Source organism: Equus asinus, chromosome 2 (genome assembly GCF_041296235.1).
Source record: "Equus asinus isolate D_3611 breed Donkey chromosome 2, EquAss-T2T_v2, whole genome shotgun sequence".
Classification (NCBI taxonomy): Eukaryota; Metazoa; Chordata; class Mammalia; order Perissodactyla; family Equidae; genus Equus; species Equus asinus.
The window spans coordinates 15,263,329-15,375,567 of NC_091791.1; the positions used below are offsets into that span (position 1 = coordinate 15,263,329).

General features: G+C 37.5%; 1 protein-coding gene across 3 annotated transcripts; it reads left to right on the top strand.

Moving 5' to 3' along the window:
• The first annotated feature begins 16,363 nt into the window (after positions 1-16,363).
• On the top strand, positions 16,364-112,025 carry SHTN1 (shootin 1). 3 transcript variants are annotated; one of them, XM_014849260.3, is made up of 17 exons: positions 16,364-17,365; positions 32,405-32,457; positions 41,686-41,746; positions 48,337-48,431; positions 53,989-54,157; positions 55,991-56,088; positions 58,100-58,181; positions 61,480-61,574; positions 66,671-66,817; positions 68,951-69,104; positions 71,080-71,179; positions 76,569-76,651; positions 82,794-82,903; positions 86,093-86,146; positions 91,171-91,291; positions 95,375-95,567; positions 110,928-112,025. In XM_014849260.3, exons 1-17 carry the CDS (start codon positions 17,308-17,310, stop codon positions 111,148-111,150), a joined length of 1,896 nt encoding a protein of 631 aa, XP_014704746.1. In that variant the 5' UTR covers positions 16,364-17,307; the 3' UTR covers positions 111,151-112,025. The 3 variants fall into 3 exon arrangements, with proteins under 3 accessions (XP_014704746.1, XP_044606127.1, XP_014704748.1); XM_044750192.2 differs by lacking the exon at positions 110,928-112,025 and adding an exon at positions 110,053-110,260; XM_014849262.3 differs by lacking the exons at positions 91,171-91,291; positions 95,375-95,567.
• The last annotated feature ends 214 nt before the right edge of the window (positions 112,026-112,239 follow it).

Consider the following 112,239-nt stretch of genomic DNA (forward strand, 5'->3'; position numbering starts at 1 on the left):
ACCTTTACCAGTGAGTTTTATACTTTCATATGATTTCATGTAACTAATTATCATCCTTTCATTTCAGTTTATTTAATTTCAGGAGGACCTGGGGACCTCCTGTTCTGCCATCTTGCTTCATCACCAACACCCTTTTTCGATCAACATTTTGAGTATGCTTTCCAGCTATGTTTGGCCTCCATGGTTTACGGTAAGAAATCAGCCATTAATTTTACTGAGGATTCCTTGTACATGATATGTTGCTTTTTCGAGATCAATGGCGTTTTTATGTAGGTGAGTAGATAAGTAATGTACATACATATAATTGAACACTACATAGCTTTGAAAAATAAGGTAAATCCCAATGATGTAAACTATTATGAACTCAATAAAACAAAACAAATAAATAAAAAAATAAAGTGAGAGCAGAGAATAACAATGGTATTCAATAGCTGATTCCAACAAGAATAAAAACCACCTCCTCAAAGTGGGGGAGATGGCTAAAAAAACAGCATTTTAGTAATACTTTCTATACTTTATAACCTAAATTCCTCTGAAACTCAGAGAGATTACACATTATATACGGTATGGGAGAAAATATAATTTTTGCTTTTTGGTATTAAAAAATAAAAAATTGAAAAAAATTAAAATAAGGTAAATCAATGTGACAATAAGAAAAGATTCCGAAGATATATTAAGTGAAAAAGTAGATTGTAGAGAGTACAAATGAACCATGTTTATAAAAAATACGTATTTAGAGAGAAATATATTAATACCATGGTTCTGAAATGTTCGCATCATAGATTAGTTTTCCCTTTTCTGGGACTTCGTATTTATGGAATACTGCAGTATGTTCTCTTTTGTGTAAGGATTTTTCATGCAGCATAATGTTTTTGAGATTCATCCAAATTGTTGTACGTGTAAATAGTTTATTCCTTTTATTTTTGATTATTATTCCACTGGATAGTGTATCAGATTGGAAACTCAGGCAGGAGTTAATGCTGCAGTCTGGAGGCAGAAATGCGTCTCTGGTAAATCCGTTTTTGCTCTTAAGGCCTTCAGCTGATTGGATGAGGCCCTACTCAGTTGTTGTCTCCTTTACTCAAAGTCAACGGATTGTAGATGTTAATCACATCTACAAAATATCTTTATAGCAACACCTAGATTAGTGTTTGATTAAATATCTGGGTATGATAGCCTAGCCAAGTTGACACATAAAACTAAACATCACAGATGTACTATAATTTATTTATCTGTTTATTAATAGACACTTACATTGTTTACAGTTTTTGGTGATCTTCAAATTGCTGTGAACATTTGTCTATAAATTTTTCCATGGAAAAAATGTTTTCAGTTCTCTGGGGCAAATACCTGGGCGTAGAACTGCTATGTCATAAGACAAATGTATGTTAAGTTTCCTAACAAACTGCCGCTAAAATTAGATTGTGGTGATGGTTGCACAGCTCTATGAATTTACTAGAAATCTTGAATTGTATGCTTAAAATGATTTAATTTTATGGCATCAAAATTTCCAACATTCACCTGCCATTTTCCGTTTTCACTAAGAGTGTGTCAGAGTCTGATTTCTCAAGACCATTGCCAACATTTGACATTGTCAGTTTTTTAATTTCTACCCCTTCTGCTGGATGTGTAGTGATATGTCATTGTAGTTTTCATTTGTGTTTCCTTGATGACTAATGTTTATCTTCCCAATGCATATTGGCCACTTACATATCTTCCTTTGTGAACTTTTTTCTCATTTTATATTGTTATCTTTTTATTATTGAGTTGTACTATTATTGAGTAGAAGCTCTTTATATATCCTAGATATTCATTCTGTTTTTAGATATATGTCTTGCAAATATTTTCTCACAGTCTGAGGATATTTATTTTCCTAATATTGTCTTTTGATGAGTAAAACTTTTTAATTTCTGTAAAGTTTAATTTATCACAATTTATTGTTTCATGTTATTGCTTTCTGTGTCTTGTCTAAGAAACCTTTGCCTTCCTTCAAGTTGAGAAGATACTGTCCTATGTTTTCTTCTAGAAGCTTTATACTTTTCGCTTTTACATTTAGGTCCATGATTGTTCTTGAATTAGTTTTTTGATATGGTGGAGGTAGGAGTTGAGATTAATTCTTTTCTTTATGGATATTCAGTTGTTCTGTTTGTGGAAAAGACTTTCCTTTCCCCATTGGATTATTTTAGTGCCTTTGTTGAAAATAAAATGACTCTATAAGTGTGGGTTTATTTTTGGACTCAGTTTTGTTTTATTGGGATCTGTATGTCTTTCCTTATGCTAGTTCCACACTGTCTTGATTATTGTAGTTTAAGACTTCAATTCCTTTAGTATAAGTGGGCCAAGTTTGCTGTTTTGTTTCAAGATTTCTTTGGTTATTCCAGGTCCTTTGCATTGCCATATATTTTAGAATCAAGTTTTTCGTTTTCTACAAAAAAACATTCTGGAAGTTTGATTCAAATTACATTGTCTATAGATAAATTTGGCCCTTTAGCTGTATTAAATCTTCCATCCCTGAGCATGTCTCTATTTATGTCTTTGATTTCTCAGCAATTTTTTTTTCTTACCTTTCAGTGTACAGGGCTTGAACTTTTTGGGGAGTTAAAGCTATTCCTAAATTATTTTGCTATTTTGAGTGTTACTGTAAATGAAATAATTTTAAACTTTCAGTTACTAGTTGTTAGTTGCTATTACGTAGACATGTAATTGGTTTTTTTATGTTGCTCCATGTCCTGTGACTTTGGTAAGCTCATTTATTAGTTTTAGTTGCTTTTATGCAAATTCCTTCAATTTTTCTACGTATAGAATCATATCATTTGTGAATAAAGACAGTTTAACTTCTTCCTTTCCAGATTGTATGTATTTTATTTATTTATTTTCTTCCTAATAGTACTGGTATTAGGAGTCCAGTATGATGTTCAATAAAAGTGATGAGAGCAGACATCTGATCTTAAGGGTGAAAACATTTTGCCTTTCATCATTAAGTGTTTTGTTAGATACAGTATTTTTAGATGCCCTTTATCAGATTGAGGAAGTTCCCTTCTTTCTAGTTTGCTGAGGGTTTCATTATGAATTGGTATTGAATATTTTTGAGTGCTTTTTTTCTGAATCTATTGAGATGATCATGTAGGTTTTTATTTTTAGTATGTTAATATGGTGAATGCCAGCTGATTTTTAACTTCTTATTCTGGAATAATTTTAGATTTACAGAAAAGTTGCAAAGATAGTATAGAGTATACTGAGAATTCCTATATATCCTTCTTATGTATCTAAGTCTGCTGGGTACATAGCCACAGTACATTTGTCAAAACCAACAAATTAGTACTGGCACAAGACCCTCAACCAAACTATAGACTTCGTTTGGATTTTACCAGTTTTTCCACTACTGCTCTTTTTCTTTATCAGGATCCAATCCAGGATACTTCATTATTTGGCTTAATCATGATTTAATCCTCTCTGATCTGTAATAGCTTCTTAGTCTTTCCATGTTTTCTATGATCTCAACAGTTTTAAAGAGTACTGGGCAGGTATTTTGTAAAATGGTTGTCTCATGTTTTCTCATGATTAAATTGGGATTATGGGTTTTAGGAAAAATACCATAGAAGAGAAGTACCTTTCTCATTGCATCATATCACCGGGTATAAGATAACAACATGACTTATCACTGTTGATGTTAACCTTGATCACCCTTGACCTCTTGATTAAAGTGCTGCTACTAGATTTCTCCACTATAAAGTTACTACTTTTTCCTTTTCTGTTCTCTTTTCTTTAGATACAAGTCACTAAGTCCACCTCACACTCAAGGTAAAGATAATTGAATTCCACCTTCTAGAGGGGGGGAATATTTACATATATTAGTTCAAATTCTAAAAGGAAGGCTTTTTCTTTTTTCCTCACTAATTTATTTACTTAATCACTTATTTATATCAGTATGGACTCATGGATATGTGTTTAATCTTGAGTTAGAATCCACCACTATTGTTATTTGTTTTGTTGCTCACATTATTCCAACTGTAGCCACTGAGTGCTCTTTCAGGTTGACTCCTGTGTCCTTTTGACACACTGCCTCTCTTCTTTCCCTTTTCTGGCACTACAAGATGTTCTAGGCTCATCTTGTATTCTTCCTGCCCCAGCCTTAGAATCAGCCATTTCTCCAAGGAACCTGATTCCTTTTCTTAGAGAATGGTATTTAGAAACCAAGATCTGAGTGCGGGCTGTCATTGATACTGGGATGTCACTGTTTCTAGGCCCTCTCAGTGGAAAAAGCTAGGAAATAAATTATGTATGTTAACCCACGTATGGGTATGACATATAAATAAGTATACCACATACCTTATGTATATACCTAATTATCTGTGTATATATTAAAATAAATGTGAATTTATACCGATAGCTGTGACTCTGTTCCAGCACCATCCAGTTCATTCTAGCCTTCCTTTCTTGCTTATTGATATAGTCTATTTTGATATAATGCTCATTTTTGAGACATAAATTTGTTTCAATGCAATTCATATATTAAGGAATAATTTTAGCATGATGTAAATTTCACATTTTCTTTTACATTATTTCATTCCTGAGAAACACTAGATAAATGGAAAACTGCACCCAGCTGATTCAAGCCATATTGGAATACATAAAATGCACACACTTACATACACCTCAGACATCTACAGCTACCTCAACTCATTGCATGTATTATCCAACAAGGTTATATTTTGCTATTCTTTTGCATTTGTGAACTTTATATATAGACACTCCTTCAACATCCCAAACACATCTAAATGTCCTGGTTCAAAAACACCAAGCAATAAATGCAAAGGGAAAGCTTTAAATATTGGGGAGAAGTTGGAAACAATAAAATATTTTGGAAGAAACAAGAGAATATGTGATGGCTCTCAAGCAACAGGCATAAAGGAATCCACATTGAGGATTACCTGTGACAATGCTGTGAAAATAAAAGAAACATCTCTAATGGAACAACTTCGAGTGCTGTGAAGTCAATAAGAACAAAGCCTAAAGAAGAAGTGGGAAGATTAAGTCTATGAATTGAAGACCAAACAGAAAAAATCAGGACCATCTATTCTCACAATCGGAGAGAAAGCACCATACGTGAAGACCTTAAATGGAAGTTACCAAATCCTGTAGAAGTGGTTCTTTTTAGTGTGAGTAGTGGCTAGCTTAGTGGTTTCAAACATCGCTACAATTTCCAAAGCTTTCAGCTGTCTGAAAGAGAGTTCAGCTGAGAAAAGCAGGTACAGCTGAGAAGGCAGCAAAAGAATTTCTAACAGTGATATAAAAGTTAATTGAAGAAGAACACTATGTATTAGTTCAAAATTCTAATTTTGATGAAACAGACATCTATTACAAATGCTTTCCTTGAAGGACCTACATCTCAAAGTCAGAAAAACATGCCTAGGATTTAAGATTGTGAAAGAACTGTGATGTTCAGGGCCACCAGCCAAACCAAGGACAGTGAGCCACACCCATCCATATATAGGTTAAGCTTTCTCTTTGGACTTCAGATAACCATTCTTCTATCACTTTACAATGACTCATAAGCTGCAGCCCTTGTGATGCCATATTAATTGTAGCATCATATATTTCTCAATCATTTAACATGTGTAAAACTATGCTAACATTCTTATTAGGTTCCTATCTTTTTTTAATGTATCACTGACAAAGTTTTTGAATGTTGGGCTTCAAAATCATTTTTCTTAGGTGTGGTTTTTATTTTGCAATTTTGCGCAGCATGATGATTTTTAAGACACATATGTCATATTGTAGTAGAACTGACTATAACTTCTTTCTCTGACTGGGAGAAACCTACCTCCCATTATCTACAACTTATTTACTTATTTATTCAACCCTAGTATACATCTTGAATAATTTCTGAATTGTTAACTCATACCCCAGTGAGAGGTAAATTTGTCAAGTAGGGTAACGTTTATGTATAGCTCATTTTATCTTTTGCCTCACAATATCCAGTCAAAATATTGTTATCCAAAGTTACTTAGGTCAGCTGCTTTTCCCTCAATCCCCTTTAGTGAGGTAATGTCATATATAGTAATACAGTTAGATTTATTTGTCTTTTACACTTTGGTATTTGACCTATTTTGAGTTAATTTGTTTATTTTTTTTTCTTTTTCTCCCCAAAGCCTCCTGGTACATAGTTGTATATTTCAGTTGTGGGTCCTTCTAGTTGTCACATGTGGGATGCTGCCTCAACGTGGCCTGACGAGTGGTGCCATGTCTGCGCCCAGGATCCGAATCGGCGAAACCCTGGACTGCTGCAGAGGAGTGCACGAACTTAATTCTTCTGCCACAGGGCTGGGCCCTGAGTTAATTTGTATATAGTGTAAGGTGAGGGTCTAACTTTATTCTTTATTTTTTTAAATTGAGGTAACATTGGTTTATAACATTGTATAAATTTCAGATATACATCGTTATATTTTGATTTCTGTGTAGGCTACATCATGTTCACCGCCCAAAGACCATCCATCTACTGTACACATGTGCCCTGTCACCCCTTTTGTCCTCCCCCCTCCATTCTTCCCCTCGGGTAACAAGCATTTTACTCTCAGTATCTATGTGTTTGTTTGTTGTTGTTGTTGTTTTTATCTTCTACTTATGAGTGAGATCATATAGCATTTGATTTTCTCCATCTGACTTATTTCACTTAGCATAATACCCTCAAGGTCTGTCCATGTTGTCACAAATGGCCAGATTTCATCTTTTTTATGGCTGAGTAGTATTCCATTGTGTATATATACCACATCTTCTTTATCCATTCATCCATTGATGGACACTCGAGGTTGTTTCTAAGTCTTGGCTATTGTGAATAATGCTGCAAAGAACATATGGGTGCATATATCTTTACACATTCATGTTTTCCTGTTCTTCAGATAAATACCCATCCGTGGAATAGCTGGACCATGTGGTAGTTCTATTTTTAACTTTTTGAGGAATCTCCATACTGTTTTCCATAGTGGCTGTAGCAGTTTACATTCCCACGATCAGTGTATGAGAGTTCCCTTTTTCTACATTCTCTCCAACACTTGTTATTTCTTGTTTTATTAATTATAGACATTGTGATGTTCATGAGGTAATATCATTGTAGTTTTGTTTTTCTTGGTGAGGAAGATTGGCCCTGAGCTAACATCTGTTGCCAATCTTCCTCTTTTTGCTTCAGGAAGATTGTTGCTGAGCTAACATCTATGCCAACCTTCCTCTATTTTGTATGTGGGTTGCCTCCACAGCATGGCTTGATGACTGTTGTGTAGGTCCGTGCCTGGGATCTGAACCAGCGAACCCTGGGCTGCTGAAGCGGACCATGCAAACCCAACCAGCACGCCAGCAGGCTGGCCCCTTACCACTTTTTTTTAACAAAGTATTGGAAGTTCTAGCCAGAACAGTCAGGCAAGGAAAAGAAATAAAAGGGATCCAAATTGGAAAGGAAGAAGTAAAACTGTAACTATGTGCAGATGATATGGTTTTATTTATAGAAAACCTTAAAGAAGCTACCAAAAAACTATTAGAAATAGTAAATGAATACAGTAAAGTAGCAGGATACAAAATCAATATACAAAAATCAGTTGCATTTCTATGCACTAACAATGAAGTAGCAGAAAGAGAAATTAAGAATACAATCCCATTTGCAATTGCAACAAAGAGAATAAAATACCTAGGAATAAATTTAACCAAAGAGATGAAAGACCTGTACAATGCAAACTATAAAACCTTGTTGAGGGACCAGCCCTGTGGCCTAGTGGTTAAGTTCATGCGCTCTGCTTCAGCAGCCCAGGGTTTTGCTGGTCCAGATCCCAGGCACAGATCTGGCACTGCTCATCAGGCCATGCTGAGGTGACATCCCATATACCACAACCAGAAGGACCTACAACTAGAATATACAACTATGTACTGGGGGGCTATGAGGAGAAGCAGCAGGAAAAAAAAGCAGATTGGCAACAGATGTTAGCTCAGGTGCCAATCTTTAAAAAAAAAAATTGTTGAAAGAAATCGAAGAAGACATAAAGAAATGGCAATATATTCCATGCTCTTGGATTTGAAGAATTAACATAGTTAAAATGTCCATACTTCCTAAAACAATCCACAGATTCAATCCATCTCTATCAAAGTTCCAATGATATTTTTCACATAAACAGACCAAAGGATCCTAAAATTTATGTGGAACAAGAAAAGACCCCAAATAGCCAAAGGAATCGTAAGAAAAAAGAACAAAGCTGGAGGTATCACACTCCCTGATTTCAAAATTTACTACAAAGCTATAATAAGCAGAACAGCATGGTACTGGTACAAAAACAGACACGCAGATCAATGGAACAGAATTGAGAGCCCAGAAATAAACCCACACATCTATGGACAGCTAATCTTCGACAAGGGAGCCAAGAACATACAATGGAGGAAGGAAAGTCTCTTCAATAAATGGTCTTGGGAAAACTGGACAGCCACATAAAAGAATAAAAGTAGACCGTTATTTTACACCATACACAAAAATTAACTCAAAATGGATTAGAGACTTGAATGTATTAACTCAAAATGGATTAGAGACTTGAATGTAATACCTGAAACCACAAAACTTCTAGAAGAAAATATAGGCAGTATGCTCTTCAACATTGGTCTTAGCAACATCTTTTAGAATACCATGTCTTACCAGGCAAGGGAAACAAAAGAAAAAATAAACGAATGAGACCACATCAAACTAAAAAGCTTCTGCACAGCAAAGGAAACCCTCAACAAAACAAGAAGACTACCTAACAATCGGGAGAAGATATTTGCAAACCGTGTATCTGATAAGAAGTTAATATCCAAAATATATAAAGAACTCATACATCTCAATAACAAAGAAAAAAAACCCAATTAAAAAATGGGCGAAAGATCTGAACAGACATTTTCCAAAGAAGATATACAGATGGCTAACAGGCACATGAAAAGATGTTCACCATAACTTGATTCTTTTGCATGTGGATATCCAATTTCCCCAGCACCATTTGTTGAAAAGACTGTCCTTTCCCCATTGAGCAGTCTTGGCACCCTTGTCAAGATCAATTGGCCATATATGTGAGGATTTATTTTGGGCTCCCTTTCCCATTCCATCGGTTATGTCTGTCCTTACGTCAGTACCATACTCTTTTATTTACTATAGCTTTGTAGTCAGTTTTGAAGTTGGAAGGTGTGAGTCCTCCAATTTTATTTTTCTTTTTCAAGATTGTATTGGCTGTTTGGGCCTCTTTGCGATTCCATATGAATTTGAGGTTCAGCTTTTCCATTGCTACAAAAAAGGCTGTTGGAATTGCATTGAATCTCTAGATTGCTTTGGGGATTACTGATGTCTTAATAATATTAAGTCTTCCTGTCCATGAACACAGGATATCTTTCTGTTATTTAGGTCTTTAATTTCTTTCAGCAGTGTTTTGTAGTTTTCAGCATACAAGTCTTTCACTTCTTTGGTTAGAGTTATTAGTAAGTATTCAATTTTTTAAGATGTTATTCTAAATGGAATTCCTTTCTTAGTTTCCTTTTCAGATTGTTCATTGCTGGTGTACAACAACACAGCTGATTTTTGCGTGTTTATATTGTACTTTGCAACTTTACTGAATTCATTTGTTAACTCTGTTAGCTTTCTTGTGGGTGTTTTTTTATTGTTGTCATTATTCCATTAATGTGATGTATTACATTGATTATTTTCTTATGTTGAACCACTTTTTCATTTTGTATAATCCCTATAATGTGCTGTTGGCTTAGGTTTGCTAGTATTTTCTTGTGGATTTCTGTATCTGTATTCATAAAGGTTGTTGGTTTGTAATTTTCTTTTCTTGTGATGTCTCTTTGTGGCTTTGATATCACAGTAATGCTGGCCTCATAGAATGAATTAGGAAGCATTCCCTCCTTTTTCATTTTTTGAAAGACTTTTAGAAGGATTGACGTTAATTGTTCTTTAAATGTTTGGTAGAATTCACCAGTGAAGGTATCTAGTCCTGGAATTTTCTTTGTTGGAAGGCTTTTGATTACTGATTTAGTCTCTTTACTTGTTATGAGTCTGTTGAAATTTTCTATTTCTCCTTGAGTCAGTTTAGGTAATTTATGTGTTTCTAGGAACTTGTCCATTTCATCTAGTTTCTCTAATTTGTTGGTATACAATTAGTCATATTATTTTTTTTATAATCCTTATTTTTGTATTGTTGGTGATAAAGTCTCCATTTCTATTTCTGATTTTATTATTTGCATCATCTTTTTTCTTAGTTTAGCTAAAAGTTTCTCAATTTTGTTGATATTTTCAAAGAAATAACTTTTGATTTCATTGATTCTATTATTTTTCCACTGCCTTTTATTTTATTTCTCCATTCTAATTTTCATTATTTCCTTCCTTCTGCTAACTGTGGCTTTATTTTGCTCTTCTTTTTCTATTTTCTGCAGGTGTAAAGTTAGCCATTTATAGGTCTAAATTTCCCTCTGAGCACTGCCTTCCCTGCAACCTGTAAGTATCTGTATGTTGTATTTTTGTTTTTAATCCTCTCTAAGTGTTTTCTGATTTCTCTTGTAATTTCTTTTTTAAACCTTTGGTTATTAAAGAAGTTGTTGTTTAATGAGTATATATTTGTGAATTTTCCAATTTCCTTCTATTATTGATTTCTAACATCATTCCATTTTAGTTGAAGAAGATACTTTGTATGATTTCAATCTTCAAAGATTTATTGAGACTAAATTTTTGGCCTAACATCCTGGAGAACGTTCCACATGCACTTGAGAAGAATGTGAATTGTGCTTTTGTTGGCTGGAGTGTTCTATATATAGTCTGTTATATCTATTTGGTTTATAGTGTTGATTAAGCTCTCTCTATCCTTATTAATCTTCTATCTAGATTTTATATCCATTATTGAAAATGAGGTATTGTGGTCTCCGACTATTATTTTTTATTTTATATTTTTTAGGAAGATTAGCCCTGAGCTAACATCCACCACCAGTCCTCCTCTTTTTGCTGAGGAAGGCTGGCCCTGAGCTAACATCCATGCCCATCTCCCTCTACTTTATATGTGGGATGCCTGCCACAGCATGCCTTGCCAAGCGTTGCCACGTCTGCACCTGGGATCCAAACTGGCAAACCCTGGGCTGCCAAAGTGAAACGTGCGCACTTAACCACGTGCCACCGGGCCAGCCCCTCCAACTATTATTGTTGAGCTATTTCTCCCTTCAGTTCTGTCAATGTTTGCTTCATGTATTTTGGGAGTCTGTTGTTTGCTGCATATATATTTATAATTTTTATATATTCTTGATGAATGACTCATTTGTGAATATATAATGTCCTCTTTTGTTTCTTGTAATAGTTTTTTACTTAAAGTCTGTTTTGTTTGATATTAGTATAACCACCCTAACTTCTTTTGCTTACTATTTACCTGGAATATCTTTTTCCATTTTACTTTAAACCTATTTGTGTCTTTGGATGTAAACTGAGTCTCTCGTAGAAAGCATATAGCTGGATCATGTATTTTTGCCTTTTGCTTTCTGTCAATCTCTGCCCTTTGATTGCAGAGTTTAATACATTTATATTTAAAGTAATTACTGATAGGAAATGACTTACCTCGGCCATTTCACTATTTGGTATTTGTATGCCTTATACCATTTTTTTTTCTTTTTGTTTTTTTTGTTTTTTTAAAGATTTTTTTTTTTCCTTTTTCTCCCCAAAGCCCCCCGGTACACAGTTGTATATTCTTCGTTGTGGGTCCTTCTAGTTGTGGCATGTGGGATGCTGCCTCAGCGTGGTTTGATGAGCAGTGCCATGTCTGTGCCCAGGATTCGAACCAACGAAACACTGGTCCGTCTGCAGCGGAGCGCGCGAACTTAACCACTCGGCCACGGGGCCAGCCCCTGCCTTATACCATTTTTGCCCCTCATTTCCTACATTACTGCCTTATTTTGTGTTTAGGTGTGTTTGTTTTTGTAGTTAACCATTTTCACTTTTTTTTGTATATATTCTATTGATATTTTCTTTATGATTACTATGGGGATTATATTTCACATCTGAAATGTATAACATTCTAATTTGAATTAATACAATCTTAATTTCAATAGCACTCAAAAACTCTGCTCCTATATACTCTATCACTCCTATTATGTTATTGTTATCAGGAATTACACCTTTATATGTGTGTCCAATAACACAGATTTATAATTATTTTTAATATACTTGTCTTTTAAATAATGTAGGAAATAAAAAGTGAAGTTATAATCAAGAATACAATAATACTGACTTTTATATTTACCCATATATTTACCTTTTGCAGAGATGTTTATTTCTTCATATAGGTTTCAGTTACTGTCTAGTGCCTTTTCATTTAAACCTGAAGGACTCTCTTTAGCATTCCTTGTAGAGGAGATCTAGTGGTAATTACATCCTTTTGTTTATTTTGGAATGTCTTAATTTCTCCCTCATCTCTAAAGGATCGTTTTGCTGGATACAGAATTCTTTTTTTTTTTTAAGATTTTATTTTTTTCCTTTTTCTCCCCAAATCCTCCCCAGTACACAGTTGTACATTCTTCGCTGTGGGTCCCTCCAGCCGTGGCATGTGGGACGCCGCCTCAGCACAGTCTGATGAGCAGTGCCATGCCCGTGCCCAGGACCTGAACCAACGAAACACTGGGCCACCTGCAGCAGAGCGTGCAAACTCAACCACTTGGCCACGGGGCCAGCCCCAGGATACAGAATTCTTGGTTGACAGTTTTTTACTTTCAGGACTTTAAATATGCCAGCCCACTGACTCAAGGTTTCCATGGTTTCTGATGAGAAATCTGCTGTTAACCTTATTAATGATCCCTGTGTGGAATGAATCAGTGAACTTGAATCTGTAAATTCATCTTTCATCAAATTTGGGATCTTTTTAGCCATTATTTTGTCAGTTAAAAATTTTTTTAAAAATATACCATTCTTTCATCTCCTTGTGGGCCATCCATTTTATGTTTGTTAAACTGACTGGTATTGTGTTTCAGGGCTGTGATGTTTATTTTTCAAAAAATCTTTTTTTCCTCTGTATATTTCATTTTGGGTGACTTCTGTTGCTGTGCTTCAAGATCATTGATCTTTTCTTCTGCATTGTCTAGTTTGCAGTAAATCCTATCTGGTGTTTATGGATTTGATATTTTTGTAGTTCCATTGGAGTGCTTTTTTATAACTCCTGTTTCTCTCCTCATCTTGTTCATGTTTCCCTTTATATCTTTGATTATATTTATAAGACTTTTTATATTCCTTATAAGGTCCTTGTCTGCTAATTTCATCATCTCTGTCATTTATGTTTGTTTCTATTGACTGATTTTTCTCCTCATAATGGGTCATATTTTTGTGCTTCTTTGTTTACTGTAATTCTTGGATGCTGGATATTGTGAATTTTACATTGTTGAATCTGGAATTTTGTTGTAGTCCTTTAGTGATTACAACATTAAATAATAAAGTCTACCATCACTTTTATTATTGTTCTCCAGTATGTAATATGTATTTTCCTTTAGCTGCTTTTAAGAACAAAATGTTATGTTTAGTTTTTAACAGTTTAACTATGATATGCCTAGGGATAGTCCTTGTATTCCTGCTGCACTCTTTATAAAGAGACAAATACTGGTAATGACTCAAATATTTAAGAATTTGAGAATGGCTAAGTATTCACTGATATAATGGAATGGCATTAAATAAATATGTAGATTATGTTGGTATAAGATAAAACGTATATGAAATAATGTTTAGTAAAAGGTAGAACAAACTATTATATATACAAAGCTTTGTAAAGTGAAAAATATCTGTATCAGAAACATAAATTTAATAGAGTTATATAAGTCGTGTATTAAGGTATAAGTTTTCTTCCTTTGAAAAGCTGTTTTTTCTAACAGCTTTATTGAGATGTAATTCACATACCATAAAATTCTTCCATGCAAAGTGTACAATTCTAACAATTTTGAATATATTCACAGAGTTGTGCAACCATCACCACATTTTAGAAAAAATTTATCACCCCAGCAACAAACCCCCCATCTATTAACAGTCACTCATTTTCTCCAGTGCCCCCAATCCTAGTCAACCAGTGATCAACTTTCTCTCTCTATGGATTTGCCTATTCTGGACATTCTATATCAATGGAATCATACAATATCTCGTGTTTTCTGACCGGCTTTTTTCACCTAGCATAATGTTTTCAAGTTCATCCATGTTGTAACATGTATCAATAATTTATTTCCTTTTATTTCAAGGTAATATCCCAATATTATCATTTTATATCATAATTAACATTATAATAAATAGCTCTGTGCATAAAACCTTTTAGGATAGATTCCCTAATATGGAATTAGTGGGTCAAAGGAAATGAACTTTTTTTTCCTATTGCATTTTTATCTTATTTATCTATATGCCTCAAAAGATTACATAAATGTGATTTTACTTTAATTTCCTGAAAATGCAAACAAATATTACAGAGAAAATCCTTTTGACCACTCCTCTCTCCCACTCCACTCCTTACCCCTTGGGCCTGTTCCTCTACTTTTCCCCCTAGAGGCAGCCATTATCCTGAATTTGGTACATACCCATCCAATTCATTTTTTAAAAGTCTCTCCTCCCCCCTCTCTGTCTATACATATGTATCTATATATATATATATACACACACACACACACACCTTTTTTTAAAGGTTTTTAATTACATGTTACATGGAGGTTAATAAATCCATTGTGATGCCTGCAACATAAATCCCTATGTGCATTATTAAACAGAACAAAAACTAATTATATCACTTCTATCCTTTCCATCAATATTCATATCATATAAATAAACCATAGAGTAATGGGAGATCTGAATCCCAATAATTGACTCTAATAGCCTTCCTAATAATTCATTCCATGCCCTCAAGATAATACCTTATTGTATTTCAGGAGGCCATTTTAATTTCAAGGAAGGTAAACAGGATTAATTTCAAGGGTCTGCAGATCCTGTGTGGGACCAAAGCACTCAATTTGATTATAGATTTGATAGTTAATTAACTAATTCTTAAACTCTGAAAGTGATGCCTAATTACTGTATAATTGGGGTAGACAATTCCAGCAGCCATTAAAAAAATGGAACTTCGTGTGAACTAAGCCAAATATTTAACGGGCACTTTGCCGATATTTGGTTGAGTATGAGAAAATATTTCTGATTATTAGTGTTTGGAGGAGGCCTCCGGGCATTGCCCAGCAGTCAGGGTGACTGATCAGGTTTAACAGGTTTCCTGGCTGCTGTACAAAAGCTACACGGCAATGATTTGTTACGCAAATTTTTTGATTTTTTTCTGGAAAGAAATGAGTTTTCTTTATACAGAATACCTGTTGGCAGCACATATAATTTATATTGTCATGTAGTTGAGTCTGAATTCTCTCATGTTTCCTAGGCCTTCTTTAACCTCTGAGGATTAAGATGCAATCTCAGGGCAAAGGCTATTTGGTTATCTCCTGGGGATCTTCATGGCAGCTGATCTGCAACTGTCTTAAATGATCTTTTGAAAAACTAGGGAAAGGACTGAATAATAAAACCCATACCAAAATTATTTTTAAAGTTGCAAAATTTTGATTCACTCTATTTAAAAATACTGTGCTGCCCTTTTACATTATTCTACCACTAAGTCACCCATACTAAAATATTATCTCACCTTTTTAGAAGAGAAAGCATTGCTGTTTTTTCAGCTTATTTTGAATTAGAATTTAGTAGGAGTATCAGGCAGATACTAGTTACAGCATTTCCCTATATTCCAGCCCATCTCCCCCATCCATCGTGGAGAGTCCCACTCCCTAAATGGAGTTGGGTATTTGCATAAAATAGCAAGTGAGGAATGAGCAGAAGCACTGTGCTGGTGTAGTACCCACGTTAAGAGCTTTGAGGTAGTGAGAAAACCAAGATGCGCAGTAAGTCTAATTCATTTTGGACTTATTCTGGATGCTTAATAATCAGTGTAAATAAACGGTGCCTATTTTAGCTTATAGTTAGCATCTACAACCCCTTTTTCACATACCTGTAACCTTCACTTAAAAAAAGAAAAAAAGAACATCTATTGTATGTCAAATTCTGGATTTGGTGTTTTGTATATCTTCCTCTCTCTGTTCAATCCTTACAACTCTTCCTGGAGAGTAGGTATTAGTATTATTCTCATCCTTTAGATGAACTTCAAAGAGGTCAGGAGACTTGACCAAAGACTAACCAACAACTGGGGGTTGGGGAGAGCAATCCTGAAATCTGGCAGGCCTGCCGCCCGTCTTCTGGTCAGGGTCTAATCCGGAGCTGAGTTTAAACAGTGCAAAGGGCAATGAAATGGGATAAATGCTGGACTTCCCTCTGCCAGGCTCTGCTGTTAGGCAGTTGCGTGACCCTGGGCATTCTGACTGCAGTGGCAGCCTCTTTAAAGAGGATGCCCTCCCACTGCGAACCAAATGATCCTCGAGGCCCACGGATTCACGTGCTGCAGGGTCCACGTTCTGACCACCTGTCAAACCCTGCGCGGCTGGTGGAAGCCCCATCAGGCCCGGGGAACTGTTAACTGACTACCACGCCCTCCTTCGCTCACTAGGTGTTAATTTACCGGCTGGACTGTTTCAGTCCCTGTCTGCTTCAGGTGCAAAATTTACAACACTGAGCCTGCCCCTGCGGGCACCTAGGTTTTCCCACATCGCCCCAAGTCCGCTGTGTGAGACTTGGGGAAGAAGCCTGGGTGTTTACTGCCCCTTATTTCCTGCTCTACTGCGGCGGCTCGCGGACAGCGGCCCTCGGGTGGCGTTCAAAGTGGGGTTCCCACAGATGCTGCAAACTAAGGGCCATTTTTCTGCTGAATGCGCGTCTTGATGTCCAGGGGGTGGAGGCGGAGAAAGGGGTCCAAGAGCGAGCCAGAAACCAGACAGACAGGTCTGCACGCCCTCCTGCCTGCTCATCCTGCGGCTCCGGCCTCCGTGCACAAAGCTGAAGCGCAGCGGCCGCCGCAGGCTAAGGCTCGGGCTGCGGTCCCAGTGCCACCGCAGGTCTCTCCATCGACCCCATCTCCTGTCCCCGGGCTGCTAGTCCGTCCCCGCCCCCGCCCCGCGGGCTGCCTGCAGGTGAAGCACCGCGCCCGCTGAGTAGGTGCGTGAGGATGATCTCACTCGTGCGCTCCGCGCCAGGAGGAGGAGGAGCGGGAGCAAATCCAACTTCCGGGTAGTGAAGCCGCACGCCACCGGCATCTTGCTTTTTCTTCCCTCCTCCCCGCGTTGTACCCCTCGCCTCTCCCTCCTTTCCTTTTATTCCGGGCCCCACCTGCCAAAATGAACAGCTCGGACGAGGAGAAGCAGTTGCAGCTCATCACCAGTCTGAAGGAGCAAGGTAGGCGGGCGCGCGGCCGCCAGGTGCAGGCAGCCCCGGCTCGTGGGCGGGGACGGCTCCGGGGCGCTGGGTTTGGGGCTGGTGGAAGCTGGGCGGGAGGTGTTGGGGCCGCTGTAGCCCCCTTAGTAGCTCCGTCACCCGTGGAGAAGCGTCCTCCGCGCCCGCGCGCATTGGAGAGCCCAGCGCCAAGAGTAATGTGCGGGTGCCGGGGAGTGTCGGGCCCTGCGGTGCGGGAGGCGCTACCCGCTGGTTGCTTTAGCAGACGATCGGGAGTTGGGGGAAGGGACAGGGATTGGCGCGGACGACGCCCCACGGTACCAGCTTCCACGCGGGTGTAGCGAGTAGGGCTGGCTATCTTGGGAGGGGACGTTTTGGGCAGCTCAGCTGGCTCTGCTCCCTTGGCTTGGCCCCACCCTTGTACACTGGCGCTGGGAGGCCTGCAGCGCTGCTTCAGGGCCTTTCCAGCTTTTCATTCTGGTTTGGTTTATTTCCTCTTTTTTTACCCAGCTAGGATTTTCAGGCCATGGTGTATTTTATCACTTCCCATTTTTGGCAATTTATTAGTGAGTCAATACCCTGCCTGTGTCGGGCTTCCTGAATTCACACTTGGCTCTGGTCCGCAGAAAAGTCGGGCCATGTACATACATGCATTTCTACACTACCTGGTAACTGGAGATTATGCCTTAATAAACTGTTTTAATCAATCATTTTCATCACTTACCACACTTCTGAACAAAGCCAAATTAGTGATCAAATGTGAACCTTACACTTTTAAAATTTAAAATTATTATTACCCTGACCAAAGGTGGCCTGCGAAGATGGGCCAAGAAAGAGAGAAAACATAGCGATTTAGGAAGTAAAAATGTGTAGGAACATGTGGTTTTCTGAATAACTTGCTGACATGGCCATTTAGTGGGAGGGGGCCCTTCTCTGTGGCTAGGCCTAGTATTTAGTCGCAGCTCTTTCACTTCTTTTGGCTCAACTCACCAACTCTGTGAACTTGAAAGTCTCTTCCCTTCCGTGGGTCTTGTGTTGATCAAGCCCTACCTGACTAAAGGCAAGGGCTAAACCAGATGATTTCACTAAGTCCTGACCTGTTGCTCCTTGAAACCACGAACATACCATTTGTAAGGATACGTGGATTCCTCTGGAGTCCACACTCCTGAAAACAAATCTCAACCTGACTGTTTACTAACTGTGTGACCTTGGGGAAATTATTTTACCTCACTGAAATGGACAGACACATTCCTTTGTGGTATCTAGCATCTAGAAAATGTTGGATAAAAATGGCTTTCGCCTTCCCAGTACCTTCAACTCCTATCCTATATTAGCCTAAGGTCATGAAGTCACAAGCATCAGTGAATCTAGTGGGTGGGCATAATGCCTTTATCTGGAATTTCTCAAGTGTTTTAGTGAGGGGCTGGATTCTATTAGTATTTTATTTCTAATAACAGCCCCCCCCCCAACATAAAGACTCTTAATTCATATTCTAGACTTTTGGAACTTTCATTATTGGTAATATCTGTCAGTGGTTATCAGATCTTTTTGATGGATGGTCAGTTTTCAAATAAAATAAAAAATTTTACTTCTTTTATTCTGTATGTGATTTCAAGGATGGATTAAAATTCAGATAATCTACAAGTTGTTTATATTTGATTTTGGAACACATTCTCTGTTGGATTTGTGAGCTGATGAAAAAGGGAGCATTCTTAAGTTTCTGATTCTTTTCTTGTATTATATTTGGAAAACAGACAAATCCATGGCATTGGTATTTTTAGAGGATATTTTTCCTTGATTATAAGTATATCAAAGGCAATGGAACAGTTAGACTTTGAAATTTGTGTTTCTTAAAAGGTACACCTTTTTTTCCGGTAGTGAATCTGGTTACACAGGTGTTGGGATTTCTTCAGCTCACAGTGTGATTTTTATACATTGTGACACCCGGGCATTTGTTTGTCATTGGATCATAGGCTGTGATAACAATTGACTTATTTCAAGAGTATTTAATTGCCATTTGACCTATGGAACTAACTAGGAAGCTAGGGATTTGAGATAGAAAAATAGGCAGTTAGGTGTTTGGGCTCTTACCAATACTATGATCAATTTTGCATGCTATTGGTTTCTATGATTTATTTTTGAAAATAGACAATACTTTTTACTACCTGTTAACATTGTGAATAATTCCACTACTCCTATTTAATGTGATCAAGAGGGCTCATGATCAATTAGTCTGTATTCCTTTTTTAATGCTGAGTGTACATTAATTTATTCCTTTAACAAAACCTTAGCAGGTACCTACCATATATGAGGCTCATGTGCTAGGCATTGGGGGTTGAGATGGTAGACCAGACAGTCCCTACTCTCTCCGAGTTTCTTGTCAAATAGACAGTCATTAATCAAATAATCATACAAATAAATTTGTACAATTATACATTTTTTATTCTAGGATAGATTCTTAGAAATGGAGTTCTTGGATTAGAGGGCTTGTACACAGAGTTGTGCCAGACATTGCAGAAGTGCCCGCCAAAGTGGCTTTACCGGTTCACGGTCACCCCAGCACTGCCCATTTCCCCACATGCTGGTCAACATTGACCAGCAGCAAGCTTTACTGATTTTGACAGCCTGACAACTTTCTTAATTTTTGCTGGTCTGATGAACAAAAATGGTACCTTTAAAAAATTTGTGTTACCTGGTCGTCAGTGGGGTTTGAAATCTTTTTACATGTTTACTGGCCATTTAGGTTTTATCATATCGTTCCTTCCCTAGTGAGTTGTAAGTCTAAAATTTGAGCCCGTTTCCCCAGGAGAGTGTTCAGAAAGAGGGTTCCTATCTACTCTAAATGGCAGAGCTGACAGCAGCCTTCCCTAATGTGAAGGCTTCAGTGGTGTGGTGAATAAGGTTGCTTTTGACAAAAGTTGTGAAATGTAATGACAGAGTCTGTCATAATATGAACAATCTCTAATTTATACTTACCATTCCCTAAGCTCTATGTCTTATAAATCACACCCACTTCTGAATTACTTCAAAACATTGTATGTTCTCTTTTGGTGAATGGTATAATTAGCTATATTATGTCTTTCTAGAAAGTTATATTATGTCCCTTTAAAAAAAATTAGCCAGTGTGCAATTGCTTGTGTTCAAGCAGATGTTGAGGTAATGAGGTAATTCTCTTTTTGTCTTTTTGGGGCTTTATTTTATTGGACTGATTGACATCTTTAGTGCACTGAGAAATGGCAACTTGGGATACTATTTCCGATGCATATTTCCTAGCTACTAAAGTGGACATTTCCCTTGCAAAACATCATACAATTTGCTCCCTTTCCAGAATTCTGTGGGAAATGATAGATTTTGCTCAGCATATATTTAAGGTACATGATTTCTTTGCAATTCATTCAACCCACATGCATTGAATATTTATAGCCAGGCACTGTGCTAGGCATCAGAGGTATAGAGATGAATAAAACCTTGTCTCTGCTGGTGAGGAGTTCCTAGTCTAGAGATGGTGATAGGCATTTATATTCTAGGAAGAGTGTCTAATTGGCCTAGTTTGGGTCGTGTGTTTAAATCCTTTGGCCAGGGAAAGGCGAGCTGGCTTGATTGGAAGCCTCACAAAGACCAATAGATTGGAGTAGTTGTCCAAAAAAGAATGGGGTGCCACTACCAGAAGTGGGAATGCAAGCCTGGGCAGACACAAACAACAGATGTCCACTAAACTGGTCAACGTAGTAGTGATGTGTCATGTGGAACTTGTTGAGAAAGTTTTGAAGAGAGTGACTGACAGTTACCAATGAGGATGCTCTAATGTAAGACCAAAACAAGTACCACCACCACCAAACCAAAAGTTGTGGGCTCTTCTTGGGCTAACACTACTTAAAATGGGTTTCCTATGGTAAGATAACTGGTTTTAAATCAAGTTAACCTCCTTTCTCTTTAAAGTTGGTATCATTTTCCCCAGGATTGTTGACATAGTGCTTAAGGTTCAGATGGAAATTTAGTCAAGCTTATTCTTGGAGCCGAGTTAGTAATTGAAAGAGGCTTCTAGTGTTCCTTTGGCTTCTGGGCTAGAAAGTAGCTAGAGCATTATTTTGACAAAAGGGGGTGAAACTATTGTCTACCACAATGACCACATCAGTCTGGAAAAGCTGAAGACTTTTCAGTGTTGGATCCATACAAAGTCAGTCAGCAGGAAGCTGTCTGGGGCTAAATGATCGCTTTGGTGTCAGGTGCAAACTTGTCTTTACACCACTATTTCTCCAAGTGTGGTCCAGGGCCAACTATACCTCAGTAACCAGGGTACGTGTGTACTTACTTCCTTAATTATGAAAAGAAGCCTGGTAAATTTAGTTTTCTTTGGTTACATTTTTGTCAAGTTTTTTGCTTTTACAACAAAGTATGATATAGATTGAGAAAAGTGCATAAAATATAAATGAACATCTCAATGAGTTATTAAAAAAAAATGTTTCTAACAACACTTAGAACATTTCCAGAAGCCCCTTCATAATCCCTCTGATCACTATCACCTTCCTTTCCCCAAGTATATTCAGTGTCACCAAAGATAAGTTTTGCCAGTTTCTGAAATTTACATAAATGGAATCATACAATATGTATTATTTGCTTCTGTGTTCTTTCACTCATTATGTGTGTGAGATTTATCAATATTATAGCACAGAGTTTTCTTCATTTGAGTTGCTGAGTAGTATTGTGCTGTGTGAATATGCCAAAAAAATTTTTTTAAGCTAATATACTTTAGGTCATGGGTCAACAGACTTTTTCTGTAAATGGCCAGAAAGTATTTTAGGCTTTGTGGGCCATGTGGTTTTTGTTATAAACCAGTTTACTTATTACAAATGCAGTTTCCTCCTAAAGTTGGTGAGCTACTGCCCAAGAGACACCAGTTGGGCACTTCTCCATGGGAGGGATACTCAGCATGGGCTGAGGAGCTACATCTTCTAGTCAGAATTTCACCATTCACTTAACGCGTCCGCTAGGTAGATAAATCTTACTTTTGTTTTATTAAAAATTAAATTTAGAAATAAACATATGCTTATAGAAAAAATAAGCATATAAAGTGAAAAGTACAATTAACTTATTCCCTCTAACCCATTGTTTCCCAATATTTATTTCATTATACTCTCTTAAGGAGTCTTTTTTGACATTTTTCCCCCAATTGCTTCCCCTCTCCATGAAATTTTAATACCACAGATATAGTATACATCTGTTTATGTACTGTGATCCTTTGGAGGGCTACAAACCTTTGTAATATCTAAGGTTTTTTTCTCTTTGAGGTGCTGCACCCCATTGATAAGCATGCTCGAACCCCATTTCCATTCCTCAGTTATCTACTGTTAACCTTTTGTTGTATTTCCTTCCAGAAATTGTATATGTATGTACATATATATTTCACTTAATATATATTACAGAATTTATATCCATGCATATAGAGCTAAATGTTTAAAAATTGATTGGCTAGTATTCCTCTGTACGGATCTCTCACAATGTATTGTCCCCTAGATGGGCACTTCTGTGTTTCTGTATTTTTACTATTAAAAATAAATAATGCTTTTGGCAATAGATAAGAGTTGGAGACATCAGATGAACTCATGTTTAGCTTAATACAGATACAGATGTTTTACATACAGAAATATTTATAGATATGTATGTATGTATTAGATTAGTATACACGCATGTATTTCCTTGCTCTGTCACCTGAGAGTGTGGGTGTACAGTAGCAGTGAGCACATCTAACTCAGAACGTGGCTTCTAATACCGTTCTCCAATGAAAGGACCAGTGGTGGATCCTTTGGGAGGTGCTTAGGTCATGAGGATGGAGCCCTCATGAATGGGATGTGTTCTTATAAAAAGAGGCCCACAGAGATCCCTCCTTCCTTCTCCTAACACCATCACATTGGGTATTAGGATTTCAACATATGAATTTGGAAGAGACACAGCATTTAGACCACAGCACAGACCAACCCTGATACGATGTAGGAGGGGACTATAAAGGGTGTGAATATCAGGAGGTGGGAATCATTGGGGGCTTTCTTGGAGGCTGACTACCACAGAGTTGGTGGGTGAGCATTAGCCTTTTCCTTGAGTTCCACCTGAATTCTGCAACAGAGAGGCAATTCCCAAAGTTTGCCTTCTTAGAAGCGCTGCACAGCAGTCTGAAGACATGGGAAATCAGACTCAGGTTAACCTTCACGTCCAGTCAATACATTTTTATTAGATACGGAATCAGGGATGCTGCTTTGTATAACCCTGGAAGAACAGGCATCTACATAAATGAGGCCCTTTGAAATGGCCCTGCTTACTGCATTCTCAGTGCGGCATTAAGTGCTGCCAGATTGGGGACAGAGGTTGTCTTAGAGAAAGAAAAAAAAGGAACAGGGCTCCTAGGAGAAAAGGCTGATTCTAGGGCTAGGGTCACTGGGACAGGAAATGTACACATGAGCCTGGAGCATCCTGTAGTACTGGAAACTAAGGAAGTGCTCAGACAAATAAGCCCACAGTGATGGGGATATGTCAAAGAGATACAGTAGCCAACTGAATGAACTTCCAGTGGCCAAAGATGGAACAATTTGAACACCAAAATATTGGATTATAACCCAGAGTATAAAATAAGTATTCATGGGTCCATACTGATATAAATAAATGATTGAAAAAAGAGACAAATATTCCATACATAACAATTCCAAGTAATTTATGTAGATTGTCCCGCTCAAAGAGGTGGAGCATAACACCCTGCTCTTTAAGTATGGGCTGTGCATAGAGATTCCCTTCCAAAGAGGACAGTGTGGAAAGGGGAGAAAGAGAGTAACTTTACAGTGGAGAAACCTGACAGACTTTACTTCCGCTAGGTGATCAAGGTCAACTTCAATAGCAATTTAAGTCATGTTGATGGTGTGCATGTTTGATATGAGGTGATGAAAATGGTGTTTCACCTCTGCAGTTTTCCCCTAAGAACCCATAGCCCCAGTTTAATCATGAGGAAAGCATGAGACACATCCCCATTGAGGGGCAGTCTAAAAAATAACTGACCAGTCCTCCTCGAAACTGTCAAAGTCATCAAAAACAAGGAATGTCTGAGAAACTGTCACAGCCAAGAGGTGTCTAAGGAGACATGACAACTAAATGCAATGTGGTACCTGGATGGGATCCTGGAACAGAAATAGAAGATTAGGTAAAAACTAAGGAAATATGAATAAAGTATGGACTTTAGTTCATAATAATGTGTCAATATTGGTCTATTAATTGTAATAAATGTACCATACTAATGTAAGATGTTGATTATAGGAGAAACTTGTGTAGGGTATATGGGAACTCTCTGTACTATCTTTGCAATTTTGCTGTAAATCTAAAGTTCATAAAATTAAAGTTTATTAAAAATAATGTTTCTTAAATCCTTGTACGCATATATCAGTAAGTGCAGCTGTAGGAAAAAAATCTCAAAAGTGGAATTGTTGGATCCAAAAAGTGAGTGTATTTTAAACTTTGTTGTGCTGTAGATTTTATCCTATAAAGCTGTTACACAGGCAGGCTTTGCTTTAAAATGTAGAAGGAACATGAGTTTTGTTTTTCTCTGTTTACCATGCTGGCTAAGCATTTTAAACATTAAAATATGAGTTCTGAAATTTCTGTATGCTACAATGAACAGTAGTATATTAGGATCCTTTTAGTTACTTAATTTTATCTCAAATCCTCTGTCACACAAATCAGGGTATGATTCTATTATATATATATATATATATATATATATTTATTTGTTTGTTTTAAATGAGACTCTTTGGGAGCAGTTTTAGGTTTACAGAAAAATTGAGCTGAAAGTACAGAGAATTCCCACATTGCCCCTCCTCATTTCCCCTATTATCATCTTGTATTAGTGTGGTATATTTTGTAGAATTGATGAGCCAGTATTCATACATTACTACTAAAGTCCATAGTTGACGTTAGGGTTCATTCTTTATCTTGTACATTCTGTGGGTTTTGACAAATGCATGACCTGTACCTACCAGTATGTTTTCGTACAGAATAATTTCACTGCTCCAAAAATTCCCTCTGCTCTGCCTGTTCATCACTCTCTCCTTACCCCATCGCAACCACTGATCTTTGGACTGGCTCCATAGTTTTGCTTTTTCCAGAAAATGTCATATAGTTGGAATTGTATAGTATGTAGACTTTTTAAACTGGTTTCTTTCACTTAGCAATATGCATTTAAGGTTCCTCCAAGTCTTTTTTTGTAGCTTGATAGCTCATTTATTTCTTTTTGTCACTGAATAATACTCCATTGTATGGATGTACCACAGTTTATCCTTTTACCTGTTGAAGAATATCATGGTTGCTTCCAAGTTTTGGCAATTATGAAGAAAGCTGCTATAAACATTCATGTGGCGGTAAGGTATTGGGGAAGGGAAGTGTTGTATAGTCCTGTGATAAGGTGTCAGTCTTTTAGTGAGCCTGTGCCCCTGAGCTATGACTTTCATAAGCGCTTCTCAGTTTTTTTTTTTTTCCTTTTAGGTGAGACAGGAAAGCTAGGGGGCGCTGGAGTTAGGTATATGCCTTCCCCCATGTGGAAGGCTAGAGGGGGCTGAAGTTGGGTATTATCTCCCCCCAAGTCTGTTAGGCTCTGGTAAAATAATTTCTCCTAAGGACAGGCCTTGTTAAGACGAACAGAATGCTCGTATTTCCCAGTGGCTACTTTCCCCCTTCCCCACCAGAAGCAGTAGGGAAATTTTTTCTGATATTCACTGGGAGGACCTAGCAGCACTCCTGGAGGTAAAGCTCACCAGCATGTGGGGGCCTTCCTAAGACTGGCCCACCCCCTGGAGTTTTTAACTCTCAAACTTATTAAAACTGAGCCTCCGGCAATTTGTCAGTCACAGTTTAGGTTTTCCTATCTTCGTACTAGTTGGTGAGGAGGTTCTGCACCTTGGCTTCTGCTCTAATAACTTGTGATCCTCTGTATCTGCCTGAGTATCTCCCCAATTTTTGGAGTAGCAATTTGCCCTGTGACCTCAATTCTCCGATGAATCTAAGAAGAGTTGTTGATTCTTGGTTTGTTCAGCTTTTTGGTTGTTGTGAGGACAGGAGTGTCAATTTACAAGCTCCTTACATGCCAGACCAGAAACCAGACTTATATATGTATTTTAACATTACTCAGTTTCCTTTCTTTCTGTTGGTTAATTTGAAGCCATTAATATAGTGTGTTGAGAGTACTTTTTAGGCATCATTAATTTGTTAACATTGAACTATATGTTCTACCAAGTAATGAGTGAATTTCATGTTTGCCATAATTTCTTTTTGGATGTGAAATCTGTTGCCTTTGTTTTTTGACCAGATTTTCCAGTGTGTTTTCCCTGGTGTTTCTAATGCTTTAATGAACAAATGAGGTATAAATGACTTCTCTTTCTTCTCTGGCTTTACGAGCAGGACTCATTGGGATGTGTGCAGAAGGGAATAATGTCCTAATTGAACATTATATGTTATGACTCATGTCCTCATTTCCTGTTAGTAAGAAGTATTTCAAAGCTCCATGAGTCTCAAAGATGCATACTCAATGGATGAGAATCTCCATTAAAGAGCTCATGAGCTAGTGTGTTTTTTTTGGTTATATTTGATGACTATTTAAATCTTCATTTTTATTAAGTATCCTGTTATGTGATGTAAGAGACCCTTTCAATATGGGAAGAAGAGTATGTGCACTTTCATAATTTGTTCATGTGGGGACCTGGATCCATTCTTCCTTCTTCCTTAACACACATTTATCAAGTCAGGCATTGTGATAGATGTTGGCATCTGCATACATAAAGATAAAGTCCTCACCCTAGAGGATTATTTGTGGTCTAGTGCTTTAGCACACTGCACACAGTACTGCTCAGTAGTTTTTTACATGAATGACTTTGGGAATCAGACTCGTTCTGCCTCCACTATTTCTTACTGTGGGATTTGACTTCTCTATGCATTTGTGTCTTCGTTTGTTAAATGAAGATGTTAATGTTTGGCTTAATTGCTCTACATCACAGATTTATATGAACCAGCCATTCACTCAACATAAGCATTGGCTCTGTGCTTGATATTCTGCTGGGTCTAAGGTATCTAGCAATGAATTGAGTGGGAGAAAAGACAAGAAAACAGACCTATGCTCAGATAATTTATAATGTTATATGTAGATGCTCTAATAGAGATGTATGACCAGTGTACTCTGGTAGTGTATTAGAAACATAAGTGCTGATTTTTGCCTGAAGTATGGGGGAGGGTTTCTTAGAGGAAATGACAGTTGAATTGCGTTGAAAAGGAGGGGCTAGGGAAGATGGGAAGGGGAAGACCTTGTAGGCAGAAGAAAAAATATTTGTAAAGGCACCTGGGTATGAAAGGTCTTAGATGGTTCAGGGAAGCTTGGGACTTTGGGTGTGATGGAGTGAGTTGTGGTCTCTGAGGCTGAACGGTGGGGAGAGAGTGGAGTCTCAGATTGTAAAGCTAACGTCTTTGGGGGCTTTTAAACAAAAGAGTGAGATAGCCAGGTTGCTTTGTTACTATGCTAACTACTTTATAAAGAATGAACTTGGGATAGAGGGAGACTAGAGGCTAGATGAGAGGGTTTTGCCATTATTGAGGGTCAGAATTAGGGCAGAGATACTAGCTGTAGAGTAAGGGCAGGCTGGAGAAATGTTTTAAGAGATCTGAGCAGTTTCATGTTCCTTTGGAGGTGGGAGAAAGTGAGGAATCAAGGAGGATCCTGAGGTTCTAGCTTGAGGACCAGGTAGATGATGACGTGAATGAAAGGAGGTCCTGCATACAGGAAGTGGGAGGTTTGGATGAAAGGGAGGTGATGAGCTCACTTTCTGACGTGTTGAGCCTGAAGTGTTTTTAGGGTATTTGGACAGATGTCCAGAACAGTACTGTCCAGTAGAACTTTCTGCTGTGATGGAAATGTTTTGTGTCTACTGTCCACTCTGGTAGCCACTAACCACATGTAGCTATTGAGCACTTGAAATGTGGCTAGTGCAATTGAAGAACTGAATTTTAAATTTTATTTAATCTTAATTAGTTTAAATGTAAATAGCCACATGTTGCTAGTGGCTACCATATTTGACAGTACAGGTCTAGAAAGTATTGGTTGGAAGTACTGATCTGGAGCTCATGCTAGAGATAGGGTGACTAACGTACCTGGGGCTGAGAGGTTTCCAGGGACACTGGACTCTTCAGTGCTAAAACTGGGAAAGTCCCAGGCAAACTGACTGTTGTTCAACCTAGCCAAGGTGTTTTGGCCTGTAGTTATCAACTTTTGTTGTCCTGTTTCTGAAACAACCAACTCTTCTCAGTCGCTTCCTGGTCTGGCTATGTCATGATTTGCAGTTTGGAAAGAAAACTCCTTTTTTTGGCATTAGGGAGTTAGAAATAGAAAACCAGCATGATTCTTGAAACACATGCTCTCTGCCTGATACTCTCCTTGTTTTCTCCACATCTTCCTTTTTCTTCCATTCTATGCTCTTATGTAGTGATTCCCCACTTTGGCTGCACATTTGAATCACCTGGGGTGCTGACGTCTGAAAAAAACATATGTATGGATGCCCAAGCTCCACCCTAGACTAGTTAAATCGGCATCTTGGGTTGGGGGTCAGGGGGTGGGGAATAGTGGAGGGGGGCGGGGCCGGTGTTAAAAGCTCCCCAGGTGATTCTAATGTGCAGCCAGGATCGAAAACTGCAGCTCTCAGACATGCTTCCACTTCTTTGGTGCCTTGTTTTTTACTAGAATAACTACAGTTGGTTTTTATCCCCCTTTCTCCTCCCTTTATTTGTTGGAGGATAGTAATACCTAGGGTTTTAGAGGTTTTCTGCTCTGCCATCTTTCAGGTCATGTGTGACAAAAATAAGCTGGAGACTGAGGGCATTAGGGAGCATCTAGTCTCTTGTCATGCACATGAGACTTGATGTACTTTGCTGTATCAGTAATAACCATGGCTGACATGTATTGAACGCTTAATATGCCTAAGGACTCTTACGTCTTACAGGTTAACTCACTCAGTCTTAATAACAGCGCTATGAGAGATGTGTAATTGTTATTCCTGTTTTCCAGATGAGGAATCTGAGACTCTGATTAGCCAATTTTCCCAGGGTCCCCTGGCTAGTAAGTGCTCAGGCTGGGATTAGGCTGCACTTTTTAATTACTCTGCTGTATGACCTTATAGTACAGTGAAATATACTACACTTGTAAACCCAAGAGATGAAGTCCTCCCCAAACTGTGGATATCTTTCATATGGCAGAGAATTGGTCAGATTCATCTTTTCTTTTGCATTGGTTAATTCAAGATTTGGAGGATCTCTCTCATCAAATCACTTGAGCTGTGCAACTCACTTAAAAAAAATTTCAAATTGTGTGAGCCAGTTCTGAAACAGTAAGAAGGCTTTCTCTGTGACCCTTTAGCATTGCCAAAAAAGAAGCAGCTGAATAATAGTGGTCATTTCAGTTTTTGCCAGTTTTCTTGAGGATAGGGTTACGTATGTCTTCGCTATGATATATAGGTATATGTGTGTGTGTGTGTGTGTGTGTGTGTGTGTGTGTGTGTAAATATTATTAGGACAGTGAGCTTGGTTTTTTAAATTCAAAGAAATAAAAATAGGAGTAAATATTTTTTTCCTTTTATGCCCTATCCCTCAAGGGTCCCCTTGCTGCTAACAAGCGCTTGAATTCTTCCCATACTTTCCTTCTCCTTTCCCTGTACCTGCTTTATTATTATTTTTTAAGTTGCACTTAGTCACAAGATAGCATATTTTCTCTGGTTTCCATTAACGTATGATAGGTGAAGGATTCTCAATTAATGCTTTTCATTAAGACCCATTAATGGGGAGTCTACAGTGTTTCATCTGGATTCCATTGGCAATATAATGGAAGAATAGTATTGGTGTTTTAAAAAAGCCTTCAAAGCCGTTATATGATGTTTTAAATAGAAAAAAATTTTCCTAACGTCAATATGAGATCATGGTTTTACAAGCCTCTGTTATTTGTTTTGTACGTCTGTAAAAGTCGGTCATCTAGAATAGAGTGGTAAATCAATTTTGATTTTTCAGCTTCACCTACAGATATTTTTAAATGTCAGGTAAACCAAAAGTCTCTTGATAAAATATACATTTATTTTTTGAAACAATATTAGATATAGTAATAAGACTTGGGACATGGCCATAGACTACCAATGGTGTTAAAAATGCCTATTTTTAGAAGCTCTTAGTTCTTCTTTCTCTCTGTTAAAGAAGGAGGGGAGCGGGGCCCGCCCGGTGGCGCAGCAGTTAAGTGCGCACGTTCTGCTTCAGGCAGCCTGGGGTTCGCGGGTTTGGATCCCGGGTGCGGACATGGCACTGCTTGACAAGCCATGCTGTGGTAGGCATCCCACATATAAAGTAGAGGAAGATGGGCACGGATGTTAGCTCAGGGCCAGTCTTCCTCAGCAAAAGGAGGAGGATTGGCAGCAGATGTTAGCTCAGGGCTGATCTTCCTCAAAAAAAGAAAAACAGGAGGAGAAGAGGTATTTTATTGATTTTTCAGAACTAAGGACAATTTAGTTTATACTCATTGGTTGGGGTTTGTGTGGTGAAGGCTGATGAGTGGCTGGTGTGCAGAGCGCTGCATTCTGTGGTCAGTCAAATCTTTTCTGTGGAAAACATCATTATTTTTAGAAGGGCTATGTCTTTACATGTATACTTTCAGCTGTTTTATGGGCTACTTTTCAAGGATTTTGGGGGGGTATGACTTCAATAAAATTGTCCATTCATTCTTATTTAGATAGTCATGGAGTGCTAATAAAACTTCTGGGCACTGGTGGTGTAATCCCATAAATATTTGTTCATTTGAATTGGATTTTAACGTTTCCGTCCTCCCATCACGGTAGCTGTTCTGAGTCCTTTGGATCACTGTTGGAGGAAACAAAGCATGTACTTTACCGTGTGAGTTGTCTGTTTTTGGGGTGTTCTTTACTCCGGTGGTTAGAATCATATACTTCTAGGATTAATAACCAGATTATCTGGGATGTTCTTGAAGCCACTGGTTTCAGATTTTTTATTTCCATCTTCAGGTTATTCATAGAAATAGGAAGATTTGTTGGTCTTTTTTTTTTTTTTAAGAAAAACTGAGCTTTTCGTAGATAAATTTAAAATTTTTTTTAAAAAGTCAAAGTATAAAAATCCAATCTGATGATTCCCTAGCTGTCTGCTGCCAGTGAAGGTGCTGGTCTGGGAGTGGGCAGCAGTTCTGCCAGGCCTACCTTACACATTTTGCTCCATCATTAATCCTAGATCATTCTCTTTCTTTCCATGATGCACTCTAAACATTGTATTCTCAGCTGTAAGGATATCTAAAAATGGTGCTTTGGCATTTGAATGAATGATGAATGTGGGGGTTCAGGTTATCGTATTTTTCTGGCAATAGAGGGTTTTAAGTAGAAAACCACTGTTTTTCCACATAGTTGGAAATATTTCTGAACAATTCACATATTTTTCCACCTTAGTGAAATGAATCTGGCTGGTATCTGGTCATGGTTTGGTGATTGATGTCTTGCAGTACCTGAAAATAGTTGTTCTTAGCTGAATGGTCAAAGCATAAACTTTTTGTTCTGTGGATAAAGCAGTTGTGTGACATAAGAATTGAATGTGCAAGCTTACTTTATTTCCTGGAGGCCGATTTAAAAAATAAACCTTTGATAACAGCATCACAGACTAATTGTGCTGGAAGGAACTTCAGGGAACACCCACCTATTTCCTTTCACAGCACCAAGTGCTGGGCATCAAGAGCAGTGACTTGTCGTAGGTCTCTTGTGGCTCATAGGTCTTACTGATGATGGAGGGAGAAGTGAATTTCAGCTTGGTGGGCCCACATCTACTATGGCCTCTTTTTCTTCCTTACTCTTAAAAGCAGAGGCCCCTCTTCTGTGGCCTCTTCTTCACCCCACCCCGAACCTAATAAATAGACAGTACGGGCTAGTTGGCTTCCCAGGTTTTCCTGCAGTAAACTTTTGATAATGTTATAATGTTGCTTTCCTTTTTTTCTTCTAGCAATAGGCGAATATGAAGACCTTAGAGCAGAGAACCAGAAAACAAAGGAGAAGGTTTGTACTTTACCCTTTTTTTCCTTTCTTACATATGTAAAAGCCTGGACGGCATGGCGCATTGTTCTGCCACCAATTTCAGTTAAATGCGAGTGAGAGTTTTTTTTTTTTTCTATTCTCCTGCCTGTGTGGTTCAAGCTAATATCAACTCCAGGCTCCAGATGGTAAAGAATAGCAGGCATGCCACAGTGGGCGCTGCTCTGGGAGATTAACTACACAGCTAAATGTGCAGCAAGGCACCAGGCCAAGCACCACAAGCCCCTGAGAACTGTAGTTTTTCCCTAAGAACTGTCAGATTTGGGATTCTAGTGATGGAATTGAAGCCCTGAGACATTTACCTTTGGGGCTTAGACATATGACATTCTGGGGAGAACTCTTTGGAATTAGTCATTGGTGTTTAGCCCAAATGGCTCCGGAAACCTTTTGTATGTTTGCTTCCTCTAAGTGTATGAATAGTATTCTGGAAGTGAAAAACCTCCAACGTGAAGATGGGGAAACCTGGTTAATATTTTCAGCGGCTCTGGCAGTTTTATCTTTAAACTGTTAAATAATTAAATTCTGCTTTCCTTTACAAACTACTTACCTTCTTGTCTCTAAAAATGTCCACTTAAGATTTGTGAATGTTTGTTAATACATATTTTTTCCTTGTATATATGGGGAGGGGACAAATGGAAGGAAAGGCTAAGTTAAAAAAGGTAGAGGGACTGAATAGAAAATGAAAAGTAAGAGAGAGCAGAACTGTCCATTATTATTTTCAGATATAAACAAAATTTACTTCTAGAAATTACTTTGATAGACCAAATATTTCAAAACATAACGTCCATGGTGGCAAATTAATAACAGGTCTTTGTGGTTCTTAAAGAAGGTGATCATCATTGCTGTATGAAACCTCATCTTTAAAATTTCAGAGTAAGATGCAATGAATATTGGCATTGCGCTAAATATTTGTAAAACCTATGACATATTTGGGTGTATTTTTTGGGCTCTTAAGAGTCATATTTAACTTTTTCACTCATATTAATTTGTTACCTATATAGCTGTAGTATAGTGGGCGATATTAATGGTAAGTACTCTAGTTCAAAGCATGTTATAATGGATTTTTAGATAATTATTTTTCAACCAGTATTAAGGCTCCTTTGCTCATTTATAAATAAATCCTTGGTGTTTGGTGAATCTTAAGTTTCTTCTCTTCTTTTAATCAGGCGATTCAGGGAACGGTAGGTGAGGGTGATGAAAATATCCATGACAGAAGGTGGTTGGCGCATGCGTCTCTAATATGCTGAGAAGGTCACAGAAAATAGTTTAACAAGATTTCTAATTCTAACACCGTAACCACCAAAAATCACAGATGTCCTGAGGATTCCATCAGGTGGGGAGTTTCTGCTTCAATCCTGAGTCCCTAATGCCCCATAATTTGAAAGTCAACCTAACTAATGGGTGATGCTTAGGCCAGATAGCTTAAACCTTTCCCTAAGATACCCAGCCATCTTCCAGCTCTAGGAGAAATCCAAGAAGTTGTCAGTCGATTGAGTCTTTTCCATAGATGTTCCTGGCCCAAGAGGGGAAGAGCAAAACAAGTTGGAGGAGTTGATTCAGGAGCACTCTTTGACTTAACCTAGAAGATATGAGGAGGGAAAGCAAACAAGTGTCTTCATGCTGTAGAGAAGGATATAAAAGAAGGTGAATAAACATCAGAGGAAGAAGAGCAATTTTTTTCTCTTTTCTTCTCCTTCTTTCATCCTTGTTTGTTTGTAGACCTAGCATTGCCCTAAAAATAGTAGATGTTCTATAAACGTTGATTATTGGTGGTGACGATGGTTGCTTAACTGAGAGCCCCTTTCTGCAGTGAGTTTTTAAGTGAAGCATCTGTTAAAGTGGAATTATAGGTAAAATGCATTTGATAAAAGAAGGATTATAAATTACCTCAGCCCATTAACTGTTTACATGTTTCTCTGCAGAGTATGGCCTAATACTTTTGCAACATCTGGATGCATTATTGACCTGCTTCTATGCTAGTTCTTTAGAAATAACTATTAGCAGAAATGGGAAGAAAAGAAATGAAAGCAATGTGGAATGCTATGTGGTTGGGTAAAACAAAACAGAGTGGTTTTAAGTTCCCTGCACTTTGTTTATCTTCTGTTAAAAGACTATCAGTCTTATTGCTGCAGATTTTTTCCCCAAAAAGGAGGGCTGTATTACAAAGGAGGGAAGCATATAATAAAAGCCTTTTATACAGCACAGAATGAGTAAAAGCAGCTTTAGTTGCGGAGGTGGTCAGTGGAGAACACCGTTTTCTCTGGTAAAGCACTTACTTGTGCTTGTCTGGGTGAGGTTTGTGCAGCCCACATCTGCAAATGTACATGGCCATCCTTATCTCATGGCCCCAAGCCAGAGTTCAGTTAACTCAGTCAAGCCTAGGAATCTAAAGTAAGCCTCCTTCTGCTATAGTTAATTTGATGCGGGGAAATTTTGCACGAGTGGAAGGGACCGAAAAATACCATTTCAAGTTATTTCTTCCTTCCACAGGTCCATATTACGTCTAACTATCTTTGTTGCCAGGTCATGAAACTTATCAGTGGGAGGAGACGGTGGGTATGATTCCTTCGGGTAAGATCTTTTTAAGCCCCGTTTGGAATCTGAGACAAGTCGTAGGACGTGAATCTCTGCAGAGCAGGCAGTTTCTTAAGAGGCTGTGTTTATTAAGAAGTCATGTACGTTCACTTACCTCCCTCGTGTGATGCTCCAAACAGCCCCATCTCAGCTCCATTGCACAGAGAACAGGACCTCAGGGCTTAACAGAGTCGAATGCAAACATGAGTCTTCTGACCACAAATGTTCTTTTTGAAGCAGGTAAACTTACGGTAACCAATTGAGTCTTTTTCCACAGAGGTCTTGGTTTTATTCTTAATTCTTTATTGTTAGCTCATGAATTTTCCACAGCAAATTATCAGACTCAATACTTTTCTGAATCATTTGCCTTCACCATCTATTGGTTTCTTTAAAAACTAAAAGTTAAATATCAATCTGACGTCAATCTTATGTCAGAAAAATTCGTATGCGTGTGTGTGGGTGTGTGTGTGCATGCATGCATATAGATTCTAACATAATGCATTCAAAGGATAAGAGTAGATTTGGGAGGGTGGGCCAATGTTTTAATAATCTTTTCCTTTGAAGTTCTCCCTTTCAAGGAAAAATGTAATGTTAATCATTTTGTGTTTTTTATGAATGTCTTTGAGGATGGAAGCAGAATCTGAGTTTATATGGGAAGCTTTTTTGAAGGGAAAACTTTTTATTGAATGCCTTCTAAGTACCTCTCTGGGGCTTAAAGAAAAATATATGAAGGCCCCATTCTTGAGTAAAACCACTCTAATGAGGGACACAGGCAAGTTGACAAATAACTGTGATAAATTGTGCTGTTATAAGTGAATGCCTAGAGTTTTGGGGTGGGATGGGAAAAGGACAAAAGATAAGTTTCCTACTCAATTCTATGTGACAAACTCTTATTAGCCCTTAATGCTTGGCTTAAGTGTCACTTAATTTTTTTCAAAGTCTTCTCTCACTAGCAGAATTAATTGTTTGCTTCTTTATAATAAAGCATCTGTATTTTTTTATGTACTTATTACATTTTATCAACCCAAATTCATTGTTATCAAAATATTATATGGAGTACAAATAAGTTACATGGGTTTTATTAAAATGTAAAACCTTCCGTTTTGTTTTTTTCAACATCAAGGTAAGTGGGGATTATGGAGAGGGTGTTACTTTCCGTTATTTTTTGCTTAGTTTCTGAATGGCATTATCAATAGTGTATTAAAAAGTAAGAAAGCCTACCACGAAGTCAACAACCCTCACAAATCTCTTTTTGGGGATATGGAAAAATAGAGGCCTATATATTTTAGAATCAACCAAATAAAATATTTTACTTTGCTTTGAAGCAATCACCATATTCAGACGTTAGTCATGCTTCTACAATTGAAGGGCATTCTCTTCTGACTCATTCAGGATCTTTGTCATAATTGTTTGGAGGTTTTTCCTATATGGGGGGCAAAGCCTCACTGAGCTTTTAATGGAATAGCTTTCACATTTCTCAGGGTGGCGGGGGTGTGTGGAGTGCACATCAAAAGAAGGAAATCTGTATCATAGAAGAATGTCTGCCTTTAAACAGTATTTATGTTTAATATTATGTCCTGAGATTGAGTTTTGAAATGAGTAAATGTTTAAGTGGCTGATTAGAAGTCGTTTGGGTGAGCTACTGTAACAGTGCATCAGGCGGTTCTGTCAGCTTGCCAGGAACAATGAATGAAAAGGGAATGAGACAGACACTTTCTAAGACTTATGTTTCAAGAAGCAAGATATATGACACTGTTTGCATCTTGGCTCAGTTGTCTATTGTTAAAATTTCTTCCTCTTGTGTAAATTTCAGAGGTGAAGGTCCCAACGTATTTTATTAAAAAAAAAAATCAGTAAAGAAGCCACTTTAAACAGCAAGATATGCATCCATTATGCTAACTGTTCATGCATAATACATCCACATACATGCAGTTTCTTTAGAACAGAGTGGCAAGTGGTTGTGCCAGAGAAAAAGTAATTACTTAGCAGTTTGAAAGTGAAAATGAGTCTCTTATTAACAGCAATCTATCCAGAAACAAAGAGCAAGATCTCTGTTCCGATGACGTGTGTTTCCATCCGAAACACAATCCCTAAAATTTGGAGAATGCTGTAAGACAGCTTGAGGGGGCAGCTACTACTTATTGCCTGTGAAAATTGGAGGGAAAGAACTTTGAATTGGAAGAACACCACCAAGAGAGGAAAGTGAAAGGAATTCCATTCTAGTGAGAATGGTTTAATTCATCGTGTTCTTTAAGGATAAGCCCAGGCGAGTTCTAGCCGAACTTACATAGGTGGAACAATAGAATTGTCGATTATTAAAAATGATTTGATGGTCCTCTAACTGCGTCACCAAAGATTCTAAAACAGGTAAATATGCACATTTCTGATGCTATGCATGTTTAAATGTTTAAATATTGTAATTGGACATAAAAGGAATGAACTTCAAGAAAAATAAGTAACAATGGTGTGGGGTTGAGACCTCTTCAGACTTAGTGTTATAGCCTCTGCTATATGTTTGCTTCTGTACCGCAGTATTTCTCTCATTATAGCAAGAGTTCTTATAAATTGCTTGTCTCATGTTTGCTCTTTCTTGGTAGATCATAAGTTTTGTGAGAGCACATGGTCTGTTATGTTCCCCACTGTGTTCCTCCCAGTGCTTAATGCACTGCCTGGCACGTGTTGGTGCTGTATGAATAATTTATTCAATGCTCAGAGGAAGGAGATAAAGGCATTCTGTGATTACAGTGGATACCTGCTTAGAAGTCTAGTTCAGTCCACTGTAAGGTACTTGTCTGTGTATAGATTGTCTGCTCCCTCGATGTTGTGTGTGTGCAGGGTGTGTACACACTTCTTGGGCCCCAAACTGGGCTTTCTGTAACTGGCAACCCTCCATTGCATTTGTGGACCATGGAGATAAAAATGAATGTTGGTGTTAGTGGAAATTAGACACAATTTAGAATATTGGGGTTTTTCTTGTATAAAATATACACATAAGAAAATCTAAAGATGCCTTGGTGTCTATATTAGTTATCTGTACGTCTGCTGAGCTCTGTTAAGCAGACATTTTAGTATAAGCAATAGTTGGATGATATATGAGGGAAAAGAACGGAGCTGCCCAATTTGGTGGGGAGTGGGGGGAATGCCACTTCACGCTGGAAAGACTTCCCTCTGCAGATCAGTTGCCAATGCTTTGAAATGCTGGTTTAGTTTCAGACGCCAGGTATCTGCCTGGATGAAGCTCAAGGAAGAGATCTGGAAAATAGCCAGGGCTTCTAATATTAAGAGCTTTCAAAACCAGCAAGGCCAACCTCTGGTCAATTCACCACTTCATAAACAGCCAAAATGGAGACTCCAGAATAGGTATAATGTTATCCAGCTTGCTTAAACCAGCACTTGTGCTGCTGGGTTCTACCCCAGCCTTGAGCTACAGAGAATTGTTGGGCATCATAATTAGGTGATGTAGGCCCAAGAACATCTGTTGCTATTGCTAAATCTTCATGGGCAATTCTCACACAAAAAGAAGCAGTTTCTACAAATGGTGCAGCTGCATGAGCAGGGTCGAGGAAGGGGTAGGATGGGTGAGGGGCTTCTGTGGGACTTAAAGATGTGACGCTCTTCTGAGAATGCCTAGAATCCTTGCTGACTTCTCTCTGTTAGTAGAATGAGAGAAAGGTTACGAGCTATTTTTCTGGGTTCTAAAATGATGAAGTAAATGGATGTTTGGATTTCTGCTTAGTAAACGGGAACGTCCCCATATTTTGCTCAGCTCTGGTTTGGAATCGGTAGCTGCATTTGCAGCATGTGTAGAGCCCCTCCCCCAGTTCACACCGCTCTCAGTATCCATAGCAGATGGTAAATTCTGTGGCTGCCAGTTCTATCACAATGTGGTTGCAGAAAATAGAAAGCAAAGCAACATGAAGACCCCTGATAGAACACAGCTGGGGTTGGGAGACAGCTTCTGAATCTGCTGGTAATGACTGTAGGGTTGGGGTAAAAGTATATAGCTGGACTATAAAAATTGGTTACTTGCATGTTGGAATTAGACTGTGATGTTGAGACATGTTATTAACTGAAGCCTGTCTACCTGGGCTTTATGAGCAGAGAGCATGGCATAAAGCCTTACTTTTGGGGGACTGGTATAAGCCTACCTAAAATTGTCATGTGTTGCCAATGACCCGTACATGGTAGCTGCATTGGTGGTTTGTGTGTGATATCAGTTCGCGGCCTTTTTCTGATTTGAGTGGATGGAGATAGAGTACCATCCTGTTTAATGCTCTTGTCACGCAAAGTCTCAGTGAAAACTCTGGCTGTTTGATTTAAGCGAGAATTAAATTAACCTCCAGTTCCTGCAGGTGGAGCTTTGAGAGGTCTATAGAAGAATCCATTTAATCAGGCATTTAATCAGGAGCAACACTCCAAAGCACCAACTCTTAGCTAAAGATGGGTTTTCACAGGGCATCTTCTATCTTCAGAAATGCCAGATTAATAAACATGAGATTAATTTGAAAGTAAAAAACCAGATCTATTTCATTTGGCAATCTTAACTTGAGTTTGCTTAGTTAGAAATTGTGTTTCTTTTTGTGCTTTAGACTGTACTGTGCCTTGTTGGAAGTGAGGTGGACAGACAATTGTAACACATATGCACTACACAGAATTAACTGTTGTTTTTTTGAAATTTAAAAATAAAAGGATGCTACAGATAAAATTGAAGGTCCCCAGTGTTGCCCAACCCTAGTTGCCTTCCCCTCCCTATCTTCTAAGAGACAACTGCTGTCAAATTTTGTATATATCCTTCTATTTCATGTTTTTATACTTTTATATATACCGTATGTATTGTGAAATACACAATATAAATATATAAAGTGTTTTGTGTGCTTAAAGTATCATTTGATACATATTCTGTAACTCATTTTACTCAACATTATGGTTTTTGAGGTTTACCGATGTTGACTCATAACTTTAGTTCATTCATTTTCTCTGCTCTGGAGAGTATTGTATGATTTGACGGAGTATTTTATAATACTCTGTAGAGTGTTATACCATGATTTATTGTCAGTATAAATGTTGAGCATGTTTGTATAGATCGTCTTGTATATATTACTAAGATTCTATTAATAGAATCTAGAAGTAAAATTGCTGAATCACAGGGTATCTGCATGGCCAATTTTGATAGTTTATTTCCAAAGTAGTTAGGCCACTTGATGCTTCCACAGCAGCATGTGAGAGTTTCCAGCTCCTGGTGTCAGACTTTTTCAGTTTTTGCCCATCTATTAGATGAGAATATCTCACTTTTAGTTTGGATTTTCCAAATTATCAGTGGAATAATAATGTTTTAGCCACTGATATTTGAAATTAAACATCTCCAAAGGCATGAAATACCAGTATATTTATCTAGCATACTGGGACTCAAATATAATTTAAAGTTGTGCTTTGTTCATATGGTCCTCTTATTATTACATTATACTATTCCCACAAAATTAAAATTTTAATCATCACTCTAGTAGATGAAATGGCTTTTTAAACTTTTAGACTTTTTTGGTGAAAATATTTCTAAAATGTCTTATACTTACCTGTTTTGTGAAATTCAGGATAAATTGAATTCAGTCCTCATAATGAACATTAGGTTTTTAAAAAATTCATTAATGGTGCTGGCCTGGTGGCGCAGTGGTTAAGTTCGCACGTTTTGCTTCAGCAGCCTGGGGTTTGCCAGTTCAGATCCCTGGTGCAGACCTAGCACTGCTTGTCAAGCCATGCTGTGGCAGGCATCCCACATATAAAGTAGAGGAAGGTGGGCATGGATGTTAGCTCAGGGCCAGTCTTCCTCAACAAAAAAGAGGAGGATTGGTGGCATCTGTTAGCTCAGGGCTAATCTTCCTCAAGGAAAAAGAAAAATTTGTTAATACCTTCAGGGCCTGTTAATATAATAGATACTTGTTTCTATACTAGATGCCTTAAAAGATCCTCATGCTTTAATAGTTATTTTTTCCTTTTGTGGTCTTACATCCTAAAAGTCTTTTCAGTGAGTCCTCCTACTTTTTAAAATTAAAAATCAGTTTATGTCCATGATACATGCTGATTGTGGGATATTTTATCTTATATCCTTTTAATATGCTTCCTTCTCCTATTCTCAATTCTAAGGACACGGGATGATCTTTTTCTGGAGTGAGAGAGTGCATGGGGCCTGTGGCAGCAGGCTGTCTTCATTTCATGGTCACTTCCAGTTGTGCACCAATGTTCTGGATAGTTGAAACTACCTGGTTTTCAGGGTATCTGACTTTCGAATGAGTGGGATGTTCACTGTATTAGCAAAATACCTACTTAAAAAGAGGCACACATAGTCTCTTAAAGAATGAATGCGTTTTAACTCAAGGATGTTAAATTGGTCCGTTACTGAGGAGCTAATGAGCAGTAAAGGTGACTCATTATCTTAGAGGGTCCGAGAAAATTGGCTGGATACAAATGGTACAAATACCTTGTGATCGTTAATGCTTTTTTAAGGTTTAAAATTTTTGTTTTCTTTTCATAAAATTGCTGTTGTCTATTAGTTTGCTCTTTCTTGCCTTTCTAAACTTAAAGTTTATGATACAAATTTAACATTTCCTTTTTCTGTCATTTCAGTGTGACAAAATTAGGCAAGAACGAGATGAAGCTGTTAAAAAACTGGAGGAATTTCAGAAAAGTATGTAAGCATTTCAGTGGAATTATTATAAGACACATAATTGTTTTGAGATTGTGTGAGTAGACATGAACCCTATGTTTAGCTGCTGATGCATTGGGCATCCAATCCAGAGAGCAAGAATTATCTTCCCATTTGCCCCCAAAATGCCCTGGCATTACTGCGATTTTTAAAGAAATGAAATGAGCATTACTGTTTTATGAGTATGTTATTATAAAAGACAGTTTTTACTTGTTATAAAGAATTTTACTATGCAGAACAGTTAAAGGAGAACAAAAATTACTTGTTATCTTGACTCTTTGAGAAAAGCCAAAGTTAGTATTTTATAATCTTTCCTTGCTGGTCTTCTATCTGTACAATGTATGTATCTACAGAAAAGTACAGTCAGACTTTGCATTCAATCTTACAGCCTGCTTTTTTCAGTAAACAGTATATTATGGTTATCTTTGCATGTCTGTAGAGATCTATATCAGTTTTAATTGTCTGTAGTATTCTGTTATATGATAGTACCACAGTTTATTTAAACATTTCCAGTGATAGGTGAATTGTTTCTGGTTTTTGGTTGTTGTAAATAATTCCATGGCAAGTAATCTTATACATGTATCTTTATAGTGGTCTTCTTAGTTCCTTAGGTTAATTCATAGAAAAGGAATTCTAAGTTCACAGAATTTACCCATTTTTAAGAGTTTGAATGTTTAAAATAGCCCTCTCACCAAAGAAAGTTATATTCCCACAAAGCTGTAATACTCTTCTTCTGAATTTTTGCTATGTTATTTTTTTATTTGATGTAAATCTGTTATTACTTCATCCCCTTAGAGAGGTAATGTCTGATCATCTGGAAGGATGAGATGGAAATATGTCATGGGAAAAGGGCCAGACCGTAGCAGGGAAAGTGACTCTCCCCCTTGGAAGCAGAGCCTTTCTCCATGTCCTGCAGATGCTTTATCAGCCAGGCTGTTTGATTATATCATAAAGTGGTGACTTGGTAACTACACAACAAAACATGTTATTCTCATTGAAGATAAAACAGCCATAAAAATGCAGCATTGTAGTTAAATTTCAATAACTAGTTTCTTTTTGGCATCTAGCTGTAACAAAGAAAATCTAAGGGGAGTATTGTTGATATTATGTATTTTTGGAGGCCAAAATGCTATGATAGAAATATCTCTTATTTGTAAATGTATGAATTGCATTTGTGTAGGACTTTTCTCCTCCTCCAATGCAGGATTAATAGAATGTTCTTACACTTGTGCTGACACCAGGTCACATCTGAAAGAGTTATACCATTGACATTGTTACCAATTAATGTGCTTGAATTAATTATTGATAATGGATTGCGTGCTGTGTGCAGTGGAATTAGTTCAAGTTTTTATGGTTGGACTTAGCATTAAGTGTTTTGGTCCAGGTAGGTAGTAGGTATTTTGCTTCTTGTGTTATGCAAAAATGGAAGCAAGTTCTCCCCAAATCTACCCATCTTTAGAGCAAAATTTAAACTCTGCTTTCATCTACCATTTCTCTTTTCTCTTTTTTTGTCTCTTCCTCTAAATACCTTTGATAGTTTTAAAAATTTACATTTTTCCTTATGAGCAACTCAAAGCGTGAAAGAATCGGTTGAAATGTTAGTACAACAATCTTTATTGTTGTATTCATTTAATTTTTTCTTTACTAAGTCTGCTTAATTAATTTAAAGTTTGGATGGCAGGAAAACAAAGTGCTAACTTGACTCAGTCTCAAAGGAACAGAAAAGGGGGACTAAGAAAACTTAAAGTATTTGTTAAAAAATTGTATCTGAGATAAATGGTTCACAACTTTTGAACAGTGGGTGGAATTTAAGATTTGGAAGGGAATGAGGCAGTATCTTATCACCAATGAAAAGCACCACTTGATGTGAATCCATGTAGCCCTGAGCAATTTCTACATTAGTAAAACGGGGATAAATGACCCCACCTTTTCGGCTGTTTGAAGATTCAATGAAATAATCCATGTCAAAGGTGCTGAATTCGGTGCCAGGCATTATAGTAAGTGCTCAATAAATGTTAGTTGCTGCCACCACCATCCCATTTACTACACTATCCAGTGCTTGCCTGCTGTTCAGTATTAAAAGTTCTTATCATTTACCTTCAGTGAATTAGTTTCCAGGCACCAGTCTCTGCGTTTGGACAGCTCTAAGGGAAAGTTTCTTTTGGTGCTCAATTGAAATCTGCCTCCCTGTAATGTTTCCCTACTGGGCCTAGTTCTCAAAGTGTAGGAAGAGCAGCTGACTGAGGCTCAGGACAAGCTTTGTTAGGCCAGAGGGCTCCACTCTCCCTAGCTTAGCATGCTTTTCCTGGATGGTTTTTGTCCATATTTCCATGCCATTCTTGGCCCTCTGCCAGCTCCTCTGAGCCTTTTTCCTAGTTTCTACACAAAGAACACCAGTGCATAGCAAAGCCACGTTCCCTAGAAAGGCAGAATCCTCTGAAAGTAGAAGTAAAGAAAGTCTTTTCATGTCCTTCAGGCCACACCATTAGATCCTTTGCTCTGGTTTAGGGCACTCCTATTTTCCTGCATACCTGCCAGCTTTCATGGCTGTTTTCTTACTACTTGAAAACCTTTCTAAGTAATCTGATGTTGCAAAAGAACTTATGGTGTGTTCATCACGAGACATCCTGCATCTAAATATAGCTGAGAGTTGGCTGCATGGAGAGGAGTTTTGCTCAGGAAGCAACATCGTTTGTGGTGTCACCTTTAGATATGATGAATTAGAAAGGAACATAGAAAATTGGAGTCCCCTAGAAATAGATTTGGCTGGGCTTTACCAGTTAGAACTCTGTAATTTGGCATATGTTACTTAACTTCTCTGGGACTCAGTGTTCTCAAATATAAATTTGCTGTAATAATACCTACCCCCTAGGATAATTGTGAGGATTTATGCAAGAACACATGGAAAAGGTTTAGCACAAGCCTGGACACATAGTTAGCTCAATAAATGGTGATGGTGGTTGTTTCCTAGCAATTTTGTACTACAGAGAGCATCCTTGTAAAAGGGTGTTCACAGATGAACTTAGATCTGATCTGTTTTTCCAGTCAGGCAAGCAGACACAAACATGAGTACCTACTTTGTACATAGCATTGTGCTAGGTAAAAGAGAGTCAGACATTAATAAAACAAAATCCCTGTTCTAATGCTCACAGTTAGTAGAAGACAAAAACAAGTGGAAAAATCCCCAGTTACCCTACAGGTGATGTATTCTATGATGGCAAATATGTAAGAGCATTTTGGGCTCATAGAAGAGGAGAGACAAACTTTGCTAATTCAACTAGACTGATAGAAGCAATGATTGATGTACTTTTAGGTTATACTTCTGAGTTCTCAGAGTCACTAAAAAAACTTTTATTTTGCATAATTTCAAGCTTATATAAAAAGGAGAAAATGGTATAATGAACCCTCATGTACTCATCATACAACTTCAACAACTGTCAATTCATGGCCAATCTTCTTTCATCTCTACATCCATATACCTACTCTCACTGACCTCAGATTATTTTGAAACTATTTCCAGTCATCATATCATTTTATTTGTAAATATTTCAGTATGTGTTTCTAAAATACTAGGATTCTTTTTTTATGTTTAACGTAACTGCAGTAACAGGGTCACTTTATTTAAAGTTCACTTTTTTCTTTTTTAAACCTTCATGTCATCCAAATTATAGATGTTTGAGGTGTAATGGTCACAGATTGTGGATATTATGAGACAAACTCCAATTCAGGACCTTAAGGCAAATTGTTAAATGAACAGCTAAAAGTTTTAAAAACATTTATCCTTTGAAAGGTACAAATAAATTTATTTATTAAAAAAATTGCTGTTTAATGTCATGTGACCTGACTTTTGGTTTAGGAAATGGGGTTTTATCTTTTTAAAGATATAAATGCCCTTTGAAATATCTTCTTCCCTTTTGAACCTAAGAAGTTGGTAAGTAGGTTTCTATCCTACCAATTTAGCATTGGGATAACTTTTTAAACTAAAAATTAAAGCACAATTTTAAATTTCTACTGTTCCCTCTTAGAGGAAGGAATAACAGCCCTACCTGGTGGAGTATACCGTATCAGAATTGGAGAAAATGTGGGCTAGTGCTCCCTAGCTAAGCTAATTTATCAAGTTAAATCACAGGGCAGCTTTTTACAAAATGTTTAGAAAATAAGTGTTTCTTTCTGTTTTTTTTTCTTTTTGCTAGGCCTAAACCTTACTACTGTGGAATGATTTTTCTTACTCTTCCATGAGCAAGAATGTTATTGAATAAAAAGTCACATTCCTGTGAAAAATGCAGAGTGTTTATGTTTTTGTTATGATTGTGGAAATACCAGATTGTGGCAGAAGATGTCAAGTAGTTAAGGCTAAAAATTCAAAGTAATATTTGATGTTGTAAAAATTGTATAGGTTTCTTTTCTCTTTCCTTCACATTTTTGAAGAACCTACCTTGTAAACATAGTGATAAAATGCAAGGAATATTAGGATTTTAAGGAAATAATAGAGCCTATTATTTAAACTACAATATAAAAGGCAATTATATTGATGAAGAGCTACACGGGCTTTGTGTGTGTGAATAAACTTGGCCTGTGTTCAGCTTCTATTTGTTCTTCTGGCATAAACACATATTGTGTGTGATTCCAGTTTAATGGGGACCCGTTTGTATGCCAAGCAGCTGCATTTTAGGACCTATTGCGTGATTTCATAGCTCTCTGAAAATTGGTTCTATTCAGAACAAGAGATAGAAGAGGAGAGGGGGGGGGTGTGGGGGGGGAGAGCTTCAACACACAATCATTTCTTTTCAATTGGAGCCAGAAAGGTTGATGACAACATGACCATTGTGTTATAATGATAAGACCACTAAGGCATCTGTACCTCTCATCAAGGCTCTCACACAACAGCAGATACAATTTAATTCACTGCTCTGTCAGCAGTGCTGATACCATTATGCCGTCTGTCTCCACAGTTATAATCACTGTCCTCTGAGAAATGCAGTTGAAATGATCTTGAGCAGTCAAAGAAACTCTCAATTAAGGCTGCCACTTCCAATGTGTCAGATTGTGTCTTCTGCACTTGGTACAATTTTCACTTCCAATCCTGTTTATTTACAATGTCTACCAGTAATTACGCTTAACGTGTCATTTAGTGAGGGGGGCCCCTGCCAAGCCAATTGTTGGGTGCTGCTGTACCATTGAGTGGGAGTTTCTCGAAGTCAATGCCATCAGCAGCTTTTAGGCCCTGATGGGATGCAGTAGTAATGTTGATAATGCAAGTATCGTGCTCATCAAGTCATAATTAGATGCCACTCAAATGTGCCACTTGTAATAACAGTGTTGATTCCTGTTTTTCTCGGTGACTGCAACTACTAATTAGTTAAGTGGTTTCTGGTTGGCCTGCATTTGCTGCAGATGATTATTACCCCTGAAAAAATGTCAAGGTTAGAGATGTTTCTGGCCATTTAGTGCTGCTTTATGAATTTGAATATTAACATAATAAGAACTTTGGACAGACTTAGGAAGTAATACATTTTTGTATTTAATTTGGAGAGAAATTTTTTCCCCTGAGTTTAATCATAATTGCAGGTTAATTAAGCCTAAATGAAGCAAAAGTAATCTCTCTTTGTGTTATGTGAGCCCAGTGCTTTTTGCCTAACTTTGTTGGGTTTCACATTTGGGTGTCCTTAATTTTTCTTTTTTAAGCCAAACAAATGCCAATAAGTATACATGTCTACAGTTAAGACTGAAATTCTGAGAATTTTCTTTTAACTAGAAATATGGTGAAAGGAATTGGCGTTTTTCTTACTTGATCTTCAAAGTATAATTCAAGTTCTAAATTACTTTGTACCTTTAAATCTCAATTTATATAAACCAACTACCAAAAAAAAATCACAAAATTACTATTTTTCAGGCATTGGTAAAATATCAAGTAAAATTTTATTTTTCTTCTAATCTTCCTGACAGTCTGTCATGCAAGCAGCAGTTTGTTAGCATCTACTTTCATCATTGTATAGTACATAAATCTTGGTGCTATACTTTTCTGCCCTGGAATTTATTAAATAACAGTAACCACTTAGTTACTTATTAATAAAAATTTTGTCACTACTATTGTAATACTTACCTTAGCTAAGCTGCCACATTGTTATTCCAGTTATGAGATCAACTTAAGATTTAAGAAAAAATTCCAATTAGCTAATTTTCCTTATTAGATCCATATGTTTTATTCTGCTAAGAAAAGGAAATCGTGTTTGCCACATTTTATTTATGAGAAGTTCTTTTGTTTAGATTAGTAGACATGTCTATGGTTATGTACACAACTACATAGAAAGCAGACACTTAAAAAAATTCTAAATAACGTTCTTAAAATGTGTGTAATAGCAATAAAGCTTCTTAATTATATGTTTTTTCTTTCTACATTCATATTAGTTAAGATTTATCAGGGCAGCATCTTAAACACTTTTTTTCCATAATAGCTAACGGCCTGGCTAGCTGAAGAATTGAAGTATTCTTAATCATGGGACAAGATGTGTGGGCTTCTGGAATAGCTGACTAATCTTTGAATGCTGAGACTCTTTTTCCTTCATTCCTAGTTTCTCACATGGTTATAGAGGAAGTTAATTTTATGCAGAACCATCTTGAAATAGAGAAGACTTGTCGAGAAAGTGCTGAAGCTTTGGCAACAAAGGTGAGACAATTCAAATAAAGGAATTATTTCAACTTGCTTTTCTAAACAGTGTTTTCTATCCTGTTTTGCTTTTCTAGTTTTCTAATCAGTTTTCTACTCCTGTGATGAGGAAGGGGTTGTAAGGTCTCAGAATCCTGGAATATGATTATGTAAATGTCCATCTTCATGCAAAGGTTATTTTGATTGTAAATGGAGCATTTGAATGTGTATTCCAGCATTTGAGCTTTTGGCCTGTAAAAAAATGGTCCCAGAGTAGTCTGTTGAACTGGACGTTCCAAATGTCTATCTATTTGGTTAAAATTCTAACCAAGTTTAAAACTAACCTGATGTGACATGAAAGAGCAGTGAGTGTTTCATGTTTGAATCACATGAAAAAGTCATCCTCAAGCCTCGCGTTTCAGGTGATTATTTGTGAAAGCAAAGTGAGGGATACTAAGGGTGACCTCCAGTGCTCTGCTGATTGCTTCTAGCTGATGAATCTACCAAGAGTGTAATTTTCTATGTTCTATCTCATCAGAAGTACATTATTATTAAAGAATGTTTTTATCTCTGTCTTATGTATTTTGGATTGGGTAAAATGCATCTGAACCACTTCATCAGAAAATGGATTACAGCGATTTCAACCAAATTTCATTAGTAATTCCAGTGTGTTTCTTTCCCCTCTCCCCCTTCACCTACTCCAGAGTATTTCTTTGGATGTTCTGAAATTCTACAGATCAATCAATTTATCTATATATCTATCTATTTAATTTGTCTGCATTAGCAGTGTGCTTGCTGGAGGTATTTGCTTAATTGTTTGCATAACAACACTACATTAGAATTCATAAAATATGCAGTCAGAACCTAACTCAGAATATAACTATGTGTATATAACTTCTCTTCTGTTATTTGTCTGAAGAATACATAGCAATACAGGCCATTGCTTTAAAAACAACGATAACATGAGTGCTCTCACATAATTTCTGCTCTGCTACACTTCGCTGAAGTTCACTGGTTTACAACACTGTGTGAATTCTCTCTTCATTTCCTTTATTTCTTCTTTGTAACAAGTAAGAAAAATATATATATGGAACATACTAGCTGCTCTGAACCTCATAAAGGCTAAGGATGGTCTCTGTAGTTTTTTTTGTTGTTGTTAACAGTTATTCCTGTTGCTGTGGTACATCCTGACTACCTCTCAGGACTGCCAGAGGTTACGGAAAGCAATGGTTTGGGAGGCAGTATATACAGGTTTTAGTCCTGGTTATGTCATTTTGGGCATATGTGACTTTGGGCAAGTTAGTTCTGTTTCCTGGACTGCCATTGTCTCATCTTAAATGATAGGATAGACTAGAGTTAGAACTGGAGTGAGAATGGGGTGGACTTTTCCTTTTTCATGATTCACTTTAATCAGTGGTTCATATATGGCCTCCTTTAAAAAAAAAAACTATTTCATCCCTCCCCACACACACTTATTTAATGGGTGACTTTGTAGTCACCTCTCTGAGCTACAATGTCTTTTCCTAAATCTCAGAGTTGACCAGGGTTGATCTTTTAAGAATACCCCAGACTCACTGACTCTAGGAGTGTGGCCCAGACATGTATATGTTGAAAGAGCTGCCAAGTGACTGTTACAGCCATCCCTGGGTATGAACCAGTTTGTTATTATTCTCTAAGGTCAATTTTTTTTTTTCAATCTTTTTTTCTTTTTGAGGACGATTAGCCCTGAGCTAACATCTGCTGCCAATCCTCCTCTTTTTGCTGAGGAAGACTGGCCCTGAGCTAACATCCGTGCTCATCTTCCTCTGCTTTATATGTGGGATGCCTGCCGCAGCATGGTTTGCCAAGCGGTGCCATGTCTGCACCCAGGATCCGAACCGGCGAACCCCGGGCCAGGGCCACTGAAGCAGAATGTACGCACTTAACTGCTGCGCCACCGGGCTGGCCCTCCAAGGTCATTTTTACAATTTAGTCTTGACAGTAGGATCCTTAACTTATACAGTTAGTTGTCTATTCTTTAAGAAGCCTTTTTGAAAATGGACATTTGGTTTGTTTTTGAGGATACAATTTGAATTCATGGGGCTTGGAATAAAAAACAAACCAAAAAACCTATTCAAACAAACACAGTAGATGTGTTCATTGGATGTGGAAGATACCGTAGTTTGGAATACAAAGTTTGGAGGCTTCGTTATAAATGATAATCGTACGTCCTGATTTAGGTATCAGCTGTCATCTTTTAAAGTAGGCTACATTTTCTAAGCAGCAAACTTTGTGATTTAATTCTTATTTTTCTAAATCTTCTAAATCTTTCCTAAATCTGCTCTCAAATTAATGACAAATGGAATGTTTAATTCTTATGATGTAATTTGACTGCATAATTTTCTTAAAAGCCAGTGTAGATATTTTGCTAAAATGTGTAAGTTAAACTGATAAGTATAGACCAATTATTTAAATTGTGTGGTCCAAGTCTGTTTAACTTGCTTATTTTGCATCTTCAAGTATTCATTAAACTGTGCCTAGTAGAAGAGCTATTTAAATTTGAGTATAGTAGAAGATTCTGTCACTGTAGGGTTATGAAAGATTTATTTTTGCCTTGTGACCTAGAGGGTTCCAAAAAACAAATAGCATGCCATAACCTTATAACTTGAATATTAATTGCAATGGGATTCCTTAGCCAAGGTTTGTGAATGCAGAGTTCTCAGAAACGTTCAGTTACTATGGTCGTAAGATCTCATGTACATAAATCTTATATTTCTTCTTTCAAAATATGAAAATGGTATCTCAGAGAAGACTTGAAATTTTCTGTCTCCCTTTTTTTCTGAGTTTGTAACTTTGTTAAATAGAGTAGTTGCGTCACACCCAGACAGTAGCTGGTGGGTCTGGTGGCCGGTTTGATGGAGATGTTAAACTCTTTTGAGGGAGAACTGTTAACTGTCAGCTTATTAAGTATTATTGTGATAGTGGCTGAGAAGGGATATATTAAGCACCAGTGGCAAAAATTAGTATTTTCTTTTTCTCGTGAGTGTCTTGGAGGAAGAAAAAAGTGCATAGACTAATACCTTGGTTGAAGAAAACTAGCTAATAAATGGTTTCCAAAGGAAAATTAAACACACAAACTAAACCTCTTTTGTTAGTAGCTAACTTACTGAACTTTTACTATATGTCAGTCATTATGCTAAACACTTTTATATAACATCTCATTTAATCTTTGTAAACCTTTTATATGTAATGTCTCATTTGATCTTCATATTATGGGATAGAGACTATTTTTATCCTTAGTTTGCTAATGAGAAAACTGCTGCACTGAAAGGTTAGGTTAGTTCTTGAGGCAGAGACAGAATTTGATTGCAGAGCTGAGTTCTTAACTCTGCTACACTGATTTTATAGAAATGTGTACCAAAGCATTGCATTACTCTTATGTCAGTGATTCTTAGCATTGATGTCCGTTAGATTCACCTGGAAAGCTCTGAAAAAGTACTATGCAGTGCCCCACTATCAGAGATTTTGATCTGGCAAGGCTCTGTCCATTGGGATTTTTAAAAGCTGTCTAGAGAGTCTAATGTGCAGAGTTGGAAACTATTAATTTAAATATTTAGAGGCAGAATTACAAATGAAGTCTTGAGTTTTTTCACTTTTTTCTTAAATTATTTTCTTCTCACATTCTGAAAAGATGGCATCATTTGAGAATTGAAGGGTCCTTGAGCTTCTAGTGCCATACTGTAGCATTCATGTTTCAAAGAACCCACAACAGTGTTTACTTAAATTTTCCATCTTAAGGAAGAGGGGTTGGGAAATCATGGGCCTCATATCTTATCCCTGACCCTCTAATGTAGTATAGGAGTTAGAATCTGGAGCTGTGGGCTGGAGACAGGGAATAAAGGACTGTGATTCCCTGCCTAGAGCTTGCCAGGCTTCCCAGGAAGAATCCATGGAAGGGTTCATGGCCATTTCTGAGAGATTCTTCCTGATTGCCCCAGAGAGGTCAGGGAACCCTCTTGTGCTCCAGACCATGCTACTTGGGATATATTTAGATTCCATGTTATTGGGGTAAGAATCAGATCTCCCAGATTGAAATGGGTTGAACTTTCCTTGAGAGAAGCCCTGAAGAGTCCCGGTTATGATCACAGATGAAGGACCAAAGCCAGACAGATACCAAACTAAACATCTTATTCTGGTGTAAAGTTTGCAGTAGGGAAGGGCAGGTAGATTTACCATGAATTATATTTCCATTTGTATTTATTTCCAATGTCAATTATTAAATTCATAACTTGTCATAATGGCCGATGGCCCTTAGTAAAGGTTATGTGTTTGCATTTCTCTATCTTACCTTTTATCCTAGAGAAATCAATCTGCTAAATACTTTCACATACTGAATTAAGGGAAGACCTTTTGCTTTTTAGTCTTGAGAAGAGAAAACATAAGCAAAACCATATCTTCCTTCTGTGGACTTTGGACCAAGTTTAGTCTTCGTGTGTGCTTTGTACTAACATTTATATGCACATAAACACATGAGCTAAGAAGGTAATGGTAGTTGATAACTGTAACTAAAAACCAACTCATTTCTGCATCAGAGAATAACAAATACATTAATGAATTATGATTCCTTTTCCTCTGCTAAGAATTAGAACTCTTCTTATAGAGTAATAGAAACATAACTTGAACTTTCTTCTGTTGTGCGTTATTAGAACTCTGTGTACAGTTAGTGGAAACACATCTTGAGCTAGCTTCAAGAAAAGAAAAAAAAGTAGAAATTTGTTAAGAGAAGGCTATTGGAGAATCCCATAGAATCTGTGAGCTGGAAGCATTTCAGGAATGGACTCAAACCCTGTGGTAAACCCTATCTCCATTGCTTTTCTCTGCCTCTCTCTACTGTCAGCTCCATTTTGGCTTTGCTACAGGCTACTTTCCTCTATCCCTCAATTCAGTAGTGGAATGTGGTTGCCAACAGCTTCTCTACATCCAGACACAGGGAAAGAAACTCATCTCTTTGTTCCAGCCTCCAAATTTCTAGAGAAGGGATTCGATTGAGCAAGCTTGGGTCATGTGCCTAATCCCTAGACTAATTAGCTGAGGCCAAAGGAATAGGGTATGCTTAGGAGGAACATGGCTTGTTCCCATAGAAATTACGTGGAACAATGAGGAAGAGTGACAGTGTCCAGAAAAGAGGGAATGCTGGGCAAACAAACATTTAAAAGGTGCTTACAGCATAGCATCCAAAAAAGTATTTGCTTGAAATGAAGTACCTTAATTAAGACTATTAATGACTGTGAATAAGTTGAAACTTGATTTAATCTATGCTGATGTTTTATCTTAATCCTTCTTAATTTCTTATCAGTTGTAAATAGCATTTTCACATGCTGCTGGCTGTAATCCAGGCATCAGGCCTTACTTGAAGTTGTAAGTTTAATATTAACAAGTGTAAATAAAACCTTATTTAATGACTCTTCTAATTGTTATTTCTTGCTGTGAGTGTTGATGAATATGTAAGACAAAAATACACTTAATTTGTCTATTGTTTAAAAATCCAAGATACTCATTTGACTGCTGTTAAAATAACCATTGTTCTATTTTGCCTTAGCTAAATAAAGAAAATAAAACATTGAAAAGAATCAGCATGTTATATATGGCCAAGCTGGGACCAGGTGTAATAACTGAAGAGATAAATATTGATGATGAAGATTCAACTACAGAGCCAGACGGTGCTGCTGAGACTTGTGTCTCGGTACAGTGTCAGAAGCAAGTCAAAGGTAGGACTCCTGGCTTAATTAGGGAGCATATTTTTGTCTCCTATTAGCATAATGCTTCTCAATCCTGGTTGCAGATTGGAATCACATGAGAACTTTAAAAATACTGATGCCTGAGTCCTACCTTGAAAAAATTCTCATAAATTGTCCTAGGGAATAGCCTGGTTGAGAGTCATGATAGGGTGTAACATTTGTGCTTTATGATTTATTTTCTTGTTTTGGATTAGGCACTTTTGAAAGTATTGTCTTGACAGAAACAGCCAGTTAGTGTATAAACTTCTTAAGAATGTGGACTTAAGTTTTAAGATATTTTTGTTAAGTGAAGGAAAGAATGAATAAAAATATATTTAGTTAACACCTTCTGTTAGTCTAGTTCTCTAGAATCTCTGGAAGATTCCTCTCCAAATTGCTTAGTCTCTGCCCTCAAAGAACTTCCTGTCTGATTCAGGCAGTGAGCTATAAGCAAGATGCAGTATTAAACAACTCTGTTGGTCAGCAAGTAGTGCTGTAAGGCAAGATCACATGATCCATCTATTAAAAACACATTAATTTATTCATAAAAATATATATACGTTATTAAAGATTAGAAAAGCAGTTTTTGTCTCAAATAACTATTGGGGCATTTTGGCTTATCACACATGTCAAAAGCAATACTGATTAGTTTGTTTGGTAGATAAAACTTCAGTTGGAAGTATAAAGAAAGTCTAAAGAAAAAAGTATAAAGAAAGTCATCTTTACCTGATTCTCCACTCCCTAAGACAAAATAATATTTCTCTACATATTATGTAATATGTTATAATTATTATAATTATGTAAATTATAATACTATTAAACTTATTATTCCCCCAAACTGGGAAGGAAGGGAAGTTTGAAGGATTTCCTTGTTTTCATAATTCTCCCTTCTTTTAGGTCTCAAACGGTATGATTTCTTGTTCCATAGCCAGCCAGTGGAGAAAGTGATTTTGAAATAAGTCTCTGAGAACTCTTTCAAGTTGGGTTCATGTAAAAGTTTGATTTAGTTTATAAATAACCATATATCAGGTTTCTTATTCTTGGAGAAGGGTAAGAATTAAAAACTAAGTTAAAAACTAGGTGGCAAAATCGTAGGCTTGGCCCTAAGTTTAGGTACCCTCTGCTAATCCATGTATATTTTTTTTAACATTTGAGTGGTAGAAGTAACTTAAGTCTAACACAGAAGCTTTTGCACTTGGTTGCTAATATTTTCATTAAATCCCAGTAGTAAGAAATATGAAGTAAATTAAGAAACAAAACACCCACAACTCTGGAGAGAAAATTACTAGAATTTTTCAAATAGATTATATTTTGAGTCAGTTCAAATAATGTTTAATGGCTATAAATTGACAGCAAGTCAGGATGTTTCTCTTCAAATCAAAATCTCCAAATTATTAACTGCCCAATTGTTTGTGTATATTGTATCGTGATAAGAGCCCATGGCCATTATAAAATAAGAAAGAAATTAGTACAAAGCCTTAACTTGTTTTGATGAAAAGGTAAAAAATTTTACTTCTAAAATGTAAATAGTTTTCTAGAATGTGGGTTTGATAGAATGCAAAGAAAACATGATCTGGTGCATTTAACATAGTGAGATTGCCTGATATGAAATAATTGATAACCGTGGCTATGTAGGGGGACATAGAGGTGAGATTTCCATTGTCCTTTGCTTCTTCATTTTCCTTTTAAATGTTAAATAACCTTGCCTATAAGCTGCATGTGCACTAGCATTTTCAGTTCTTTTGACAAGATTGATTTCTTCTTTTAAAAGTAAGTGTTTTTGTATTAGGTTTTTTCCCCCTTATTTTTTCTTTAAAAATGCAGAACTTCGAGATCAAATTGTATCTGTTCAGGAGGAAAAGAAGATATTAGCCATTGAACTGGAAAACCTCAAGAGCAAACTCGTAGAAGTAATTGAAGAAGTATGTATCTTAGGCCTGAGAGGCAAGACCTCTAGTGGTTTCAAGGTGTTTGGGCATTGGCTAAGTTAAAAACTTGCTGTTGGAAGCTAATTTCTGATGTGAGAACTATGTACCAATTTTAATCTTCTCTTCTCCCCATTATTTCAGATACACAATAAGGTATAGATAATGTGCTCATGAACATTCATATACTCACTACCTAGCTTAATAAATGAAACACTAAAATAGCATTGACGTGTTCCCTTTTGTCCCTCATATTTCACTATGTGAAGCAAATTTGTAAGAATGATATGTGCAGTTTAAGTCATACCCTTTATTGCTGCTGGTGAAGAGGATTTTTTCTTCTCCAGTGGATGGCTGGCTCAGTTGAGAAAGACTATCCCCCTGTGTACCTCCAACACCGGCACATATGATAGATGGTAGAATGGTTCAAGTGGGTATTTGGAGAATCTTTCTCTTTTTCCTTTTGAATTATCTTTCAGAGCAGGAGTACATAATTGTCTTTCTTTACATGAGGCTTCAAGGATCTGCCTTTGCAATCTCCATTTAACTTGTGTCAATGGTTCTCAGATTCTGTAGCCCAGAGCATCCCAACCCAAGTGCTGTAGCACCTTGATATCCCTCAGATGGCTTACAAGTATGCCAAGGTATTGATCCCTTCAGTGAGCTGCCTCATCCAGTTACCTCAGTTCCCAGGCACATATTAGTATTTTCTGAAGGGACATAATGTGAAAAAGGTTGGAAAGCAGTGTTCACCAACCTCCTTGCCCCAGTTGCTTCTACTTATTGTAGCAAAACATCATAATGAATGGGAAGAAGAAGATGATATTTTGGAAATGGCATTCCTGTTGGAAAGTGTATACCAGTTACTAATTTAAACCAAAAACAAAAATATAGTTTACACTAAAAGAAATCAGTTCATAGACTATTTGGAAGTGCTGATGGATTCAGAGTCCTTTTGAGGACCATTATCTTAATTTGTTTCTTGAGTGTAACCACAGGAGAGAGATAAGAAACATATTTTGATGCACTCTATTCCTCAGTTATGATTATTTATTGATGATTCTCTCCCCTCCCATTTAGAGGTGTCATTGGAAGATTTCAGAAGCTATTTTTATTATGACTACTTCAGACATCTGAAAAGTGTAAAAAACAAAATAATGAACATCTGTATGCCTGCTATCTAACTGAATACGTAAAACATTAACATAGTGTTGAAAACCCTGTGTCTGTCTCCCTAATTGCTTTTTCCTTAATGCCTGCCCTGTTTCCCCAAACAAACCACAAAAGCTTTGTTTTCGTCATTCCAATGTATGTATTTATGTTTTTACTACAGTACATAGTATTCTGAGCATTTTTAAACTATGTAAACGTACATACTTTTTTTATTCAACGTAATGCATTTGAGATTTATCCATCCTGAAACATGTAGCTTTATTCTTTTTTTTTTTTAACTGTCCTATGATATTCTCTTCTCCTATTGATAGATGCCAAAAATTATTTCAGAAATTTAAGCTTTGGTGAGGGAAGACTTTCATATGTATTTTATTTAAGCCAAAAGTCTTCAGAGTTGAAAGTATTTTTTATTTTAAAAATTCATGTATGCTTTACTTAAGCCAAATGTCATCAACGTTTAAAATGAATACCAAAATTGAGTATTAGATCTCTGACTGAATGATTCATGTATTTTCTGGGTATTCTTTGGTTGTATTTTGCATTAAAAATATCAATTATTTACATTGGGCAGCTAGAACACGTCCAGGTTTAAGGACCAATGCCAATGCCATTTGGAATATGTAAATAGGTTCTCTACCAAATGTACATTCCAACTTAAAGAGCCACCATTGAGGCTGTAAGAAGCTCTTTAATAAAAGCCTAACACAGTGAAGCCAATTACTGGTTTAAATTGTAACTTCATTTGAAAGTTGAATAGCAATTTGAGTATCACACATCGCCATATGTCATGTTATAATTTTGGGTGTTTTCTCCCCTCAAAATCTCACATTTTTAGGTAAATAAAGTTAAACAAGAAAAAGATGTTTTAAATTCAGAAGTTCTTGAACAGAGAAAAGTCTTAGAAAAATGCAATCGAGGTATGTGTTTCCAGTCTCTTTTCTCAAATACATACGTAGTTTTATTTTGTTTACATGTATTTTATGTTGTTTTATACCTGTGCCTGAAGGTTCTTGTAGCAAGAATCTTCTTTGTTGTGTTTTCCTAACTTGTAGCAATGAATTGCTCTCATTCCTGTTATTTTATCGCCCATCTTAGAGTCTTGGATATTTAAAAGTGCTTTCACTGGGGGAACTCATACCCCACTCATTTTGAAACTTCAAACCTAAATACTATTATGTCCTACATATATCCTGGGACCACGGCCATATGGGCCATCCCCTCAGTGTCTGTATATTTGGTAGGTTATGTAGTAAACCTCTCTTCAATCCAGGAGAGATTAGGATATCTACATAAATACGTGCCACATGGTATGATAAAATTTTAAATTAAGAGGATGTGGAAAATAGGACAAAGGGAAAGGAAGAGTGTATATTGATTTACAAAGTGCATACTTTCTCCAAGGTCTTGCGCATTTCCTACGTGTGTGCCTGAAATCTGGCTGTGAGCTAGCCTAGGGGCCAGTGTAACGAGAGATGCATGATCACCGATATGAATCACATAAAAATGAATCTCTCCATCAGGAGAAGCAGACTTGGTCTCATAGTGAGAAGGAAATTTCCCCAAAGGCTACTTTTAGAGAAAACTTTGTAATTTGATCCTACCATCCTTGTGGTAAAACACAGCATCAAGTCTCATGGGGCTCCTTCTGTCCCCTGGTTTAAGACGAGGGAATGATGCCAGAGTACAGTTCTGCGAACATAATTCTAAGAAAGGTGACTTATATGCTTTTTTTCTCCCTAAGCCATTCTCTTTCCTAGTTCAGAAGCTGCAACAGTAGAGGGAAATCTTCCAGACCCAGGGCCTTCCCTGTTGTTACTGGTTACGGTTCTCCATCTTTGCATCATTCATGTATTGAGATTTTTAAGTAGATAAAGGACCTTGTAGTTAAGTGTGGGAGATGCACTAGATTATAACATTTCCTCAACTCTTTCTCCATTTAAGAAGATAGAAGTGGTGTAGAAGAATTTTTGGTCTTGATGCCCTGTGCTAGTAACAGAGGGTTCTATAAAGGTTAATCCGTGGTTCTTGCCTTCAGAGAGCCCCTTATCGAGGAGGAGAGAGAGATTATATAAATAAATACATGACGAAGACCAACCTAATTTCTTTCAGAATCCAAGTAAAAAGGGCCAGGACATGTCAAAATTCACTTTTTTATTATAGTGTTCTGGACATAGAAACTAGAGTCAATTATCTTGCCCGAGGCTTCAGATAGTCATTGTCTTCTTTGTTTTCATCATGAAATTTCTTTTTTTAATAGGTTTGAAAATCATTTAGCTCTCAGAGACCTATAATTCACATCACAAACCACCACTTATATTGCTTTACTTGAGTAAGACTATTAGTCTTTCCTCTGAGGAGGCAGTCAGTAGATTTACAGTACAGAGTTTGAAATTCTATGTTATTACTCAGCAAACCAGTCCTTAGTCAGTTAGGACTGAAGTGCCCTGGTGGAACATTGTATGAAAACAGCCATTAAGACAGCCTTTTAAAAGATTTTATTGATATGACTCAGCTCAGAATTGAAAGTGCTGGCCAGAAGCAGATGTAGAGGCTAGAGTGATATCTACCTCTGTTGTGCCTAATTTGTAATGGCGTCATCACTCCCTCTGTGCTGTCTGTATCATTATTTAACAAAGTAGGCCACAAAATGTCAAAAAAGTAGCAAAGAATTCGTATTGCTTTTATTTGACAGGACTTTCTCTTTGACAGTGTCTGTCCGACAGTGGTTCTTTAATTCAAAGCTCTGACTCTGGGCCTGGATCCAAAGCTGTTTCTCTTCTTTGTAAACGGGGAACCCTTGAAAATAACTTACGTATTTTTTTCTCTTTATTTATAAAAGCATAATATACTTTTTTTGGTGGAAAGTATAGAATCATATAGAGAAAGGAAAAAAATCCCAACCTTTACAGTCCAGAGATAAGCACCACTAACATTTCAGTGTATATTCTTCCAATCTTAAACCCTATATGTACATTAAATTATTTATTAAATGTGTTTATAATATATATGGAAGACAAAGAAAATACCAGCAGAAGAAATATAAATATCTTTTTAGCCATTGGTACCTTACAAGCCCCTGAACATCCCTCTCTAGTCATACTCCTCCCTTGGATTTTTATCATTTCTTTTATTTACAGTTTTGCCAGATACTTAGATATACCTAAACAGCATACTGTTTAATTTTGCGTGTTTTTGAACTTTATATAAATGATAACATTTTGCACATGTCCTTCTGCAACTTTCTATGTTTGTGAGGTTCGTCTGTGTAGGAGAGCATTGCTGTGGTGCGTTTATTTTCACTGCTGTGTAACATTTAATTCAATGTCTATACCAGAATTCATTTATCCAGTATGCTGTTGGTGGACGTTTGAGTTTTTTCCAGTTTTTTGCTGACCTAAGTTAGGCTGTTATGAAAATTCTTATGCGTGTCTCTTGGTGTACATGTCTGAGAGTTTCATGAAGATATATGCCAAAGGTAAAATTTTATCTTTAGTTTTACTACATAATGCCAAATTACTTTTTAAGTAGATCTGTAAGTTTACACTCATGTAACCGGTGTATTCGTTCCCAATGTTCTGTATCCTCTTCAAGCTTTATATGGTATACTTCTTAATTTTTGCCTGTTGAATCTTTGGTTAGTATAAAAAAGTATCTGAGTTTTTACTTTTCATTTCCCTGATTACTAATGATGATGAGTATCTTTCCACATGTTTTTTGGCCTTTCACATGTTTCCTCTTCTGTGAAATACGTTGTTGGTGTGTTTTGTCTGTGGCTTTTAAAAAATAAAAGTGAACTAATTTCTAAAAAATTTATCATAAATGTCTTTCCGTTAAGTAAATATGCTTCTTCAATATAATTTTGATGGCATAATAATATTTCCTGTACATACCATATTTTACTGATCCTTCAATGTTAGACCATCTAGATTATTTCACTCTTTTTGGCAATGATGCAGAGAGAGCATCCTTGCATATGTTCATGAGAATAAATACCTTCCTAGAAGTGGAATTGAGTCAGAGAGTATGAATAGTTTTAGATTTTTGACTCACATTGCAACTTGCCCCCAAAAAGATTTTATCAATTTATATTCTAACGAGCAATGGATGAGGGTGCTTGTATGTCTGTTGAAAGAATCTTTTCAACACTATTTTCCATCCATAGTCCTGATAATCTGTGTGACATATCATCCATTTTCTATTCCTTGTCGTCTTCAGTGTCCATGCTAGCAGTAGAAGAGTATGAGGAAATGCAAGTAAACTTGGAACTGGAGAAGGACCTTCGAAAGAAAGCAGAGTCATTTGCACAAGAGGTAAGTATCTTGCAGGGACCTTGTTTTTTATTTTTTTAAAAACTTTGCAGATGACAAAATATTTTTTGAGGTTGAATAGAACTTGTTACTTTGATTAAGGATCAGCTGATTTAGAGAGGAGGCTACGGACTAGTATCCAGTTACTGAACTTGGTGTCTGAAGATCTGGGCTCAGATTTTGTCCACTGCAGTCAGTTACTAGTTGTATCACCTTAGAACAGTCCCTTAGCCTCCTAGGGCTTCTCTTTCACCATCTGTTAAATGGGTGATGATACCAGTCTAACCAAGAGGGTTTTAGAGACAAATGGCACGATTTTAAAAAGTCTTTTGTAAACTATAAAATGCTGTATAGGGGAAAGGAACTATATTTAGGGATACCCATAACTTGTCATGGAAAGTCCAGCTTGAACACAAGATTTTTGTATGTTTCAAGTAGCCTTAAGAATCTGGGTTACGTCTCCATCTGCCATCTCGATAACAGTATTGTGGTATTAGTATTTCTCTTCAGCTTCTATACAGTGCTCTCGTGTGAGCTGATTCTTCCACTTGCTGTGGAACATTGCCATGTTGTACATCCATTATCTCAGCCTTTCACCAGAGTAATGAGTTTCCTCTCATGTTAGAGATAAGCTTTGAGCTTCTTGTGTTCTGGCTTACCTTTGTGCACATGTAGTCACTGGGTATTCCCTGGCTCTGGGACTGGTTTCCAGGAAAATGATGAGGCACCAGTTGGCTGAACCATCACAACTCATGGAAGTGGAACTGATCCGCATGAGATTTTCATCACGTATAAAAATTCTGAATCTGTATGCATACTGAAGGTTGAAGGAAAGTAGCTAAGGGAAGGTAAAACATTCTTAGGTGGAAGTATTCAAGGTGTGGAAGGAAGACAAAGCATGGGGTTATGGGAATGACATTTGAAACTCAAGGTACGCTTTTGTGCAGGAGTCTTTCTGTGCTTGAATGTAGCTGTGTAGCAAAGAACTTTACAAAAGGTTTACTCCAAGAAGATCTGATTTGAAATCTTAGGATTCATTTCATCCAGAGAGTTTAATGAAAGGTGAGTAAATACTGTTCCCTTATTGCTTGGAATAAAGAAGAAAGAACTGAGGTGTGTCAGAGCCCTTTGGAAAAAGCTGCAGCAATATAAATAATGGAACGGAATAAACAGTTGAGGGGGAGGGAGAGTGGAGATAATGTGAAGACAACTCTATTGCAAAACTGAAAAGATTGACCAACTTTGACCCAAATGCCAGGGTTTTAATTTGAGAGACATTTTCAGTTCTCCATCTGTTGTTTGTAGAATGATGTTAAAATACAAAGCAGCTCAAAGAAAAACTTGAAGGCCATGTAGTGGCATAGAAGATAGACGGGAGAAGCAAGATTCCACTAAGAAAATGAAAATGAATGGTTTCCTCTGCCATTCACTTGGTAGTGGTTAGTGGAAACAATCATGCTGACAGATTAGCCCAGAAAGAGGAGATAGAAGTTTGCGGAAGGAAAGCAAGAGCTGTGGCACTTATGTTACTGGTAGCATAAATATTTGCAAGGGTGCTCAGTAATTTCACAATATCTAAGTTTGATCTACACAATAGTGAGAAGAAAACGATTTTTTAAAATAAAGCTAGATTAAAACCAGTATATCTTCCCGTTTGCATGGTTTACAAATTCTCAGGTTTTCAACAGATAACTACTGCTAAAAGGTATATGGCTTGGGTTAATAAGAGAAATATCCCTCTGGAGCCAGCCCAGTGGCAGAGTGGTTAAGTTCGTGTGCTCCACTTTGGGGTTTGCAGGTTCGGATCCTGGGCATGGACTTGGCACCGCTTGTCAAGCCACACTGTGGTGGCATCCAACATAAAATAGAGGAAGATTGGCACAGCTGTTAGCTCAGGGACAATCTTCCTCACACACACGAATAAGAGAAGTACCCCTCTTTTACATTTTGTTTCTTAGTCCATCCAGCAAACGGGTTAAGCCAGACACTGTGCTGATAGTGGGAATATCATGGTGAAGGAAGCAAATAGGATCCCTGTCCTTGTGGAGCTTACAGTCTAAAGCCTTAGAAATCAATTTTTAAAGTTAATTTACTTTATATTTTTTATTACAAAAGGACTATATATGCCTTGCAAAAAATACAATCCATTCTCAAATGTGTAAAGTAAAAATCGAAAGTTTCTCCTCCACTCCTACTCCCGCTTGTCCATTTAAAGAACAAAAACCAAAACATGATCCCCCTCAACAAGGAAGAAACAGCCAGTTGTCTTCATAAGTATGTTAGGTTTTTGTATTTCTTCTACATAATTTCAGTGTTAAATGACTTTCCTCTGTTTTTTTAGTATATTTGTGTTAATATTCAGTAAGTTTTTCTTTTCTTTTTTCTTTTTATTTATTTTTTATTATTTTTTTATTTTTTTTTTTTGAGGAAGATTAGCCCTGAGCTAACTTCTGCCACTAATCCTCCTCTTTTTGTTGAGGAAAACTGGCCCTGAGCTAACATCCATGCCCATCTTCCTCTACTTTATATGTGGGACGCCTACCACAGCATGGCTTGCCAAGCAGTGTATAGGTCCACACCCGAGATCCAAACCAGTGAACCCCAGGCTGACGAAGCAGAACATGCAAGCTTAACCACTGCACCACTGGGCTGGCCCTTTTCTTTTCTTTTTTAAAGGTGTGGATACCTTGTTCAATATGTAGTTCCAGTGTACTGTGAGAGTATTATGTAATCAATTCTTTTTTCTTTCCAAACAACTCAGATGATATTTTAATGTTGTTTGGAGAGAATGTATTATATATTAATGACAAAAGATTTTCTTCTCATTCTTTGAAATAAGTTATGAAATTTCTCTGAAATTCTGGTACATGTGATATTATTTGTCTATTAATAGAACAGCTTCATAACTCTGACCAACAAGTTCTTACTGTAGCTAAAAACCAGATTTATTAGCATTTTGGTATTGAATTTTCTTTAGATACATCTTTGGAAAGGCGTTATGTAGGATATTTTATTTTAGTGTCTTAAAGGCTAGAAAAGGCAGTCTAATGAGTAATTTTTTTCACGTTACCGTTGTTATTTAAAGGAATTTCTTTTCTATCTGTTCTTTTCATCTTATTACTATTTAGAGATTGTTACTGGGTTTTGCAAAAGAAAATTCACATTTATTAATGTTCCTAAGACATAGTCTTTACTCTTTTCTCTCTAAAATAGCAAAATTGAGATAATTTTTAATCATGTAAGCAAGTTTTCCTGAGTGCTGCATGGAAAAGGGGAACTATCCTTTTTCCCCGAGAGAACCAAAGCGCAGAGAATTGGTGCAGTGAGTGGCATCTCCACCCTCCGCGTTGACGCCAGCTTGTGCCCTGCGTTGTTTTACTGCTGAGGTCACTGCCCACTGCCTGCCTCCTCTCTGCCTGCTCCTGGCCGCCGAGCACTCTTGGTGTAAGGCCTCGCTTGCTGGAAAGCCAGAGAACCTCACTTACTTCAGCAGCTATTAGCAAGCCTTTCATGTTGACTCTGAGGTATTTCCTAAGACACCAGCAAGGGACCCCAACCAGTTAACTGTTAAGAGAGAAAAATATATAAAAAAGAAATTACTATAATAATAATACTAACCTGAAATAACTCATTTCGATTATACCATTGGTCTAAAATTAAGATACTGGGGCCCGCCCTGTGGCTGAGTGGTTAAGTTAGGGCACTCCGCTTCAGTGGCCCAAGGTTTCTCTGGTTTGGATCCTGGGCGCAGACCTAGCACCACTCATCAAGCCGTGCTGAGGCAGCGTCCCACACAGCAGAGGCAGAGGGCCTACAACTGGAATATACAGCTATGTACTGGAGGGGGAGCTTTGGGGAGAAGAAGAAACAAACAAAGTGAAACAAAAGATTAGCAACAGATGTTAGCTCAGGTGCCAATCTTTACAAAAAAAAAAAATTTAAGATGCTGTGATGAATATTGATTACCCTTCCCTAGTATGTTGACACCTCTGGTCTCACGTTTCGGTAGCCTGGCACTCTGCCCACGCACACATGTGTTCATTCACGCTATCTCTATACCGCTCCTTCTTACACTGAAAGAGGAGTCAACTGGAGGAAGAATGTAAATTTCACTTTAAAATGCTGTTAAGAGTCTGAAAATGTAAAGTCTACTATAAAATGGGACTAATTTTGGAGTTTGTAAAACATTTCATGCTTGGAGTCACCCATTGGCTAACTTCTGTAGGGTATTAGGAAAAGGAATAACAGGCGAATAGAAAATAATATTGTTTCACTCATGTAAAGTTGTGAAGGTTAAATGAATCATATATGTAAATTGCTTAATAAAGTGCTCAGTAAATATTAATATACCTTTTCCCTTCTCCTTTTTACCCTCCTACTGTTAACTGCTTTCATTACTAGGGAAAAACTAATCTGTTTAAAACAAAACATTGGGTCTAATACATAGCAGAGAAAGGAGGTTACCCAGGTAGTTAAGAGCTTGGGTTTGTAAATCAGTCAGATCGGGGTTTAAATCCTGGTTTTGCCACTTATATGTGTCCTTAGGAAAGTTGCTTAACCCCTCTGAGCCTCAGTTACCTTATTAGTAAAAATAGGATAGTAATAGTATCTATTTGACCATGTTATTCTAAGGATCAGGTGATATGATATGTGTAAAATGATTACCACCATATCTATTACATAATGTTCAGTGCATTTCAGCTATTCGTAGTAGAAACATTTAACTCGTAGGATTGATTTAAGGATTAAAATGATGTGTATAAAAAATTTAATAGAGTACGTGGCACAAGATAAGTTCTTGATAAATATTAGCTACTACTGTTAATGTATTTTAAAGCAGTTATAAAATATTAAAAACCGAAGTATAGGACTAAGTGATTGTATGTATACCTTGTTGGGGTAACGGTACTGGAGATTGTATGAAAGTTATGAATGAATGAAATAGCCGTCATTCCTTCCGAAACTGTTATACTATACAATTCAGAAATCGCCTTTAACTTCTTAATAAAAGCTCCACATCCTTTCCTTTTGCTCAAGTTTGAGTTGAGGAGATATGTGAGGTTGATCGGTATATACGTTTTTGTAATTAACTTTTGCAGATGTTCATTGAACAAAACAAGCTCAAGAGACAAAGCTACCTTCTGCTCCAGAACTCTGCTCCTGACCAACAGCTTTTGAAAGCTTTAGATGAAAATGCAAAACTCACCCAGCTCCTTGAAGAAGAGAGAATTCAACATCAGCAAAAGGTAACAGATTTTCTTCTGGAGTCTTAATACACACACACACACACACACACACACACACACAAAGTGAGAGGAGTCAGTTCAGTCACTTACAGCTCCATATTTTGCCTAAGTTACTAAGTCTTTCCAATCTCTTCACCTTTTAGAAAAAAGTAACTGTCAAAGGAACTTAGTGTGTGAAATTTATAGTGCGCTATTGTAGACTTTATAGTGATCTTTAAACTGTCCAAAAGGTCAGAGGAAGTGAGGGAAAGAGAGAAAACTCAAAAAGAGCTTGGATAATGCACATAATGCCCAGTTTGGAAACCTGTGAATTCACTGTGTTTTTTGGAGACTGCATACACTAGGAGAATGTATTAGTCTCAGAGAGCGTGTTGGAGAGCATAGATTTTATTCAAAGAGGGAGGAGAAGTCTGTGCTGGTAGCAATTGTTCGCTTAAAGAAAATTTCTGTTTTTGTAAACTTGCACAAATGTGTATGTTTAAAGACATCCTAAGTGGTTATTTCAGCGTGTTTGAGTGGAGCTATTCCAGCTGACGCAGCCTACCTCTGTATGCTAGGCGCAAAGGGTAGTCATCGTGGTAGGTGAGAAGGAGGAGGCGGAGAGGAGGAGAGGCGAAGAGGTGGAACAAAGGCTTTCAAGTTATAGAAACCACTTAAGAAAAATTACATCAATATTTATGCTACTTACAATGTACCTACTTTGTGAAGGAAAGGCTGTTAGCTGTTATTTATCATCACCTGTCGAAGTCTCTTTAAGCAACAGTATTGACATTTAATCCTTGAAAGTTCTGAAGTTTCTACTAAGTTGGTTGTGAGGTAGCGTTGATTATTTCTTCCTCAGTAAGAAATGTTGGTGTATTCCTAGAGCATCTCCAGATGAATAGGTGGTAACCGTGGTTGCCCCTGGGAAAGAGGACTGGGGAATAGATAGGAAGGAAAGAATTTTTTCTGTCCTCATATGCGGGAATTACCTTTTCAAAATAAAGAGAGCATCAAAGAATGTTTATTTTTATTTAGCTTATGCTAGAATTTTTTGTTTCTGAAAAGTCCTGTTCCTTTGGTTCACTCATTTAGTAAATAGCACATGCCCAGAACCTATGGAACTAAATTGTTGTGTGTATATCTTGCTGGGGTAGTGGGAGAGGTCCTGAAGATTAAAGTTATGAATGAAATTATAGCAATCAGTACTTCTAAAGCTGCTACACTATAACTACAGTTATTCTGTATAATCTTTCATGTGTGTGGTTTAAAATATTTTTTACCTGTCTGTGAGTTCCCTTGCAGATTCAGCAGTCTTTTAAACACAGCTGTATTGTTTTTATGATTATAAAAATAACGTATAATTCTTCTAATAAACAAATTTTAAAAATACAGAGAAAGTTAAAAAGAACATTAAAATTACCCCAGAATCCCATATTTTGGTGCATATTGAAACTTTATGTAAATATATAATTTTGTGACTATAGTTTAAGTGGAATCATACCATGCATACTGTTCTATTACCTGATTTTTTTTCAATTGGTAGTCTATCTTCACATGTCACTGTATAGTGAGCTATGTGATTTTAAATGGTTATATAGTATTTTATTTAATGAACACGCTGTCATTTATTAAATCAACAATATTGCTGGACATTTAGGTTATTTCCAGTGTTTCCCTGTTATGAACACTTTAGTGAATATATTTGAACATTTGTCTATTTTTTTTAAAACAAATTCTAAAAGTAGTATTACTGAATCAAAGGAACTTTCCTCCTTCTTTCTTTCTTTTTTTTTAAGATTGTTGATACTTGTTACCAAGTTGTTCCCCCAGGGTTGTTTTTAATAGTACTTGAATTTTTCTCTGGAAAATAGGTATGAAAATATTAATATATTTTAAATTATTTTTAAGGTATTATTTTACTTTTTTAAAATTAAATTATCTGGGACATAGGTCTCCAATAAATTTATGTTGAATCAAATAGCTGATAATGATTTTAGGTATTATCTGTATCCAAGAATTTGCATGGTATTTAAGATGAATTGGAATCTCTTTGCTATGAAGTGCAAAGTAAAAGGGAAACGTTAATTTTTTCCCTTTATTTTCCTCGACAAAGGAAAAGCTATATCATAAAAGTCTCTGTATAACTTTTAGGTCAAAGAATTACAAGAGCAGCTAGAAAATGAAACACTGCACAAAGAGATCCACAATCTCAAACAGCAACTGGAGCTTCTAGAAGAAGATAAAAAGGAATTGGAATTGAAATATCAGAATTCTGAGGAGAAAGCCAGAAATTTAAAGCATTCCGGTAAAAGCATTGAGTAGGCTACTGTCTTATTATTAATCTTTGAATCTCTCATGCCCAGTACAAAACCTGGCATACACTCAATCCAGAACATTTACTGAATGCTGTAGAAAATTACCAAGATTTGTTTTTAAATTCCTTCATTGCTAACTGTTGCAGTTCAGTGGAATGGGTGCTGTAATCAAATGATCGACAAATATTTAAACTTCTTTTTTGGATTCAGAGCCTTTGTGAGTGCTTATCCCGTACAGCAATAAGAGACAGAAAAAATACAGAAAGATACCTTTAATATGGGAAGACCAAAATTTCAGCATTTCTCAAGGCTTTAGAGATGAGTGTTCATTAAGAGCTTATTTTATTTGTTTTAGGTGCATTTTAAAAAAGAAACTTTTGGGGTTCTTGCTACCTTCATCTTTGGTGTTTAATTATATACATGATAATACTTTGAATGTCACACCTAACAATAAAATGGGCAACAATATATATATTAAATGGAAAAACTTTTAAAACACCAGGGGATACTTAAATCAAAGGATTTATTCATTCAACTGTAGAAGGCTTTACAGGAATGTGTGAGTTAGATTATTGCACAGGGATAAGTAATAAGTTTCTGTTGGAAGGTAGGTAATTTAAGGAGGCAGGTATTTCCTTTATAACAGCTTCAGTATTCACTTCAGATATTTTTGGATAATTTTATACTAGAATTTTGAAATCTGTATAGAAGAACCAAGTAGGCTTTTTTCCTTTAAAAAATATTCAGTACTTTCTAATCCACAGTGGAAATTAATTACAATTTATTTTTTTTCAATTTATTTAAAATTAAGAAATATTCCATTCTTTTTTGTGTATATCAGGGCAGGCTGTAGCCAAAGCCACCTTTATTATACATGGAGGGGGTAGACATTAGAGGTATTTGAGATTCGGTTTTGAGCATGTTTTATTTAGTATCTACTGTGTGTGTACCCAGCCTTACCCTAGGGTTCTATAAGAAATATAGAAGAAAAGAAACCATGCCTTTTGTCCTTGAAGAACTCAGACTCCCTTTGGAGAGAGAGACAAATGCGTATGAAATAACTAGAGGATTCTTGGTGTTGGAGAGGATAATCCACACTGCTTATTTAAGTGTTGAGAGTAAAAACAATTGGATAGATCTTTGAGGGTACAGTCAGTTGTGGAGAAAGTGGAATGGCTGTGGAGAGGCAGAGCTATTCCTGGGTGCCAACAGTATTTAGTACCTGTATATAGCCCATTAGATTCCATATTTGAAGTATTTGCATCCGTGATAAAATATAAATTTAAATTGACGTCAGATACTTTGTCTTGAACAGCACCAAGCATAGGTCCTTTCATATTGTTGGTGCTTAGTAAATACCTGTTTCATTAATGTCTTGAATGAACTGAATGAATAGATTATATTTCCAGAATGCTCTTCAAAAGAGCAAAAAAGTTTCTGAGTTAGAAACATTTGAGAGTCTGAATTTGGTTTAAATCAAGAACTCCAGGATTTGTAGTTTTTGAAGGAAATTAAGTGGAAGAGGAAAGTATGCTATTAAAATTCATTACTAAATGTCATCTTTAAAATTAATTCTTGGTCTATATACTTTAAAAGTCAAGTATTACCAATTTCTTAGTGTTTGAGTAGTATATTCTATTGTTAACAAATATTTCTTCAACCTGCTCAATCTTTACTTCCCACCCATCCAGCCATTGTCTTGAATTTTTTTTTTTCTGTAGTTGTACATGGAGTAAAAAATGGTAATGTTTTCTTGTAACATATGTAAGGCCTCTCTTGCATGAGTGGTAGTAGACTGGATGATAAGAAGTTGAAAAAGTTCTGTAGATTCATATTGAAATTTCTAACTTTACCTTAATAAAAAAGAATTTGATTTTGAGAGAGGTTGTGTTTTTCCTTTACATGTAAAAGAAGGTGTTAAGTTGCTCATTTCAGCTCTTTTCCGACTGCTTGCTCTCTGTGCAGTTGATGAACTCCAGAAACGGGTGAACCAGTCTGAGAATTCAGTACCTCCACCGCCTCCTCCTCCTCCACCGCTTCCCCCTCCACCTCCCAATCCTATCCGGTAAGCACATCTGGGAAGACTGCTCTGCGTCAAATGTTACCCCTTGTCAGAGGACCCGAAGTTTATGTTCCTGGGATCCTTTTTTCAAAATACTGGCTTAGATTGCATCACTAGAAGGGTGGTAAAAAGTATGAAAGATATCAGCTGGTGTTTCTCTCAGAAAATTTTCTAAAGGCCAGTGTTTTATTCTCTTCTTATAAAAGATATATGGAAAGGGCCTTAAAACATCCGGGAAAGACATTCTTGTGGCCTAAAGTGTTCTTCTGTTGTAGATGTTCCGATTCCATGTGAATGTTTCAAACCCAGGAGCTAGACATTTAAAAAAATTTTTTTAGGGGCTAGCCCGGTGGTGTAGTGGTTAAGCTCATGCGCTCTGCTTTGGCGACCTTGGGTCATGGGTTTGGATCCTGGTGTGGACCTGCACACTGCTCATCAGGCCATGCTGTGGTGGCGTCCCATATATAAAACACAGGAAGATTGGCACGGCTGTTAGCTCAGGGACCATCTTCCTCACACACACACACACACAAATTTAAACTTCTGTTCCATACATAGAGTTTCATCCTTCAGTTATAAAATTTCAGTCCATGACATTAGGATTTCCTTTAACTGGAAGACCAAGGAATTTTGAGTTTCTTCGGAATGTTTTCATCTTTTTTCTCTCACTAATTTGAATTTGAAAAGCTCTAGTTTGTTCAATTATTTTAAAAATAAAGGTACTAAACTAAATGAAAATGTAACAGTACTAATTGTTATAAACTAGTGATTAAACTAAAAGTACTAATTATTTTGTATCCCTAATCTCATATTTAAACCTTTAATAATGCTGAGAGAGAAACCTTTCATAAGAAGAAGAAATTATGTTTAAATTCTTGCAGCAGGAAATCATATCTGCAGACAAGAATTCACTTTTTCTGAAGCCTAAGGTGACTTGATGGTGTCGAGTGCCTGAATAAAGCACCATATACCCCAGGAGATCTAGAGAAAATTTTGCCGCCTTTGTGGTTCTTCATGCCACTATCTGAAATTTCATAAGACAACCTACTTGCTGTGGTGACAGCTTACGTCCTCGTGTCATGATGTTAACTGTTCCTGGATAATTTATTCTTGAACAAATGAGATTTAAAATTTTGCTAGATTTTTACCTTTATTAACTCATGTGATTTGTTTAATCCTTTCACACAGAGAGGCCATTTATTCCTACTTTGCATCTTTGCCGATCCATCTGAATAGAATGTGTAGCATGTTCCTCCCACATGACTGGGAAAATGGTGCTTTGCCTTTTAAAAAGAATCTCATTAGTTTTTCTTACTGAGTAGGGTATGACACAATCTACTTTAAGCCATTGAAGTAGTTAAGGCAAAATAATTTTTGCACATGATCCATCCAAGAGTCAATTGAAAGAATTTTAGGTATTTGATATTCTTTCTCTCCTGGGTAGTTAAATCTGTAGGAGATATTTTGAATTTGACATTTAAAATAGGAAATTCGTCTCTTTGATCTTTCTATAAGGTCTGAAATTTTGAGCTGATAAGAAAGGTCACTTCTCTCTATGAGGGAGAGAGAACTATTAAAAAGCGATTGTAATCTTGCTGTCGGCCTTTAATTTTTAGTCTCAGAAATCTCGAGAGCCCTTAGAATTAAAAGTAAAGTATAACCTAAATAGAATATTTTCCCAAAGAACACGTTACAGTCCTACTGAGAAACGAATATAGGATTCAGACTATGGATGTCTAAAGTATGAACTCTTTTATAAGGTCCTTTAAGGAAAATTTTAATTGAATAACATGAATGATTTTTATTTCAAGATGAATTTATATAGTCTAAGACATAATTTCTGAGTAGAAAGAGTTTTTTTTTTTTAGTAAGGAGTACTTTCTTGTTAAAGAAATATATTTGCATGTGTATTGAGTTTCAGTGGACTTTGAATCTACTAATCAAGACTTTTCAACTTTGTTCCTGAGCCATTTGTTTTACCCTGATATAGATCACGGATAGAAATAAAAGTGGGAAAAAAGACTAGGGCCCAAGGCTTTATTGCTTCTTCCTCCTCCTCTTGTTCTTTTGACCCAGAGGACAGGTGGGAGAGAGGAAAGAGAGGAAGAAGGCATACCTTGGTCAGTTTGTGCTAGTGGTAGTGAAAGTAGGACAGGTCTTGGGCCTGTGTGGCTCATGGGGGAAAGGTAGAGTGTCAGTGTATTAAAGTTCTCCAGAAAAACAGAACCAATAAGGTGTGTGTGTCTGTGCACACACACACACATACACACACATAAAAAGAGATTTATTCTGAAGAATTGGTTCACGTAATTATGGATGCTGACAAGTCCCAGGATGTGCAGGGTGAGTCAGCAAGCTGGAGACCAAGGAGAACCTGTGGTATAGTTTCAGTCTGAAGGTCAGCAGGCTTGAAGCCCAGGAAGAGGGAGTGTTTCAGTTTGAGTCTGAAAGTAGGAAAAAGCAGAATTCTTACAAGGCAGTCAGGCAGGAGGAGTTCTCTCTTGTCTGGGAGAGGGTCACCCTTTTGTTCCATTCAGGCCTTCAACTAGTTGGATGAGGCCCACCCACATTAGGGACAGCAATCTACTTTACTCAGGCTACCAATTTAAATGTTAATCTCATCCGAAACCTTCACAGAAACACCCAGAGTAATGTTTGACCATGTATCTGAGTATCCCGTGACCCAGTCATGTTGAGCCATAAAATTAACCATCACATTATACATGAAGAACACTTCTTGAAGAATTTCAAGGTGAATAGTCTCCATTGAACGCTTCCATATTTGGGGGAGACTTGCTTGAAGCTCACATCCTTTCAGTTGAAATGGCTGTGAAAAGGGGCCATTTTAGCCAGAGGTTTGGATTATTGGTCCCAGATGTCTTGTCCTGGTCTTCTCATCTGTCCTGTGAGACCCACCCTATCTGCTTTCTTTGGACTCTATGCCCCTTCTTGACAGATGGTTCTTTTTTAATATTACAGATGATTTTCCTCTGGGCAGCATAGCAGTCTCCACCTTATACTTTGTTTCAGAACATTTAAAGCTAGCCCTTTCTCTCCTCTACTTAGGTGGTTTACAACGATGAACATATGTTCTTACTTCATTTCTGTAAATAATACAAATATTCCGAGCAGTACAAAGAGCTTTCTGCTTCATGATCTTTATGTACAATAATGCGCACTCTCCCAGTTTCCTCTCAGAACCAGAGTGTGGTGAGAGGGTCCGGAGAGGCCTCTCATCTGTGAGCACCCTCCCCAGACCCCTCCCTGCTGTGGAATGTTAGCAAGTCGACACTGAACATCCTGCCTTCAGTTGACAGAATGGAAAAAATGAGCAAATAAAGCTTGCGTTATTTCATTTCTCCCAATTTCTGGAATATAATGTGCTTATTTTAACATTCTGTGTAAATTAGAATTTCTAGGTTTTATGAAAAGAATTTAATTCCATCTTAGGCCACTGTGAGCCCAAAGAAGACAAACTAGACCAAGTCAGAAGCCCAGTGATTGAGTGTTTCCCAGTTGCTTAAGTCCTAGAAACTGCACAGGGTAGAGCAGGCTGTCCTGCTTACTTTCTCCTCTGCTTTGTGGGAGATTGTTCAATGTGTTTGGGAATTTTAAGAAAAGGCAGTTAGAGAAGGGATTAATAATATAACCAAAAGTAGAAGTAAGAAGTAAAAAAAATCTGAAAACTACAGTGATTAAGAAACATCTAGTCGTTCTGTCCTCAGAGCAAGTGTTACTGTGTATATCCAGTGGCCCCTTTTCTGGAGGCAACATGAGGCCTTTCCTATCCTCTAAATATTTGTTTTCTATTGCTGGCTTCCCAGCTTATCTTCCTCAGGATCGTGTTTTGTCAAATCCACTTTACCACACTGAGGACATTTATAATGTAGGTGAAAGAATTCAAGAATTCTTGATTTGTTTGTGTTTCTGTAAACTTTTTTTGGAGGGAATGATAACATATATGTGGAAATGTACACAAACTTGTGTACGGTTTAAAAATAACAAAATGAATATCCATGTAATCATCATCCGGATCAAAAAGTAAAACAGATACTCTAGAATCCCTTCTTTTTTATCTGTTTTTTAAAGAAAAGGTTTTTTTCTACTACATGTAGCTCCCTAGATTACTAGAAATATATATATGGTCTTTTTTTTTAACTTTACATAATTGTAATTTTACTGTATTCATTTATGTCTTGTTCTTTACACTCAACATTATTTTGTAGGATTCATCCATATTATTTTGTGTAGCTGAAGTTCATTCATATTTGTTGATACATAATCCATTTTATGAATGTCCCAGGATGTGTTTATCCATCGTGTACTGATAGACATTTGAGTTATTACCAGTTCAGGGAAATAATGGAAATTCCATGTGAACGTTCTTATACATGTATCCTAGTGCACAAGTGCTTGTATTTCTGTAATATATATAGAAGTCGAATCACGGGCTCCTGGGATATGCGTATCTTCAGCTCCACTAGGTAATGCCAGTATTCTAAAGTGGTGCTATTGATTTATATGCCTTCTTCAGTTTGAGAATTCCTGTTATTCCACAAACTTGCCAACATTTGTTATTATCAGACTTAAAATTTCTTGCCTGTTTGATGAGTGCTCAGTAATATCTCAGTGTGGGTTTCGTTTGTGTTTTCCTAATAACTAATAAAGTCAAGAACCTTTTTAATATGTGTATTGGAAATGTGGACATCCTCTTTTATGGAGTTTCAAGGGTTTTGTCCATTTTTTCTTTAAGTTGTCTGCTTTTTCTCACTGATCTGTAGAGGTTTTATCTTTATTCTTTGATGTCTTTTAATATTTGGAGGTTTTAAAATTTTAATGTGGTCAAATTTATCATGATTTGGATTTTATACAGATTTTTAAAACATGAAGCAGAGAGACAGTGGTCTAAGTATATTTTTATCCCTTAAGTGTTTGGTCTGTGTCTCAGACTCAGATGTTCTTGTGCCCATATTTCACAAATAGATATTTATTTACTGAAAACATCCCCTAATTCTTTCATCCTTCCCTCTCTCTCAAATGTATTATGTAAATAGCTGTTTATGAATTTTAGATATGGATGTGGAATTTTTTTCTGTATGTATTTTACTTTGTAAATGTCTAGGCATCATATTAGTAATTATAGCAGTTCCTTTCTTCCAGTAATTAATTTGGTTTCACACAGAAAGGGATGAGACATCTTTCTCTTCCTTAAAGTGATGAAAAGTTTAATAATTTATTAAAAGTGGAAAAGAAGCTTCTTAAATTCTAGTTATACATTCATGCACCTAGAGAAGAGTTGGATTTTTACTAATTATTTAGAATCTACACATTTTATTTCTTAGATCATAAGGCAGCCAGTAATCTCCTGTCTATCTTTTTCTTTCTCCCAAAGATCCCTCATGTCCATGATCCGGAAGCGATCCCACCCGAGTGGCAGTGGTGCTAAGAAAGAAAAGGCAGCTCAGCCAGAAACAAGTAAGTCTCATCCGCCTTGGTTTACCCTAAGTAGTTGATGGTGTACAATTTTTCAACAATACACACATTTGTTGAGTTCTATGACTATGAACAGATCGTTGCGGGAGGGATGTGAACTTAACAGCTATAAGAACGAACCACATAAGTCGTTGCCTTCCTGTAGCTTATTGTCTAGAGCAGATAAACATGCACACGTCACTGCAATGTGAGGTATGCTGGGAAAGGTGTTTTCATTAAGTGACGAAGTACTTTGGGGTGTGAAGGAAAGAGAGGGAGTAATTGCAAATGAGGCATTTGAGGAAAGGCTTTTTGAGTTGATAGCAAGTGAACTGAGACTTTCTCAGGCACCTACCTACTGTGTACCACTCCAGTGCTGTGTACCGGAGATACAAGACACAAAACTTACATTTGAGTGAGGTAACCAGTAACCATCCAAATAAATATATAATTATTTAAATACAGTTTTGATCAGTACTATGGAGGAAGAGTACAAGTTTCTAAGAGATCGTGGAGGTGGCCTGCTGGTGTCAGAAAGTGATGTGTGAGCAGAGTAGTTGTGGATTTAGAAAGTCAGGGTGAGGGTATTTAGGATAAAAGTGGTTCACATGGAGGGGCAACAAATTCAAAGTCCAAAGTGGGAAGGAGCTTGGTATATTAGGAAACTGAAAGAAAGTTGTGTTACTAGAACATGGGGTCCAAGAGAGGAGGTCTGATAGGTAGGCAGGAGCCAAATTCTAGAGGCTGTGGTCAAGATTTTGAAATTTATCATAAGGGCAGTAGAAGTTTTAAGTAGGGGTGTAACACGACGACATTTGTCTTTTTTAAAAAATCTCACTGGCTGCAGTGAAGAGAACAGAGAACAGGCTGGAAAGGAATGAGAGTGGATGAAGGGAGACTATTGCAGCCATTCAGAGGAATGTTGATGGTGGCTTAGACGACGGTGGTAGCAGTAGAGACAGAAAGAAATGGATAAATTCAGGAATGACTCAGGGAGGTAAAATTCACAGGACTCTGATTCACTGCAGAGGGAGTTGTTGAGGATAATATGAAGAGATGGAATGGAGGGAGAGGGCTTTCCTGTGGCTGGGTGGAGTCAGTTCACAGAGCTGTGTGCAGTTTTGTGTGCAGCCACAGTGAGCGCACAAGGTTGGAATGCTCGGGCCACGTCTTGGGCCTTTCTGCCTGAGAACTGTAGAACCCAAATTAAATGCAACAGTGTATGCTCAACACCTGCTAGTTACAAAGCATTGTAGATTTGCCTGGTTCAAGCCCAGCCAGGTGTAAACTTCTGGGCCCCGTTTTCCTGCCTCCAGGTTTCATTGCTCCAGTCCATCCATCTTCATATCATTGGCAGTGTGGCATTCCCAGATCATAGGTCTAATCACATTGTGTTCATCTTATGACATTCTGTGCTTCTCACTGCATCAGAATAGAATGCACACTCTATAGTCTGCTTACAAACAGTTCTCTGCTTTTACTTCAGCCTCATTTCTCATTACCCCTGTCCCACCTTATGGCTGGACCATTACCTCTAAGCCCCCTATGCATTTGCTCCTGTCTTTCCTCATTCCACAGTGTTCCCCCGCCCTTCCTCTAGTCAGAGCTTTCTCATGCAAGGTGCTGTTCTAATTCCCTATCTCCCATGAGGGTTCCAGGCAATTTGTGTGTTCCGGGCTCTTCCTCTTATTCCTCTTATTTCTCTTATTTATTAGTATTAGTATTAATAATCTAAAATGAATGGGCTCATTACTGTGTATTGCTATAGCGTTTTGCTTCAAGTTTTGTTATAAGGATTTAATGTCCCATCCCTCAGCCTCTGCTCTGGTGTTCGAGTTATTTCCATATCTCTCCTCCTGAACAGATTGCAGACTCTTTGAAGATTTACTCTTCTCTGCAGCCTCCCACAGCTTCCTTGCATATTGAATGAATTGAAGTTTAGACTTAGTCTTTTCTTTCTTAGCAAGTACCTCAAAGCACTGTTACAAACGAAAACTGTTTGATTTCATCTATATGAATTGACTTTCTGTGCCTGCCTCCTGCAGTCCTTTGGAAACTATTCCTCTGTGTAATAATGCAGCTGAAAGGCAAATTCTGTTTTGCACAAGGTGTTGCAGGATTCAGAAGTCCTGCCTTTGGTGATCTGCAGGGCAGCCCTGCTTTTGGGTTACTGCCTATAAGCCTTCCTTGACACTGTAATTAAAATCAAAATTTTGTTTGTTTCAGTATTGTTTTGGGACAATTGGTAGGCCTTATAGGGTCAGGAGGGCAGTCAGAATAAAATGATTTCCCCTTCTACGTAAATTACATTATTAGCTTGTCAACCTTGACAGCACCCTTAAATTTTTTAAAAAAAGTATTCTAGACCTTATTAACCCCCAGTGTTAGAAACTATACAGTTTTCCTTATGAAAATGATGTTTCATTTATAATTCATGAAATGTGGTAGGATTTTCTCCCTCATCCTTGAACTATGGGATCATTACTTTGGGAATCTGGGTAGTTACTGATAGAGAAGTTGCTCATGAGATTTTAAACTGGAGCCACCCTAAAATCATACTGCCTTAAATGATATGTACCATAACCACCCATTATTGGAGCCTCTCTTTGTCTGGCAAGGTAATTTATAGTGTCTTGTTAATAGTTCACGCTAAAAACAGTTGAATGAATAAACCAACAATGATTAAATGCACGATACATGAATGTAGACCCTCAGACACTGGACTCATCTGTGACCTTTTGGAGTTTGCATTTATAACGTATGGACCAGTGTTGCTATCACAGTTTTTTCTTTTGCTGGTGTCTTATGGTGGCTTTTACTAGACGGTGGGTGTGCTCGTCAGAGCTTATGAATGGAGAAACTTTTATTGCTAGGTTACGGCTATTAAAAAACTTGATTGTAAGGAAGGTGTGTGGAATATTTCAGAAGTAGTTTTAAGGTCTAAATATAAGAAGTTATTACAAGCTTTGAAGTCATTACTCTAATTTTGATAAGAAGGCATTTATTGCACAGATTCTGAAATTGCAGTGGTATGCCTGCTGTTTATCATATATTTAGTTCATTAATTGATTGATTGATTCTTTCCTCAGTTTGCTAACCTATAGGATGGGGATAATAGTTTCTGTTTCATGGGGTTCTTGTGAGAATTAATGAACCTCACAACATGTAGTGTTTAGTGTAGTAGAAAATACTCAAAATGATAGCTAAAAAGACAGTGTACCAACCACGCTGTGAGGGGCAGAAGTCCTTATTCAGCAGCCTCTTGTGATCATTGTAGTTAAGGAAATTTCCTTAACTTTATGACCTTAGGTCAAATTCAGACTTATTCAACCATGGTATGTTCTTTAGAAATTTCGTACATCACAGTGGCGTAAGATTTTTTTTTAGTACCTTTTAAAAAATGTTAGTGAAAGAGAAGAGTAATCCTGTGGAATTTAGAAGTGCATTTTAGTTTCTTTTAGGTAATAACAAAAGGTTTTATTGAGCAAAAAGGTGATGGTTTGTCTGTGGGTTTTTTTTTTTTAGGAGCTAACTTATTTTTCAAGTGGGTCTTAAAAGTTAAGCCTCAATTAATTACATGTAGCTTTCTGATCCGAGACTGACCTTGAAGCACTAACTCAAAGAACATTTGATTTTATTTTCCCGTGGCAGTTCAATAACATTAGACCTGTTGTCTTCATTTGTCCCTTTTCTTTAATCTCCAGTATCCTGCATATTTCTATTGTCCCCCTGATTACACGCTTTTGTGAGACAATTACCAACTGTGTGATTGCAGAAAGAATTACAAAACATACCATGAGCTCTCTGTAGGTGATTCTTGCAGATTTATTAGAACTGCTTAATAGTTTAGAAGTTCATATAGATTGCTTTTTGCTGGTTCAAAAACAGGGTTGGCGAGAGAGAGAAAAAAGCTTGTGCAGCTAACCTAGTGTTGCCCTTGTATTGTGTCCGAGTAGGGAATCTGATAAGAGTGATTTCTTTTCCTTAAGACCAATTAAGTCTTTACATTTGAAAAAGACAGAAATTAAAGCCTGGTTTACAATCTGTATACAATACAGATAGTGGCACTTCTCTGAATTATCACTATGATTCTGGCAAGCAAAAATAAGAAACTACTTTAAATTCCTGCTATGTTAGATGCTGCAGCAGATTTGAATGGTGTTGACCATAATTCTCCATCTGTCTGCCTTAATTAGTTTTTGTATGGTGCATGTAATTGGGTCTCAGTCATTCCTTACAGAGTGCTAATCTGTTTGTAGGCGGCGTTCCTGTTGCCATGCAGCTCTTCCCAGGTCTCACTCAAAATGGCAGCCTTTCTGAAAATCAAATGTTTTTTGAAGATTTTTTTTAAAATTCCCAAAAGTAAATTCCATACCCATACCAGGTGCTTGAATGACAGATCTGGGTTTTCTCTCCCCTGATTTTGAGTAAGGTCAGCAAAAGCATGGTGTAGTGCATAATAGGTATTCAGATATAAAATGAGTGAGTGAGTGAAAGAATGAATGAATGAATTCCCCTCCATAGTAATGTTATTGCCTGTCCCCTTGTTGGTGTTTGTGAGCCAGCCGCAGAAACTGCCCAAGAAAGTGCTATTTAAGGGCACATAGTTGATCTGCCCACAGTTTTGTTCTGACCTTGGTGCCTTATTTCCCGTGTTGTCTGGCAGGAGATACTTTTTTTGTCTTCTGGATCTGAAAGATGTCGTTTGGATTACCGAGAAATTTTAATTCCCAGCATTTCAATGGCTTGTGAGGATGACAGAACACTACTTGAAGTCAGGACTGTATCAGAAAACCTAGATTATGTGATGAATGTAGCAGCAATCCCATCACTGTGGCTGTAGAGATGAGGATAATGGAACCTTCTAGATTCTCTTGGTTGCACCTTAGTCATCTATATAAGAGGAACAGCTACCGAGAGTTAGAGGGAAGTCCGGCCGCGTAGCAGAAAAATAAGCCATGATTTAGGCCTCCTTAGCACAAAGCCAGCCTGACACTCCTGTTAAGTAGCTTGGGGATATAGTTGTGATTGCCTCCACTGAGAAGCCATTCTTTTGGGACTTCGTTATTTCTGCTCAAATAGTAAAAAGATTAACAGCCATTTAAATCCAAAACTTTAACAAGTCAGTCAGTAGATAGATACTTGCTGAGTGCCCGCAATATGGCCCACAAGTCTGTTAAAGATTCTGATTGGAAGGTCTTTATGAGATACTTAAATATATTGGCTGCAGTGAGTTAGATGGAAGGAAACACAAGATGTAGAAATGCGTTGATGGTGTTAAATGTTCCAAAAATGATTCAGTGCTTTTGGTCAAGCTCTTCTGCAAAAGAGACAAATTTCACTATTCTGATCAACAGGTTTAAGCTCATCTCAGGAGCATTAATCAAATTGATACATACTTCAACAGCTTTATTGTTTTTACAGAAAAGTAGTGCAAAGATTAGACAATGGACAGTTGAAATTTTTAAATCAAATTTAATTACTTAATTGCACTTGTTTCTGGATGTGTGTTTTCTTTTAACATTGACAGTTTTAAAAGACTAGAAAAAGATTTGCTTAAATGTTTTCTTCCCATGTGATTCCTAAACAAAAGATGGCAGTTTAATAGTAGATTTTACCTATTTGCTGCTCATCTTTGACAGTGGATTTCTTCAAACAAGTAAAAGATCTCTTTGATCCTTTTTTTTCAAGTGGGCTTTTTGACAGTTATACCTTCTTTGGGCTGCTTTCTTTGACATAGGATGTACTGTAAGTTATAAAAACATCTGCGAGGCAAAGATGAATGATTTTGGGGGGTTAGGTATAAAGTTGGGCTTTTAAAAATCTGGAGAAATTCAGGTCTGTCATTATGCTGAAAAATGGAACAAAATCCATTGTTTAACATAGATGACCTGATATGGACTTTTAGGCTACAAATTAGACCTTAAATTTTGTGACTTATTTTTCAAAGCAGATCTTTTATTAAAAGATTTTTTATTAAAGACAATGTTTCTACCTGGCAGCTGTTAACATTGGTAGTTGTTGGTGTTTTGCGACTCTGAAAAACAACTGTGGTTAATTACATAGTGCAATCTAAATCACCAAAAATAGGAAGTAGCTGTTTTCTTGTAACATAAGATGATTTATGTGTGTGTTCTTTGAATAGCTGAGGAAGTCACAGATCTGAAGAGGCAAGCAGTTGAAGAGATGATGGATAGAATTAAAAAGGGAGTTCATCTTAGACCAGTTAATCAGACAGCCAGACCGAAGGAGAAGGTACGGAATGATTAAATGCTTTTTCACCCCTTGATATTTCCTTTTTCAAATGTAAAAATTTGAAATTTGATGAAAGCTACATCAGGATTGACTGTCAAATCTTAGGATAAGACTAATGTGTCGTGAAAGCCTTTACTTCCTTATAAGCATGTTTCGGGAGGACTCTCCTTGACCCATGGTGAACCTGAATCACTGTGGAAAGTAAGTAACACCTGTTATTGCGTGTGCTGTGCTGCCGTCTCCTTGAGAGAGACATTGATGTGAACTGTTATCCCATACAAATGACCATTATTATATCTTTTCTTTAATTCCTGGTTCTTTTGTATAATTCAACAAGTATTTATTGAGTATCTACTATGTGCCAGGGACTGTTTTAGGCACTGGGAATAAATCTGTAAACAAAAGAGAAAATCCTTGCCTTCCTGGGGCTTCTTTTTTAGTGTGTAGGGGAAGGGAACGAGGAGTGGGGATCACATCATAATGCCAGAACAGACCTAAGGCAACTTTTGAAAAATAGTGAGATTTATATGATTGTTTTCATTAATTTCACAGACCTCTTCCAGGTCACTTCAAGGAGAAACTGTTGTGTATAACTGCCATTAGCTGTCGTCTAAACTAGACCACAGTGAGCGCCAGGATCTATCGAAGTTCCTAGAATCTAGTTCAGTACTTCTCTCTTCCCTTTGTCCCATTTAAATAGACCCAATAATAGAGTTTTTGAAATTTTTCTTGAACAATGTTTTTTTCTTTCCTCACTCTAATAAGGTATCAACAGATGGATTCTCTTTCTTTTTCTTCTTCCTCTTTTAAACCAAACTTTATCATTCTTTCTTACTCTCAAGGATGGCCCTCCTCAACTGCTTCAGTTCCCCAGTATCATGACTGTTCTGTACAAATGTCACTGGGCTTTTCAAGTTGCCACTTTGTCACAGGCAGGCAAGATAGCCAAGCAAGACAGGAATGGCCATAGTGTGGAAAGGGGGTTGGAAAGAGGGAAAGAATTCTCAACTCCAAGACCAGATTTACATCTCATGAAATGGCAGCCATGGCCAACCCTGTAGGGTAATTCAGTTTTGTGCTAGTTTTCTGAGTAAAGGATGGAATACAGAACTGGAGGAGCAGCTGTGTGCGCACAGTCTGGCACAGCTGTTTCTGTGCTGCTGTCTGGTGACTGAGTGAAGAGCACTCTGGTTGGGGTTGAGGCCCTTGCACTATCCCCCAGCTTCCCAGGCTTTTTTCTCCACAAAATTGGGATAGCACCTGCCCTGTCTGACTCGGGGTTGTTGTCAGGATCAAATGGAATGCATCGTGAAAACACTTTAAAATGCAGGGTTTAAGTGGAAGCTTTCAAAAGAATACATTTTTATGACTTTCATGTCACAACTATTTTGGAGAGAATAAGCAAAACCAAACTATTACTATAGAAAAATACAATGTCATAAAGAAACAAAATTAGGTTAGAAAGAAAAATGTTGAAAAACTTAAATCGTAAGCAGTCAATATTCCCTAGTACTTTCATTTTCAGAATACAACCTTGTCCTTTTTTATTCTTACCATGACTCTTCCAACAGTTACACATTATTTAATGTCAGTTCAAAATCTGGAAAACAACTGAACAAGGATCAGTGGACGACTGGGTTTTCACTGGTAATCATTAAACTATGTAGATATAGTGCTGAATGACCTGGTCAGTAACCTTTAGGACAAATGGTCACTGCATGCTTGAGTACAGACTTCTCGTCCCAGTACCATCAGTGCTTTCCTAAAATGAAACAAGTCAGGAGTCTGCAGTCCAGGCTTCTAAAGGCTTATGCAGCCAGAGAGCACCTTCAGTGGCATTGTGGCACTTTTGAGTATGCCTTCAGCCAGGGCGTTTGTTCAGAAGTCACAGCCTGTCACCTGAACAGAAGTCAAGCCTGCCTTGTGAATACTAATTTAACCGCATATTTTCTAAATTTCTTGATGTTGATGATGGTGCTGGTATGGTTAAAATTAGTGTTTTAGAGCTTTTGACTGGCACTTATGACTGGCGCTGATGGCATGTATAATTTCACAGACAAGCTAAGCTATGAAAGTTGAACGCCTTAGTCTAATTTGTACACGAGCAGCAAACCTCTCTCTCTTTTTCCCACTGTCCATTTTTAAAAATTGGAAGGGGATCTTATTCTTTTATTATCTTTTGAGAGGAAAGGATTATAGGTTGCTATTAATCACTCCCATTTCTTGAGAGAGAAATTTTACCTCTTTTCCTGAAATGAGAGGCCTGAGAGGCTCCTTTCACTGTATCTTCGGGGTTTCTCTTCATCTCTGTCCTTTGAGAAAGCAAGTGATACAGGGGAGATCAGAGGTCTTTTTTGATCTTCTTTTCATGAGGGCCTCCTGCTAAATTTTCCCTCCATTAAATGAGTTGAGGGATACACAGATACTGTTGGGTATTGTGGGCACGCAAATATTACCCAGAACCTCATTTCAAATTATGTTGTTCCTGGTTCAGTCAGAAGAGAACTGGGCTTGTAATCAAGGCACCTGACTCCAATACAGCCTTCGGCAAGGTGTAACTCTCCTCATCAGTAAGATGAAGTGATTGGACTCCATACCCTCCGAGGTCTATTACTGCTTAGGTAGCTAGTGATGCTAATAGTCTTCTGTAAGCCAAGTTCTTTGCTGGTCCCTACTGTTGGCTCACTGCTGTTGTGAAATTCGTGAAATCAGATGTGCGAGTGCTCTGTAAGCCGGCCTCCACCTGGAGCTCACAGAGCTGAGAGAGGTTTTCTGCCCTGTTGCTTGCTTTCTGCTCTGCACTGCTGCCTTCCTAGTCCTCACTTGCTGGAAGAAGTCCAGTAATGCAAGTGGAGAAAAGTTTATTGTAAAAAGTTCTGAATAATTTGGAATTAAATCTTTGAAATCTGGTGTTTACCAAATCTTTTCTATGTATGATGATAATAGGAAGTAACAAAATGATGTTTAGAAGATGGTAGCTTGAGGCCTTTTGCTTTGAATAGTACTTCTGATTTACGTTTACCTGACACTTGGGAGCACTAACATGTCTAATACTTTTTCCTAACCATAAGACATAGAGCTGATTAAAAAATATAGTCAATATAAGCTACCACCTCTTTGCTGTGTAAAAATCTTTAAGTATTTTAAAACTGAATTACTCAGTAATTTTTTTTCTTTTTAAAATTGTAGCCAGACTCTTCAAAAGGCTCTGAAAGTGCAGTGAATGAACTGAAAGGAATACTGGTAAGAGTAGAACTCAGTTTATTTTTTAGTTAATGGGAAAATGAAAGGAGAATATTTTTAAAATCTATCTTTATGAATAATTGGTTCTGATATGTTTTATTTCCATTTACAATAAGCTTGATTTCTTCTGATGGTTCACTTGATTGTGCTATGAACTCCCCCATCGGGTGTGTTAATAATATATCAATACTCTGTTTCTATTCTAAAAGAATGGTTATGCTTTCAACAAAATCATTGTTTCCTGTTCTTGCCCTCTAATCCTTCAAGATAGTGTCAGGCCAGCTCTGAGATCAGTACATGCTTGTTAATAACAGAAATATAGTAGAGTCTCTTACAAGGATAGGGCTTAACTTTGAGGCATGAAAGTGGAATTCTTGGTGCCTAAATGTACATCTGAGCTCCCACCCAGATATGTTAGTATCAGGGTCACGGTCTCCTTTTTGTCACAGTTTAAAAAATTATTCGATGCTAAATTGGAGAATAAAATATAATTCTTTTTTTATGTTACTAATTTCATTTTCTAAAAGTAATTCATATTCATTGAAGAACATGCTTAATGCCATTTCGAGTTGTATTTCTTTTTTTCAAAGTTTGAGCTTTTGCCAACGGAATAAATGAGTACTGCCCTGTCGAGCAGTTGCTGTCAGAGACAAACGCCCCACTCCGAAAATGTTTCAGATACTAAGAGCTTGATTCTCAGATGCTCTTACAGTCTCAATACCAGTTATTATGCACAGGAAGTCAACAAACATGGGGGCGGAGGTACAGAACTAATATTCCCATGTTTGTTGTTACTGTGCTAATTATGCATTGCATGTAGACATCCACATAATTGTGGTAAACAAAATTATTTTCATCAAGCATGAAACAGTAGACTTGGCTCAGAATGGCCTAATTAGTCTGCATTAGTTTTAGGTGAGTGGAATTAGGGCTAAAGAGAGGTATAGCGCTAACAGTGGTGGTCTGCCTACAGAATAAAGCGTGAAAACCATTGGAAAAGTATGTGGTTATTATCTAACAGATTCTTTAATGAGAAGATTTTGTCTTCCAGTGTTCTGTTAAGGAGAACTCCTTACGACAGTCCCATTTGTTGTCTCTACGTTGTCATACTAATTCCTATTCATGAAGATGTCCCCAGGGGCACTGTGAGGTTCTGGGGTGTATTCTGAGCATCAGTGAAAGAGTAAACTCTACTGAGTTTGACTTTTTAAAAATTAGGTTTATTTGAAAAATCAGACATCTATAAGGAGATACACATAATTTTGATTACCCAAGATATCCCTCTCCCTGGTAATGCTGTATGATAGCAAGTTTCCTGATTGATAGCATAGCTCTTAAAGATCATATTCACTATACAGTTGTATTCACTATAATTTTGTGCCACTTCGAGGAGAGAAGTTTGTGAAATGGAATTTTGTGAAATCATTTACAAATTATAAAGATTGTCAAAACATCTTCTTTTTCTGCAGATTGCCCCCATTCTCCTTGCCCTGATTTATCATTAGATTTGTCTACCTTATCTGGCATTAATGTATCACTAAAGCTGTTATTCTGGCAATATTTTTTTTTTGCATTAAGTTTTTTTTAAAAGTGGAACTCACGATGCTCTCCCCTATTCTTCTTTGCTAAACGGCAGCTCTCCACTACCCCTATAGGAGTTTCCTTTGAGGGATGATGACTCCCAGTCAGTTGGGGCCAAGAAACCATACAACTTCTTCTAAGAGCGAGAGAAAGGAAGCCCATGTTAGATGGGGCTTTGTCGGTGCTTCTTGCTGGAGTTCAGACTATTAGGATCATCAAAGTCAGTACCCAGCAAAGCACATGACACCAGCCTCACACTTGTGGCATGTGAGAGACAAATGTGAAAAGCCTACAGATTGTGCATTGAGGTGGAAAGTGAGCACCTGTACCAAGAGATGCCAAGAAACAGTGTTCAGTTCTGTTGCAGAACAGAAACCAGGAATAAGCTCAACGTGGGGGTGTTTTTGCTGAAATGAAAGGCAACCTGAGTTGTAAGGGACATCCACAACTTAGAGATTTGGCCTATTGCTGAAAGTTAGCCCATGGGTAGAAAACAGATCTGTGATTTGAGGGGTTGGAAAACCTCACTCTATTTTGAGTTGTACAGTTTTAAAGTGTCGGTGTTGACTGAACTTATTTTTTCAAGCTTATTTACACTTAATTTTTTAGAGCTGTGTATTTTGTAGTTAAAAAATATATAGTTATTTTCTCATAGTTGCACACCTCATTTTGCAAACCTCTTGAGTCACCCCAGGCATTTAAAGCCACTCAAAGTGGAAACGGCAATTTCTGAAGAGTGAATCAATGCAAATTACTCCAAAAGTCTCTTCTCAAGTTCAGTTGCCTCTGAATCAAAGAAATAAAAATAGCTTTAAAAAAATTCTCTTTCAGGTTGTTTTTGAGCATCTTCAGTTTTTCACAGTACCCAGGGATTTTTGAATAGTTAATTTTGCCACCTGACAATTAGATTAGTCAGTATCATTAATATTTAACTAACATGGGGACTGAGATTGTTCAATGATCAAAGTGGTTTGAAGTAGACTTAGAGTACTGTTCTGGGAAGAAGAGCGAAGTTCAAGGTCCAGCCCTGTCGCTGACTTCTTGTGGGACCCGGGCCAAACCCCGAGGCACAGAATTTGAATTCTCTTCCCTATAGAGTGAAGGAATTGTATGTACCACATGGTTTCTGGGTTAATCTCTGTCTCAAATTTTATGATTATAATATAATTAGATAATCAAGACAATCTTGGTAGTTTATTAGCTGAGCTCCTTGATCATTTCAGTTGAGAGTCATGCAGAAAGCTTTCTTTCCTCCATAATTGCCTCCATATTTATAGTTCACCCATATATTGACTGAATCAACCATGTCAGTCAGTGAATGGAGAAGAAAGTTTGAGATTCAAAGATTAGCACTTGGAAAATGGATTCTTTCAGTATCCGGTATGATGAGAGGGTAGCTCACCACAGTCAGGAATTTGGGGAAGTAATCCTAGTATCCAAATGAAAAATAGAGAATATTGTGAAAGATAAATTCTTCAATAAAAGGTAAAAGGTATCCTTGAAAGAAAAAGACACATATCATTTTCTTGAATTAACTCCAGCCCTTGGGGAAATCACAGACTGTCCTTGACATTCACATAATGTTGTTGTTTTATGAGTTATTTTAATAGCAATGGCCATAAGTTTTTCAAATATCTATTTACAAAGGCATACAGCTGGTAAGTTTTTTAAAATTATAAACACAAACGATTTGGGAATAGCTTTTCTACTACATTTTTTTCAAATTTATCTAAACTGGCTTTAGTTCTGTCTTCTTTACCTTGTCAGTGTCAATCCTGTCTTACTATGTAACTCCTTGGTGAGTAGGTACAGATCTGCACTGTTAACTGTTAAATAAATAAACCAAGTCACCAAATTTTGAATTATAAAGTAAGCCATTATAGTGGTACATGTAATGTGATTTTCCTTTGAATACATTTTATGAATTTTTGCAGTAAATGAAAAGCAGAAAGAGGTACTTCCAGGGGGAGAGGATTGTCTGCTTGATTAAAATATGAGCCTTGTCTAAGTATTGTACATACCAGTTTTGCTTAGGCAGCTGACAGCTAAAGAATATACTCTCCTAATCTTGTTAGTCAATTTCCCTCCTGACAACGGGCTGCTTTTCAATAACTGTGCAGTTAGGGGGGTAAAAACCTTTCCAAACCAAACAACAAAATAATCTGTGTCATATGAGATTTGTAACTACCTAATTTTACAAGGTACTTTTTTTTGTTTTATAGGCTAAAGAAGAAACATGAGTTGCCATTTTTAGCCAGTAGAATTGTTAGAATCCTTTAGGAAGTTGGGGTGTGTGTGTGGAGGGGGGCAGGTTTGTGCAGGGAGCAGGATTAAGGCAATCCCATAGTGACCTGAAGTGACAAAGGCTGGTAGCCTTGGTGGACAAAAACCTTCTGACTCTGGCATGAAGTCTGGCAGGTTATACTGCACTGACGGTTCTGATATGCTCTGATCAAAGGATTGTGGTTTTCCTGGCTTCCCCCTCAAGCCTGTGGCACAGCTGAGGAGGGCCATTTCAGAGAAATAATAGGCGTTTCTTATGAAAGAAAATGGACCACTTGTAATGATCGGGTGCTAAGTCCTTACACCTAAGAAGTACATCGCCCATTGTTCTGTACAAACACCTGACTGGTAGTCGAGATGGAGAGCCATAGCTCTCCCTCCGTAATATACTTCCTAGAGGGACCAGGGCAGGGAACTACTGCCTGGCTGTTTCTCTGTCATCTTGAAAGTCAGTACCAATTTTAGCAGGAGCACAGCTTTACGGCATCTCTTGTTTCCTTCAGTATCTTCTGTACCCCAAATATACATTCACTGCCTCCTCTGTTAGGAATATGAAATTACAGTGCTGGGCCCTTCCTCGCCTCCCTGTACGATTATAACGTTTCCTCTTTCACAGTGAAGTTAAGGTGTGCTGAGTGCAGCACTTCTTTGGGTAGCCCACTGGAGAGCATTATGTGCCTCCTTTGGCAGCCACGATACCAGTTGTGCAGCCAGGGTCATTCTCTCTGAAGAAATCAGCCACACATTTTTCAGTGGCACAAGTAGCTCTTGGCTGCCGTATCAAGATAACCTTCTAAGGTGAGTTCAGTATATCCGTTCTCTTCTCCATGAGATCGACCAACACAGATCAGAATCTTAATCATCGATGTGCAGGTACCTTCCCACTGCTGAATTTCAGTTAGCTCGTCAAGAGATGTTCTTGTTCTGTTCTTTTGATACAAAAGCTAACATCTTAGATCATCAATAGCACCTTCTTAAATGATCTAACACTATGTGTTGTTGAAAATATGCACATTAAAATATATATATATATATATGTAGCAAATTCATTTTATTTCTTAATTCCATTCAAATTCTGGTAATGTTTTAGTGGTTTGATTTTTATCTTCTTTTGTATATTGTATTAAGACATTAACCTTTTTGTTTTGTTTTCACTTTAGGGGACACTTAACAAATCCAGTAGTTCAAGAAGCATAAAATCCCTTGACACTGAAAACAGTGAAACTGAGTTAGAAAGGATTTTGCGTCGCAGAAAGGTGACAGCAGAAGCAGATAGCAGTAGTAAGCTGGTTTGAATTCTCAACGGTTCTACTCTTTCTCTCTGAAGCATCTTCCTTTAAGTCCCTTTTTAACATGAAATGAATCTTTCAAGCTTTTTATCGGATTCTTTTTAATGTGAGTGAGAAGTATTGGATGGGCAAAGGTACTTATGAATATCTCATAAGAACTCTTATGTATTTTTATTTGTTGGCATATTTATTGATTTATTTGTAGGTAATCAGGCTTTATAGATCTGGTTTGCTTCATGCACAGCACCCTTGTGTAAAGACATGTGGGATGGCCTTTGGTAGCACTGTAGCATTGAGGACAGGCTCCAGAACCAGACTGCATGAGTCTGAATCCTACCTCTGCCATTTATTCGCTGCCTGCCCTTAAGCAAATTACTCAACTTTTCTGTGCCTCAGTTTCTTTATCTATAAAATGAGGACAGTAAAGCACTACCTCATAGGATTATTCTAGGTATTGAGTCAGTCAATATATGAGAAGTGCTTAGCACTGTTCCTGGCACAAAGTCAGCACAGAATAATTAGTAGTAATAGTAATAATTACACATCAGTTACGAATGCAGAGAAATCATCTTTATTCTTCATACCCATTTTGTTTATCGTCTCTGCCTGTGAACCAAGTGAATGAGAAATTCCAGCTCTGTCACCAACTGTAAATGACCATCTGAGCAGTTCTCATGCTCACAGTTTGCATTGTGTCATGATACACATGCATTAGACCTCAAAATCTGTTCCAAAACTAATTTTGTCTGTCTGAAACTTTTTTCCATCAGCTTGGTCATGGAAATTAGCAGAAACCTTTATGAGGTTTTTCTCTTGTGGCCAGGAGGGTGGCATTGAAAAACTACGCTAAAGTAAAATGAATCAGCAACCATAGTTCATGGGCTCAGGTCATCAGGTCATCATTTAGACTCAGGTCATCAACTCCGGTTAGTCCGGCAACAGTTTAAATTTGCATTGAGTCATGTTTACCAAGTTTAACTTGCTAAACTATTAAGGATTTGGGTTTTTATAGTCGAGCTCTAGTTTTCACATAAGAAGTTACTCAAACAATTGAGTAAATTGATTCCTTGAACTGCGAGCAGCATAATACCAGACAAACCTTTGTTATAAAAAGATGAAACCTTTGTTTCCTTCTTGAAAAAAAAAATTAGCCATGCAGTTTTTAGTTTGGTCTGGAAATTCTGATGTTAATACGCCATAAGAATTCCCCCCTCCTCTGAAAAATAACCACCTCTCAGGAAAATTAAGGGTGCCATAAGAGTTTTTTTCTTAAGATTGCATTACAAGCATTTGCCAGCCTCCATAATGAAGCATATTCATTTTGTGGCTTAATCAGTGACTTCATCACCTCTTCAGACATTTCATCCTTGAAATACGTATGTAGCCATCATTATCTTCTAGGACTTTCTGGATGCCATTTTAGTGCTCTGGCATTTACATTTTATATTTTGCCACTGACCCTTTTGTTCCTCCAGAAACATTCTTTCTTCACTCATGAACTTGGTTAAACATGCAGCACTCACTAGTTCAGAGTTAGTTTTCAATGGGAGAAATGAGGAAACATTTTCATTTCAGTCAATATGGAAATTGGAATATTTAAAAGGGAGGAGAAAGGTAGGAACATGTTTTATAGGCATGGTGAGAATCTTTCATTTTATTTATTATATTCCACCAATATACAAACATTCAATGTATCACTTGACGGAAGTTAGAATAAGAGATATATATTCAATAGAATCATTAATATTTGGATAGGAAAATAGGAACTGTGTAATGGCAGGGTGGAGAGGAAACATACTGAGGGAGTAATTGTAATTGAGTAGAAATTTTCTTTTGAGCTCCCTAGTAGCCAAAGCCAAAAAAAGGGGGGGAGGAGCAGGGGAGAGGAAACAAACTTACAAATTCTATCATCTAGTAAAAGAAATCATACCTTTTTTGAGGGACAGTACGAATATTTTCCTGGCATCAAACTGCAGGAGATATTTAACATATAAATCCTTTTATAAAGGTCATGGAATGACAAAGTGAAAGTCTGTTTGGGGGAGGGTGGGAATGAGAAGCTAAAGGAGCATGGTGGGAGCAAATTACAGAGATGAGTTTCATAGGTTTGTGCCTCAGGTGTACTTGAAGCTCTGAGATTTTTTATTCCGCACACAAAGGCTTATGGGAAAGCTAAATGTGGGGTCACAAAGTGGAGAAAGGAAGCATCATGAGAGAGGCAGAGACAGCTTGAGGTTTGCAGAACTCAGATCTCAGGTTAGTTGGTCTCTCCCCCAGGGGCCAGTGAAGCCACTTCCTTGTTAGATTTTTTTTTGGACTTGTTTTTCCCTTGTTTTACCTAGACTTGCGGCCTACCAAACTGACATTTTACAGTGCAGCAAGTGCCTCTGGGAAAACACTGGGCAGCTTAAACAGGATGCAATAATCATCATCATCATCTTAAACATTTTTCTTTCTTTACTTTTGTGTGTACAAAAAATAAGAGCTCTGGCTCAGCTCACCCACTCTCCCTCTTTTTTAATTGGCTTCAGTTGCAGAACCAGCAGCAGGCATTGGTGTAGTCGGAAACAGATCTTGCTTTCCTCCAAGAACAGATTGTTTAAAGCTATCTAGTGTTGCAGTCAACAATTATCCAAGGGGTGAATACAGCTGCTCTGGAGTAAATCTTGAATTCAGTTTCATATTCATATTTTCAGGAGCTTTCTTTCTTGATTTTTATGTCCCTCTCTTTACTTCCACATCCCCATGCAACATGAGGTTTATCATAGGTGAGAGAGAGAGGCCTTTTGAACTAGAATATTCAATGATGTCACAAACTTGTCTGCCCAGATGGTATAGATGAAATAAATGAGGAAGACAGACACTGACACTTTGTGAGCTGAGGCTTTCCGCTAGACCAGAGGGGATTTGTGTCTCCCACTTGGAGTAAAGCTAAAGGAGGTGCAACAAGAGAATGTGTGAACAATTTTCCAGCCCCTCTTAGAGAGGCTTTTCAAATTAGAACTTCATCTTTGGAGTTGATATGTTGTAATACATCAGACACATTCATATACAAATGTATGATAATGATCAGGGATTAGTTAGCATTTTGGATTGTACCCACTGGTACTTTCCATTTTAGGAGATGATCTGAGATTTCTTAAGGATAGACTGCCAATTTTTTCCTCTTCTTAGTGGCACCTTTCAAGGTTGTCCTCTAGCTTCATTTTTAGAAGTTCTAACCTTATTTTTACATTTGTGTAATCTGTATTGCTTTGTATGAATTTGTATTTCATAGATCTCTTTGTTTTAAAAGGATTCCTTCCAGAGTATCAAGAAAGACACACTAGAATCTTGCTTTGAAAAAAGCTGTCTAGGATAGTATCTTTCTAACTAGAGATAGAAAAAAGTTTAGCTTCAATACCCAGAATTTTTAGATTGATTTGCCAATAATTTCAGTGATAAGCCCAATTATAGTTTTTTAATCCTGTCCCAAAGAGCAGAAAAGTCCAGAAGGTAAACAGCCAAACTCTTTGCTGCTTAATTTTTATAATCCTGTGTCTGTCCTTTAACAGGAAAGAAATCCACTTACTTCTCAATCACATTAAAATGAAAATGTTCGTAAAAGCTGTTTAATACTTATGAAGCCTTCATGAGCCTTTTAAAAAGAGCCTTTTGACATTGTTCCATTTTCTGTTTAAAGTGCAGAGCTGAGTTTTGGGGAGAATTAACTCTTGAGAGGCCAAATGGATCAAGTAGGGCTGTCAGAAATCCATACTCTATGAGAAGAAAAGAGTTTTCACAATTCCAGTGTTTCTAAGGACTCTGGTCAGTGAGAGACCCATGGCCTGGGATTTTGTGGTTTCTTAAAGGTCTGTACACAATTCCTCAGCATGGTCCTGGTGCATTGAAAAGCCGTAGTACCACCAAAGCAGAGCAGATTTGTGAGAAGAACGTTTTTCAGCATGCTCTTGAAATTTTAACAAAACTTGGCCTTTTCACTTCCTGAGGGATTTTCAGCTAATCTGTTTTTCAGTACCATATTAATAAGCATCGCACAGAATTATTAAACTTGAGGTATGTGTTTGGTTTTAAGGTCCAACCGGGATTTTAGCCACCTCAGAGTCCAAATCCATGCCAGTGTTGGGTTCTGTATCCAGTGTAACAAAAACAGCCTTGAACAAGAAAACTCTGGAGGCAGAATTCAACAGCCCGTCTCCCCCAACACCTGAGCCAGGTGAAGGGGCGTGTAAATTGGAAGGATGCACAAGTTCCAAGGTTACATTTCTGTAAGTAATGATGCTCTTTACTAAGTAGTGTGTAGAAGAATCTGTGATGACTAACTTGTGTGCTACTTTGCTTTATTCTCTTTAGAGAAATTTTGATTTGGTTAGCATAAATACTTTTCTTCCTTGATTTGATGAGCCAGCTTCTGAGTGTAGGCTCCTAGCTTAGAGATCTTATTCTGATCCAAAGCAGATATATGTGAACTGGTTTGGTAATCTGGTTCTTCTTCTACACAAAGAATTGACGTGGATGATAATTACTCAGCATCAGAAAACACTTAATCATTCTTTCAAGATTAAATGCTTAGATCATCCCTCTTAATGGTTCATGAGCAGCCGAAGAAGATACTAGATCTTTCAGAAGATACTAGGTCTTCAAACATACTTTGAAGGGTATGTTTTTACAGTCTTATTTTCTGGTCCTGAGTTAAAGCTGTGCCTTAATATTGCTCTATCCCGAGAATGAAATGATATGATGTACAATGTTATCTACATAGACTTGCTTGAAAGTGGCACTTTGATTGTCAAAGAGTTAATCCTGCTACTGAATGTGTTTCAGACAGATCTGGTGGAGGATCAATTTGTTTTATAACAATGGCAAGCTCTTTTTGAAATTAGTCTAGTTTTGCTTTAGTTGTCTTGCCGGGATGTCAGCTGGTTTGTCACTTAAAGAAAAGGAAGAGTTGAGACAAATCAGATCAGCCGAATATTATAATCACGGTTAATTAAACCTCTGATTTCCTGTTCTATCGGGAGAGAAAGAACCTTTTTTTGTAGCTCTATCTGTCTTAGTTTAAAAGGTGAAGCCTGGACAAATGAAGTTGAAATTCAATTTAGATCTATTTTTGCCAACTGGTGTTTTCTTCCACTCTTGCTTTCTCTCCTTGGTACTATTAACTTTTTCTTTCTCTTTTGGAATGAATGGCCTTCTTTGCTGATTTACAGTTTTATCTAATTTCATTGTGTTGAAAAGCACATTTTCTCCTGCAGTCGTGTATTTCTTTTCTTTTGACTAGAGTCATTTGAACAGTTCTAACGGAAAGATGATCTATATTCATTCTTCATCTTTCCTATTAAATTTGTTTAACACCTAATTTGACATCAACAATCTGGCTACATTTGAACCAATATCCAGACACAAAAGCAATTTGGCTGAGACAAGTTAGTTTCTGAGAAATGCTTCAGTGTGTGTGTATAGATTTTTTTCCTTTACCATTTTACACAGATAATCTTAATCAGAAAATACTGCAACTCCTTCCTCCTTTTGTCTGCCTTTTATTCTCCAAAAGTAAGTGGAAATTACATTTCCGAGAAAGGAAATGAAATAACTGCAGGCCCAAGGTCTGCAAAATGTGTGTTGAATTGACAGTGAAAAGGATCCATGTGTTGACAGACACAGTTGTTAGATGCCATAAAGGCCTATGTGGAGCTCAATTTATTTCTCATCTTGCTTGTTCAATGACTGCTTAAGAGACACGTTTCAATTTAATTTATCTACTTAAAGCACTAATACAAATACTCTGTGCTGCTGTATTAACTTTTAAACTTTGTAACCTAATGCTTGATTATTCAGTTCTTGACATTCTTTAGCTGAAATAACTAATGCCATGTATTTTCATATTGACAGTCATTTAGCACAGAAGAGTACCTTTCTGAAAAGTCTGTTTCTTAAGTCAATTAGTCCATCCAAATGAATCTGAGTGTTTTGTGTTTGTACCTGGTAATTATTCACTTCCCAGACAGCCACACTTCATTCATTTATGTTCAGACCTAGCTTTTTAATGAGTAAAAGAAGTTTAACTTAATGTAGTTACATGTAAGCTTTAAAAGTAAAAAACTCATGTGATTTGTCAGAATTCCCTGAAACTGGTCTGGCTGCCAGGAATGAGAATGGTTATTTTCAGGGCTGTTTCAGGCTGGCTTTGACTCATAAGTTCACTCTGTTATACTAACCATAAAGTAGAGGCAACTACATTGTCTTGCCTCATAGACCTGAATTGTCAAAGCACTTTGAAGTCAGATCAGTAATTCAAAAGTGAAATGTTTCCTTTGCTTTTTAAAACTTGTCTTTGCACTCTAGTAATTGCACCTTTATTTTGATCTGTGGTGACACCACCTTAGCATTTAAGGTGAGTGGCTCTTGACAGGGACTCAAGGTCAAGGGAGGATCTCAATGACAGTGGCTTCTGATGCATGCGTTCTTTTTTTTGAGGAAGATTAGCCCTGAGCTAACATCTGCTGCCAATCCTCCTCGTTTTGCTGAGGAAGACTGCCCCTGAGCTAACATCCATGCCCATCTTCCTCTGCTTTATACGTGGGATGCCTACCACAGCATGGCTTGCCAAGCTGTGCCATGTCCGCACCCGGGATCTGAACGAGTGAACCCTGGGCCACCGAACTTGCGCACTTAACCCCTGCGCCACCGGGCTGGCCCCCATATGTTCTTATACATGTGCACACACATACTCACATGAACGCTCTCACACACGCCCTCACACATCCGTCCCTATCACTCCTACCCTCTCTTCCTCCCTTCACTTTGGCCTCTCTGACCAGGTATGGTTCCACCCTAGCCCTTTGCTTTTGCCGTCTTCTCTGCCTAGTACGCACTTCCCCCAGTAGCTACATGACTGACTTTCTCACCTCCATCATTCCTTTGCTCAAATGTCATCTTTTCAGTGAGCCTTACCCTGACCACCTCATTTAAAATTGTAACTCTTCTTCTCCTAAACTCTGATTCCCCCTTACCCTACTCCATTTTTCCCCATAGCAGTTATCTTCTAACATACTATGTACTTTATGATATTTACTGCTTATTTTCTCTCTTCCCCTGCTAGAATATAAGCTCCATGAGGGTAGGGATTTTTTTTTTCTATTTTGTTCACTGGTGCATCTCAAACATCTGGAACAATTCCTGCCTTATGGTAGGCTCTCAGTGAATACGTGTTGAATAAATGAGTATATTTTTAGTATCAATAAAACAGAATATCAGTTAATTAGAATACTCAACTATTCATTACTCAACAGTCACACACATACACAAGCTAAATGGTAGAGAGTTTTGTTTGTTGTTTGGTCTTTTAAACATTTTTAAGTGCCCAGTAATCATTTACATTCAGCTCACTGTCGCATATCTTCGGCATCTTGTACCTACATGAGATAAAGTTAACAGAGACAAGAGAACATCCAGGTGTAAAAGAAAGTTTCCGCTATGCTCACTTGATTGGCCTCAGGTTGACAGGAAAGTTTGCTAACCTACTAAAAAAGGTTTTAAATGTAAGGGTAGAAACAAAGATGTTTTCTGCATGGGATCTTCACTTAACCGGAACATTAAATAACTTTAAACTATTCCTGGAGAGTTTTTCCTTCTCTTAATCAGTTCTTAAAATCAACCTGTGTATGTGTTCGAAATAATTGAGTAACTCCTGTCTGGTAAATTATAGAGCCAGAGATAGACAAATTTGTCTCCTAAGGACTTATGAGAAGGAAAGAGACACTTTTAATACTTAATTGCAAGGATTAATTAAAATTAACATTCTTGTCACCAGCCTAAGCAAAGCAAGGTGTTTTTTTAAGAAAAAAGAAGAAAAAGATAATTGGGACTTGGAGAAGCCTAATTATTTCTATTTTAATAATAGTTTTAGAAATATTTGTGTCCTGTTAATTATTTCTAATACGTATATACTATCTAGTAATAATATCTTAAATCTGAGAAGTTAAATTTCATTACTTCCAATTAGTTATAATTCAGACAGGAATTCTGCTCATAGTCTCCCTTTAGGCTGTGAAGGGTAAAGAACTGACCAAGCAAATGAACAATATAAACCTGATTTTTGCTTTCACGCTCTTTCCTGTTGATCTGGATTAATCTGACAATGTTAAAGTATAGTAAAACTCATTGATTCAAGCTAATCAATGAATGGGACGGTCAATATAAAATAGGGAAAATTTCAAATTATAGAATTTTTAAAAGATAACTATGTTATTACTTTCAGACATCTACAGTACCTGGAAACAGGCTGTGTTGTGTGGGGTCAGAAAAACGAGTGATTAGTATTTTCACCAATAAAAGCCTGTAGACTAGAGAGGAGTAACAAGGAGACACAATGCGATGGTTTGTAAGACAGTGCCTTTCATCTGTGCACAGGGTGGCAGGTAACACCGGGTTATTTCCAGAACTGGAGCCTGCAGTCAGACTAGGGTTCAGATCTTTGGTTTGGCCTTTACTATCTTTTATGACTTTGAGCAAGTTATTTAATCTGACTCTGTTTCCTCACGTGTAAAATGTGGGTAGTAACACCTACCTTGTAGCATTGTCATGTAAATTAGATAATATATGAAAAGTATTTCAATAAATTCGTTTTCTACCTTATGTCAAAATTATAATGCTGGGCCATTACTGGATAATCAAGGACACCTGGGTTATTGGCTGGGCCAGGTTTCCTTGGGAAAGTCATGTGACCTCTCTATTTTGTTTTCTTTTTGTTATGTTTTTTCTTATCTAAAATTGAAGCAAGCAGATTAGACACTCTCCAGAGTCCCTGTCAGCTCTAGAACCCCAATATGGGGTTCCTCACAAATATGGTTGCTTGGTAAAGATGTTCACAGGATAAGGAACAAGAGTTAGGCACGTATTTTCTACCTATAACATGTCTCTCAATATAGATTTACAGTAAAACACACACAAACCTAGAAATGTAAAATAATTAATTTTTAAGCTACATGATCAGAACTTACAAGTTCTAACCAAAGTGATAGTTATCCTTCAGAGTAGTACCCTTAGGGGTCAGGATCCTCATTCGAACCCTGTCATTATTGCTCCAAATGCTGTTAGACCTATTTGGATGAGAGAGACCTGATTGCAGAGGAAATAAATTGGGCAGTCTTTGCTGTCTGTTTATTTTGGGGTGGAGAAAGTGGGTGAGAAGAGTGCTTTAGAGCCACTCCGCTGGTCCTAGAAGAGAATTAATGTCAGTATTTATTTTGGTCAAAAAATGATATGGCCCATTTTAATCATTTAACATGTTTCCAAATGACTTTGGCTTTTGAAATCGGATTCAATTTTTGGAAATAGCCATGAGTTTGGCACTATTGTAGATGTATTTTTTTTAAATGTGACACAGACACTTGACATGCCTCCCAATCACATGTACAGAGAAAAGTACCGTGTAGTAAAGTCAAGTCAAAGGTGGTCGGTGCCTGACCTTTCTTCTTTTACTCCAGTAAGGTTGACTCCTTCCACATTTACACATTCCGCGGTATTGATTAGTGGGTAACTAAGAAATGAATATTTTATAAACAAACGTAAGTTGACAGTAAGAAAACACAGTATGCCTAGTTATGGGTAAGATTGTCTTCCATTTTAATCCAGTGTGAGGTACCTGAAACATGTTAGCTTTATTATTGACAGAACGCGGAAGCCTAATGTTCTTGATTGATACAGGTAAAGTAAAGAGGGAACACATTTTGGAGGTAAAACCTTCCATTGTATGTGTTCTTCTTCTTCTTTTAGGTAATATTTTCTATTATTCTTCATCAATATATGTTAAGATATATCCATATTATAATATCCATCCAAGAGGAAATGTGCTTAAATTGCTGTAAGCAGTATGTGTATGTTGATTATACAGTATGTATATGATGATATGATGGAGGCTATGGATAATGAAACCAATTTCCAGCTTGGAGGTTCAGGATCTTGGAATTTGCTTCCATGACGTTTTGTTGTTGCTACTATATTTCACTAATATTTATTAAGCCAGATAATTTCATGTGTTATTTTAATTCTTCCAAGTAGAGAGATTGGACATTATCTCCATTCTACAGATGAGAAAATTGAGGCTCAGTGAGGGAAACAAATTGCCCCAAATTCTGTTCTTAATCGATAGTTGGGTCAGATTTCATTTGAACCTTTTTCATTCTATCTCCAACACCCATGCTTTTTGAACTACAGCATATTGCACTGAGTACATTAAGAGCTTGAGGAGTGGGAAGGAAGAAAGTGACCATAGGTTTCTTCTATAGGAAGCAACAGTTCTGCAGTGAAATTGCTCCATTAGACCTATGATACACACGTGCTGCTCCTCTGACACTGCATACACATGGTCATAGGTAATATCATCCCCTCCTTTTCCGCTCCTCGTCTTAAGGCTAATATAAGCAATTAAAATCTCTCTTGCTGGTGCCAGCCCAGTGGCGTAATGGTTAACTTCGTGCACTGTGCTCCGGTAGCCCAGAGTTCACAGGTTCTGATCCTAGGCGCTGACCTACACATCGCTCATCAAGCCATGCTGTGGAGGCATCCTACATACAAAATAGAGGAAGATGGGCACAGATGTTAGCTCAGGGACAATCTTCCTCAGGAAAAAAAAGGACAAAACAAAATCTCTCTTGCCAAGGGAAGGAAATGTTACCCACTAAAATAAAGAATTCTGAAAAGGAGAGCCAATCTGAATTAGCAAAAAGACTTAAAGATTAGTTGGAAAGAAATTGTTTTAATGTTTTTTGTGTCAAATGTCCAATAAAGGGGCATGCTTCATAAATAAACTTTAGAAATTACCATATCAGAATACCAGCCTAAGCTACTTTAGTCTTTGATGTAAGTTTCTTTTACATTTATTCATTGACATTTCAAACATGCTGAAGAAGTTTATTCCCAGAAGTCACTTACCTTGAAAATATCTAATTCTGATCATTGGATTAGAAAGATGCTTTACTAAATGATACTATGATAATCTGTGAATCTAGTTGTTTCAAAAACATACATTCTACAGCTTCCAATAAATTTGATTGTTGTATTCACTTTATGCTGTACCTCTTTGAGAGAGCTCTATCTTTGGTAACTTAGCAGTTACCTCCTTTGAGTTTGTGCTTAGGTGTCTATTGGTCATTGTGTTTTAGGATATCTCTATTGTAAAGAGAGGCAGCACAAATGAGCTTTCGTTATGGAGAAAGGGAGGAGCAGATCTTTAAAAGAGTTCTGCATCACAATCAGGCAGAGGCCCAAGAGGATCTTGTGTTTGTGCCATCTTGCTTTTTCATCTCTGAACAGTTTCATCTAGAAATGGCCCTACTCGTCTGTACTGAGCTTTATTCATCTATGTTCACTTTTTCTATTAATTACTTTCAGGAAAGTAAATATCCTTCTGACATTTTACAACGAAACAAGGTGGTCAACCTCAAAGATGATTTTTTTATTTCATCCAGTTACTTCTATAAAGCCTTGCTTCAGAGGGGAGAACCTATTTGACAGTGAACTCCGATTCCATTGTAATTGGTGTGATTTGCAGCAATTTCCTAGCCGTGTCCTCATCTCTTGGTCATGCTAAAGATGCTTTTAAGCCATAGTTAGCAGAGACCCTTCCAGTTAACACTTCTCTAATTCCTCATGCTTCTCTTCAACCTCAGATCTCCCCAAAACTGTAAGCTTTATCAAGCTCTTTGAAATTTCCTTTTTAACCACCAGACAAGCAGCTAGCTTGCTTTTTTTGTTTGGGAGGTCAAAACGGGTCACACTGTGCCCTAGAAGAATTTTAAAAACAAAAATCCATGTAGCAATTACAGGACTTCAGTTTCAATAGAAAAATGTTCCTTTCGATGAAACCGTTTTTATTTTAATTTGCATTTAATTTCTAGATCTGTGGTGTCTCTAAATACATGTGACTTTTGGCCCCACACAGATTTATTTTTGTAAGAGTTCATCTTGTTTGAGCCGTTAACTGAATACCAAAGCATAGTTGATAAAAGATAAATTTTTGATGTCTCTTGGTTAGTGTGATCAGTGAAACATTTCTATGAAAGAAAAAATCTAATTGCCTTTCACGTTTTGAATTAAAAGATTGATTTTATCATTGTTTGACCTCTAACTGGTCTCCAGTTTTATTTCATTATTTCCAAAGTGAAACTAATGAACAAAAATGAAATTGAAAAGTACTGCTTTTTTGGATTGGAGCTGGAGAATCTGAGCTTTTGAAATATGTTACCAAATAGAAATTGAGGTTCTTAACTCTTAGGGAAACTTAGCATAAAATTATTCTCTCAGATATCTCAGCTGGCAATTAATTTGGTTGGCCATACAACTATTCCTTAAGAGAGGTTTGGGCCAACATTTGTTCAAATGGAAAATAGAGAAGTTCCTTTAGTCTCCATGGTGGAAAGGTGGGTTTCCTTCCTGTTATTCTTACCTCCACCATTTCCTCATCTCCTCCACTCCTCCTTTCTCTGCTTTTGTGTATGTGTGTGCATGCGCGTGCTTGTGTGCGTGGTGTGGAGGAGAGAATGGAGGGCACCTTCCTGTACTTAGTAAACATTTGTTTCTGAGAAGAGACTACTAACCAGCAGAATGAACTGCATGGAAGTTACTGCTTAATCTGATGCTCTTAGACAATTAAAGGATTTGCTCTGCGCTCAACTGTAATCTTAGTACTGCTGAATTGTGTGCTGACACTGCAGGAAACAGCTCTGCTCGGCAAAGTGCTCCTACAAAGGTTCTCCATGTGTGCCTCTACATGGACAATTAAGTTTCAACAACAAAATTAGCAGAACAACTGGATGTTCTGGAAGTTGAGATCCCTTCACTTAGTCCCTTTTCCCTCCCCCTAAGGAGGTATCCTGCCGACTGCCCGAACGATCTGCTGGTCATTATTCTTACAAGTGTTCTGAGTTGCTGTACAGACAGCAGCTTCTTCCAGATTAATTGTTGAGGCTGTGTTACACCTAGTGTTAAAGTTCTGTTGAGTAAATCTCAAAATGACTGTTAAAACTCTGCTGAGTAATTCTCATTTCTCTCAGAGAATTACTTGCCTTCTAACATTTGCCTCCAGTTGCAAACACCTATGATTTTAAGAGACTTAGCATAAAATACATCATTTCTGCATAGACAACCAGGTTGCTTTTTGTGCTTTGTAATTTTTTTCAAACATCTTTCAATAGTCTCTGTGGTATTTGTGTTTCCTTTTATTTGTGTATAGTGAGTAGAGGAGAGTTTTTTAATTTATTCAAATAGAAGTAGCCGACTAAAACTTAAATGCAATTTCAGATCTAAGGATAAATTGACCTGACTTCTGAAACCTGATGAACACATTTCATCTGAAATATACTTTGTCATATAACTATATGAAAAGTAGCACACTGAATTCTTTGTGACTTCCCATCTTAAAAGAGAGTTTAAAGTATATAATATAGTATATTTAAAGAAAAAATTGTAAATATTCAAAAAAATATTATCCTGAACACTTCGAATGAAAATGCAAGCATTTTGTGCATGACAGCTTTCTTGAGAAGCCAGTGTTTTATATGGTGAATTTTGTGGAAGACTTTATCTCTCTTAAAACATTTCTTTTAAATAACATTGGCTTTTATTAGTTGAGATCTGAATGGATTTTCCATAGTGACTTAAAGTTGTGCAAAATTATAAAAAGCTTAAGAAGTAGCCAAAAAGAGTATCACACATTTTTCAGAATCTTTGCCTGAGCTCAAATCAATCTTAGTTGATGTTTTATCAGTGTTGATTTTGCTTGGCGAGAATGGTCCAGTTTCCTGAGCTCAAATCAATCTTAGTTGATGTTTTATCAGTGTTGATTTTGCTTGGCAAGAATGGTCCAGTTTCCTGAGCTCCCCTGGGCCAGTGTATTTCGGAATCTGGAAATGTCCACAGTCCAGCTTACGCTGGAGGAGTAAAAGACTTGGGACAGTGCTTCATAACACGCACCGTGGTCTGGGAGGCAACCCATGCAGCTACTCCACTAAAGTACGGCTAAATATGGACACAGGGGTCTTTGCCCAGCCATTGTTACTTCTGTGAAAAAGGAATTCTTGTGAATCTTGAGGGCAAAGCAGCATCTAGAAGCTGATGTCAGATTTTCAGCCATGGTGGTATTGTTGTCTTAACATTGTTATTTTTCATAATTTAAAATTACATCCGTTTTTCCCTCAAATAGAAGCAGACCCAAACGGACAAACTAATTTATTCTTTGAGCCAAAATGGAGTTTTAAAAACAACACAAAGCCAAAAGAAATGAGCTTTTTTTCTACCTTCATTATATTTTAAAGTATTAGAATTGGTAATAATATGTAAAGTTTCACCTTATATTGGAAACTTTATTTTGGGAAATTTTGGACAAGTGTGTTAAAATTTCCTGAAAAAGAGAGTGTCTGAGAGAAACAATAAAAACTTCCTCTGCTGTAACGCCACTACTGTTGACTGCTGTAGTAACTGCATAAAGGGCTGGGGAACAAGTAACGCTTCTTATTTTTACTCAAGGGAAAATAGAAAACTGACTTCCTCTTTGGAGTTTTCCCAGGAAACTGCTTTATCAAGACAAATTTAAATCTTTCCGTTTTCTGTCCTTGAAGGTGGTAAATATGATTGCAGCTTTATCCATTTTTATTGTAAAAGAAACAGAGTTCAGACCGTCCGGCTGCGCGTCACTTGTTGGATGGCTGCCACAGACTAATGCAGACGTCCCACTGGGAGACCAGAGAAGAACTATACTTTGATTCACCAGATTGTGTTAAATAGTCCAGCTGTTGCGATTTGAAAGATAGTTACCTCAGAAGTGAAATAGAAATGAACTTGGCATTTATTCCTCAAACCATTTTTATACTGTTTGGCAATCAGCTTTTCAGAGGTAGCATTTTATAAAATAACTCTCACCGCTTAAAAGTTTCATTCACTGTAATGTTCGAAATGTCCCACCTTTATATTATCAGTAAAATTAAGCTTGAGTGATATGCAGAATTTGCATGAAATAAGCATTTCCCCCTTCATTTCATGAGCTTTGATTGTATTCAATTGAGCTCAGAACCACGTCTATTAGGGCTCTTTTGGGCATTAGTTAATTTGAATTGCAGCCGAAATGTTAGCTAGAATGTTGTTGAATATAATTGGGATGTGGAAAGTTGATTTTGAAAGGAATTTCATTGAATGCAAACAATGATGTGCTTTTTAAAAATTAGAATGCTGCGCTTTCATCTCTTGTAACCCAGTCTGGGAAATCACTGAGTCCCTTTAGAAAGTTCAGCTTTAGCAATACCGTTTGCAATTGTTCTGATTCTTCTGGTACCAGTTCAGTTTGAAGTCAAGTCTTTCCCTTTACCAGCAAGTGGCCCCACCACCCGAGCCCCACGTTCTGGCTGGCTTGCAGCTGCGGAAAGTTGCTGCTTTCTAAAAGGGTACCCAAGTTGTATTTGGCCATCAGGCTTGGTAGGGTGGCATAGATTGGTATATTGTCTCCTAGCTTTTATTTTGCTTTTTAGTTTCTCTTTTTGTCTTGAAATAGCCCTTGAGCAAATGATCTAAAATGACCCATGAAAATATCTATTTGAATGGATCATAAATGACTTACCAGTATGTTGTGATAAGAAAAAATATTGGACAAGAAATCAAGTTTCCACAATTTTAGTCCTGAATCCATTGTTGATAGGTTGTATGCCCTTGGACAAATCATTTAACTCACTTTTCTTTGGTGTCTTCATCTGACAAATAAAAAGGTTTAATTAGTTCATGTCACTGATCCCTTTCAGCCTGAACATCCCATGATTTTGGTCTTACTTTATATCACTTATAAAATTTAAGTTTTACCTAGAGACTTTGGAGCATACAGAAGCTCTCCATTACTTTTCATGAGTACTGAATTTTAATTCCTTATTTGTGATCATTGCTCTTAGATGGAGAATTAAAGTAGGAAAGTTGAACAGAAGAATAGTATACTGCAGTTCCTATTGGATTGTTGCATTTGAGCACTTGGTATTTTTATCCTGGGGGAGAAGCTTCAGATTACCTTCTAGAACCTGCCACTATGGCTGCCTCAGCAAGAGCCTGGTTTCTTGGCACCATCACTGATCGGGCTTTCTGGCTCTTTCCATAAGATGGGGATGAAGCTAGAGGCCTCGGAGAAAGGCCTCTCATTCCAGAAGGAGCCCTGGGCAGCTCCCTGTGGGAACCAGGAATGGACCTAATGTTGTCAAATCAGGAGGCACTACAAATCACAAAGGAAAAAAAAATCAAGGAATAGGTTGAAGAGACAAATTTTATATTTACAGATCTGAAAGATGCAGCTGAAAACAGGGATTCAGAAAGAAAGAAATGAGTAAACATGCCAAAGTTAGCCTGCGTCATCATTATCATGTTTCCAGGAGGAGGTGCCTTTGGTAAACAGCGTGGTGCTGTGGACAAAGCAGAAACAGGAGACAGCAGCTTCTGATCCTTGTTCTGGCTCTGCCACTGCTTAGCTGTGTGACTTTAGGCCAGGCTCTTCCCCGTCTCCAAACTTCATTCTCTTCATCTGTAAAAGGACCAGTTGGACGGGATGATTGCCTTAGTCCCTTTTAGCCTTAACCCATTAGGATTCCAAGTCAGTGGCCATTATCCTTGAGAAACAAGTTTCTCTGACTCTGAATGCACAGATGCAGAGAAATTGCCCACTGTGCCACGTTCAGTGACAATCAACAAAAGAGTTCTCAAATTGTAGCCTACAGGTGACGTAATAATAGATTAATCTGCAGCTGAGAAGTTTACTTCAGGAAAGAAGAACAATTCTTTGGACTGAGACAATTTCAGGCCATTGCAGCCTGAAAGTACAAGGTTTCTGAGTTTTCAGTTCAGTCAATATCCATCTGTTGCTGTTGTGGAGTCCTGAGAGCACTTCCTGGAAGTTGTCAGCCTCCAGCTGATGCAGAAAGCTTTTGTAGGATGTGTTCACCACTCCTTCACCCGCAGATACACCTAGGCATGAAACACATCCATGGTGGTTCTACAGAAGAGATGGAGGCTAGTATGAGTGGATGGAAGTTGCTCACCTAGAATGAGATGAATACTTCCGTTGCATGTTTAGAGTAGTTTGGCCGGCTTACATAACAGACAGTGGGCTCAAACCCAAGGTGGAGCCAGACTGGTGATTTGACCTGCAGACTTTGTTGTGGCTTTGAGTGTAACAACTTAGCTAGGCTGGAATTTCATTTCCTAGAATTCCCTTGCCCATTTGTTTCCAGGTAAGCATTGGACATGAGCAATTTGTATGAGGTTTAGAAGGCAGAAGTGACATAGTTGTTTTTTTTTTTTAGCACTCTGAAGGTCCGAGTAGAAGAGGTGTTGTTTCAGTTCACACATGTAGTCACCTAGTTGGCATGTGGCAGCAGCTGGCCCCCAGAGTCTCCAGTTCCCTCTGTCTCCTCCTCCCGCTTCTCCAAATCCAAGGCCAAGTGTACGTGCAGTTCCATGTGGAAGGGCTCCAGTTTATCCTGCAGGTCATTTGCATTATCAGGATTGGAGATTGTGAAAGACAGAGACAGCTTTGGTTTGTCTTTAGTCTCTTGCCTCTTTTCCCCATCTTTCTTTTTACTTGCCAGAACGGCTGTCTTCAGGCCTGGCATGAGATGCAGAGCCAACAGACTTCTTGTACACAGACTGCCCAACTAGCTCTCTCCACTTCCTGGGGCCTAATTCATATAATAAATCCCTTATATCACTCATAGTGGTTCTGCTTCTCTGAATATACCCTAATGGATACAGTCTTGCAGATGTTGCCTGGGTCAGAGAAAGTCAGACCAGGTACTACTGGAGAAACTGCATCCCACACTGATTCCCACAGCACAGTAACAGACATCCTGAGAAGTGGATCCTTGGCCAAGGTAGATGGACAGTGTCATGGTGTTTTCTAATGACAAGGGTGTTGCCAAATTGAGGCAAAAATAAAGGACACTGTCCTCATTACAGTATAGCTTTCCTCTCAGGCTCCTGCTCATCTCTTTGCTTTTACCACCTCCAAAGAAAACAGAGTTATGTGTTAGTCACTTAATGATGATGGCCAAATCACACAGTTCGTATAACCAGAGAGCCAGATAGAGTGGTTTTCAACCATTTGGACAAATCTCATAGTACTGGTCAGAAAGTGGTAAAACTTTGGTCATTGGGTTTGTTTTTTTGTGGCTGGACCATGCAGGCCACTTTCTTTCAATAGTTGATCATTTGTTCTGTTGTTTTTGTTGTAAAGGAAAGACGTCTAGACATACTCACACCAAAGCCTAGGTTTCTGCCCATTCATTCTGAGCCTGTCACGATTCCTTAGTATTCACTCATTCATTTACTCCACAAATGGATCTGCACTGGGTGCTGGAGTATAACCTTGATGAAAACTAAGCAGTCTCTGTGTCATTGATGCTTACGTTTTATTTGAAGAGACAGACATTCAACAACTAATTGCACAGTATTTAATTATAACTGTGGTAAGTCCAACAAAGGACAAATATTAGGCAGTATGAGAGTGTCTAACTGGCAGATCTGACCTGCTGTAGGAGTCAGGGACTAGTAGAAATCAGCTCCAGGAACTACTAGTGGAGCAGTGGGCAGACCCTGGCCAACAGTTCACCAGTGCATGTCCTGACTTCCAGAGGTAGGACAGGGTGGTGCTGGTTCATGGTTAGCTTCCTGGCGTTTGCCAAGACCAGGTAAGTCTGAACAGCCCTGCCTTGCCTCCTACACACCCCTCAGGGTTCAGGCACCAGGTCAGCAGCAGCACTTCAGATGGTGGCTTCTGACCGTGACTTCTGAGAGGACTAGGTACTGACTGCCTAAGTTCCTGACACATGGCAAGAGAAGAGTGTTTCAGGACATCTCTGTTTCCACGAGGAAATTCATTCAGCTGGAAAAGCAATAGCTTCTTGCATCAGCATAGAAGAGAGGAAGCCTCTGTGGGAAAAGAAACTGCATCAGAAATTCAATAAGAAATTTCTCAAGACACGATTCTCCTTTTTAGAAAAAGTCTATGGTAACTCAGCATTTTAGCTTATTCTCTGGATTCTTCCATCTGCCCTTGTTCCTTCCCTCACCCCTCCCCAGGTCTGACTAGATTTCTTGTCAGTAATGGCAACAGCTGGCACGTCTCTCAGCTGTCCATCGGTGATGGGGGTGATTTACTTCTCTCATTGAGGTGGTCTCCTGAGAGCTGATCTGCAACCAGATGTACCCAAGGACATGGGGGAGGGGGTTAACTGGCTCCTCCCGGCTCAGGAGTCTGGGCAGCAGGCAGTGGGGAGGTATGCACAAGGTATCCAGGAGCTTTGCACTTCCTGAGAAGAGCGTGTCTTTAAGCAGGTAGGTGCGTTTGGCTTTTTAACCCTTCCATAGTTAATTGCTCTGACTTTTCTGCCTTCTTTCTTCTGGCCTTGTGCTCCTAATATGTAATCTAATAGCTTCTTCATCTTTTTTTTTTTTTTTTTAATGGCTGGCACCTCAGAGACCACTTTGTGCATGTTGATTAGACTTAGAACATTTTGGGTTTTTTGCTCATCTGAATCCAGGAATATGAAAGACCAATTTTTTCTCTCTCTGCTTTTTATTTTTTTGTTTAACTGTTCATCCCTTAGGCCTCCCAGTAACACTGGATGCAGGAGACAGTATGTTGGCAGTGAAAAACAAGCTGAACCAGTTGTAGTTTTAGATCCTGTTTCCACATATGAACCGCAAACCAAAGACCAGTTCCCTGAAAAAGATCCAACTCAACGCGAGGATGATGAAGGCGAAATTAAACCAGAATACAAAGAAGACAGTGTTGAAAAAATAAGAGACACAGACAGCTCCAACTGCTGATCCATAAACCAGAAGGGTGACATGTTTAGAAGTTGTTTTCAATAAGCACATGATTAGTTTTGTTGTATTGGCAAGGGCTATAGACATTCTGTTCTTGTCACTGTATTCAGAACACTGGTCCAGAATATAGGTTCTTTTCTGATGTCACTTTTGTCAGTAGTTCACCTATATATATATATAAGTAATCTGTTTAGCAAAATATACATTCTGTGTAGGGTTTTGTTTTTTTTACCTTTATAGGGATAGGAGTTTTTCCTAATGACTGTATTAAGTGTGACTTCTTTTAGAAGGTTACAAAAAATTCGGATGATATCTTTTTAGGTAATGTGCATACCACTAATCAAATGTAATGCTGAAAGTTTGCAGTGCTTGTGGAGAAACAGAACTGATCGATGTAAGGCAATTTAAAAAGCCCCCATAGAAGCTTCTGTTTTGGTTCTGACCCTCTTGTTGGAGAAACTGCAGTAGCATGAAAATTGTTAGGCACTGTGGCATACAAATTACTTTTTAGGATATACTGAGATAAGCTTAAAATTCAGGAGCTGGTATCAAACTAGTAGTCTCATAGTCAATGTTAGTTACACATATGTTGACAGTGGAATGAAAATACCTGCTACTGATTGTGTCCACAGCCTCCCGAGGGCTCTGGTGGCCTGAATGCAGAATGGAGGTGAAGTCCAAACCTTGAATTCCATGGAGCGTTGTCTTGATAAACCATGTGCTCTGTGCTGGGAGTTAACTGTCTGCTCACGTACTAATGTGGAACAAGTACCATATTTTATCGTAGTTCTTATGTACAGTGAAGATAAGTGACAAGCACACAATTTTCTTGCTTCACTGCTGTTCCACATTACACAGGTTTGTTTTGTTTTGTTTTTTTAAAGAAATTAAGTGGTAGTTAGTCTCTAAAAATACAATGTTTCAGTCTACCACAGTGAATAAATAGAAATGTAATCAGGGATTTAAAAAAAACTTATGCAGCTTTTCAAAGTTGATTGTTTCAAAATTGGTGTTTATTTAAAATAAGTGGTAATGTATTTGAATTCGTTTTTTTATGACAATGATTCAGTAATGGTAATTTTACTATTA

Excerpts from the sequence above, each read along its gene's own strand:
- SHTN1 (XM_014849260.3), top strand. The coding sequence starts at position 17,308 with ATGAACAGCTCGGACGAGGAGAAGCAGTTGCAGCTCATCACCAGTCTG. Across the intron at positions 41,747-48,336 it reads ACTGGAGGAATTTCAGAAAA|TTTCTCACATGGTTATAGAG; the intron begins GTATGTAAGCAT and ends CTTCATTCCTAG. Across the intron at positions 54,158-55,990 it reads GTGTCAGAAGCAAGTCAAAG|AACTTCGAGATCAAATTGTA; the intron begins GTAGGACTCCTG and ends TTAAAAATGCAG.